This window comes from Solanum dulcamara, chromosome 11 (genome assembly GCF_947179165.1).
Source record: "Solanum dulcamara chromosome 11, daSolDulc1.2, whole genome shotgun sequence".
Taxonomy (NCBI): Eukaryota; Viridiplantae; Streptophyta; class Magnoliopsida; order Solanales; family Solanaceae; genus Solanum; species Solanum dulcamara.
This window is the reverse complement of record NC_077247.1, coordinates 42,463,137-42,582,851: the sequence shown is the minus strand read 5'-3', so window position 1 is coordinate 42,582,851 and position 119,715 is coordinate 42,463,137. Positions and strand designations below refer to the sequence as shown.

Below are 119,715 nucleotides of genomic sequence, written 5' to 3'. Positions count from 1 at the left end.
TCTGTTAAGGATTTGGTATTATCCTTAATTTGATGGTTTAATGAAAAAGCTTTTAGAATGGTCAAATGTTGGGTGCTAGTGTCCTTTGGATTTAGCAGGGGATTAAGTGCAAATCGTCTATCTTAATTTTGGATTTGTTGTACATATAACCTCCTTGAGCTTTAACCACTAACACAACAAGTCTCTTTATTTTTAAGGGTGTCACGTTTAATATTTATATTTTTTTCATAAATATATATACAAATTGTATATACAGATTTTCAATCGAGACCACGGAGTGGCATGGCACCCCTCCGCCATACCTAAATCCGCCCCTGAAGATGGGGTGTATGTGGATCTCATTCTTACCTTTTCTAGATAGAAAAATTATTTATCTTCTAGTCGAGAAAAACATTTTTTTAAAATAAGTTTGAAAAATATAGAAGTAAAACACTATGATAATGGAATTAAGATGTAATAATTGTAATTATTACCCGACAACAAATGAGTCTTTTAAATTGTTAGGTGCATATAATTTGTTCCTTAATTAAGAGGTCTCTTTCCATTTACATGCATCTCTTGGTGATTAAAGAAGTCTTGTGTAACTGCAAGTAGTAATCATGTCATTAGTCATTCTTGTCCTTAATTATTACTTCATTAATGGAAATCCAAGAAACATGTTTGCCATGACCATAACACATTAAAAGGGAAATATATTTGTGTTTTGAATATTATCAAGTGCATAATAATATAACACATATTATATCATAGAAAACATAATTTTGACATTATCACACAAGAGAGACCCCACTATAGATTGCTTAGATGAAAAGCAATTGAAGTTTAAATATTTGCTCTAAGTCCAATTATTTCACAAATAAGCTACCCTTCTACATTTCATGTACCTAACTTTAGTAGTTCTCATGATAAATAATTACATTAATCAAAGGATCATTTATATATTACCATTTTGCTTTTCTCAAACTTTTTTTAAAAGTAGAAATAGTTAGGGTTTGGGAGTTGAAAAATCCATTAGAGGAAAGGACAAAAATTAGAAAAAAATATTAATAATTTCTTTAAACTTTAAAAATCACTTATTTATAATCTCTTTCAACTTTGAAAAAATCATTTATTTTGTAAAACGCTATAAATTCACTTATCTTGGACCGAAGATGGTACTAAAGAACACTCATGTTTCACTTTAATTACATGATACTATTATCATTTAGAGAGTTAAATTAATTTTTCTTCAATCATATTTTTAAACATATTTTGAATTTTTAACTATTACGATTTATAATACTTTTTACATAATTACTAAATTCACGCTCAAAAAAAATTAGTCAGTTTTAACTTTCGTACTATAAACTATATTAAAGTGAAAGGGGAAAAAAAGTTCTTCACGATTACTCTTAAGAAGAACATTAATCTTTTTAGTTAGATAATTCTTCTGACTATTCTCGATTTATGTCGACATATTTATAAATCAAATAAGGACCAGTGGTCTAAACTCGATAAGCATGCATTAATATTAGTGGTCACAGTACAAATTAGAGATAATGAAAATCCAATGAATGAATTCGAACCACCCATTTTCCTAACCAAAAAAACAAATTATATAATTAGGGGTGGATACAATATGATATTGGAAATTTTAGTTTGATAATTTTGATTTTTAAAAATATTATATTATTTCGTTTCTATTTGTCTTGATAATAGATGTATCGATACGTGACATTTAAGATGAGGTATCGTAGTGTATGTTATTTGTGAATGACATAATGTTGATTGATGAGATGCACAATAGAGTTAATTTTAAGTTAGAGGTGTGGAGACAAACTTTAGAGGCTAAAGGGTTCAGGTTGAGCTGGACCAAAACAGAATATGTGGAGTGCATATTCAATGATGCTATGCATTAAGCAGGCGTGGAAGTACGGCTTGATACACAAAATATCCCCAAGAGAGATAGATTCAAGTATCTTAGGTCTACAATTCAGGGAAGTGGGGATATCGACGATGATATCATACACTATATTTGTGCAACGTGGATGGAGTGGAGGCTTGCCTCTAGAGTTTTGTGTGATAAAAAGGTACCGTCGAAACTCAAAGGTAAGTAGAGTGGGGGTTCGCCCGACATTATTATATAAGACTGAGTGTTGGCCAGTCAAGAACTTTCGTCTCCAGAAGATGCATGTTGTGGAGATGCGAATGTTGAGATAGATGTGTGGTCATACTAGTAATAATGAGATTAGAAATCAGGATATTCGGGATAAGGTGGGAGTGGCCTCCGTGGTGGAAAAGATCAGGGAAGTGAGACTGAGATAATTTGGACATGTGAAAAGGAGATGCATAGACGCACCAGTGAGGAAGTGCGAGAGATTGGTTATAAAGGGTACGAGAAGAAAAAGAGGTAGGTCAAAGAAGTATTGGGGAAAAGTGATAAGAAGGGATATATCTTCAAGTTTTGAGGTATGACCCTAATAGAAGGGGATGGAGGGAACGTATTAGGATAGAAAGTTAATGAGTAGTGTAGTGTTGTCTTGCTTAGGGTGACTGGTGTTTACAATGATACTAGTTGTATTATTGTAATTCTTGTTTTCTTATTTTTATCATTGTTTATTATTGTTTTTAATAATCTATCTTAGCATGTTGTTTATGGTGTTTCGATTATCACATGACTTTATTGTTGTTTTGGCTCCTTTCTGGTAGACTTTTACAGTGTTTCCTTGTTATTTGTTATATTATCTTCGTTGTCTCCTTCTTTATATCGGAATTTGTTACACTTGAGCTGAGGTTCTTTCGAAAACAGCATCTCTAACTCCATGAGGTAGTGGTAAGATATGCATACATTCTACCCTCCTCATACCTCACTTGTGGGATTTTACTGGATATGTTGTTGTTGTGTATCAAATTCATTTATATGATTTGGTATTTTAAAGTTTGTTTTCGTTATTTTGCGGTAGGATAAATTGGTAACTAAAGTTTGTTTGACTTCGGATTACATATACTCATATAATAGATAATTCTGACTTCGACTTTCAAGAAATGTTTCAATTATATCATACTAACACCTTAATTATTATACTCAAAGAAATATTCAAAAGAAAGTATAAGCTGTAATTCCTTTCATTAATCAATTACACAAAAAGAACATTTCAATCAAAATAGAGTAGTCAAAATTTCAACATCTAAATAATTAGTTTTGTACTAATATTTTATATATTTGATAGTATAATAATAATATATATAAATTATATATATGTATTTTGGTATGCTATTTTGATATTCTTCGTATAAATATTGAATATCATATCAAATATTATTTTTTTTAAAAACACGTATCAAATACCATGCTAAAATTACAATATAAAAAAAATCATTTTTTATACGATGATCAATATCTATCGCACCATGTCCACCTGAATATATAACCGTTGGACAAAACAGAACAAACGTGAAAAATCCTATCTAACAAAATAATTTTCAAATATTAGTATGCCCCCACAAAACATAGGGAATATTAAAGGGAATGGAACCCTAATTTATTACTATTATATTTTGTTCTTTGTGAAGGCAAAAAAGAGAGAGAAAAATAAATAAATAAATAAATAAATAAATAAACAAATGGACAGCTTTATATTTGGCCACCTAACTCTCCAACCTTAAATCAAATGGAAGATTATATTTCAACTCTTTTCAACTACTAAATTACAAGGCAAAACCATGTGACTATCTATCAATTAATCACAACAAATATTAAAGAGAAGAAGAAATTATAAGATTAGGTATTAAAAGGTTTTTGTGGTCCACTTCCATTAGGCCCTATCAATATATTATCATATATATATATATATATATATATATATATATATATATATATATATATATATATATATATATATATATATATATATCACAACAAATATTAAAGAAAAGAAGAAATTATAAGATTAGGTATTAAAAGGTTTTTGTGGTCCTTCACTTCCATTAGGCCCTATCAATATATATATATATTTATTGTTTGTCAATCCAAGAAGACACAAAGAAACCACCAAAGCTAAAGACAAAAGGACACCCTCACTCGATTCTACCAACCTGGCTAATACTACATACATGCATGTTAATAAATACGACTACAACAACATATCCACGGTAATCTTATAAAGTAAAATATAAAAAATATAAAATGTGCGCAAATCGTAGAGACACTATTTTCAATAAAAATACATGTTATTATCTAATTTTTGAATTGAATTTATGTGACACTAATATTATATAGATTATTGTGTTATTTTAATGTTTTGGAGTATCAGCTCAATTTATTTAAATTTGTATCAATAGGGTAAAGAGCTTCATATAAAAAAGTTTTATGTTTATTTTTTAAACTATAAATTCGAGACTTCTTATTAACCACGTCACCATGGTGAACGGCAACCAAAGCTACGGTGAACGGCAATCGTAACTATAATCATCTTAATATTGATAGCAAAAAATTTTATTGGATAAATTTCTGATTATTTGTTCAGCCGGCAAATCCAAATGTAGGACATATTAAGAGGAAAGTGCTCACTGTCAAGGATTTCTCCTTTTCTAGACGTAGAACACGTGACCTCTAATTAAATATCAAGAAATTTCATATATTCTATCACCGCATTAAACAGATTCAAAGGGATATGCTCACTATTAAGTTTTTTTTTTCCTTTTACATAGCTCAAATCTAATATCTATAATGAAAGATATCAATAAAAAGAATTTTTTTTGTTTTCAATAAAAAAGAATTTTATCGACATTGTTTTTGAAGGATTATATACATAATGTTAGATAAGAAGATCATATAAATGCAAAAATCTCCCAGAATTGAAAGGGTCCACAAATTAAATAGAAGCATTTTTGAAAATTGTCTTATGTTAAAAACAAAGAATGGACACATTGCTGAAAACAACAACTACAAGCAATATAAGAAGGACCATTCCCCCATGTGCCCACAACCACGCATGCGCCGTTTATATTCTCATTATTTATTTTTTTATTTTTCATTTGGAATTCGTATTGGAGCTATGATTAAATTTGGATCATGTACTGCAGGACCCATTCAGAGTAGCGCTTCCAGCAGAATTTTCTTCATATACAGGACTCGAACCTAAAACCTCTAATTAAGGGTGAAACAATCTCACCACAATCAATGTTGATTTATATTCTCATTATAATTATAAAGAGTTAAGGAGAAAGTGGACCAAAGGTAGTTACATACATTTAATAATCAGAATTAATTCATTCATTCGTAAATAATAAGTAAGTACGGTATGAATTATTACCAAACAATATGGTGTAATGGATGGGGCTGTTTCTTTCTTAATCAAAAGTTTTAGGTTCAAGTTTTAAATATGGCTCTTTAATAGCAAGTGTTTCCTTTTGAATGTGGCCACAACAAAAATCTAAATTAATCAAGTTCCAATATAACTACGTCGGAATACCATATGGAAAACCAAAAAGGAAAAGAAGTACTATATACAATATATGACTTGTTAATTAATGTTGTGTTGCATACTTGCATTCGACACTCATCATAGTACCCACCCTTAAAAGAAATAAGGGAAGTTCACTATTTTAGCTAAGCGGCTAAAAATAAGTGCAGAATCGATGTTTCAGTAAATAGTCTGAAACAGTTGGGAGAAATGATTTTATAGTCCTTTTATAAATTTATTTTTAATTCTATTTTTTTTATAAAAAAATTTCAGGTTTAAATATAAAAAAGCTGAAAACTCAAAATAATCGAAGTAGAATTATTAATATAGGCAAAATATAATCACCTACAGTAAAATTATTAATTGTACTTGTTACGACAATATCATTATTGTTGATGATATTATTATAATGGATTATGAATTTAGAGGTTTCACGATCGCTAGCTATTAAATGTTTAGACTTCATCACATGCATTCTGTTGGCTTGTCTTTTATTTGACCCTACTTGTATCTTAAATTATAATTTAGAGAATAATTTAGATCAATTATTAATTAAAATCTTAAAATACATGTTTGTATATAAATAGATCAAAATTTACATAATATCTCAAAAAGTAAAACGTAATAAATATTTTCGGAGTAATGGAGCTAGAGAGTATTATATTTTCATTAAACAAGTGTCATTAGCATGTAGCAAGTGGTGTGTGAATATGAATATTTCATTTGAGATAATTAAAAGACAAAAATGAGAGTCATTTGTTTGGTTCACAGAACAAATTATACCTGAAATCATGGTTAAGTAATATAGAATTTGATGGTGAAATCATTTCTAATAATACGTTATATTAACTAATAAAATATCCCTAAATTTCTTGGGGATTAAAATAGAAGACCTATAAACTTAGTTGTCCAAATTGTCAATTCACTCAAATCTACTATAGCAACTGTTGGCCCCGTTACTTTTTAGTTTTAATCAAATATGGACCACTAAACTTAATTTAAATTTTAAGCTAGCTTATTAATTAATTATAGGAATTAATTAAGGGTAGTTTTATACATGACATAAAAGTTCGTGGTCCCTTTTTCATTTCTTTTAAATTAAATAACTCAATTAAAAGAAGAAGATGAAAAAAAAAAATTAAGACAAGGAGACAATAAGTCAATGTCAACAGCTGTAAGAAAATAGTCAAAACTAGCCATTGGTCTATTGAGTTCTTGTTCGATGTTGCATTTGTTACTGCTATAATATTATTATTTTTATATATATAGTCGATATAGAGAGAATACTCCGTTACTCCAAAAATACTTATCACTTTTCACTTTCCAGAAAAAAATCCTGCATGGTTCTTGTGTGTGTTGTGTTGCATAAGCTATAGGGCATCTTCCTCTTCCTCCCCCTCCCCACCCCCCATCACTCCACCCTACAAAGAGAAAGAAAAAGCCCCACTTTTCTTATATACCTTAAAATGCTTCCTCAAATAGGTTATTCCCTTTGTTCTATCATGTTTTGCTTTTTCATTTCTTGAATCTATTTCAGTTGCAAGTTCAGAATCCATAAATTTCAAATCTTGATTCCGTTTCATCTCTGTATCTGTATGTTGGTTTTTGAGAGGTTAAAGCTGCCAGCATGATCTGGTAAGAACAAAATCCATTTTTTTCCCTCTATATGTTCTTGCAAAGAAGAAAGGAACTTAAAGTTAATTCATTTTTATTCTTAAAAATATTCTTGAGGTCTTTAATTTCCCTCTTTTGGATTTGAAAAAAAAAAAAGAAAATTAAATTTTGTAAGGATATTTTTCTTTGAAGAGAATATATATATAGATAGATAGATAGCTTTGGTTCCATCAGGTCATCTAGCAGCTTCAATCACTCACCAACAATACACACAAAGGATAAAGAGCTTCTAATTTTCACTTAATTCTCAATGACATTGATTTATCTCAGGTAATTAATTCTCTATCCTTTTTATTTTATTTTATTTTTCTGTCGATTATATTCTTCCCTTCTTTTTTTTTTAAAACTCTCTTCTCAAAATGCTTTAATTCTTTATATGGCATGTAACATTATAATTCTATCCTCATCTAGTGCAATATATACCACATGATAATTAATGGTCAGAAGAGAATTCAGAATTTAAATTTTACGAATACAAATTTCAAGGTTTTTACTATTGATTAAACATATTATTCGTGGTAAATTTAGTAATAAAAAAAAATTGCGAATCGAAAATATTTGATTCAGATGAATCGATCGGTTTCTAATGACTTTTAATTTGAATTTTGAAGTTTATAATAATCTATCCCACTAATACGCAGATTTATACGACTACTACTTCGTTTTAGGGTTCTGCGTAACTTTTATTTTTGGTTGAATTTTAACCCTTTGAGTGTACCTTGTGTGTGTGGGGGTGTGTGATTGTCTGCGTGATTTTCTATGCAGATAATACTCCATTCGTCCATTTTTATTCGTTCACTTGATTAAAAATAAATATTCAATTTTACTTCAATATAATTTTTAAAATATTGAATTTTCTATATTTAAAGAATAATATAATAAAATTGTTATTTTATTTATTTAAGAAGTATGTCAAATCAATATTGGATAACTAAAAATCAAGTTTGTGGCAGTAAAACAAGTTCCCAAGACACAAGAAAGACATGATATTATACTAGTAATTTTTATCTTATCGTATTCAATTACATGATGCAACTGTACTTTTGTTATATATGTGGAAATTATATATACTAATAATACCTAATTAATGACTTCACAAAAGTATAGTGAGTGGTGCACCTTTTATTAAAAACTATTACAAATGCATTTGTGGTAGGTAAAAACATTGATAAGATTTTCATTATTATTTGGTGCCTTGCTATTATTTATATAGCACCACCTAACAATGACTATTTGAAGAATAAATATGTCCACGTAAACTTGTCATTCTTGTGTTTGCTCAACTGTTTAATTATTTTTTTCTTGTTCCTTCATTAACAATTGAAACAATATAAAAGACATAAGTAATATTTACATGTATAGGACGACTCCATTACCATTTTTACGTATTCTTTATTTGAGTTTAAATTATATATATTCACGATGTAAAATCATATTCACATATATAATCAGGTCATAACTTATAAGATAATTATATAGAGATAAACCTCTATAAATATGGTAAGTCCATATGTAGTTGTTGCATTTTGTCATGTCTTATCCACTAGGTTTGAATTTTGAACCCTATAAATCATAATCTTGGTTAATTTCTACTAATAGAAATCTTATCCACCGAAAATTCTATGTAATTTCTTCATTTGTCAATGGACATGATTAGTTTCTCATTAAATAGGATATACAGAGAGGGAAAATGTGAAGAACGTAACTTCTCTCACACACATATCATGTCAATTTTGGGTTATGTGACTTGTGTTGTAGTTGATTTGGACTTTGAAGTAACTCTTACTTTTTAAACTTACGGAAAATTTCTTTTCGCTAGCGTTTGGTCATACATTTTGGATCAAATTTTAAAAATTTATCTTCAAAATATATTCAAATTTTCAAAAAGAACTGGCTCAGATTAGTATTTGGGATAAATTTTACTTCCACTCAATCAGAACACTTCAAAGAAAAAAAATCAAGTAAATTGCATGTGCAAACACAATTTCAAGTTTCAAAAATCACAACTTCAAAAATTCAAATTTTCAAGTTTCAATTTCAAAATTTATTGTCAAATAAAAATGAAAGCGGATGATTTCCCCTATTTAAAAAGCCGTTTCTTTTTCACATTTTGTGGCCTGAAATGATGAATAGTGAAATATAATTTCAATTTTCTAGACTTATGGACTGCAATTTCCCTCATTCTGGTAGTGCATAGCGCAAGAGAAAACTTCCTCAATTACTTAAAGAATCCCAATATAAAAGCTTTGTATTAATAATAGAATGATTATTTTGTAAAGAACTTTACATTACTTTTATAATTCTCTATAATTATAATATAACGATAGTCCATTTCATAGCACCTGAAGACACGAATTTGACAGAGAATTGGAGAAGAGAAATAAAATAAAAAGTCTCAAGATAAATTTAGAAGTCTTTCTGCGAGCCATATACTATGAATAGGGTATGTATAACATAAATTTCATATAATTTATATATATGCATAGCTTATAGGAGAATTTATATATGTTGTATGGCATAAATTTTGAAACAAAAGTATCTATTTTAATATTATCAGAATAAAATTAATTAATTTGCAACTTTTAATATCCTAATTTTAATAACCATTCATGTATATATTTATCGCATTAAAAATCATGAACTATCATCTGTCGCATAACAAGTGTTAATTATAGCACACATAACATTTCTGTGGATCGAACGATCATCTCTTGTAATAACAATTTAGCCAACAAAATTATAATTAATTTTATCGTGTTTTGCATTGGATGGTTGAAGCATGACCACATGAAGTATCTTTAGCATTTCAAATATCCGATTCAGAGTCAAAATATCTTTGGCATAAATGTCATTTAAAAATATTAATTAGAAGGGTGTTTGACTATATTATCCATAGTTTTATCCTATGATATACAACAACAACATACCTAGTGAAATTCCACAAATGAAGTTTCTTATATATGATATAATATATCTTTAATTGAATATTTATTCTATTTATATGTCATAATTTAAATGCTTTTAGTACTCAAGAACATTATTACTAAGGATAATAAGAAAAAAAATTAAACTTTGTCTTAAATTTTTAAAATGACAAATATTTTTAACCAAGATAAAAGTATTTTGAGACAAGGGAGTACATTTTTCTTACTCCTCTCAATTTCCTCTGTGGGTTGTATACCGGCCGGGTTGTTGCCCGGAGAATCAAACTTGGTTGTTGGGACAAATTTGATATACTGTCGTTCCTTTATCAACAGGCGGTATCGTTGCATTGCAATTATTTTATTAATACGAATCATTTTATCAGAATGAAACAGTATCGTAGCAGCTGCAAGATCTACCTGTCAAGTAGGGATGAAAGTCGACCTTAGTGATCCGATAATACCGAATGGCAAGGCCGTCGCTCAACAAATGAAAGTTACTCTAGAGATAATAGGCTTATCTTTTGTAAGAGCTCACATCATCAGAAAGATTTAGTTGTTTTATTTTACTTGACTTGTATAAATAAAAAATATTTACTTATTTATTTTAATAAATCAAAAGTTATTTTTTTTGTACTAATCTTAATATTAAAATAATTACATAAAATAGTATTAGTCAAATTTAGAGCTCCTTCAGAATAACACTAAATTAAAAGTTGCATTGACTTTCAACGGATTTGCATTCCCAATAAAAGCATCTAATTAGTCGAGTGGTGAGTCATTTAAAGAGATAATTTTTTTTATATGATTGCACGAATCCAAATAGGCATGTGTGTGTTCCCCCATTGTGTGGCACCTTAAGATTTCAATGGAGATCTCTTTTGTTATAAAAATGTGATTTTGATCTTGGTAACTGTTATATTAGTGGATGTTAGTTGCCTACTAGTATTTTTGTGCAGATGTTAGTTGTCCACTAGCATTTTTGTTCACTTGTTTTATAGCTCTCTTTTCACTTATAAATTGTCAATGCTTGGCAATTTAGAATAGAGAAAATTCCTACTACTCTCTCGATATTCTCTTACTCTACTTTCTTTATAAAATTGTAAATTTAGTTAATTCATAACACGTTATCAGCATAAGGCTTCAGCTATTTTTAGAAGATAACAAAAAGGGTAAAAAATTTCAGAATTTTATTTTCTTAAAAATGTCTAATATCTCAAAACTTGAATTTGTGGCTCTGAATATTTCTGAAAAAGGCAACTCCTCATGAGCACTAAATGCTGAAATACATCTAAAATCGATGGGTCTGGTAGACACCATCAAAGATGACAACACAGCATCTAATCAAGACCGTGCCAAAGCCATGATATTTCTCTGCCACCATCTTGACGAGGGTCTAAAATTACAGTATCTCACATTAAAAGACCCCCTTAAATTGTGGAAAATTTTAAAAGAAAGATATGAGAACCTGAAGTTAGTTATGCTTCCATAAGCACGTCATGATTGGTTAAACTTGCGATTAATGGATTTCAAAAATATAACTGAATATAATTCTGCCTTGTTTAGAATTATAACTCAGTTAAATTTATGCGGAGATGAAATAACTGAGCAAGATAAACTCAAAAAAATATACTCCACATTTCCACCCGTGAATATGCTCCTACAGCAGCAATATCGTGAAAAGGATTTTAAAAAATATTTTGAATTACTATCTCACATTCTTATTGCTGAACGTCACAATGAACTATTAATAAAAAATCATGATAGTCGGTCCGTTGGTTCTTTGCCACTTCTTGAAGTGAATCAGATAAATTATAACCAACGCGAAAGAGGACATGGCCCCAGTCGTGGTCATGGTCGAAAAAAAAAATTATAATCATGATGCTCGGCTGGCACCGAGAAATGATCATCATAATAAAAAGCAAAGTAAAAAGCCAGAAGCTTTACCGAAGAAAAATTCAGAAAGTTTATGTCATAGATATGGAGGTATGGGGCACTGATCGCGGACTTGTCGGTCATCAAAACGCTTGGTTCAGCTATATCAGGCGTCCTTGAAAAGAGCAGAAAATAATCTAGAGACAAATTTTATCTCTGAGGATAATATTGAGCCTATGCATCTGGATGTAGCTGATTTCTTTAATTTTTCAGAAGAAAATATGAATATTGATAAGACTAATAATATTTAAATCATTTTTTAAATTTTATCTGAACTACATATTATGTTTGTATTTTCCTAGTACATGTAAATAAATAAAATTTGTGTAATAAATTATGTATTAATTATAATATTTACTTTATTCCTTTTTGAAGAAAAATATGGATATGCCTCAAATTTTGTTTGGATCAATGATCAATCACGAGGATATTTGTGTAATTGATAGTGGAATAATTCATGATATTTTTAAAGACGAGAAATATTTTTCCAACTTGCTTAGAAGAAAAGCAAATGTTACTACAATTTCTAGTAATTCAAAAATGATTGAAGGCTTCGGAAGAGCTACTATAATTCTGCCAAAGGAGACAAAAATTGTTATAGAATGTGCACTATTCTCTTCTAAATCTCCAAGAAACTTGTTAAGTTTTAAAGATATCCGCAGAAATGGATATCATATTGAGACAATAAATGAAATGAATATTGAATATCTTGGTATAACCAAGAGTGTCTCAGGCCAGAAATATATTTTGAAAAAATTATCAATTTTGTCGTCTGGCCTATATTATGAAAAAATTAATGCAATTGAACCACATTTGATCATAATCCAGAAGTTTACTGATCTAAATACATTTGTGTCATGGCATGATCAAATAAGTCATCCTCAATCAATAATGATAAGACAAATCCTTGAAAAATTCAACTGGACATCCGTTAAAGAACCAGAAGATTCTTACGAATGATGAATTTTCTTGTGCTGCTTGTTATCAAGGCAAATTAATTGCCAGACCATCGACCCTGAAGGTTGACATCGAATCTTCTGGCTTTTTAGAGCTATACATGGAGATATATGTGGACATATTCATCCACCTAGTGGATTGTTTAGATATTTTATAGTCCTAATAGATACATCATCTAGATGGTCTCATGTGTGCCTCTTATCATCTCGCAATCTGGCGTTTGTGAAGCTGTTGGCACAAATAATAAGATTAAGGGCGTAATTCCCAAATTATCCAATTAAGGCCATTCACCTTGATAATGCTAGAGAATTTACATCCCAAGCTTTTATGATTATTGCTTATCAATTGGGATAAAAAAAATTGAATATCCTGTTGCTCATGTTCATACTCAAAATGGCCTTGCAGAGTCATTTATTAAGCGCCTACAATTGATAGCAAGACCTCTACTAATGAAATAAAATTGTCATTTTTTATTTGGGGTCATGCTATCTTACATGCAGCAGCACTTGTACGTCTCAGGCCGACACATTATAATAAATACTCTCCATCACAATTAGTATTTGGACATGAGCCAAATATAGTCCATCTACGAATTTTTGATTGTGCAGTATATGTGTCTATAGCACCACCACAACATACAAAAATGGGCCCTCAACGAAGGTTGAGCATATATGTTGGGTTTGACTCACTCTCCAAAATTCGATACCTTGAACCGTTGATTGGAGACTTATTCACTGCTCAATTTGCAGATTATCGGTTTGATGAAACAAATTTCTCGTCATTAGGGAGAGAGAAAAAGAAATCCAAAAAAGAAATTGCGTGGAAAATTTCATCACTATCTCATTTTGATCCACGTACCCGTACATGTGAGCAGGAGATCGAGAAGATCATCTATCTACAGAACATAGCAAATCAAATGCAAGATGCATTTACTAATTTGCAACGGATAACTAAGTCACATATCCTTGCAATGAATGTGCCTATCCAAATTGATGTCCCCAAAGGATCATCTACTAGTATCATTGCTTCTGAATCCCAAACATGCCTGAAGCGTGGTAGACCATTGGGTTCAAAGGATAAAAATCCTAGAAAGAGAAGCGTGAGGAATAACAAAGATGATACTACACAAGAACCTCCTGAAGAAGGTCAATATTTGAGTAATCCTTATATTCTTGAAGAAATCAGTGAACCTGAGAGTCAAGTGAATGAAGAACTTTCAATAAGTTTTACCGATGATGAGATAAATTTAGATCGATCAAAAATTATGGTGGATAATATTTTTGCATATAATATTGCACTTAACCTTACGCAATATAGTGAAAGTCTTGAGCCTAAACTTATCAAAGAATGTCGACGTAGATGTGATTGGCCAGAATGACAAAAGGCAATTCAATCAGAATTAGACTCACTTGCTAAACATGAGCTTTGGACTTGTAGTCCAAACTCCTGAAGGTGTAAAACATGTTGGCTATAAATAGGTTTTTGTGCGAAAACAAAATGAGAGAAATGAAATTGTAAGATACAAAGCACACCTTGTTGCACAAGGATTCTCTCAAAAACCCGGGGTCAACTATGAAGAAAAATATTCACTTGTTATGGATGGAATAACTTTTCGATATCTCCTTAGTTTAGCTGTATATAAAAATCTTGAAATACATCTAATGAATGTAGTTACAGCTTACCTTTATGGTTCACTTGATAATGAAATTTACATGAAAATCCCAGAAGGATTAAAATTACCTGAAGCATGTAATAAGTCTCGAGAGATGTACTCAATGAAATTGCAAAGATCATTATATGGTCTGAAATAATCAGGGCGTATATGGTATAATCGTCTTAGTGAGTACTTAATAAATGAAGGCTATATAAATGATGTAATTTGTCCATGTGTTTTTATTAAGAAAATGAAATTAGAGTTTGTTATACTCACCGTTTATGTTGATGACATAAATCTCATTGGAACCCTTGAAGAGGTCCAAAAGCCGATTAAATATCTAAAGAAAGAATTTGAGATGAAAGATCTTGGAAAGACAAAACTTTGTCTAGGTCTGCAAATTAAATATTTAGCAGACGGGGTCTTTGTCCATCAATCTGCCTACATTGAGAAAATCTTAAAATAATTTTACATGGACAAAGCACATCCATTAAGTACTCCAATGGTTATTCGATCACTTGAAGTGGAAAAAGATCCATTTGGGCCTCTAGAAGAGGATGAAGAACTTCTTGGTCCTGAAGTACCATATCTCAGTACTATTGGTGCACTTATGTACCTTGCTAACGCAACCAGGCCTGATATAACATTCTCTGTTAATTTGCTGATAAGGTATAGTTCATCCCCAACGCGAAGGCATTGGAACGGTATCAAGCATATTTTGCGATACGTAAATGGTACTATTGATATAAGTTTGTTTTATATTAACAAAGGTTGTGCAGACCTTATTGGTTATGCAGATGCAGGTTATTTATCAGACCCACATAAAGCTCGATCTCAGACAGACTATTTATTTACACACGGAGGAACTGCTATATCATGGCGATTTACAAAGTAGCCTATTGTTGCTACTTCTTCAAATCATGTTGAAATAATAGCAATTCATGAAGCAAGTAGAGAATGTGTGTGGTTGAGATCGATGATACAGTTCATCAAAGAAAGATGTGGCCTGAAAAATGATGTCAAAGTACCTACAGTTATATTCGAAGACAATGCTGCGTGTATAGCTCAATTGAAATGTGACTTCATAAAAGGAGACAGAACGAAACATATTTCACCAAAATTATTCTTCACACATGATCTCCAAAAGAATGGTGATATTGATGTACAATAAGTTTGTTCAAGTGATAATCTTGCAGATTTATTCACAAAGGCATTACCAACATCAACTTTTGAGAAGCTAAGATATAAGGTTGGAATGCTCCAAAATATCAAATGAAGTTTTCATCAGGGGGAGTAAAATACGCGCTGCACTCTTTTTTTCTCAACCAAGGTTTTGTCCCACTGGATTTTTCTGGTAAGGTTTTTAATGAGGCGGCACTCAAGGCGTATTACTAGATGTGTGTATATTTTTCTTCACTAGGCTTTTTTCCACTGATTTTTTCCTAGTAACAAGTCACAACATCTATGCATATTTATTCTTTCACTAGAATTTTTCTTTACACGTGGACATCTGTCACGATCCAAATACGGGTATGATGGCACTCATCTCAACCCACCGAGATGAGTCAGCCTAGTAACCTAACCCCATTATCTATCAATATTAGCTCTTACATTGAAGACCTTTATGAATTCACGTATCTTAGCTATCATTGATCACCTCTCCATTAATCTTATTGTATCCTTCTCCTAAAATTAAATTATACCAGTTATTAAACTCAAAACCACAAAAGAACTTATTACCACGCTCAAGTCAAACGCCTATAGAGTTATTTCTCAAATCTTATCCAATAATCGTTAATCCATATGAATAACGCATAACACTGCCACCATAAACATAGCAAAATAAACAGAACCACATGTCACTAAATTTAATTCTCCACTCTCTCTGAAGATACATTCGGCTCTTACAACCAGAGTAAATATAATTGTTCTCTCCTTGTTTCGAAGGCTAAACTACATTTCACTAATTATTTTTATTTATGAATCTAGATTCTTTCAATTCTATCCAAGCGGTGTCTCAACACATTCTATGACTTTCCATACAACCACGCCACTCATCAAATAGTAAAAAAATCGCAATTTAGATATCTGCAAGTCATTATTATCAAATCGAATCTATTTAACCCAAAATTCTTAAAGTATGGTTATGTCCTGGTCATAATCCATCACAAATTCTTATTACCATTATGATCAATAACCATTGCCATCATCTCGAAGTCAACCTTCTCAATCGACAAGACACCTTAAACCCAGTTATATAAACCAAATCCAATGGAATAACCCAATTTTATGTGCACTCTCACTAAGATTCTTAATTGCCTTCACACAAGTATACTCACTGCTACTTTCTTTAACCATAAGCTTATCATTCGATCCACTCCCTTGGAGTTTACGGTTAAATTACAAGTCCTCACTTAAAATTTTCGGGATACATTTCACAACCTAAATGCATTAATCATACCAAAATCCACCACTAAGATCTTTCTTATAAACAATGCTTACCCTAAGCGTCCATAGTAACAAACTAGTTGGATTTTCAAATGTGAATGCAACATCAAATCTCATCCTATGAGAAGATGATACAACCGATAACTCCTTAAGTAGTTAGTAATCATACTTGATAATTGATGTATTTGTTTTTGTATTCCAATAGTACTACACCGTGAAAGTTTGATAGATCCACCACTAGAATACATCATACCCACCGTAAAGATCATACCTAGATAGTCTACACCTTTCTATCCATTACGTAATTGTCATACATTACCAACGCATTTCAGTCTCCAGTCAAAATCGATATCACCCTTCAGTAGGTAAGGTCAATAGCAGAAGCAACACAACCCGTAACCCTAACCAAATAATCACAAGTACCGCGGTAGTAGACTTATAATAACCATTCCTGATATACATCCACCTTATCAAACCACTGTAGAAATTCTGACCTCGATTAACGCAAAATCATCATTATCACACATTATGTAACTCATTTACTCACAACGAACTTCACAGTCTGTAGTCTCCGAGGGCACAGTGCTCACAACATAGTCATTCCCCTAATTATATCATTCTCAATTGTAGAACCACTTCAAACATCGGATAGGCCAAACAAGCATCATTCTCGATGCTTAACCACTATCCAGAAATATAAGACGTTCATATAATCCTCCAAACCATTGTTCCTCTTTCTATACCATATCCTCAAATCGCCGTGCATTACAAGTCTCACCATACATTATTTCCATAAGTTTATTATTTCCACCTTCAAATTAAATCTAGACCACGTGATGACATTTCAACTACACGCACATAGAATTAGGCAAGAGTCACGACTATATATGAGAGATCGGAGTGAGGCAATAGATAGATCGAATCAAGGATGCACGATAGAGAATCAAAAGGTGAAAATATTTTCTAAAAGTCTTCATAGCCTCTCGAAGATAAGTACAGACGTCTCCGTACCGATCCTCAAGAATCTACTTAGACTCGGCTTGTATACACGTGAGATCTATGAACCTGGGGCTCTGATACCATTTTATCACGACCCAAATACGGGTATGATGGCACTCATCTCAACCCACCGAGATGAGTCAGCCTAGTAACCAACGAAAAGTAAATGCGGAAGTAGTTGAGATAAAGCAAAGTTTAACTTAGTCAAAAATAAATAAATAATCTCAAAATCCCCCAAGACTGATTGTCACGTTTACAAGCCACTAATGTATTATCGAAGTACGAAAAGAAATACAGTCACAATGTCTTCGTCTCTAGAATAGGACTAAAACATAATAAAAGAGTAAGAGGTGTCCGCTAGATGGATGTAACAGCTACCTCAACACTCGAAATGATAGCCTCAGATGTGGTGGAAACACTAGGAGATCAAACAAGTCCGGCCTCACAACCTACACAAGTGTGGAAGCAAGGGGTGAGTACCAAACAACACGGTACTCAGCAAGTGGATAACTAAAACTAAGCAAAGCTTAATAGATACAAGTACTCATGTCCTCCCAACCGAACCTCCTTAACTACAACCTGCATAAAATCAGCCTAACTCTACACTTGTGCGATAACAACAGTAATACAGTCCACAAATTCTCATCAATAAATCATACCAAGTCAAGTTCAACATACACAGATCAATATAGGGGTAAACACAAATTCACAAATGTCAGAAAGGTGCAATGCAATGCAATGAAATAATGCATGTCTGTCCTATCGGTACACATCCGCTGAATCACAGTCCGGAACCCATGGGGGATATTTCTGTCCATGTAACCTGCCACGGAACGTGTGGCCCGTCCCCTCAACATATATAACTTGCCACGGAGCGTGTGGCCCGACCCCTTTATTTCATAATACCTGCCACGGAGCGTGTGGCCCGACCCCTTTGTTTCATATACCTGCCACGGAGCGTGTGGCCCGACCCCTTTTGTTTCATATCATTTTCAGTCTCAACACAATATGTCAGAACCAATGCAATCAATTCATGTTCATATAATTCACGATAATAACATGACAACAACAATAAATTTTCCTATCTCACATCAACATAGTCATTTCACATGCCCAAAATCACAACATATCAATTCCACCAATACATGTCATTAGATCACTATTTTATACCCCTCATCTCCATTTTTTAAGGTCAATCATACAGTCAATAATCCAGTCCAATTCTCATCTTTCCTAGTATATATGACACGGAAATACAAGCATCTATAAGCTTAAACTGAGGTTTAGAAATTCACTTGCCTTAATTAATCAAGCAATTACACCGGTACTTGAGCCTTCCCTTTTCGTTGGGTCTCCAAATCAATGTAATCTAGTCAAATAAATAACCACAATAAAATTTTGAAACTAACAACACTCATATTATTATATGTCTAGCCTAGACCCAAAACCTACCCAAATCTATAATCAAGTTCTTAATGTTGACGTCAAATAACATGTCAACTCTCATATTTCCAAATTTTAAGCCTAGGGTTAGGTTCTAATTTCCCCAATATTATAAATTTAATGTAATTCATAAAATATAATATACCTAATATTTAATTATCTATTTTAATATATCAAAATTCAGGAACTAACTCATTCTATGTCATTGAAGTCAAATCTGAAATTTTCTTTCCGATTATGTTCACTCATGATAAAATAAACTCACATGTCAAATTTCAGCTAAAACGGATTGTTATTCGACCCTCAAATCAAGATTTTATATGAAGAACCCTAGGGTCATATTTTCTTATTTCAACATTGTTTCTCCACCAATATACCCTAAAAATATATTCATAATCACATGAAAATTTAATGGAAAGGATGAGAATAATTACCTTGACGCTTTGGAATAAAAATCCCTATTTTTCTCTTCTCCTTTATTTTTCTTTTCCCCTTTCTTTTCTTTCTTCCTCCGTATTTTTTTTTCTTGTTTCTGCGGGTTTTTTTTTCTTGTTTGCCGCCGCACATCTGATGGCTTAATGCCATCAGATTATATATATATATATATATATATATATATATATATATATATATATAATTTTATTATTATTATTATTATTATTATTTATTCCCTTCTTTTTCTTTTCTAAATTAATTATGTACTAAAATGACAAACCCTACTAACCTAATTTATTAAATATAAGAAAAGTGGTATAAGTATTAAATAAATTAACACTTTAGCCCATCAATTAAATTAATTATTTAAAATCACCCATCAATTAATTAAATGAAGTTATTGAATAGTCTAAAATTTACAATTTAAATGTACGGAATGAGTCTTTTATGAAGGGAAGAAGACTCGTTCTCAAAATGACCTAACGGGTCATTACAACATCCAAGGGGGAGTATTATGTTAGTGGATGTTAATTGCCCACTGGTATTTTTGTTCACTTATTTTCTAGCTCTCTTTTTACCTATAAATTGCCAATGCTTGACAATTTAGAATATATACATAGAAGAAAATTTCTACTACTCTCTCGATATTCTCTTACTCTTCTTCCTTTATAAAATTATAAATTTAGTTAATTCATAACAGTAACCAATTTCTTTTCAGACTTTAGTAATAACAATATCATTTTAGCTAAGTATTTTATCGGTATGGGTGCTGCTAAATGTCACAATTCGAGTAAAAAATCTACTTTATTTTTAGAGTCGTTTGGCGGATAACACTAAATAGTCATGTAATTAAATTACGGTACTATTTAATTTATTATTTGATTGACAAATTTAAAATAATTTACTTTAAAATTAATAATTAGTATCGAAATAAATTATTTTCCCCCTTGGACAGTACACTAACCCGCCCTATTGCAATCGCTACATGTTTCTAACACATCGAGCTCTTCATTTTTCTCTGTTTACCAATTTATCAAAGAAAAAAAGTATAAACAATTGAAAAAGCACATTTTTCTTTCATACAAATTTACTATCCTTTCACATGTAAACAATCGAAAAAGTTTTTATTTTTCTCTTCAACAAATTTATCAATTTAATTGAAAAACTGCTGCATTTTTCTTGTATACGAAAAAGTGTGGGCAAGTTTATGCTCGAAGAAAACAAAAGTATACAATAATCGTATTAAAATTAGTTGCTCTCTTTTTATTTTATGTGTTACATTTTGTTTTTGAAGAGTCAAGCTATATATGTGGGCTTTAATCAATATTTTAAAATATATTTTTTCTTATAGTTTTCTAATATCTAAATTTAAAATGTTAATTTTTCTAATTAATTTAGCGCCGAAAATTTGTCAAAATGGCTTTTATAAAGCAAAACGTGACAAATAAAAATGAAAGAAGAAAGTACTATAGAAGGTCCATTTTTATGTAGGTCTAGGTTTGGATATATTAATTTTTTGAAACTGGGTTAAATGAGAGTTAATGGGTGAAGTTTTGATGGGTGATTTATAGAAATAGTTTTAGAGATGAGTGGTTTTGACTTTTTAATCAAGTCTTATGGATAAAATTTTAAGTTTAATAAGTTTTTTTTTCGCAAACAAGCCAGAGTTAAAAATTTAAAATCACTAATTTCTAAAATTATTAACTAAACTTTTTTGAGTTTTGACGTGAGTTATTTTATAGGAGATATGTATATACTTGAATTACATTATTATTTTTTAAAATGTAACAATTATTTTATTGGGAAATTTTCATTACTTAAATGTAGGGTTGTCCAAAAATCGACTCGTAATTAATAGTCAAATCAAAAGAAGTTATTGATTTATTGATTTAGCTATTTCGATAGCAATTATTTTTCTTTATATCATGTTAGATTTTTAACTATTTGAAATTTCAAGTTCATTATGTCTATGTTCAAAATTCACTATTTGAGTTTTTAAGTTCACTATGTCTATATTCAAAATTTCAAGTGATTTGAAGTTGTGGAGAAAATTCTACTATTAAATGAGGTTAAAGTTTTCAAACTTTGAAGAAATTTTAATCGTGTCTTGTTGGATTAGGTTGAATTCGAGCTTAAAAGATATTGAGTTTTGATATCTAGCTCGGAGGGATGCTACTATTGAAATTTGAGGTGATTTCGTGAAAAATTGAAGAAGTTGAAAATTTGAAGTTCTTGATGTTCTTCGTGTGTTATTGGTGTTCTTGAAGAAGAAAAAGTAAAAATAGTATATTTGGTTCAAAACTTCAATAAAAAAATATTAAAAATTATTTGAGTGATTTTGCAAAACTGGAGTTAAAAATAATGGCATAGATGACCTTTTTCTCAAATGACAATGACATAGATGGATCAAACTTTTAACGAATGATATATAAATATTTTCTCAAAGTTCGATGACATATTTAAGCCTTTTTCCTTTTAAAAAATAGGCCAAACAAAATACACCCAAAGTAGGCCAAAAGGCCCAACACGGGAAATAAACAAAAACAAAAGAAAAACAAGAAGAAGATACAAAGATCAAATTGGAAACTAAGCCCCTTTCTCCCATTCATCAGTAGACTCTAGGCTAAACAGTTCATCCTTGATATGATCAGTATTCTGTTGAGGGAATAGTTGATGTAATTTGACATCATTCTAATTACCCTCCTCCATTAGATCACTAATCTCTTCCACAGAAACCATCAAGTTATTTGTTGGGGGAAGGACATTAACTTGTTGGGGGGGAGGACATAGTGTTGAGCACCCAATTTTATCCAATTATCATACCAAATACTGAAGTGACAACATTCAGCTTCCCACCAAATCAACAGGTTAATTGAAACTCGATAGTAAATTAATGAATTATATTTATAAATATAAAGTTTATAACTTAGGTTTAGTTTCATACTTTAAGTTTCAATTATCTCAAACTCTTGGTTATTCTACGAGGTATTAGTGTTTGCTTTGGAGCAAGATGTATTACGTCAACTCATGTACATGGTTCATTTGGTTTGTTATCTTGTTTTTAAGTGATTATCATTTATTTTTATTTTTAAAAAATCTTAACGATTAATCGATAACCGAATTAATAATGATAATTTTATAACATATTTAAAACTCAATAATAATTAATAAATTTTAAAATCGAATCAAATCATCATACTCAACCGGCTATTCTACAAATTAACTAGTATTGTTTCGTGACGTTTATCTTTCTTCTTAGAATCACAAACTAAACGAAATCATTTTCTATTATTATTTTTCCGTAATATATTTTCTGAACCATCCGATATTTGAAAATCGTGAAACATGTGAATACAGAATACTCTTGTGATGCCTTTATCTACTTTGAGGGTTAAATAGTAATTCTCTATGAAAAAACATATAATAAAATTTGTGAATGTCAGATTCTGTGGTCACTTTCCGTCAACTCCACGGCTCTTCTCCGTCATCGTTCGCCGCCTTCTTCCGCCTTCCTTTATCCAGAAAAAAACCACAAAGTTCACCCTATTTCTTATTCAATTTCATTGAATCAAACTGTAAATTTGCCCTCTAGTTGACTTTTATCTTCAATTTCTGAAATCTGCAATTTGACGTTGGGGGAATGGCGATGTTATTAGAGGAGCTGATAAAGTCAATGGAGATGTGGCTGAAGCTCATCAAGAAGCCTCAGGAGTACATCGACCCAACCCTTGACCCAGTTCTATTAGTTCCCGGTGTCGCCGGGTCGATCCTCAACGCTGTTGATAAGAAAACGGGTCGGACCGAACGGGTTTGGGTCCGAGTACTTGATGCCGATCAGGAATTTTGTGACAAGTTATGGTGTCGCTTTGACCCTTCTAGTGGTAAGTTAAATTTAGGATTTTTCACTAGCTATTTTGTAGTTACTGATAATTTCTGTTGTTGTGCTCTTAAAGGCTGTATTTTTATGTAGTTATCTTATTTATGAATTAAAAAAAGGGAAAGAAGAAAGCTGGTATTATGTGTTAATTTCCTGATGATTTTTCCCCTTCTGGGTGTAATGAAACAGGTAAAACTGCCAATTTAGATCCTGACACAAGCATTGAGGTCCCGGAAGACAGATATGGATTATATGCTATTGATAATTTGGATCCTGACATGGTTGGTTAGCTGCCTTGTAGATCATACTAATGCGTAGTCATTGTGTTGAAATTGTAGAAAGTTACTTATTGATTCATTAGTGTTTATCATTTGGGAACCCATATATATAATCAGCAGTGCTGAGATTTGTGTCAATGATAAATCAAAATAACTATTTTGTCACAAACTAAACAATACAGCACTATGGATTGGGGTTTTACGTGCTGAGTCAGTATTAGGAGGGATAGAAATTGGAATTTGCAAAAGAGAAGGAAACACCCAAACAGCTTTTCACCTCTAAATTCTCGCAAGATCCTAGTTTTATTACCTCTCTGAAAGTTATTGTGTTTGAGCATTTCATTGTCCATGTAACATTTATTTTGAATAATGGAGTATTCTTGTAGACTGGTATATGTATCTCAAGGTAATACCTCATGCAGTGGATTGGTCAGGTGTAGTAGATCTTCGACTTGCTTTTCGGCTAAAAGATTTCCAGTAAGTTCTTTCTTGTCAGAGATGCAGCAAGGACAATTAAGTTTCTTTCACCTGCTAGTCATGTATTATTTCAAGGGAACAAGTGGACAACATTACGGTTTTTAGAAATGCACACAGTAATCAGCGTAGGTCTGATTTCTTTCTTCAGTTTTATTGAAAAGATAAGTTATCACAAAGAGGAGTCATTTTATAAAGTTCCTTACCATTAAGGGTGACACGAGTTAGAATGCAGTTAGGTTAAATCCTTCTGATGTATAGGCATAAATGGTCAGGGGGACTGTAATGGATTAGTGGCCAGGACAAAAGTTCTACAATGCTAGAACCTTCGAGAATAAGAGAGAATGAAGGGTTCATTCTCAAAAAGAAAGAATGAAGGGTTTGTGTCTGGAAACCAATTTATCTTTTTCTTAATGATTCAGTTGTATGTGCTAAGATATTAAAGTCAATATAGTAATGAATTTTATGAAATCAGAAGTTTGACTACTTCACTTCGTCCTCTTTTGCAGATTATTGGGTCTGATTGTGTGTATTATTACCATGATATGATAGTTGAGATGCTCAGCTGGGGTTACCAAGAAGGAAAAACGCTATTTGGGTTTGGCTATGATTTCCGGCAGAGCAACAGGTAGCTGGTGGTCATTTAATCTCTTGCTTAACAATATGCGGGCAAGATTAATAATCACATACTGTCGATGTGGTGTTTCTCCATTAGCGTATCTTAATATTGTTTACTATCGAGGGTCTTTCGGAAACAACCTCTCTATCTCCGTGAGGTAGTGGTAAGGCTGCGTACATCTTACCCTCCCCAGACCCCACTTGTGGGATTCCACTGGGTATGTTGTTGTTGTTGTAATATTGTTTACTATATAAATTTACCGGGTGACTTACTCAGACATTACTATTACATATGTATTATTTTTGTGTTGAAGACGTTTCCATATGTTAATGCTGAAATTTTTCCTTTTTTATTGTTCTCCAGGCTTCAGGAAACAATGGAGTGTTTTGCTAAAAAGCTAGAATCCATACATACTGCGTCAGGAGGCAAAAAGATAAACATCATAAGTCATTCTATGGGTGGTCTTCTGGTCAAATGTTTCATGGCTCTCCACAGTGATGTAAAACCTCTTTCCCTTTCTTTTTTGTACTTCTGCCCTGCTACTTCACTTCCCAACCACTCTTCTTGGCACTAAAAATATTTATTTTAGTTTTAATCTTGTAATGATTGTCGTATTTGCAGATCTTTGAAAAATATGTGAAGAATTGGATTGCAATAGCTGCACCATTCCAAGGTAAGCAGCTTTTTTGTCATTTCAAGTAAGCTGCATTTTATCCCAATGATGTCTCCACATGTTTCTAGTTTAGGCAAGGTATATATTTCAGATTAACTTTTCTAAGATTTCTTTGGACATGTTTACCTCATCTATCTATACATATACATGTTACAAATACACTTCAAATCTCTTTACATGTAAATATAGATGCCTCCCCCCCTCACTCTTATTTTTTAGGAGGTGGAGGGACTAAGAAAATAGACGTATTGCTGATGAAGTAGTATTCACTGTGGTGTTGAGCTTAGGAAATGTATAATGCTCGGTTCCTTATTACTTGTTTAAATTACTCCGGAGAGCTTAAAAACTTGAACATCCATTTTTTATATCGCAGCACATCTATATCAACAGCTCTTTTTCCTTCGGTCCTTTTTTCTCTTTTTATCTTTAAACAAAAGGTAAGAACTTTTCCATCAGTTCTGCTCTGCACTTGGAGCTCATCCAGCAGTATGAAGATCCTTAACAGTTAATATCATCAACAAGTTAACCCCAGGCATTTCAGAAGCTAGCCTACAACTGACAGGACAGTGCCAAATAAAAAAAAGAGATGTCTGTGGTTCTCTTATCTCCTTAGTTCACAAAAAGAATTTACTGCAAATCTGAAGCCTCTTATCTGAAAATTTGACTAAGACATGAATCATGACCAGCATCCAGTAAAAACAATCTACCTTCTAGGGCCCTTTGGGTCTCCAAATCATTTTCCTAAGCTATTGAGGGGAGTTGCAGAATCCAATAGCTAGACTCTTGTAGCATGACTTCACATAAAAGTTTTCACTTTTATAAAAGCCCAAATTAATGAGCCGGCACCATCTGTAGCTGAAATTTGAAGACATCTGTTTCCTTCTGAAGTATAACAAATATCCGTTCTCTGATCTACACTGAGCTGTCGTTGCCTAATTGTTAAATGGAAAATCTATAGAAGAACACTTTTAGACGTGTGTGATCTAGCCACGAGTCTTTCCAAAACTTAATTTTCTTTCATCCCCAGCTTATGTTTTCCCTTATGAAGTAAATAGGCCACAGTTTTGCTGTCCGCTTCCTGACTCCTACCCATGGAAGATTATTGTCTAGTATTAAATTTGATACATGTTTTTTTTTTTAATTTATGATACATGTTTTAGTAATGTTGAAAAAGGAAATGTTATGTTATACTCCCTGCGTTCCATATTAGTTGTCCACCTTACTATTAAGTGTTGTCCCAAATTACTTGTCAATTTACAAAATCAAGATGAAATTAATTAAATTTTTCCCCATTTTACCCTTACAATTAATTCTATATTGAAAGTGTAAACAAGTTTGTAAAGTTATAAAAAAGTTTCTTAAGGGGTATATTAGTAAAACTACCCTTTTTATTTGTGATTTCTTAAGGGGCGTGTAAAGGGGAAAGTGGACAACTAATATGGGACGGAGGGAGTATGTTTCAATTTTCAATTTCTAGTTTAGTCTTTCTAAAAAAGTTCTTAATTTTAAGTTAAAAAATCAAGTTTTAAAGTTTATGTAAATTGTTATGCCTAATTTCAAGTATGTAATTCATAAGGTATGGAGAATAACTTGTATCTTTCTATTTATGAAGACAAGAATACAAGTAGATACGTTTCTATCAAAGGAAACTAATCAAACTAAATCTAGGAAATCAACTAAGCATCTGCTCCTATAATTAAGTTAGCTATATGTGGAAGATATATTTTTACAGCTATTATATTCTGCAACAATGTATGAATTATGTTTTGGCATGGTTGAGTAACTCTCTATAGAATGAGAAGAAAAAGACTTATTGACATTGATTAGCAAAGAACGATGATGTAACAACATAAAAGTAATCATATTTGTTGGTATTACTTATCAAAAAGAAAAACTAATCATATTTGCATATCGAAAGCCAAACGCCTTGTTGTGTAGTAAACTGGTATGCATTAACTTCAAGTTTCAGCTTTGAAGGCTCGGCCATTGAAACAGTTCTTGATAACAATAGGTGAGATTGGTAAATGATACTTGTGAGAAATATAGGAGAAAAATATTATTGAATTGTGTCTACATTATTACACAGAGACCTTATTTATAGACACTACAATACAATCCTTTACCAAGTAGGATACTATTTACTATTTCTATTCCTATTTTAAGTAGGATTGTATATACATATTTCTATTCTAATAATACTCAAGTAATGACTTATCTTAATTCCTGTCTGCTTAATGTAGCGGAAGCTTTTACTAATAAATTTTTCTGTCATGCTTGTTGGGTAAGGTATTCTAACATGTAATAAGGCCTTAGGCAATCACAGGAAAGATATTGGTAAGACACCAGTACTTTAGAGCTCGAACGCATACTATAGGCTTACTTTTGAACCTAACCGAAATAAACCCAAAAGAAAATTGAAGAAAGGATATTATATGTAACAGATCTTGCTTTTGATCTTTGAACATTTGGAGGCAAACAGTCTAATAGATTTAATTATGATTTCCATGAATATCTATACAGGATTCTACTGAAAGCACAGATTGTAGATTTCAGATCTGAGTTACAGAACTAATATTTCAGATCTGAGCTTAAATATCTAATTGTCTGCCTAGGAATGTTTCTACTGCTTATTTATTTTTAGCATTACTCACCTTTTAGAATGGTAGCTTTTCAGGATACTGATTGTAGGAGAATTTGCATTTTGTAAATTTATGCTGTTATCAATTTGGTGGAACCTTAGATCTGCAAGGGATGATATCCAATCTTTTAGGCTATAACTTTGGAATTAATATTAGTGGTTTTGTTTCTTAAATTCTTACGTTCCAAATTGTTGTAACTTAATTACTCTGTACCCTTGTTTTGTCCTTTTTTCTGACTGTAAGCTAATATCAATTAGTGGTGCCGGCGTTGTTTATGGTGTTCTTTTGTGTCTTGCTGTTTTACAATTTGATATTCTGATTGATGTGATTCGTCTCTGTGGTTGATCACGTTACAGGTGCTCCTGGATATATTACCTCTTCATTATTGAACGGAACGTCATTTGTGCATGGGTGGGAAGAGAGGTTTTTCATATCCAAATGGAGTATGCATCAGCTGGTTTGTGTTTCAATGCCACTTGAATTGCATTATGATCTATTCTCCTTTTTCTCTCTTTCCTCCATCCATTTGCATACTTTGTTATCTAGATTTCTTGTTTTGTTAGCCAGTGCCCAGTTCAGTATCCTTTTCAATCATTACAGAGATAGTCATTATTTCTTCTTTGTTTCTTCCATCTTGTTGAAATTGTTGTCTAGATTTTTATATATGTTGGTCAATGTAAAACTGTCATTAATGATAGGCGTAAGTACGGTTTTGCATATTTTCAGAGGCTCTATGTTTCTTAATTTGATTTAGCCCACAGTGCTACTCATACATTCATAGGCGTGATTTTGTTGATAATATATTCTCCATTCTGATTATTAGGTGTGCCATTTGTCTTTTTCTTGGATAGTTTCTTTGATCTATTCTTTGGTTAGACTCCAGTTGCATATTAAGGCATCCATTATTGGGAATTTGTCTAGCAACATGGACAAGAGGCTAGTTCGTTTATAATTTTTTTAGCAAAATATTACTCTTTTTGATAGATCAATTACATCTGATATTTGGTCTTGCAGTTGATCGAATGTCCATCAATATACGAATTAATGGGGTGTCCTGATTTCCACTGGGAGCATGCACCAGTTTTAGAAATTTGGAAGGAAAAATCTAACAGTAATGGAGAGTCCACTGTTGTACTCGAGTCTTACTCTCCACTAGAAGCTGTATCAGTGTATGAGTTAGCTCTTTCAAACAACAAGGTGAGCTGGCCATGGAATAACATGTCAAACAATTTATACTGAAAAGCTGGTGTTCATGAGGTTTCCTGATTGCAGGGTTTCTGGATAGGTCATAGACTTATCATTGAAGTAAAATGGGTTTCCTTTTTCCCCTCTTGAGCTGTCTTTATATGGACCTTGAATCACACACATTATTGTTGTTGTTCCATCTCTTTGGAAATTGAAGGGCAACTATAAAAATCATTTATTTGTCTTTGCAGGTTTCTTATAATGGAGAAAAAATTTCTTTGCCATTCAATATGGAACTCTTGAAATGGGCTAATAAGACCCGAGAGATTTTGTGCCATGCAAAGGTTCCTGATAAAGTTAAGTTTTACAACATCTATGGGACCAATTACGAGACTCCTCATAGTGTCTGGTACTATTTTCTTTCTTAATTATTTGGATCTCAATTTTTTACTTGTCTGAAGATGGATGTGAATAATGAATATTTGTAGTTTATATATTGTTGTTGTAGTTCTAATTCATGAGAATCTGGTAACTGAATTGGCTTCTTTGCAGTTATGGAAGTCAGAATGCACCCATATCTGATCTTCAACAATTACCATTTGTCCAGGTAATTGTTTTATTTGACTTTGGACTGGTCTGACTGGATACTGAATTATGTATTTTCATTTTTTCCCCATTATTTTTTCACACTGGTCTCTCTGACTAGCATTTTTATGCATATTCACAGGCTAATTACATATCGGTTGATGGAGATGGTACAGTTCCAACAGAATCTGCGAAGGTATATGCTCTACATTTTGCTTCATGTAATCGTGATATGAATCTGTTTTTAATTACATTTCTAGAGAGATCCTCAATAATACTTTATACCATCTTGTATGTTCTCTTTTGCTTGCCAAATTGGAACCAATGTATAATAGAACATGGTATGCACTGTTTTTTTAAGTTTAAAGGTGTCACACTTCCTTTCTAGAACTAGTGTTATATTTTCTGCTTGGACTTGGGATGTAGTAGGGGGAGAACGGAAGGAAGGAAAGCATACAGCGTATATTTGGTTATAGCAGATTCTTTAGCCTAGGTCCTTTCATGTAATCTTAACATGTTGTGTTTAGGGTTAATGTGCAATATAAACATTTCTCATTTTTGTCATTCTTGCCTCCCTAAATTGCTCATACTGTTAAAGATGTTAATTTGCATGAGATTTTAGCTTTAGTTATATGCCTAGTTGCATCTTTAAAGTTAAGCATCTTAGATCTGTTGGATGTTGGAATCTGCCTAAAGTTCACTTTGAATAAGAGCTCGTTAAAAACTAGTACCTTCAGGGACCAGGTGTGGTTCACTTTTTATTTCTGGTAATGTAAAAAAAGAAAAAAAGCCGCTCAGACAGTGAGGTGCTTACCAGGAAGATGTGGATTCTCGATGATTTCCTTTGGTGCCTCTGAAGTTTGAGCTAGTGCTATGTAAGGGCTACCAGCACAAGGTTCCTGTCAAAAGGAGAAAAAATTGGAAGTAATTAAAAAAAAGTTTATTTAAATTTGAAACTGTGGCCACCATTGGATTTTTCTGCTAACCTACCCTGCACACTGATGTAAGAAGCGATTGTTTACTCTGCTTCTATAGCTATCTGATCCTGACAAATGTTAAAGTTATATTGTTTAATGTGCTACCCTTCTCAAAAAATATGGTTTAATGTGCTATACTTTTTGGCAGGCTGATGGGCTTAATGCAGAAGCTAGGGTTGGAGTCCCTGGGGATCATAGAGGAATCATCTGTGACCGCCATGTGTTTAGAGTGGTCAAGCACTGGTTAAGAGCAGATCATGATCCTTATTACAATCCAATCAATGATTATGTTATCCTACCCACTTCATTTGACATCGAAAGGCACCACGAGAAAGTCTTGGATGTAACCTCTGTTAGAGAGGAGTGGGAAATTGTTTCAGACAGCCAGGATGGCGAAGAGAATGCAGCTAGTGGAAAGACAAAGGTGGGTTCTATATCTGTCTCTCATGTCGGAGGCAACAATACTACGTTTGAAGAAGCCCATGCGACTGTCATTGTCCACCCTAAAAATGAAGGTAAGCAGCATGTAAAGCTAAATACCATGTCTGTCTCTGCAAGTGCTTGAAACTTATTTTACCACAAGGTCAAAGGTGCTCTATTGTTGTGTATCCATCTGTCTATTCTTGGTGATTTCTTCTGTATATACAAACTAGTCGAATTTCTGAATTCTCAAGAGATGAAAAGGCAATGAAGCACTGGACAGAACCATGTATGTATGTATGTATATATATGTGCATATTGAATATAATCAAGTATGTACTGTGATCAATCAAATAAAAGACTTGGTTTCTTGTTCCGCACTTGTAATTTTATATACCAATGCCAAATGTGAAACCACAGCATGTGTTGATGACGCTAGTTTTAAAAAAATTAACTATGGAGGAGTTGAAAATTCAAGTTGTTGACATGGGGATGGAAGTTCAAAACTCCATCTGAAAAGGAAAGAGAAGTTAGTGAACGAGTGATTACCGAGAATAAGCCAGGGGATACAAGGATATTGGTTACAATTAGCAAATACATATGGCTCTAAGGCGTGAAACGGAGACTTTAAAGGTAAAATTATTACAAGACAACTAAAGGATTCTTTGCAACTATGTGAAAAGGTTGTGAAGTTTCTAAAATTATCTGCACAATGCACGCATATTGTGTTGCTCAAACATTATTTTGTATTACTTCCCTGGAATGTTGCACATTGTCTGATCTTTCTTGAGTTAAGAGATGGAAAACAAATGGCAATACAGTAACAGTTCTGGGGACTTCCTCCACTTCATAGATGTTGTATGAGCTTCACAGAAATGATGCAACCAGATACAAATAGATACACTTCTCTCCTTTAACACATTTCTTACATATTGTACAACTTAATATCTAACCTCTATATGTAGTTCAAGAATTAAAAGTGAAAAAGAATAATAATAATAATAATAATAATAATCATAGTAATACTCATACTGGTGGGAGGCTTAAATAATACTCCCCAAGTCCTCCCAGTTCAGTGCATGACTGAGCCTCCAAGAGACAAATGAAGCAAATACAACGAGGCAATTCTTCACTCTTTTTTTTTGGGCAAACGGGGACTTGTCATCGTCATTGTTTCCTTCTCTTTGGTTCGTGCTGCTCCCCTAACTGCAAAGACACATACATCTCTTTATCCGACCTTCTCATCACTGAACGCCTTTTCAATTCCCCATTTCCATGTTGAATCCCAGAGACACTTGGGATAAACTGATGCTCAATGCAGGGAGTTGCTTTATTTCCATCCTGAATGTGAAAGTGTTTATGCTCGAGTGGCGGAACTATCCCTTCATCAGATTCATCGTCAATGGGATCTTGTCGGACATTCAAATTGATTGGTTCAAAGTTCTCCTCAGCTTTCAATTGAATCCGCTCTGCTGGAGACGACCCTCCAACAGCAGAACCAATACCCGCAACTGATGCATTTATTTGCTCTTGCAATGCAACTAATTTAGAGGAAGTGAATAAAGGAGTAGACTACAGAGATGAATAATAAATTGACACAGAACAAGATAATTTGAAGGCAAAAATTTGAAATCCAAGATTTTATTAGACTGAAAACAATTTTTATTTTGGACTTTTATCTCCAATCTTTTTGTTCCATCACATTCCACAAATATTTCCTCAAAAAAACCAAACTGAAATTACTGGCATAATAAACCAATATAGTCATTTGTATAGACCTATCCTTCCATACTGGGGACACCTTTTAGAGAGTTAATAATCTTATCCTATCCAAGGGATTCTATAATGTTAAGCTGGTATTTTAACAACATGACCATGCAAAAAGTAACCACATATTTGGTGAGTCGTCCTCTCCCAGAACCACACTCCCTGTATAACCGTTTTCGTGGTAAGGGAAAGGGTTGGGCTTCATGCCATATCATGTCAAAATCCTGACAATTTTTAAAATGGAAGTAAAGATAATATCGACCACCCTACCCGGCCCCGACCATAAGAAAAGAGAAGCTCGAGATGAAATTATTAACTATTTATTTTTTTTTGATAAAGGAAATTATTAACTTGTTAAAAGTTCAAAAAGTGGAAGAGATGAGATTCAAATGTAACCAGAGCTCATATATGACTAAGGACCATAAGATGCTGAGAGATACCAACCTTGGAGACTCTCGTTGGATGTAATGAGATCAAGTTCAAGAAGATCAAGGAGACGCCCCAAGTCAACCCCACTAGTCCAATTCTCAGGAGGTTGGCCAACTTTCAATTTTAAACGACCTCGATTGGCAGTTCCACCCCAAATTATTCCAATAGGTCGTGGCTTCTCCCCGTCTGGGCTAGTCAAGAGAATGAGGCTACCACTGTCACCTTCAAGATCAAATGTCTGTTGGTTCTCACCAACAACTAGAAAATCTGTAAAGAAACAAATTCCTTTTTCATCATTATACTCCAGGGCATAGGCCATAATGTTCCCAGTCGTTAGACCAGAGCTCCTTCCAACTTTCACCACTTGCCTACCAATGACGCTACCAACAGGAGACTGTAAGTCTATTTTATTGACATCACCTATGTTTCCTATTCCTTTCACAGACGTCGTTACATTTGACATGTTGAAATCTTCGGCAAATGGAATAAATGCTCCATCAGCTCGAACAAATGTTTCTGCAAGATTCAGCATAACAACCAAAATACATGGGGTGTCAGGATCCACTTTGAAACATTACTATTGTTCAATTGGGAAAACGTACGATACAACAAACTGCATTTAGATTACCTGGGTTTGTACCAGCAAATATGCCATACCAAAGATCATCTGTTATGAAGGATGTAGCCCTCTCCACAGCACCTAAATACACCCCAGGTCCCAGGCTAGGTGGCAGAGGATGAAACATTTTCTGGCTTGGATAATCCAAGTCAACTGCTACATGACGATTGGTAAGGAAACCGACCTGCCTGATTCCTGTCCGACTTTTAACAATTGCGCCCAAGGTTCCATATGTTTCCTGACTAGCAACCTAGGACAGGTGAAAGAGGTTACTTGACAATACAATATTATGAAACCAAATCACATGAGACAATAAATCTGTAGGATCAAGAAAAGTAATTATGTTTATCTCAGTTTCCTTTTTGGGTTGTTCAACATGGGCTTGGTGTCAACATTCTTAAAGAGGAATTTTTCTTTCTTAATTAACTTTTAAACATCATAACTAACTTCAGAAGTTACACTTGTCCCACTGCTAAGCTTAAAAAATCTCCAATCAATAGAAGTACCTCTGTACCAATTCGATGGCCCATTCTCTTCAATTACTTGCAATTAATCTCTAGTTAATAAATGTTAGGTCCATCCTAAATAGGGAAAAAATGAGACAAAGAAAGTACAAAATTTAGTGTTGTAATGCAGAGAGTGACGGAAGAAAAGGTGTATTTAGTATGTTTGTAATCTTGAGGTTAAAAGTTACTCCGCGAAGCTTAACGGAGGAAATTGCAAACGTCAAATATTTTAAATTCAGATCAAATCGCTTTCACGGTAGGCTCACTTCAAATCCACTTTTTGTCTCTACATCACAAAAATGACTAGGATTATATATGCAAGGAAAAGAGGATTAGAAATACATAAATGGCATACTTTGGTAAAGCTATAAAAGCAATCCATCTTAGATCAATCAACCGGTAAACCATTTAACCACTGTTTACAATAAAATGTCACATTCTAATAATGTCACATTCTAATAATTAAGAACTTATATTATATCTTTATTATCATGTCCTACACTAAAATATAGAAAGAACAGATAGAGATCTTTCATTCAAATCCCGCTGCCACCAATAAGAAAATATTTTACTTGATAGGTCCAAGAAAAAGAAATATGTTAGCATGTGAAGGGACATGTTATAGAAATAAGTGAATAAAAAAAGCGCCCTCCTTTAATATTTTGAACTTTCAAATGAGGTTTCAACACAATTCACCATATGACCCAACAAATACTTTATCAATGTTCCATCAGTTTCCCTAAAAGAACAAAAAAGAAAAGAATATATGCCTACCATTTCAAAAAGAAACGAATATGTGTCTAAATGGCTGAATTGTACTCTCCATCATTATGTGAAGATGTTTGTCTAGGCATGACAAAAAACTTTTGACATGTAATCCAAAAATAACCCTTTTAAACGAGTGGTGTTGAGAGTTACACATGGATTTTTAATTTTCCTTTCCTTATAAGGAATGAACTTTAATAATAAGTGGATCCCAACAAGTTATGTCATTACGGGTAAAAAGAGGATGCTAAAATTAGATACTTTCCAAAAAGAGAAAGACGTCATACTTTTAGGGACATACTACAAAGGAAAATGTCTCACATCAAATGGGACAGAGGAAGTAATGAAGATCAAATCCACAACGACAGTATGTCAATCCATGAAAGTCTCTTGATAGTTAACAATCATAATTGTAAGAGCAGCAACTCTTCGTCTCTTAATTCATAGATGTTCATTATGGAAGACATGCCAATAAGATAAATGATTAAAGTCAGATTCAGAAGTGAAAAAAGCAGAGTAAAGATATTTGAATTCAAATAACATAATTCTTAGGCTGGGCTGCAAAATTTCTTCCCTACTTCAGCGGAATAAGCTGGCTTTTATTCTTTCAGATAGTTCCCCTTTTTCAACTGGAGTTGGGCCCTATTTTTTATTAACTCGTTGAAAAGTGGAAATTAGTCCTCGGAACTGACCCTATAGTAGCTCAATTTGAAATTATTAAAAACTAAGTCAAATTGGTCTTCATCTTCACCAGCTTGATGAACGAAGAGTTGAATAACCTTATCTTCGGTGTGTTCTTCATCAACTGCATATCTGTGTGTTTGTGTAGCCCAACTTTTTATTTACTTCTGTGTGTTCCATCTCTACTATTACATTGCTAGGATTTGTTATGAGTTCAGTTTCCTTCTCCAGTAAAACCCAGTAAGAATAATGACCATCTTCAATCCATACAGTAGAGAATTCGCCAATTCGGTGTGTTTCACTAGTCTTCGACCAGAATTTGACCTGGCATGTTTATATCAATATCCAAGTAGCCTCTAGAGCATCACCAATTTGTCAAAACATATTAAGACATCACTGATGGATTGGCAAACTCATCACCAATACATTGTTTTTCTTCTCACAATGCAGCAATTAACTTTAAATGACCATCGGTTAAGCATTAAATACATGTTATCTATCCACTAGTGACATTCTGTGACACATGATTAGCTTCCTTTTGATGGCAACAAACTGCAACAGAGCATTGACAAATTAGGCCACCTTCCACCATTACACTAAAAGCTCTCATAGCCAAGATGGCCATTACTAGCTTCAACCTTGCTTGGCAGTTGAAATGCCACCAAAGACGTGTTCTGGAACTCCTTTCTCTTCTCCAATCCTCCACTATTCAGACTGAACATCCTTTAATTATCCACTATGCTCCTCCGGCAGATCACATCTAGCATGAAGGATAACCTAGGTGCTACGTCCTTGAACGTTTTCAAGCTCTACACCTCAACTCACTTGAAAAGATTTAATTTCTTGAAGTCTAGCTGGCATTCTAGAAAGGAGGAGAAAATTCTTTCAAGAATAGATATGTGCCTTTGTTTCTAGTTGAATCGGGAACTTAAATAAAATAATCCTCGATTTGTCAAAGATATGACTCTTCTTAATGAAGATAGAAGGAATCTCAAAACATTTAGCTAATAACCAACTACGCATGAATGTCAGGATTCATGAATTAGAAAATCCTCTATCTAGTACCATTTGGAAACAAGGTAACCACAATAATCTTCTAATATGCTTCCAATAAAAATAAGAAAAGTACAAACAAACAAGATGTGGGAAAACGGGGCTCTCTTTCCGACTGATATGGAAAACTCGAACAATAGTTCCTCAATAGAATAAATAATATTTGCCTAGTTTACATCTTAATATCTCAACTTGATAAAACACATTTGGACAATCTCTTTATTATATAAATATTTGTAAATTGCTCACTAGGAGACCACTTTTTGCCTGTTAAACCACTGGTGAGGAAATTGTGCTACCTGAAAAAAGGAGAGAGGATCTTGCAGAGGTGCTTGATGTTTAAAAAATTTGAAGGTGTCAGAGCAGTCTTAAGATGATGGGTACTGGATAGACTATAGAGAAGTACAGAAATTTACGGTAGTTGATAGTAACTGAAGAAGAGACTAATGATCAGATAGTTTTGACTCAAAAGTTCAACCTTTGGTGTTGCAGTGATTGATAATCACATTTCATGTAAGTTCTGGAAGATTCATATAGAAGAAGGATAGAAAACTGATGCTTTTGTTATATTGGTAAATTAACGATACCAGTTTGTCGATAAAAATTGTATACGTCGGAAATATAGAAAGGGAAAAATCCTGAGATTGATGCCCTTGATACGATATTTACAATTTCAGAGATGTGAGTTCACTAAAATTTCATTTACGGATTTCACCATTTACAGAATAGATTAATCCCCTCCATTGGTTTCTTCATGGTGATAAATACAGGATCTATTCTAATAACTTGGGGAAAAAAACTGTGCTACAACACTTCCCATGTGAGAGAAAAGGATTCCATGATCCTGAACCTCTCTTACCAGGGAACATAAATCCCAAGTTCATCCAAGATTAGCAAAAAGTTTCTTACAGATGATGTGTTGATCAAACATGAGTTAAATTTTTTAATAAAACAGTTGATTACTAGGAAAGCATGTAAAATAATGCCAAATTTCTTCCCTAACAAAGTAAGCGAAAAGTTGCCAAACTTAGCACCAGAAATCCCACGCTTAAACAAGGCAACTGGTGTGAGTTTCAGCCCATATTTTGGTCTTGAATTGCAGCAACTAAACAGCCCCTTTGTGGGCTTGAATTTCTGCACTTTAGGGTTCCATGTAGGCCCCAATATTCCTCCTCTTGGGCTTGGACTTGAACCATGAAATATTTGTTGCCCTTAGCCCATTCTTCTCCACAATTGTTGAACTCGTTCTTGGGATCTTCTTCCATGATAAGCATCTTCTTGATTTCCTAGTGAAGCCCGACAACCTTGGCTTGCAACTCCTTAGCTTGAGACCTTGACGACAGTCTTCTTAGTTTTACTCAACTCACTTCATTTACCACTAGAGGTCACACCAAGGGCTCCTGTTTCTGATTCTTTCCTATAGTTTTGTGTAGGGTTTAAAGGGGATTCTGACTACATTATCCATTGATGATACTACGATATGCCTACCATGTTTCCATTATCAGACTATCACACCTAGCAATATCATTTTACTCTGATGGATGTCAGCAGAAATAATATTCACCACAATAAGATAAAGAACTACATAAAAGGAAAAATGCATCATTACCAACAGGCAACAATGAACGCTTCTATTTGATGTAATATAGTATAGAGGCTGAAGGTGAAAAATCATCAATTAAAGTAGATGCAACTTCCCTGGCTTAAAGGGCGGAACTGGATGCATAAGGATAGAGTCCGGAGCCAAAAGGGCAAAATTTTTTTATCAAAATTCCAAAACGGAAAATAAATGTGGCTCAGTGGTTTGGGCTTGGGACTTCCATGTTGGAGGTCTCAAGTTCGAAACCCCTTGCCGGCGAGAGCAAGGGGGTTTGCCTTCTGGATCGAACTCGTCGCATCGGGCTTGCCTAGTGCGGGTTACTACTCCTGTGTGATTTGCGAGTTATTGTATAGGAGCGGAGGATTTACCCTGTGCGCACCCAAAGAGTAGCGGCTGCAGATTTCCCTTGTCATAAAAAAAATAGAAGGGAAAAGGCGCGTGAGCCCTTGTGCCTTGCCCCTTTGACCGTTAACGATGTGAAATAAAATGTTTGTGACAAGGCGCAAGGGCCCTTGGCATGTTGGGCCTTGTGCCTTACTGTAATTGTGGGACCCTCCCCTTTTGTCCATTTTCCACCCCAGTCGACCCCAACCCATTCTCCCCTTTAATATTTCATCCAATATTAATTATGATTTACCTTTGTCTACATTCCATTAACCAAAAAATACTTTCATTTTAAGACTGTCCTCAAATCCATATGAATGCATAAAAGAATCCAACTTAAACTACTAAAAGTGCTTCTGATTTTATGGGGAAAAAACTTATAACAATCCCATAGAAAAGTCCTTGTTTTTGTATAAATTATTGTGTTAAAAAAATGATGGCTTCTCTGTTTCAAAATAAATGTTATCTTAATAAAAATTATGTCTATTAAAGAATTAATAAATATAATATATATTTTATTAAACTACCTGGGGTAAGGAGGGGTAAGTTGGTTAAAGGAGCATCTAGACTGAGAGTTGGTTCTTGGAACATTGGAACGTTAACAGGCAAATCCATAGAGCTAGTTAAGATTCTAAAGAAGAGAAAGATTAATATAGCTTGTGTCCAAGAGACCAAATGGGTAGGTTCTAAAGCTAGGGAGGTAGACGGGTATAAGCTTTGGTTTTCAGGTAGATCGAAATATAGGAATGGGGTAGGCATTTTATTAGACAATGATCTAAGGGATCAGGTAGTGGAGGTCAGGAGAGTCAACGATAGGATGATGTCGATTAAGGTGGTAGTTGAAGGGAGCACATTCAACATTATTAGTGCTTATGCGCCACAAGCGGGCTTAAGAGAGGAGGATAAGAGGCGCTTTTGGGAGGATTTGGACGAGTTAGTGGGAGGTATACCACCTACTGAGAAGCTTTTCGTGGGAGGAGATTTCAATGGGCACATCAGGTCTATTTCAGGAGGGTATGATGATGTGCATGGAGGCTTTGGCTACGGGGTCAGAAATGGAGGAGGCATTTCACTTTTGGAATTCGCAAGAGCTTTTGGGTTGGTCATAGCCAATTCGAGTTTCCCAAAGAAGGAAGACCACTTGGTAACATTCCTTAGTTCGGTGGCTAAGACTCAGATAGACTTTTTACTCCTGAGGAAGGTCGATAGAGGTCTGTGCAAAGACTGTAAGGTCATTCCGATAGACAACCTTACAACCCGACATAAGCTTTTGGTGATGGATTTAGGGATCAAGATGATGAGGAATAAGAGGGTCGGGGATGATCGATCTAGGATCCGATGGAGGAGTTTGACCACTGCAAATGCCCTGGAGATGGGAGAGAAGTTGAAGGTCATGGGGGCTTGGGATAGTAATGGGGATGCGACCAGTATGTGGGATAAGACGGCTAGTTGTATTAGGACTGTCGCAAGGGAAGTGTTAGGAGTCTCGACTGGTAGTCGTAGTCGGCATCGAGGAGACTGGTGGTGGAATGGAGAAGTGCAAGAAATGGTGAAAGCAAAGAAGATGGCGTACGCAAAGTTGATAGAAAGCACAAATGAGGTGGAGAAGTGGACGAATAGGGAACTTTATAATATAGCGAGAAAGGAGGCGAAGTCAGCGGTTTCGATGGCAAAAACAACAGCTTTTGAACGCCTTTATGCTGAACTAGAAGAGAAAGGTGGGGATAGAAAATTGTTCAGGTTAGCCAGGGCACGGGAGAGAAAGGCACGTGATGTGGACCAAGTGAAATGCATTAAGGACGAGCATGGAAAAGTATTGGTAGACGAGACCCTCATTAAACAGAGATGGCAGTCCTATTTCCATAAACTTTTGAATGAGGAAGGGGACAGAGACTTTGTGTTGGGAGATTTAGAACATACAGAGAGACGTCGCGATTTTGGGTATTGCAGGAGTATTAAGGTCGAGGAGGTTAAGAGTGTCGTTCGTAGGATGCGCTGGGGAAGAGCAACCGGACCTGACGAGATTCCTGGGGAATTTTGGAAGAGCACGAACTCGATAGGTTTGGAGTGGTTGACTAGGTTATTTAATGTCATTTTTAAAACGGCAACGATGCCCGAAGAATGGAGGTCGAGCGTTATGATCCCTCTATACAAAAACAAAGGGGATATCCAGAGTTGCAACAACTATAGAGGTATTAAGCTACTAAGCCATACTATGAAACTGTGGGAAAGAGTGGTAGAGATGAGGGTGAGGAGAGACGTGTCTATTTCAGAGAACCAGTTTGGATTTATGCCGGGACGCTCAACTACAGAAGCCATCCATCTTATGAGGAGACTGGTGGAGCAGCATAGGGAGAGGAAGAGGGACTTGCATATGGTATTCATCGACCTAGAAAAGGCTTATGATAAAGTTCCAAGAGAAATACTATGGACATGTTTGGAGGCTAAAGGTGTACCTGTGGCATACATTAGGGTGATCAAGGACATGTACGAGGGAGCCAAAACCAGGGTAAGGACAGTAGGAGGGGACTCAGAGCACTTTCCAGTGGTGATGGGGTTGCATCAAGGATCAGCTCTTAGTCCTTTTTTATTTGCCTTGGTGATAGATGGATTGACGCGACAAATTCAGGATGTGGTGCCATGGTGTATGCTTTTCGCGGATGACATAGTCCTGATCGATGAGACTCGCCGCGGTGTTAATGCTAAGCTGGAGGATTGGAGACATACCTTGGAGTCTAAAGGGTTTAAGTTGAGTAGGACAAAGACAGAGTACTTAGAGTGCAAGTTCAGTGAGACACCTCAGGAGGTTGGCGTTGAAGTTAGGCTTGGTGCTCAGGCCATCCAAAAGAGAAGTAGTTGCAAGTATCTTGGGTCTATCATGCAAGGCAGCGGGGAGATTGACGATGATGTCACACATCGTATTGGGGTAGGGTGGATGAAATGGAGGCTCGCTTCCGGAGTGCTATGTGACAAGAATGTGCCACCAAAACTTAAGGGCAAGTTTTACAAAGTGGTGGTTAGACCGGCTATGCTGTATGGGGCGGAGTGTTGGCCAGTTAAGACTTCTCACATTCAGAAGATGAAAGTTGCTGAGATGAGAATGCTGAGATGGATGTGTGGGCACACCAGGAGCGACAGGATTAGAAATGAGGCTATTCGGGACAAGGTAGGAGTGGCCTCGATGGAAGACAAGATGCGGGAAATGCGACTGAGATGGTATGGACATGTGAAGAGGAGAGACACAGATGCCCCAGTGCGGAGGTGTGAGAGGCTGGCCATGGATGGTTACAAAAGAGGTAGGGGTAGGCCGAAGAAGTATTGGGGAGAGGTGATTAGACAGGACATGGCGCAGTTACAGCTTACAGAGGACATGACCTTAGATAGGAGGGCGTGGAGGACCCACATTAGGGTAGAAGGCTAGTTCATAGTCTCGTTATTCTTCTCTATTCATAGGCGTAGTAGTGCATTACGATCTCTTGCGCTTTGACTTTTGATTTCTGTTATTTCTGTTATTATTTATTACTTTCTATGCTTTGATTACTCTATTTTACCTGTGACGCTTTCATTATTTATTTAATCGTTATTTGTTATTTGTATTTATTTATTTGTATTTATTTGTTATCTATTCGTTATTTGTTTGTTGTTTTTCTAATAAAGCTTTTAAGTTCCTATTCTTATCTATTTTTTTTTATTATTATTATTATTTTTTTTATTATTATTTTTTTTATGCATTTATGCTTTTACTGAGCCGAGGGTCTCCAGGAAACAGCCGTCCTACCTTGGTAGGAGTAAGGTCTGCGTACATTCTACCCTCCCCAGACCCCCATGTTGTGGGATTTCACTGGGTTGTTGTTGTTGTTGTTGTTGTTGTTGTTGTTGTATTTAGTAAATATCTCTTGAAAATTGAACATTATTAAGAAAATTAAGTATAAAGGTAAAGTTGAAAAAACATGTATGGGCGTTTACTTTTAGCCTAGGTAAAAGGCTGCAAAATCAACTAAGGTTTATTAGGTTTTTGAAACATAAAATTTTGAGCCAAAAATCTAATAAATATGAATACATACAAGACAGTGTAATGAGTAGATTTATCTGAGAAAAAGAAGAGAAAGAAAGGAACAATCCAAAAGCATTTAAATAATTATTTATACATTCAATTCCCAAGATTTCTATATCCTTTTTTTATTTTATTTTAGTTTATAAAAAGAAAATCGGTGAGTCAGTTTTGTATAAGAACAATATGTTAAAATTAATATAAATTATGATAATTAACAATTTAATCACATAAAATAAAATGAAGTCAATTATTTTTACCTAAACTTTAGCGTAAAAAGGTACAAAGTAGTGTTGGATTTTTTAACTAATGTAAGTATATATAGACAGATATAGTACATATGAAAAATATAATATGTTAGTTAAGGGCTGAATTAAAAAAAATAATGGCCTAAGGGATTGGTTGGGAAGGGGGGAGGGGGGAATGCATTGACTTGGGAAAGAAAGAGGAAGGGGGGCCCACAAATAGAGTAAGGCGCATGGGCCTCTGCGCCTTATAAAGCATTTTGAGCCATGCGCCTTCCTCTATAAAATAATTAACGCCATTAACGGCCAAAGAGGCAAGGCGCAAGTGCCCATGCGCCTTTGCCCTTTTGGTTTCATCCCAACATTTATTTGCCGTTTTGGAATTTTGATTTAAAAAATTTGCCTTTTGGCTCCGGACTCCACAAGGATAGACCACAGACTTATCCTTAGGAGATTTATCCAAGCTTCGGAATGGGATGAGGTGGCAACCTTCTACAGAAAGTTTACAATGTTGACATTGTAAAGGACAGTGACAGGATGAAGCGGAGAGAACTAGCGGTAGAATGTTTGTCCAGGATATCGTATTACACAACAAGGTAGGAAGCTTTGTGGGAGTGTATTTGAGGAATAAGGCTCCCAAAAGTAGCTTTCTTGGTAAGTGCCAAATGGGATGCTAATCTAACAGCACACCACTTGAAGATAATGGGCTGTCTAAAGATGAATAGCTGGTGTATGTGCAAAAGGAACAGGGAGGACATGAATCATCTACTCCTTTGTTGTGAATTTGCAGTAGTGCTATAGAGTTCAGTGTATTTCTTGTGTTCTTACTTCTTACCATAAACAGTGGAGGAAACCTTAGTGACATGGAGATTGAACAAAACAGGGAAAGAGAACACCCTGAAGAAGCCAATCACCTTTTTCTCAATTGCAAGACCACATCTCAGCCGTGGAATATAATTTTTGCTTTACTTGGCATGTGCTGGACTATGCCTTTCTCTACTCAAGACTATCTTATGTTCTGGGAGCATGGGACCTAAGTTGCGCGGACTCTTCACTTTCGATGCCGCACCCGTGTCGGATTCTCCAAAAATACACTACTTTTGTAGAATCCGACAGGCACGCGCTGACAATTTTAAAGAGTCCGAGCAACATAGCCTGGGACAGAATCGGATTAAATAAAAAAGGCTTCAAGCTGTATGGTTGACTGTCTGGTTAGAAAGACAACAAAATTTTTGAAGGCAAAGGACAAACATTCTTAGCCTTAAGTTTAGAGCTAGTTTGTTGCTAGCTTTTTGGTGCAAACTGGTTTTGTACAGGATACATATGCCTTGTTAGATATGATTGAGGAATTACACAACTTGTAACTATGTTTCGAAGCACTTGCTTAGTTCTTATTCACTTTTAATACAACATCTTATTACTATCAAAAAAAGATGAGGAAGTTCACGCAACTAGCCTGCGTCTGCATTCTTTGGACGATCTAGGGGAAAAGGGACAAAAGAATATTTGATGGAATTGAGCAACAGACATATAGGATTAAAAGTTTAATATTTCACTTTCACTTTTGTGAAAAGGAAATGATCCTACGGTAGTTGGACAGATTTTCTGGAAGCTCGGTGCTACACACTTGTAATTTTTTTTACACTATCTTGATGCATAGTAATGAAAGGACATTCTGATCAAGAAGAGTCAATTACCTGGGAACCAGAACCAATGCATGGATCACTTCCCCGTAAACCATCAACAAGTTCAGTATATAGCTGTTCCTTTGGAGTTGCTGCCGGTGCCCCAAAGTATGAGAACTCCACAACATCGACATCACACCAAACACCACCTGGTCCCTGCCCAATTTACAAAAGATTCTCAAGCCCAAAAGTATTGGCAGAACAGTTAGACTTCAGAAAAGTCGATGAACCAAAGCTGGCCCGGACACCACCGTTATAAAAAGAAACAAAAAAATGTTGGTGAATCTGCTGAACTTTAGTGCATGTTAATGTAATATATCCTATCTCGATTTAGACATGGGATTTTTCACTGTTTGGTGAAAGACTTTTACTACTTAACCACGTTCCATGAAGAACAAGGACTGTTAGCAGAATAAACACAGAAGGGTAATGAAAAAAATTGATAGGAAAGCCTTAATCCATTAGTGCCACCTAAGCAATATAATCATCACATTAAAACTGTTTATACTAAATGCAAGAACAGGGGTTCCAACAAGATTAAACCTCAAGAAAAGCCGGTAGACATTGGACAAGGTTGAGCCATTGCCTATGAACTTTTCTGGCAACAAAGACAAGAATAGCTGGTATGTCTGTCAAAGCACCTCGCCGGATACGAAATCCGATTGCTGTACCAAGACTAAAGCGGCGCAAATTTTTGCTATGGAATGCCCTAATGGTCATAACTTCAAGCAATGTTGTAGCTTGCTGTCCCGTGGGACGTCCCCCCAAGGTTTCAGGTAAAACACCCTTCTGAAGGTTACCAAAGTAATTGGCCCGGTCCTCAGCAGCATCCAAGCGGCAAGGCCATGAAAAGTAGGCAGCATTGCTCTCAGCGACCTGACAACCTGATGCAAAGGCTTGCAGTGGTGGTGGAATTGACAAAGGAAGGTGGTTGAAATAATTTCTCTCCAAATCCAGGGCTGACTCCTCTGATTGCACAGATCCAGAGTGATTGAATCCTAAATCCAGTCTATCCATATTTTGAACTTTCCTGTCTGGTAATTCATTAAAACATCTGCTTAGCTGCGAAAGCTCCCCCTTATTCAACCTTGAAAGGAAATGTTCTATATGAAGTACTAGTTCCATTAATTCGAATAAGCAAAAATAAACACGAATAGAATAGGATTAACAAAATTAACCTTACCACATCCATACTGAGGCACCTTATAACATTATACAAACTAAAGCAATCAATAAGCTGCACCTGGAATTTACATTAACATGAAGAAGCGTTAGCAAGAACAGAAACAAAAAAAATGCTAAGAAATCCCAAAATCTACTGAAAGAAAGCAACTTGTGCATTTCCATAGGAAAGCAAAGATACAACCAGAAACCAACAAGCAACTTTGTAAGCAATATAGGTCATCATATCTAGAAATAAATGCACCCTTTATTTTGTTCTCACCTCCATATATACCACCATAACCAAGCTAATAAATACAGAAAAAACATTCACATAAACAAAGAGAATATCTTACACACAACTGTAAAAAATCTCTTAGCACCAAAAACAAAAAAAGTCAATATTGAGCAGGAGAAGTCAAGTGTAGAATTAGGCAAATCCCATGTCAATAAAACCTATAAAGATTGTAACTTTACAATCAAATTCAACAGAAACCTCACCTGTCAGCAACAATGGAGTCTCTGAGAAGGTCAAGTTAATTCAATAGTAGAATTAAGCAAAACCCATATCAAGAAAACCTATAAAGATTGAAACTTTACAATCAAACTCAAAAGAAGCCTCACCTGTCAGCAACAATGGAGTCCCTGAAAAATCCCCAGAAAAAGTGCCCTAAGATAGACTTGATGAAGAACAAGTCCACCCCTTTACACTAATCTACCAGATTAATAATCCAAGAAAATTTCCTCCCTCAATTGAATAACCCCATTATGCAAAATCTGCAGTAGAATCACAATCCAATGCTCTATTTGTCCGTGCTTGTGCGCGCGTGTCTATGAGTCTCTCACTCTGTGTGTGAGAGAATGAGAGAGAAGGGGGTGGGGTGGGGTGGGGTGGGGGTGTCAGAAAAGAAAAGGAAGAAACAGGAAAAAGTCCAAATGCAAAGAAAGGTTATTTTGAAAAAAAAAACGAAGAAAAATAACCAAGTATGTCTTAGTATACACAAGATATACTCGAGTTCGAATCATGAATACAAAAAAAGTCACATTGAAAGTACTATCTTCGAAATGGATCTTGCAATTCAAATATAGTTGAAAGCTAATGGAGCATACGGGGTTGAACACCAAGTGAAAAAACAAAAGAAAAAAAATATATATTTAGCTTGTCTCAATTCATGTTACACAATTAAAATTTTGAGAGTTAATTGAGTTTTTTATTTAAAATGTTATGTGTTTTTAAAATATTTTAAATTGTTAATTAATTTGAATTTAACATTTTTATGTAATTTTTAAATATATAAATTTTATTTTAAAAAACTTAAAGCTTTTATATTTAATTTTAAAATCAATCTAAATTTTGAAATTTCTAACTGTCTCATAACTTGAACAAACGGGCACTTATATAGTGATGGAAAAATAAACTAAGTATTTGTTAATGTGTTAAAAGGTAAGAGAAAATCTAAGAAAACGAAAAGAAAAGGGGGGAAAATCATAAAGAAAAGATAGTTTATTTTCATAAATTGAGTAAAAACATAGATTATCTAGAGTATTATTTTTCTTTTCTATTTTTAGCAAGTGTATCCAGTAAATAGTATGTATTGATGCAAAAAGTACCATTTGTTAATGAGATATTTTTTCCCAAAACCCTTTTTTTATTTTCTTCTTCACTTTTTGCTGTCACTGTCATTCTTTCTTTTCCTTTTCTTTCTACTCTTTTTCATTTTTTTGTTGCCGCTCATCATTTGTATAATCACTACACAACACTTTTTTTATAGTTAAAATTAATTCAGTTTACAAAATATCTCATATTTAAAAATTATAATCCAAATAAAAGATAAATATTTTATCCTTAAAAAATTATTATTTATTTTATCTTAATTTATGTAATATTATTTTTCTTGATATAAAATTTTTAAAAAATAAAAGCCTTTAAAACATGTAGTCTAAAACACTTTTTAATTACATGTTTGAATATAAAAGAATAATTTTAAAATAATTAAAAAATATGTCATATAAATTTAAATAAAAAATTATAATTAATTTTATTATTCAAATTAATAGACTATAAATCACACGAAAATAATAATTATTGCTCAAAGGCTCCCTTCACATTTCTTTCTAGTTCTAGTGGGAGAAAAAGGCAGAAGAGGGAAGACTACCATTGCAAATTAAATTGGGCAAGTTACATATTCAAAAAATAATTTCACTCGCTATATATATATATTTTGTATTAATGTAAAAAAAGAAATTGACTATTATTTTGATGAGCGAATATACAAAGTAAAAATTTCAATTAATAAATTGCTATCAAAAGTTAAATTTTATTCTTCTTGAGATGAAAATAATACTATTTATTCTAACACTAGGTTAAACTTCTCTATTTATGCATATGATTTTATCATTAGTGTTAGATTTTAAGTTCTATTTTCCAATGAAAATGGTAATTTTAATTTCCAAGTGTTTGAAAGATTCATATCTCATGTCCCAAGTTCTCTTATGAGAATTTTCTTATTTTATTTTATGAAGCTTCTTCCTACATGAAAGAATTATTAATAATTTTATTACTATCAAAAGTTAAAATTATATTCTTCTTGATAGGAAAATAATGAAGTTATGGTTTCTTGGATACCATAGTATTAATTTTAATTTTTTTGTGGGATGAAATTAGGGCCCCATCCTTATTTGCTCCCCAAAAGTTGCACACTCACTCATCTCATAATTCAATTCTCAACTTATCAATAAGAGGAATGGTGTGGGGGTCTGGTTTAATTTTGTACTCTTCCTTTCCATTTTATCATGAAGAGAAAAAAATAAAATAAAATATTTTATATTGTAGTGTGATTCTTTTTTGCTTTTCATGTTTAGTGACACGATATATATATATTCATCATTCAACATTGTAATTTATTTTTTTTTGGTATTTTCATGAAAAAAGGCAAAAAAGATCATGACATTTTGTGTAAGGATCCACAAATGCGGCACACTATCTCTCAAATTTAAATATTTTATTTCACCTTACCTATTTTTTGGCACTAGAGATAACATATTATAACAAAAACTACAAACCATTACAATACTTAAAATAATAATATTAAACTGTAAGCCCTCCATTTAAATGATAAGAATTTACTTTTGGTTCATAGATGAATAAATTGGTCATCTTAAAATTGTATTCAAGAATTAACATTAAATCTATGGATTGAAAGAAAAAAATAATAAAAGTTCTTCTAATGCCTTTAGAAAAAGAATAAGGAAATACAAAATTATTTGTTTATTTTGGTTATCCACCCAATATCGGTACTCATATTGAGACTTAACTAAATTTATATTCGAGTCAAAAAAATTCACACATTAAGAATAAAGTATTTTCTAACAAAGATAATTTCGTGTTAATGAGAAATAAAGTATTTTCTAACAAAGATAATTTGGTATTAATACATGATCTTTAATGTCATTAATGTCACAATTAAAGATTGTAGTTGAGTAAGTAAGTACCATCCGAAAAAAGTAATTATTTGGATTCACCCATAAGTAGTGCTAATTGGTTCATTAGTTAGTCCTAAAATTCTAATTAATCCTTTTCACTTTTGATGACAACTGTTTATGAAGAAAACTCTTTGAGCGGATATCTTAGCTTTGAAAATTAAGGAATTCTTCTCCTTATCAACTAGCATAACTCAAGTAATGATCGTTGCAAATTCGCTTTTCCTATGAAGAAACTCACATATGCGAGGAGAAACTCGTAAATCTTCTATATGTCAGTAATATTTTATTCAAATACTATAATATCTTTCATACTTAATCAAAAATCTCAAACTAAAAATCCTAAGAATAATATCTATTTTTTCCTTATATTTTATATGCTATTCTTAATTTCAAAATAAATATCGAGTACGGTTTAAAAGCAAAAAAAGTATCGTTATATTAGTGGGTGGAAATCCAAAAAGCACTTTATCTTTTTCACCCTCTATTTTTTTTTTCTCTCTCTCAAATACATTTGTCCATTGATATATGCTACATCCATTATACCCCTTTACAAAGCCTATCTATGACCAAATTGTTGCTAGTAGACCTACCTTTTTGACAAAATATTTTTCCTATTTTCTAGAAGTTAAAAGTTAATAAAATTAATTTCTCTCTCTAAATCACACTTTCTCTCTCTCTAACTCCCTGTCAAGCAGCTGTCACTATCTTTTCATTATCTGATCATCTTTTATCCCTTCATTATCTGATAATCTTTTATCACATTCACTTCTTTATGTATCTTTCAATTATCAAATTATTGATCACTCTCTATTCCTACAAAATTATTATACTACTATAATAATAACACCCCATAAAGTTTTCCAAAGATTTTTTAATTTTTTATATGGTTAATTAAACTATGTTTTGGTTGCACCTTTCATCATCATGATATTGCCACATTGGTACAAGAAAGATGATCAAAAGCAATGTTTCCACAAATTGAATTTATCATTTCGGATCTTTCGAAAATAATTTTTTTATTATTATAAAATAGTGATAAAATCTGTATATACTTTTTTCTTACACTTTACTTGTTGGATTTCACTGAATATGTCGTTGTTGAATTAATTAGTTTCAATTTGTTATTATGATATCTTTTTGGTTTAAGAGAAGTATTGAAAACTCTTATTAGTTTCATTTCAAACTATTGACAAACTTAAAATACTCTTTTACTTGACTAGCTGAATTTAAATACACCCCCGATCTTGCAACATGAGTAAAACAACACTTTCCTCGATTTTTTATTAAGAGTTTCATGCTCCTCGGAAGTCTGAAACCACTTGATTTGTCATGTAACAGATTGAAAGTGTATTTAAATTTAATTAGTCAAATAAAAAGATGTTTTTAAGGCTATCAAGTGTCAATAGTTCGAAAACGAAGCCAATAATTTACATCTAAGTTTAGAAAATTCAGGATGTTTTTAATATACTCTCTTTTGGTTTTAATTATTAGTCTTAAGTATTTTAATTTTTTTTAATAATACCATAAAAAGGCTGTCAAATTTTGATATGGTCGTCCAACTAAGGTAATCCAAAGATCGTATTACTTTATTTTATTATTTTTATTTGTTTCTTTATCATTTGTCTCATTGTCTGCAAAAAAACAATTCAGAAAGTGATGACTTTTATTAAAGATATATATAGAAGTCGTCGTTCCTTTAATAAACCAATGATTAGCGAAATGAAAGAAAATGAATTTTTATTGAGTCTTTTTACCTTTTTTTTTCTTTGGTTTCTTGGGATATAAAAAGTAAATAAAAGAAGGAATAAAAGGCAGTTCGGTGCACTAAAATCAATTTTATCAGTTACTCCAAAACTCCCCTTCAAATAAAAAAGAAGAAATATGTTTAAATAATTTGAAGTTTGAGTTCATGAGTGGATAGTTATATGGAGTATTTTTGTTAAGGTGAATGGTTTTATATTTTTTTTTCTCTTTATAATTAAATTTTCCCCCCTCATTTTAACATAATTATTAGATGACATTTGTGTGACTTTAATTCACCATATGTCATCTTAAAATGATGTTAAAAGGAGAGACATTTTTAATCCGAACATTAACATTAAGAACAATTGGGTTCACATAGATATATAGAATAAGGGGCATTTTAATTTTAACTTCAAAATGAATTAAGAGTTATTGAAATCCAATTGGTGGGAAAAAAAGGCAAATTTGAATTATTCCTCATATGTAAAGGATTTTTTTTTTTTTATCGTTCGATATAAGTATAATCAAACAACAAAAACAAGCTTGTACTAATTGCTTGTGTTATCCAATTCTAGTGAGATTTACACTTGATCATTCATCATTTTTATTTTGTACAACTAGTGTGGCTTGGTTGTGTCTCCCAGCTAGTTTAATTCATTAATGTTTAAACATTGGAGTAAGTTTGTAAGCAAACATATAGTACTAATACATTCTTGAATACAAATTTGAAAGAATTAATGATAAAAACATATTTGAATGAGTTTTTGATATGAACTATCATCAGGTATACATTCACTTTCTTATCTGAATCATCATTACCTATTGTCAGTTGAGTTGTTTTCTTTTCCTATGTGAAATATCACTATATCGTTCAGGTAAGAAAAAGAAACAACTGATAGTTGAGGTGTATTTTGATAAATAGTTAATGATAGTTCAAGTAGAAAAAATGAATACTTGATAGTTCAGTTAGAAAACTAGCAAAAATGTGATACTTCAAACGTAGCTTTAACCGTTATCTCAGTTTAGATTTGTTTTCATAAACTATACAAAACTTAAAAAAAAAAAAGAAGCGAAGACATAAGAATGGTACATATATATAAAAAACAATTATAGTGTACAATAGGCCCTTTTGGTCGGACCCTTTTCAAGCGTATAGCGGGAGCTTTCGCACACCAGACAACCTTTTTTTATTCATAGTGTCACTTGATCATCATCATGGTGCATCTTGAGTTGAAGTAAAAATCTCAAATGTCAAGCCAGAATCACCCAACTTCTCTTTCAATAACTCATCAAAACTCTTAGCCAAAGAAATAGCAAGACGATTAGCCCAATCTCCCACTTGTCCTTTCCTAAAAAAGGAACTATATTTCTCATTCATGAATTCTCCACTTGAGTCTTTGTTAACTTCCAAATTCTTTAGATATTCAAAGCTACAAATCCTTACAATTTCTTCAATAATTCCCTTTTCCTCTTCCTCTTTAGAAAAGCTACATCCCAAAAACTCAGCAATTTTCTTAACATTTAATAATGTATCCTCTTTTAAATCTTCATATTTCAAAAATAACACCTTCTTAGGGTCCTTTAAACTTGCCTACCAATAGCCTAACATGTGTTCCCAAAAGGGGGTCCTAAAGGGTGAATTCCCTTGATATGAACAATTCTAATGCTTCTTCAATTGGTAAAGGCTCATTTTCACCCTCAAATTTATTTTCAAGAACAAAAACTCGCGTAGATATGAATTGGTATAGAGGATTTCTACACAAATATATAATCTTACTATCGGATCGTTGAATTGAACTAGGAAGAGCATCATAAGGTGTGGGCGTTGCAAATATTTTTGGAAAAATTGAACTTTGATCAGGAACTACTTTGTACATGATATCATCAAAGTCGAAACGGATTAATTCATGAGGATTACAAGTAATTGGCTTTTGTTGATTGAAAATTGATGATCATGATCATGATGATTAATGATGCTAAAAATGAGAGCTTTTAACCAAGTAGTACCTGATTTTGGCAACATTGCTAAGATTATGAAGTCATTTCAGATCTCTCGTGGGTAATTTTTGGATTTTATATGTATAAAAATGAAAAATTTTCGAATATAAAATTAAAAACGAATTTGTAAAAGACTATACAAAACTAACGCCTTAGTTCGGATTGTTGGTTTTATAGCCCGTTACAATTTTTTTTAAAATTTTATATCTTTTTTTATAAGAGATCTGAAAATAACACAAATTCAAAATGATCATCTCCTCGTCCAAAATTTATCCCCAAATCGAAAAATCTACAACTAATAGGATATAATAATAACAATAAAAAAAAAAAGACAAAGACCCTCAAATGTGTAAAATCACTGTTGATGGTAAGGTTTTGATATTTCTTCTAAAACTTTTTGCTTTCTAGACAAGTCAAAGATTCCCGTCCATCCAACTTTTATGTGACCCTAAATATATCTATTTTTAAATTGATGTACATAAATAGCAAGTTGGAGGAACTATTGAAATAATAATTAAGAAGTGTAATTTTCCTGCAAAAGACGTCGTATCAAAACTTTGGATCTAGCCATTATTAATAAATGAATTTGAACTTGTGAAAGTTATATAAAACAGTAATGTATGATAGGAGTAGGGCTACTGATGATATCTACATTTTGGGGATTTCTTTTGTTGTGGTTGAAGAACCCAACCTCTCACCATTTCAACGTGTGATTCACCCAAGGTATCATGTGCACATCATCATCTTCAAAAGTTTGTCAATCTAAAAAATTGATCGAGGAAGTAGTGACCTTGATACCATAATTATCACGACCCAAGTTCATGACATGTATTGTCCACTTTGGACTAGGCACGCACGTATTTGTCCTTGAGACTAGCCACATTGAGCCCCAAATACCATGTGAACCCAAACTATGCCCCAATACTATTTGTCCTTATAGATGAGATGTCATGTGCACCTCATCTGTAAAGGTTTACTAGCCTAGAAGTTTGCTAGTCCGTTTTGACCCACCCACATCAGCCCACGCTCCATCACAACAGCATATTGCACAATCCTATGTGTTTCCCATCAATGAATAAAAAAAGGGCAGCCCGGTGCACTTAAGCTCCCGCTATGCGCAGGGTCCGGGGAAGGGCCCGACCACAAGGGTCTATTGTACGCAGCCTTACCTTGCATTTCTGCCAGAGGCTGTTTCCAAGGCTTGAACCCGTGACCTCCTGGTCACATGGCAGCAACTTTACCAGTTACTCCAAGGCTCCCCTTCGTGTTTCCCATCAATGAATATTGATGAATTTTATCCTCTTATAGAGAGTTATGTTATCACCCCAAACCAGAATCTCTTGCATCATCCAGAAACTAAGATTTTAGTACTCATGTAGAACATTGGCATCATGCTATTCATGGGTGTTAGGTCATTGTATGAAGCAACTTGTCAAACATGTTGTGAGATTGATCATGTTATACCAAGTTGTTTCTTTTCAAGACTTGTGTTTGTCAATTTTCCCTTAATCTTCAAATTCAAGATTGATTTCTTTAAATGCAACAACAACAAACCCAGTGTAATTCCACAAGTGAGATCTGGTGAAACTAGTGTGTACACAAACCTTACCTCTACCTTGAAAAACAACATGATCAACAGTAAACGTAGCAGTAACGAGAGTCATTTAGCACAAAACTAGCACAACTTACATCTCTTATTAGTAGATAATTCAACACTGCATAAAGCTGAGATTCATGAGGGAGTACAAGTTGTAGCAACTCTACAGAAACACTTTTAGGATGAACAAACGGTAAATACAGAAGAAGCTATCGTTTCAGCTCTTCGCTTTAAAAAAAAACTAGCACAACTTACATCTCTTATTATTACATAATTTTACGCTGTAAAAAGCCGAAGATCGAGGCAGCATCAGTATTTATAGCAACTCCACATACTCCTTAAATCTTAAGACGTGAACAGGATGAGCGAACATTGAAATGCATGCCAAGATTACGTACCATTCCTACTTAGAGAACTTCTCTCGATCATGTGGAGAGGAATAGTCGATATTTGGACCCTGGGGAATGATTCCAAAAGGATTGATGCTAGGATGGCTCCCATAGTAATGCTTTTTGATGTGTTCCATGTTGACGGTACTGCTCATGCCGGGTATTTGGAAAATATCTTTGGTGTAATTAAACAGATTTGGATATTCACGAAGTAGCTTCTTATTGCACTTGAAGTGGACAGCATACACCTGTATTTATCAAACACAACTTGGATCAACACATGAACATGCCTACATCAGTTAATTTGTCCACAGTGAAGTATTTGTCCCATGCTCATGCAATCATAAAATTTTATATGCACCGACAAACTTCTCAACGTGTATTTTGAATCATCTCTTTAAACATTTTTTTAGAAAAGAGATCTGTTTTATTATGTCCTCTCTGTGGTAAATTCATTAATCAAACACGAGATGAGTGAGGTCTTTTGTCCTGTGTCAGTAGCACCAACAAACAAATGCAAGATCTTGTAAAAGAAATAACTAAAGATTTCACTTACCCCTCCTTTTATCACTAAACACACAGGAAACGTGATTACCTGTGTGTCGACTTTCTAAGAAAATTCACTCATCATTTTATCCCCTGTATGTATTATTTGCACCCTGTCTGCCATTTCTATCCTTATCCAGAATTGTATTACCTATAACCATTGGCACTGATCTTGTGAATATGTTAGCTCTTAAGGGCCTAACATTTGTTCCAATATAACTAAAACATTAAAACAAAGCTAGTCTCACTGTCTCTGCCATTCTATAAAACTTGTCTTTCACTTTGTTGGATATTTTCCGCACTCTAGCATCAATTTTCTATTTCAATCTCTCTATAGCATGCCACTCTTTTGAAAGACCGAGTCTAGATTTCTGATTATCAGCATATATACAGACACTACAATTCCGTCTAATTTCACTTCACTTTCATCATTATTATGGGGCCTATACTTGCAGTGTATATGTTCTATCTTACTGCTTCTTGTCCTAAAGCATCATTCTCCAGATTAATTCTCCTTACTACTTAGTTCCACTTTCTTATCGATCAAATAGCTAGTATTATCAATTTAACACTATCATCTTTAAATAGCATAATCATGAAACTTCAGTTTTTATATTATTGGTTAGGTTGGATAAAACAAGTATGGGCTCAACACATGCCCCTGGTGTAAACTAAGGGCTATGAGAAATCCATGGTTATCTCCATATGAATGATAAAATAATCCGACAACCTAACCTAAGGGTTTAAATGTTCTAGTCTAACACTAAGACTCTAATTGCAACTCTTGATTGTTTGCTTAGTTTACGAGTCAAAGGGAGCTTCTGACTTAGCTAGGTCATTTATGTTATAATGGAGTTAATGTAGGAAATCTTGGGTCCTCTCTTAGTGAATTCTAGACGCAATTCCTAAGCAATGGGAGGTCCTTTTTCAGACCAATGTAAAGGCCTATTTTTTCATCACTTCCCAAGACCTTACCATATGACAACTCGACAAATATACGACTCGTCTTCTACAGCAGGGTTACATGTGAGGTGATCAGTGGATGTAGTGGTTTTGATCATATAATGGACTTCTGAACGGTTCAGATTTTTGGAAGGGTAAGTACTGATGTGATCTGCTCACTATGAAGGGGATGACTTCCACACCAACAAATTTGGAAGTTGAAGTAGAAAGGAGGAATCCGAAGATTTAGCTTTCAATGTCCATGAGCATAAATTCAGAGGACTTATTCCTAAACTCCAGATATATAAATCTTTTATTCTGTGTTTCCTTTTTGGTGAAAAAAAATTGTTCCATTGAAGATTAATAATTTCATTACAGCTACTAATCTTTATGTATGTGTTACCCTCCTACTAGCTAAGTAATTTAAAGTAGTAACAGTGTCATCTTTGTAAATCTTGGGTACTCTCTCAGTGAATGAAAGACAATTTTCAGACTAATGCAAGGGAAATACCATTTGATGGCCTGTACGAACACTTTCCAAGAGCTTAGCGTGACTACTTGACAAACATCTGCCTACTCTTCCACAGATTAGTTGCAGTGATGAGAAGATTAACTGGTTTTAGTGATAATTATCAATGCACTTCAGGGAGGGTAAGTATTGATGTAGCACACTATAAGGGGAAGAATGCCACATTGATAAATTTTGAAGTTGTAGGAAAAAGAAGTATATAAAGCTTTAGCATTTTCAAACAACTCAAGGTTAAATTTGGAATGAACTATTAATTATCTTTCTGTAGTGAATTGCTATCTCATCTAACATATCGGATTAAGCTACATAGCTCAAGCCAATTGATCCAATGACAATGAAGTGATAAGACAAGACAAAAACCAATATGCATAAAAGCATTCTCCTTCCTAAATATCCCCTCGGAATTTCCCCTTTTGGTATATTTCTTGTTTTTTAATTCCAAAGGGTACCTGCTACCTCCCACCATAGGTACTGAGTAAACTCTATCCACCAAAGCCCGGACAATTAGGAAGATATCACCAAGAGGTTTTGCCCCCTCTGGGATTTGAACCCGAGACCTCGTGAATTTTTCAACCCACTACATTGACCACTAGGCCACGCCCTTGGGTACTTCCTTTGGTAATATTTCTAAGACAATAATTTAGTTTTGACAATAAGGGAACATTCACTTACCTCATCAAACCTAATCAGGGTAACAAACAACCGAATATCTGCTTCAGTCACTTGATCTCCACATAAGTATCTCTGCTTGCTCAGTAAATCCTCACATTTGTCCAAAGCTTTATATACTTTTTGCACGGCCTGCAAGGATAGAAAGGTAATCACTTTTCCTCAGATAGAACTGGTTGAAGTTCTATAAGTTTTAAGATGTTTAGCAAACGAATCCTTCCAGTTTTGTAGTCTATTTCTGAAGGTGGTAAGATTACCTCATCATAAGGCTCTTGCTTCTTTGCAAAACCACATTGATATACTCCATTGTTTATTCCATCATATATCCAGTCATTTGTTTCATTGATTTGGGATTGCAAATGAGGAGGATAAAGGTCCAAAGCTGCATTCCCAGCTATATCATTGAATTCATTATTAAACATGCGTATTATTTCTGCACTCTCATTGTTCACGACTGTCTTCAGTTTCTTATCCCAAAGAACCTATTAGAAAAAACCGGACCATCAATCAACAAAAATATGAACAGACCAAGCAAATAAATGTTAATAAAGATTCTATTTATTGACAAAACAATACCGGAACTGTGTATTTCCCAGAATAGTTTGTACTTGCAAGCTCATAAAGCTCCCTTATGCTTTTGGCTCCATTAACAGGATCAGGATCAGCTCCCGGCTCCTCGGTGCTTGATGAAGCAAAAACCCATCCCATGTGCTCATCGCTGTCCTTCGTCCTCTCCCAAATAGGTTTAACTGACTGCAAGCCAAACCCAAAGGAATGAGTCTGTTGGGAGTCCAAACATAAGTCCAAGATACAAGTTCATTCAACTGCTTACTGTGAAATCAATGGCTTGGTCAAGGCCTTTAATCTTCAAGTAAGCCAGGCATCTTGATGCCCATGGGCAAGCATATGATATGTAGAGGTGGTACCTCCCAGATTCCACTGGAAAAACAGAGCCGTGGTCCTTTGAGACCATATTACGGAAGGTTGAAGCAGTTCTCTCAAAAGCACCCGTTGCTGACATCTCATCCAGAGCGGAACGAGCCATTCGTATACTGTGATGGAAACGACCAGTAAGTTCGAAGAGTTAGTATAGTCTTTCATCCTCTTTTACCAGAAGCATAATTGAGCATGATACCACATCTAAAGAGGATGTCATTTTTTCAACAAAGCACATGATACATTCACTAAAGTATTTAGAGAAAATGTAAATGATGCAGTCAATATATCCAATTGAATAACACTAACATATGCTCCATATTCCTGTTAGTACAGAGAAATATACCAACTGTGCAAAAACTATACAATACAACCGCAGTTTCGTTATATTAATTACAGCATTGCTTGCTGTATTTATCTTTTCTGTTTAGCAAAGTTCCTTCCCGTTCTTGGACAGCCACAATTCATAGTTCATCACATGAACTTCTAATCTGACAAAACACTATAAATTCAGAATCCCAATTCCCTTCACTTATCCTTTTTCTCTTTATGAGACCCTGATCAATTTGTTGAAAAAGAGCACCAAGAAATTCGAGTTGATCTCTTAGATGGTCATTCAATTAATAATTATTATCTCAGAAAATCACTTTCTTTGTTGAAAAAAGTTCAAATTAAGAAGAAAGAACTACATAACTATAACTATTAGTAATTGCGCGACCATCTTAGAAATCAACCTCATGAAACTCAAAAACAGTAATCCCTTTCAGACTCTAACAAAATATACTATCAGCTACAGCTCTGAACCAAAATCACAGGGGAATTTTAGTAACTCAGTTGGTTGGCTACCTGAACTTCTTGGTAAGGATTCGATTCCCCCACCTTGTAATCCTCTCCCATATTTCCCCTTCCCCTACATCCCAGAATCACAAGTTACACAAAAGGAAAAAAAAATACATTCTTTTTTCATTTTTCTTGATCACCATGCAAACTCAAGAATTCCTTTAAAAATCCTGAATTAGCCATCTTGTATAAAAAAGTTTCAAAATCACAAAACCCTCAAACACAGAGAAGAAAAGCATAAATACCCACTTCCACAGAAATCCAATTAATACATAAAAACACATAAGAAGTGAACTTAAGTTGATTACCTTGAAAGAAAGTTGTTGGAATCCAGAAGTGTGCCTTAGTGTTTGTACTTGGATTGTTCTGTTTATAAAAGGAAATTTCATACACATATAGAGAGGAAATATGACCAAATAAAAATTGCAAAGCAATACCTGTTAGTCTATTTTATTGCTAATTATTATTGATACTATGAATCTTGAAAATTAGCACCTATAGACAAGATGTTGTCTCTATACATAGAGTAAGAGGGAAAATTTAATGTTGTTTTTGTTCTTTTTCTCTTGGTTGGTGACATAATTTCTAGTATTCTTTTTTCTTTTTTTGGACCAAGGATTGAAAATATTAATCTTTTGTCAAAACGGGTATTATACATCATAAATTTTAAATTAAATTTTAAAAATATATATTTATATATTTATTTGGTTATATATTATAGGTAAAATTTTAAAAATTTGTCTTCAAATATTTTTTTAGTTTCGAGAAATTTCATGTTCACTTACAAAACTTCAAAAAATCTTTCAAATAAAATATATATCCAAACACGATTTCTAAATTTTAAAAACTTAAATTTTCAAACTTCAACGTCAAAATTTATGATCAAACGGAAGCATATACTTTGTTTTAGATATTAAATTTTGTTTTGAGAAGTAATTTAATCATCTTTCGACTAATTTTAAAGAATTAGTAGACTTGACTTGAAAGTTTTATTAGTAAGTTTTGAAATTCGTATTTTTAGTTAAAAAGAATTAATTTCTTAGCAAACTTGAAATAATAAATATATTCTTTCTTTATTGACTTTGGTCAAATTCGATGGCACATTAATTTATTTGGTAATAAATAATGATGTGTGGCAAATGTATGATGACGTAATGGAGTATGTTTTAAGCTTACCGCAGTTCTATTTTGCTATAGTGATGCTTACATCATTAGTGACCACATGCTATTGTTTGGTACCATTATCATCTCATTATATTGTTATATTTTTAAAGAAATATTAAAAACACTAGTTTAACGTAAATTATTAGTTTCGTTTTGAAATTATTGACATGCTTAAAAATACTCTTCTACATGATTAATTAAACTTACATACACCCTCGCTCTGCCATAGGGCATAGCAAATAGTCTTAAACTCTCGTAGGAGTATGAGCCTTTTGATTAAAAAAAACGATAGAAGTATTGAAAACACTCCTAAATTTGGAGAGCATTTAGGGTGTATTTCGCTCATGTTACAAGATTGAGGGTGTATTTAAGTTCAGTTAGCCAAGTAAATGGATGTTTTTAAGATTGTCAATAATTCAAAAATTAAACTAATAATTCACACAGAGTTTACAAGTGTTTTCAATACTTCTCTCTTATTTTTTTTACCATGTTCTGGTAATACCTCATTGTGTCAAGGGTCTATAAACAAACAACATTTCTATCTCATAAAAATAAGATAAGGTATGTATACATATTCTTTCCTCTTCATATCCTACTTATGAAATTACACTAAATATGTTATTATTGTTATATGTGTGGCAAGTTTCTTTTTCTTTCTATTTTCTGAATAATGAGAAAAAGTAGCAATAAGTTCTTAGGGAATGTTGATAGAGTTTTTGAGAATAGAAAAAGAAAAGAAATGAGAAATGTTAATTAATGAAAGATTTAATTTTGGTTCATCTACTTGTCAATTAATCAATTTTGCGTCAATTCTTATTCCATTTATTTGTTTGTTCAATTTCATCTATTTTACATTACTCTTTTAGAAAATTGTGGCTACTTATTTGAATATTTACATTTACACACCACAATCCTGTTTAATCTGACTTCACCTTTGTCTAAACTCCTTATTCATGTACAAGCATCTCAAGTTCTCAGCTAATTGAATTAGCCTTCTTTAGGATAACCATGAAGTCTTTTTATAGTTTTTCTGTGTCGTCTGATTTAGCTTTCTTCTGCATGACTCCTTGTTATTTTGATCCCAATAATAACTTTTCAAGTGAATGTCAAAGTTCAAGCTTCCTCTTCGTCAAAAAAGTGATACATGGTGTTCTCAACAGTACCAAAAAGGAAGAACGAAATGAATAAATATAAAACAATACAATCACTTGGGAAAAACATCTGTATAGCTAGGAACAACTGCATAACCTTAATGGTAGCATGTCAACAACAGCAACATTCATACGGCAACACCACCTTTTATACATGCTCTAAGTACCTTTGGCTAGCAATTTTCCCAGTACCGCGATTGAGAGGCTCAACAAGGCTAGCATTTTTTTCATTTATGACATACAGTTGATGGTCACCACTCTTGGTAAAATGCTTTCATTGATCACAAACTCGGTGAGAGATGGAGAAAGAACTTAAGATTGGATTGTCAGTTCAGAAATGGAGGCAAAGATTGAGATCCATGATACCTAAATAGCTTGAACATGGTAAGGATTGTTGGACTGGAGACATTTCATGTGTTGGACACATGCGATGGCAGTTTGATGTAATCTGCAATGCATACCACCTCTGTCAACAAAAATCTGGAAATCCTCGGTAATGTACAATCTCAGGAATCTTCAATGACGACACCAGAGGACTTTCACTAACAATGATCTTGCTGAAGAGGTTTATGCATCAAAATCAAAATGACGAGAAACCAAAATCACAATCTGTACTCCTTTCATTGCATATGACTTGACAGCTACATAGTGAGCTAGCCAACATCTTCGTACGTTAAAAAGAAAGGAAGTAATAAGATGATTGCTATTTGCTGTCAAATAACTGTTCCTTATCAATCTCTCTCGCTGTATAAAAGTTTTTAACAACTTGTGTCCCCATCTCTCAATCTTTTCTGAACAATGACTGTGTGGATATCAAAGGAAAAGAAAGATACCTGATTTTCTTACTATGAACATTTCTGCAATCGTCAACTTCCATATAATATCAAGGTAGGTTTATAAGAGCTTCTCATACAAGCACATCATCGCAGTAAATTCATTGAAAGAGTTTCATTCAACAACTTGCCCTCGAAAACTAAAAGAATCTTCCTCAGCTTGGCCATCTGCGTCAACACCTTCAAAATAAAAAAAAAGTAGACAAAACAAATTAGATTAGGACTGTTGGAGCTAGATTTCATTTCTTTAAACACAATCCAGTTGGGCCAAAATTGCAGCAGCATGGTATGTCCCACTTTTCTACATTTTATTGTTTACTATACAAGATGGAGTATCAGTATTAAGACTAACTTATTTTTCATCAACTGATTTTACATCTCCAGTTCTCTTCACATTGACCTGAAAACTTAGCAGACACCACGTCAAGCCATTTCAATTGTAAGTCTGTCAAGTTCAAACTAGGCAAAGGTGTAACCTAATGGTACACATCCTAGCACCAACACTCTAAATAAAAAACTGAGTGTATTGCTTCCAGATCTGATCCGCTGTTTTCACATCATATCATACTGCTCAGATTGTATTAAATTAAGATTGATGAAAGAAAAAGGAAAATGAACAATTTAATCTTGATTTGCCCCAGCTACGTATTCTTTGGGGAATCTCCCAGCAGCCATAGGTGGAAGGAAGCTTGTCTTGTCGGAAGTAGCAAAAGATTGCCATTATATTGTGAATGTTTCAAACAAGCCCCAGCTGCAAACTACCTCCTTCCTTCCCAAAGAGCATAATTTACACTGATGATTGGAGTAACCATTGAGACCTAAATACTAAACAGCAGACGGAATGCTCTAGAGGAAAAATGTGAAAGAAGGTCGGCAAATGGGACGAGACAGTATCTTTTCCCTGGGGCCTGATTAATTTTTAATCGAAAGTATATTGGATTTTCATCCAATACATGAGATATACCTTTTTTCCAGTGCTAGCAAAGGTGACAAAAGGACTGGACAAGTTCAGAAAAAACCTCTTGTGGCAAGGCAACAAATACAAGAGGACTTATCTAGACAGATGGAACAATATCATAACATACAAAAAGGGAGTGGCAAGGGAATTAAGAACCTGAACGTACAGACCTGCTAATGAAATGGTTATGGATCTGCTTCCTGGAAGAGGATGCCCTTTGAAGGAAAGTTATTAAGAGAGAACTATGGCATGATGAATAAATGGTGTTCAATGCTATACCAGGACCACATGAGCTGGGGATATGGAGCCATATTAGGAGCCTTTGGCAGAAGTTGAGGAAAAATCTGTTTAAGAGTGAACAATGAAAGAAGAATCATTTTAATAGGAGTTGCTCCTCCAAAAGACCCGTTTCCTGAAATCAACAATCTGGCACACAACACAGAGACCAAACAGTTTCAATGCAGAACTGGGGAAGGATGACAGATTACACTAAGAAGGAACATTAATGATGGGAACTACAAAGCTAAGGCAGAAATTTTATGTGATCTTGAGGGTTCACAAGGCTTTATACGGCGGTAGATAAAGCAATCTGGACATCAGATAGTGGAGAGTGGACAGTTTCCATGGTGCCCTGCTATAGATCAATCATGGCAGAAAATGTGCTAACACAGAGCTGACATTTTGTAAACTAAAATGGAAAAAAGGAGCTCCTTATAAGGTGCCCCCCCCTCCTTCACGGTTAGTTACACATGAAGCGTGTCTATGTTTTGAAGGAAAAGCAGACTTTGTACTTAGGATTGGATTCAATTGTATTTTCTCATCTTTTGGTGTAAACCAGAATATGTAGATGAGACTGACAAGATGTCAGATCTTATCAGTTCCTTGAATGAGAACAAGGAACTGTTCTAGTATGTTGCATTAAATATTCAGCACCATCTTAGTGCTTCACTCATTTTAATGAAATGGTATTACTGATAAGAGAAAAACATAGTTTAACCTAACTATGACTTTTCTTGAAAAAACCAAAAACACGATTTCAGGAACATCAAATCGACTTTAGGAAAACAACATTAAATCCAACAGTGTAGACTGCAGAAGAGGGTCCTCTACATTCTACATTAGACTTACTAAATTATTAACATGACAAGGTATAAGAAGGAAGAGTAGAGGTCACCATCCCGCAGACAGCTAATTTCCACATAGCCCAAACAATATAGACTTCTGAGCAAGCTACGCGCTTCTGTTCAAATCAGTAAATTAGCCCAGCACTTTCTTCATACTTTTGGCATTGTCCAAGTCAAGCAGTAGTGTGATGGGCCAGCATTAATGCTCAAGTTGCAAATATCATCATTGCTGAATTGCACGTGCCGTAGATAAAAAAAATTAGAAGTGTTTGTAATGCCAAAGTAAAAGCGAAGATAGGTAAGGTTAAATCACAATGAAATATTAAAAAGGTGAAAACATTTACTCCTGTATTTTTTTTCTTCATAAGCATGCTCAATGAGAATGAACATTGAACAGCACAAACTTGCTCAAAAATCAGACTTATTTTAGTCCCTCCAGCAAAATGACTTTACATCCTAAATCAGTTAGTTCCAAATTACTTGACATCATTCTGTCGATGACTCAACACCAAATCTCCACAAAGTCTAGCTGATATAAACTAATATTCCCTCCGTCCTGAATGAATGATGTGACATGGAGTAGGAGAGTCAACTGCCCAATATTCAAGCTGAATTTTTCATATTTACGAACTAAAGATAGCATATGGAAAACCTAAATGAAATATAAGTTGATATAGCTATAAAATCACACTCCTCTAGGTAATAGAAGAACTCATATTGTATAGAAAAATAACAAACTACTTTTATTTTATTAATTCTAATTTTCATTTGACATTTTCCCAGCAAACTACAGGTTTACACGGTGAACTCTAATCATTAATACATATATACACAAAACTGAAAAATAACAATATATTCAAAAAATCGGTTTCTCTAAAACATTGTGACAAAGAAGTTAATATATCAAATTGGACGGTAGATGAGTAATGTATAATGTTAGTTTTCTTCTACGTTTCCATTGAAAAGACGATTCCACTAAGTAGTGTTCTGAAATTCCCATAAAAGAAAAACATTTGAAGCTTTATCAAAAATTAGCAAAAGAATGCTACCTGTATCTTTTCTATCACAATAGCTTAGGAGAACCATTATTCAAGAAATACCCAATTTAAAAGATAGAAAAGGTAACTAGAAGAATCAAGGAACTAAAGTGATACCACATGATGGATGGTGAAGGATCTTTTCATTATAGACTCTAAATTCTTTCTGTCGTGTTGATTTAATCTAATCTGACATAGATTAGTGCAGAAATTGATCCTCATTTATGGGACTTACAGAGAGATTCTAACCTTAAGAGGATAAAGCAATCATTTCAACTTGCTACTTGCACGCCCGCCAAATAGCCTTTCGGTTGTTGTTCAGCAAGTCACAAGATCACTCTACCGTAGATTCTCCTGGGTAAGTGAAAATCACACTTAATAGGCCAAATATGAACAAAATCAATTCAAAATAAAAAGCTTTAGCATGAAAAGGGACCAAAATAATTGCAATACTAACGGAAAGAGTGCAAGTAATTGGGCACCCACATAAAGCAAGGCAGCCAAGAATCTGGCAAGTAGAACAGTCATACCGAATCATAGTTTTCCGGACAGCAAAACAAGTGAAATAACAAGCATACGGGTCTTACCAAAATCTTTCGTTATCCTCTCATTCATACTGGAGACAAGGTCATAGTTATTGCTTTCATAGCACGCCGACATAAATGCTGCAAGAGTTACTCGATCCACACTCTGCTGTTTGTCTAGCAGTTTATGGAAAAATACAGCAGCTACATCCACATTCTTTTCACTGCAAAGCTTCCTGACTAGGGTAGATACGGTTCGAATCCAAAGTTTTTTGTCTAATCTATCTAAGAGGCCCATCGCGATGGTTGGTTCATTGTTCTTGCAATACTCATAAGCTACAGTCAGCCGTGTAACTTCACATGGGGGAATCCCTTTATCAACCATTGAATTGTAAAGGTCTCTAGCCTCATACAACTTTGACTCCTTACAAAGCCCACTAATCAAAGCACCATAAGTGAGGCTATCAGGTACACAGCCATATTCTCCCATCCTCTGGAAGTACTTCTTGGCCATGGCCACATTTTTATCTCTACAATATCCACATATCATGGAAGTACAAGTCTCTTTGGTAGGTATCAAACCTAAAATTACAGCATCATCAAAGAGTTTTTCACTGTCTTTCATTTTCTTTTGCCTACACAAGGCAGCAATTAATGTGGTGTATGTATGCATATCAGGGCTGATACCAGCTTTAACCATCTTACTGAAAAGGGCAAAAGCTTGTCTGTTATCTCCTAGCTTGCAGCTCTGAGATATGAGAATGGTGTAAGTCACTAAATCTGGCGAAATTCCAGTTTGCATAGCTTTCTTGAGCATCTTATAAGCCTCCTGAACCCTTCCCTTTTTACACAGGCCATCAATGATCGCGTTATAAGTAAAAATGCTTGGCGCCAAGCCTTTTTCATCCATCACATGCAAGAATTTATAAGCAACATCAAAGTTTCCGACTTTACAGTACCCATCAATGAGAGCAGTGTAGGTGTTGCCATTAGGGACCAACTCTTGTTCTTGCATTCTGCTCAGAAGCATCTCTGCACGATTCAATTTTTCCTGTTTACAGTATCCAGCTATCATGGCTGTATATGTATGCACATTAGGCTTGTAATTGTCACTCTTCACAAGTTTTAGGAAAAGTCTAAAAGCCTTATCCATCCAGCCTTTCTTACAAAGACCATCAATCAATACAGTATGAGTGAAAACATTTGGTTTCAAACCTTTTCTAACCATTTCCTCTAACAACTCAAATGCATGCTTAATTATGCCTTTCTTACACAATCCATTTATCAAACACGTATAATTGATAACATTTGGAGCCAACCCCAATTCAATCAGTTGATTAAAAATCCACAACACTTTATTAACAGATCCCTTTTCACAATAAACACTCATGATTAAAGTGCAAGTCGCATTATCAACAAGAAACCCCCTTTCTAGCATTGCACTCAGCCACCGATCAGCCTCTACAACTCTTCCTATTCTACAATAAGCAACAACCATTGACTCGAAACAAAAAGAATCAGGACACACCCCTCTGTCACACATTTCACCAAACACCTTCTCTGCCATCTCAACACGTCCCATCTCAGTAGCAACACTAACAACAGAATTCAAGCTCCCAGCATTCAAAACCAATCCTTGATTTTGCATCTCGAAAACCATATCTACAGCCTCCTTTAACATACCAATTTCACAAAAATTCCTTAACATAAAATGCATCACTTCATGGGCTCTCTCAAAGTTTCCATTCTTAATCAAATAAATAGCTAAAACAATATAAAGCCTCATAAAATGCCTGAATTTCACATATCCAATTGCCCAATAAAAGAAACTCAATGCCAGCATGGAGCCTCCTTCATCTGCAAGAGAAGCAACAACAGTTATAGCTTGTTCTTGAGTCAAATACTTAGAATCTATAGGCAATTTCAACTTGGGAGGTGTAGATTTGAAATGGGTATTTTCTTGAACTTTACAATATGATTCAGACACTAAAGAACAGACCCTTTTGACAACTGAATCAAAATCTGAAGGCACTGGGTTTGTTGTAAAACAATCAAATCTGGTATGGCGATAAGAGGGGTTATTATTAAAGTTGAAGAAAGGGTGAGGTTGGGAGAAAAAGAGGCCATTGAGGAGTGTAGTAGAAGCTGTAAAATGGTGAAGTCTGTAGAGACGATGAAATGTAAAGGAAATCATGAAAATGCTTTACTTGAGAGATTGTTGGGACAACAGATTCAATAAAGCAAAACTAGATGTTGCACTTGCAAGGAGCATGAGCCCAAAATCGAGAACACAAGAAGGCGCGATACTTAGAATCACTCGTCCGATCTCAAAATAAGTGATACCTTATAAATTCAAAGTTGATTTTATTTATAATATTTACCACCTTTACTAATAATCCGATAAGAAAATAAATTAAAACATATCACGTGCGTAAACACATCTTTTTTGAGGGAGCTTCTTTCACCTAAAGCCCATTTCCGATAGAGCCCATATCTCCTCTCTCTATAAACATATACACAAAGCCTAGAGTTTCCTAATTCTGTATAATTTCCTCTTTTGTCTTCTTTTTTTTTTTTTGAGAAAATAACAGTAGCATATGCTCCCCATGCTCTGCGTAGCCATATTTTTCCTGTGCCATTAATAGCACAATTCAAAAATGAAAATCCAGAATTCTGAAGTAGTTGTGCTACTTCTTTTCCCAATTCAACTACTGTTTCCCCTAAGTACGCACAATCAGTTGGGACTTGAATAAAACTAAGTCTCCTGTGGGATCTGTCTTTGAACAACTTGCTGCAATTGTGGTGTTGCTGCTCCTCCAATTCCTCATCATCATCAACCTCCACAGTAACCATGTGGACAACAGTAGCATTTTCATTTTGATCATGTGGATTCTCTTTCAAAGACTCAAATAACTCAACCATTCTATCTACAGTAAATGGCCCTGAAGTAGTGCTGCCCCCTTATCTCCTCAATGGAGCAACTCTTAAATATGGAATGTTTAACTTATCGTTGTTTATTATTGTTATATTCCGTATTTTTGCATTTTGGATTATTCGTAAGCTAACGATTATAAATTCAAGGACTTTTAATTTTGAATTTTAAAATGACATGATTCGTTGTAGATGCCAAGTTATATGAATAATTTATGTGTAGTAAAATACATCTCAAGAAGGACCCTTAAGCCAAATCAAAATAGAAGCCATCAAATATGTTTTTCTTAAAGTCACGTTTCGGGTAAGCTGACTTCGGGAGGCCATAACCTCTTTATAATTTGAGAATTTGGGAAAACTCTCAACATGAAAGTTGTAGATAATTGAAATATCTTTCCAACCATAGGTCGTGGGACGAAATGTGATATCGGAGTAATAAGATATAGACGTTTTAAGTCTGACAGGCCAAACTAAATAGTGAATTCGGCCCAACCCAATTCTAATTCGGGTCAGGCCCAATACCTACGAAATTAGATCTGATTTTTTGTAACTATTCCTTCAAACTTTAGACCAACATAATTCTGGAAATTTCCAGAGAGAGAGAGAAAGGGAGTTCTTGAGAGAAATCCCAAATCCGACCAAAATTCAAGTCCCGAAATCCGAAGCTCATGAAGAGAAAATTGTTGTACGTCGCGTTGGCTTCAATTTGAGCTAGAAATCAGCCAATAAGGAGAAGATTTTATGTGGTGCTGCAAATTTAAGGTAATATTAAAGTCTCCTTTTCATTGTTAACAAGTTTAGTTAGAGTTTTAACGGATTAGAACGGAGAAAATAGTGTTATAAACTAGTTTGGTGATTTGTTGAGAGTTATGGGTTAAAGGGTTGTTTTAGGTAGATTAAATAGATGGAATTATCTTAGTGATGATGTATAATAATAGTTGATATTGTTTTGATGTTGTTGATGAGTTGTTGTTCTTGAATTTGGAGGAAAAAGGTGTATGAAGATTGTGAATGTTCAAACCCGTTTTTGGAATTGAGTAGCTGGTAGTAATTCTGGAATATCTCATTGTGTAGACCTTCGATTTTAGATATTAAACATGTTTTGGAAAGCTAATACACGTACCTACAACTCTTATGTTTATGTCTTAGTCTATATCTGCTGTTATTATGTCGAAAACTGAGCATGAATCATAAGACAAATTCTGTCCAGATTCTGGATTGAAAATTCCTTCATGTATAGCTGTTCGTATTTTGATGATATCTCTTTGTAGAAAATGAATTTTGAGTTGATTTCTTTTGCATTGGAAACTTAAGACAGAGATATAAATGTTTCATGAAGGTTATAAAGTCCAGTTTTGCCGTTTTCATTTTCAAAATTTAGATACAACGTGAGGTACTTGACTTTCCGAATTTACTGCTTTGGTAACATGAATAATAAATCTTATTTTGTGTCAATATTTTGGATTGTTGATGTTGGTTGATGATTATATGGCTGGTTTGAAAGTGGGAAAAGTGAGCGGTATAGGGGAGGTGCTGTCCAATTTTTTTTAGAAATAACCTACTAACGATAGACTACGTTTTATTCTTGTCCATAGCTTAATCATAGTGCTTAACGTTTTAATATAGGTTGAGACAATATTGGACAACATATACGTATAAACGCTAAAGGTATGTAAAGTTAACATCTTCTTCTTTTGGCATGATCCATATGAAACGAACGAATGACGTATGCTTAAATTCCAAAGAAACTCGTATTCGTAGATATACTCGGATGGCTACCGTTCTTGATTTTCAAAATTTATATTGTTATGTCTTGACTCATGTGTATGATTCCAGCCATCCTAGTTGGTATAACTCATGTTGTGGTATAATTCATATTTTAGTATAATCCATAATTGATGTGATTCATAATGACTATTGTCTTGGTTTTCAAATGATGGACTATTTTGCTTATTCTATTAAGTCTCCGATAATGATCAAATTTCGCAAGGTTGCTAATGATACCTTATTCGTGCATATTGTTATGGTATTATTCACCGAGTCCTACGATAGGCCGGGTATGTTATCATGTATGGATTCCACTACATTATTCACCGAGTCCCTTACTAGAGGGCCGGGTACGTGATATGATAATATGATATTATGATGATATGACGATATGATTATGGCACCGAGTCCCATAATGGGCCGGGTACGGTATCAGTGTACACTACTCTATTCACCGAGTCCCTTGCTAGAGGGCCGGGTATGGTATATATATACATATGACGATATATTGATATAATTGTGACACCGAGTCCCATAACGGGCTAGGTACGATATATGATGATATGCATGTCTTCATTTTATAAGACACAGGTACAATGATTTATTGATTATGATACTTGACTCCTGAATCTTTATTTCAGATGTGATCTCCTTTACGGTATTTTATGCTTTATATACTCAGTACATAGTTCGTACTGACCCCCTTTTGTTCGGGGGGCTGCATTTCATGCCTGCAGGTACAAATACTCATTTTGGAGAGCCGCCAACTTAGGATTCTACTCAACGAGTTTGAAGTGCTCCATTGTCTCGGAGCCCAAACTTTGGGTACTAATCCTTATAATGTATATATTTGTGTATTTAAGGGTACGACGGGGCCCTGTCCCGTCATATGCTATTGTTAATTCTCTTAGAGGTCTGTAGACATATGAGTGGGTTGTATATAGATGTTGTCCGGTGTACTAGTATGACTTATGTTTTTGGACGTTTACATTCAGAATGGAAGCCTTGTCGGCTTACATATTATGTTATCTTATTTTTGACAATTAAGACTCCCCAAGAAATAGGTGATTTTAGTATATATATAAGTAACAGTTTGAGACAACGTGCTACCCATATAAATCCTTTATCATGCTTAATTGCCGATTGACTATAGATAATATGTGTGTATACGAGGGTCCAATTTGGACACTAGTCACGGGGCTAGGTCGTGACAAAAGTGGTATCAGAGCAGTTCATCCTCGGAGTGTCTACAGACCGTGTCTAGTAGAGTCTTGTTTATCGGTGTGTTGTGCACCACATCTATAAACAGGAGGCTACAGGACATTTAGGACGTTGCCTTTCTTTCATATCTAAGATCGTGCGATAGAGCCCAGCCGTAGGACATGAAATTCTTTTTTTCTATCTTTTGATTTCAGCTGAAGAACGACATCGATAGAAGAAAACGATTGATGATATTGGAAGCTACACAATATACGGGTAAGTAATGATGCGAAAGAGGTATGGTGGATAAGGTAAGCATATTGAAGTATGATTGAAATGTAAAGTTGAAAATTGAAAGAAAAAGTAGACATGAAAGTGTAACAGGTGCAGTTCGAGTCGGACATAAGAGGTAAGTCCATCATTTTCATACTGTTGTTGATATTGGGTGCCCTGTGTGGCTGCGATATGATATGAATATATATATGTTGAACCTGTGAGGCATTGTTGGTATTTTCTGCGTGCAGATTTTGAGATAGTAAGAAATACAGAGGAAACTCTGCCCATTTTTTTTTTCAGAAAAAAAAAAGAAGAGAAAGTGGGACATAAGTTCATAATATATTTTGAAGGTTGATAACCATGAGGTAAATTTATTGTGTTGTAGTAAAGAGTTAAGAAATACCCCAATGTCATCATTAAGGGACACCATTTTTATTTGGGAAATTTTATTTCGGAAAAAGCCTATTTAGAATTGATTTAAACGAACCAAGATAACTTCCAATCGCATGTTTTCCTTAAAAGAAGCTTTTGTTGAAGGAAAAAAAAATACGTCTCATAATTAAGTTTTACTTCCATTGAGAAGTACAAGGCACTCAACAATTAGTTTGTGAATTAAATAATTCATTCAAAATTTAAGAATAACCTTGGAGGTAAACCAGGTGCATCAAGCACTAAGAGGTCCGGTGGTGCTCGTTGGATTCTAGCTTCCTTTTGGTGGTGGTTGAAGAATGCCTTATGATAACATTTTATTAGTCCTTAACCAATTAATTGGAGATGGAACTGGTGAATGGAAAACATAAACTTGTGGAATATTCAGGATCATGTATTTCATGTGTTGTTCATGAAATGCTAGGATGATTCGAAAGGGGTTTTGATACTAAGGGATAATTTACAAAAAGGTTAAGTACGCTTACTCCACCGAGTATAATTGACCCTTAGTAAGAATCGTGAATAAGGTTAAAAAGTGTTACACTATGGGATTGAGTAAGAACAGAATATAATGTGAGTATGATGAGAATCGTTATGAAAATAAGTAAAGTCTAGCGGAAAAGTGGCTAATGGATATGATTTTGAGTAAGATTAAAAGTTAGTATTGGGTACACGACAAGGGTGAAAGCATATAAGGCATAAAGGAGTATTGTGTATATGTGACTTCACCTCGAAAAATAGTGAAATCCTTAAATGATAGGAAATGTAGATTTGCAAAAATAACGGATGTATTGTGAGTTTACTAGAGGAACATGTGATATCTATTGAGATAAAGATAGCGTTATAAGAAAGCTTGGAACACTGATCACTAGAATATAAGTGCTACCGAATAGAGAATTTAAAACGATTATAAACACTAGCTAATTACTGATTAGAATAAATGGAATGTGGCTTTGAATGAATTGCTACATTAATTATATCATTTGAGTACCATTTATCAGACGAGATTTTGTACTATATATCGGGAATTCTCATCACCTTGTGATTGTGTTAATGTTTCGTACATGGGTAATCTAAGTTATTGATGATATAAAGAAAGACAGAGATAATGTATTGGAAAAGAATCGCATGAATTTGAAAATTTGAAATGGGGACATAGAGTAGAATATAAATAGATAATGATATGAGTACACCCTAAAGGGGGGAAGTGGATGAGAAAAATATAACTGTAAGATGAAATTAACTGACACTGCAACACGTTAAGGTGAACACCTAAACTTCATATGAGATCCCATGCTGGAACAAGTTAGAAAAATTTGAAAGTCAGCAATAAATGGAAAATAAAACCAAGATGATATTTGAGACGGTGCTCAGAATTATTGGTAAAGATCTTGGATAGTGTGACATCAAAAGATGGATGCTTATAAAAAGGACGAATACAACATGAGAATAGTAACAAGTAGCTCGAAGATATTATAAATGATAGCAAGGTTATACTGGATTAGAGGTTGAGATGTTGGCAACGTAATTATCGGCTAATAAGATTGGGATATACAAGTAGCAAAGGAGAGAAATCTCTCATATGGTAGAATATGAGAAAACTTAATAGTAAGTAAAGGAAGGGATGCAAGTATGACAAAATAGACAGCAAGTGAGTGTTAGTACAATAAGAAATTTATAGCAGAATAAGCCAAGAGAAGGAAAGACTATGATTAGAATTGAATACACGTTGTACAAATTCTACAAGATTGGTTATGCAGCCTATGAATACTGGTATGCTAAGGGTGATATCAAGTGATTACTTGATAAGCAGAATAAGAATTTAGTAACCACAATGCGATTGCAATATTCCGGATACATCAAAGAAAAGTATAAGATGGTTTGAGGAAAAACTATAGAGATATAATTAGTATTGGGGGCAAAAGCCATAGGTGAGTCCTGATATCAACTGAAAGAGGTAAGAGAAAATATAGGGACTGCATAAAGACTAACGTGGAGACATTTAGGTATTTTCTGGGCTGATTTAAGCACCTACACATATTCGTATAAAGATTGCAATAGTATGTGTGGTAAGAGAAGTAAGAGAAAATTAGAGTAAAGGGGCAATAGAAAAGTTTGAGTCAAAAATAGAGAAATGACTCAAGATATTATGCCTAAAATATTGCCAGTTAGGGTAAAGGAAATTATGAAATGACTTAACCGAGACAATCAGAATAGGCGGGTTACTGGTTACTGGATGACGGTAAGGTTATAAGATGAAGGAACCTTAACACTAATTGATAACCAACCCAAAAGATCAAGATCAAGAGGTAAAAACAAATGATAGTTAAAGACCTTCAAGTCAAAGTCAGAAAGTTACACATGATGCCGAGGATTCCAGAATACGGATTGTCATAGTAGGGTAAAGAAAGAATATTGGAGTACCAAAATATCACCCTGGTGAAATTTCGATTTACTAGTAGAACTTGGAGTGCGTTATAATGAACTAAAGCGAGTCGACAAACGGAGGAGGTCTATGAACGGCATAATTAACTAAGAGAACATTTGAGAAAATATTGGGAAGCAATTAATGTGATTTTTTTTACAGGCTTACCTAGCACTCCACAGAAGTATGATTCCATATGGGTGATTGTAGATAGGCTGACAAAATCAACCCACTTTCTTTCAGTTAGAACTACATATTCAATAGAGGACTATGCGAGGTTATTTATCAAAGAGATAGTAAGACTTCATGGGATTCCCATATCTATTATCTTAGACAGAGGGGCTTAATTTATAGCTAGCTTCTGGAGATCATTTCAGAAGGGATTGCGAACATAAATAAATCTTAGTACAACATTTCACCCTCAAACTAATGGGCAAGCTGAACGCACTATTCAGACGCTAGAAAATATGTTACGGGCCTGTATTATTGACTTTAGAGGTACCTGGGATGACCATTTGCCACTTATTGAGTTTGCCTATAATAACAGCTATCATTCTAGCATTCAGATGGCACCGTATGAGGCTTTATATGGCAGGAAGTGCAGGTTACCTATTGGTTGGTTTGATGTTGGTAAGGTTAAGTTAATCGGACCTGATATGATTCAACAAGCTGTTGATAAGGTCAAGCTTATTCGGGAAAGGTTATTAGCAGCCCAGAGTCGACAGAAATCATATGCAGATAATCGACGTCGACCCTTAGAGTTTCAGGTTAGTGATTGGGTGTTTTTGAAGGTGTCACCCATGAAGGGGGTAATGAGATTCGGTAAGAAAGGAAAGCTTAGCCCGCGCTACATTGGCCCTTATCAGGTTACTCGTAGAATAGGCAAGGTTGCATATGAGTTGGACCTACCATCTGATTTGGAAGCAGTGCACCCTTTTTTTTCATGTGTCGATGCTTCGCAAATGCATTGGTGATCCTTCTAAAGTATTCCCCATGGATGATATCCAGGTGACGGAGGAGCTTTCTTATGAGGAAAACCCTATAGCTATACTTGATCGCCAAGTCAGAAGGTTACGTACTAAGGATGTGGCTTCCGTCAAAGTATTATGGCAAAATAACAATAGAGAAGAGATGACCTGGGAAGCCGAGGAAGAGATGAAGGATAAGTATCCTCACTTGTTTTCTACGCCTACAGGTAATCTAAACCTCTCGATTAATTATATTGATTGACATATGAAACTATTTGTTGTTACAAAAAAAAAAAGAAAAAAAAAGACTATTCCCCCAAATCTCTTATAAGACTTTATGAGGCGGGTTTAACATTCGAGGACGAATGTTCTAAAGGGGGGAAGAATGTTATATTCCGTATTTTTGCATTTTGGATTATTCGTAAGCTAACGATTATAAATTCAAGGACTTTTAATTTTGAATTTTAAAATGACATGATTCGTTGTAGATGCCAAGTTATATGAATAATTTATGTGTAGTAAAATACATCTCAAGAAGGACCCTTAAGCCAAATCAAAATAGAAGCCATCAAATATGTTTTTCTTAAAGTCACGTTTCGGGTAAGCTGACTTCGGGAGGCCATAACCTCTTTATAATTTGAGAATTTGGGAAAACTCTCAACATGAAAGTTGTAGATAATTGAAATATCTTTCCAACCATAGGTCGTGGGACGAAATGTGATATCGGAGTAATAAGATATAGACGTTTTAAGTCTGACAGGCCAAACTAAATAGTGAATTCGGCCCAACCCAATTCTAATTCGGGTCAGGCCCAATACCTACGAAATTAGATCTGATTTTTTGTAACTATTCCTTCAAACTTTAGACCAACATAATTCTGGAAATTTCCAGAGAGAGAGAGAAAGGGAGTTCTTGAGAGAAATCCCAAATCCGACCAAAATTCAAGTCCCGAAATCCGAAGCTCATGAAGAGAAAATTGTTGTACGTCGCGTTGGCTTCAATTTGAGCTAGAAATCAGCCAATAAGGAGAAGATTTTATGTGGTGCTGCAAATTTAAGGTAATATTAAAGTCTCCTTTTCATTGTTAACAAGTTTAGTTAGAGTTTTAACGGATTAGAACGGAGAAAATAGTGTTATAAACTAGTTTGGTGATTTGTTGAGAGTTATGGGTTAAAGGGTTGTTTTAGGTAGATTAAATAGATGGAATTATCTTAGTGATGATGTATAATAATAGTTGATATTGTTTTGATGTTGTTGATGAGTTGTTGTTCTTGAATTTGGAGGAAAAAGGTGTATGAAGATTGTGAATGTTCAAACCCGTTTTTGGAATTGAGTAGCTGGTAGTAATTCTGGAATATCTCATTGTGTAGACCTTCGATTTTAGATATTAAACATGTTTTGGAAAGCTAATACACGTACCTACAACTCTTATGTTTATGTCTTAGTCTATATCTGCTGTTATTATGTCGAAAACTGAGCATGAATCATAAGACAAATTCTGTCCAGATTCTGGATTGAAAATTCCTTCATGTATAGCTGTTCGTATTTTGATGATATCTCTTTGTAGAAAATGAATTTTGAGTTGATTTCTTTTGCATTGGAAACTTAAGACAGAGATATAAATGTTTCATGAAGGTTATAAAGTCCAGTTTTGCCGTTTTCATTTTCAAAATTTAGATACAACGTGAGGTACTTGACTTTCCGAATTTACTGCTTTGGTAACATGAATAATAAATCTTATTTTGTGTCAATATTTTGGATTGTTGATGTTGGTTGATGATTATATGGCTGGTTTGAAAGTGGGAAAAGTGAGCGGTATAGGGGAGGTGCTGTCCAATTTTTTTTAGAAATAACCTACTAACGATAGACTACGTTTTATTCTTGTCCATAGCTTAATCATAGTGCTTAACGTTTTAATATAGGTTGAGACAATATTGGACAACATATACGTATAAACGCTAAAGGTATGTAAAGTTAACATCTTCTTCTTTTGGCATGATCCATATGAAACGAACGAATGACGTATGCTTAAATTCCAAAGAAACTCGTATTCGTAGATATACTCGGATGGCTACCGTTCTTGATTTTCAAAATTTATATTGTTATGTCTTGACTCATGTGTATGATTCCAGCCATCCTAGTTGGTATAACTCATGTTGTGGTATAATTCATATTTTAGTATAATCCATAATTGATGTGATTCATAATGACTATTGTCTTGGTTTTCAAATGATGGACTATTTTGCTTATTCTATTAAGTCTCCGATAATGATCAAATTTCGCAAGGTTGCTAATGATACCTTATTCGTGCATATTGTTATGGTATTATTCACCGAGTCCTACGATAGGCCGGGTATGTTATCATGTATGGATTCCACTACATTATTCACCGAGTCCCTTACTAGAGGGCCGGGTACGTGATATGATAATATGATATTATGATGATATGACGATATGATTATGGCACCGAGTCCCATAATGGGCCGGGTACGGTATCAGTGTACACTACTCTATTCACCGAGTCCCTTGCTAGAGGGCCGGGTATGGTATATATATACATATGACGATATATTGATATAATTGTGACACCGAGTCCCATAACGGGCTAGGTACGATATATGATGATATGCATGTCTTCATTTTATAAGACACAGGTACAATGATTTATTGATTATGATACTTGACTCCTGAATCTTTATTTCAGATGTGATCTCCTTTACGGTATTTTATGCTTTATATACTCAGTACATAGTTCGTACTGACCCCCTTTTGTTCGGGGGGCTGCATTTCATGCCTGCAGGTACAAATACTCATTTTGGAGAGCCGCCAACTTAGGATTCTACTCAACGAGTTTGAAGTGCTCCATTGTCTCGGAGCCCAAACTTTGGGTACTAATCCTTATAATGTATATATTTGTGTATTTAAGGGTACGACGGGGCCCTGTCCCGTCATATGCTATTGTTAATTCTCTTAGAGGTCTGTAGACATATGAGTGGGTTGTATATAGATGTTGTCCGGTGTACTAGTATGACTTATGTTTTTGGACGTTTACATTCAGAATGGAAGCCTTGTCGGCTTACATATTATGTTATCTTATTTTTGACAATTAAGACTCCCCAAGAAATAGGTGATTTTAGTATATATATAAGTAACAGTTTGAGACAACGTGCTACCCATATAAATCCTTTATCATGCTTAATTGCCGATTGACTATAGATAATATGTGTGTATACGAGGGTCCAATTTGGACACTAGTCACGGGGCTAGGTCGTGACAATTATTCCCCTTCCTTTTATCTCTAGGCTGCTGAAATCTCCATATTTGCAATTTTCCTTTTCTAAAGCAATGTTAGCTAGGTAGTCTGCCGGTTGATTTCCCTCCCTCATGATATGCTGAAACTGACAATGTCTTCCTTGTAAGCATGCTTTGATTTTTTCTACAATGTCATTTATTATCCAAGAACTTTTCCATTCCCCTTGTAGTATCCTGTGCATTAGCATTGAGTCTGTTTGGATAATTACTTGCTGAAATTGTGATTGTTTGCAATGAATACTTGCTGCTAGTATTGCTTTGGCTTCTGATACAGTGCTAGTAGTATCTTCAATATTATTACCCTCTGCATAGATAATGTCCCCCTTATTATCTCTTACACAAAAAGCATACGAGCTTCCCCCTGGATTTCCCTTAGAAGCACTATCTGTGTTGTATTTTATCCATCCCTCTGGTGGAGGTTCCCATTTCACCTTAATCACCTTTATTTGCATGGTCTCTTTCTGTAGTTCTTGTAATATCCCTGCCCAACTGCTTGGTATCTGCATTGTTGGTCTTCTGATATTAATAAACATGTACATACTGTTGGTAATATTGTGAATAACCTTTGCTAGAGAGGTATTTTTCCCTTCATGTTTTCTTTTATTTCTCCTTTTCCATAATTCCCAAATTACAAAGCCTGGAGTTGCTCTATAATAAGGTTTCATGCTTGATCTGATTTTTTCTCCCCACCATATCATTATAATTTTCCTTAGAGGTAGTCCTTCAATATTAAAGCCTACAAAAGAACAAACATAGGACCATCTCCTGTTAGCAAAGTCAGATTTTCGGAATACATGTGCCATTGTTTCCTGATCTGGTTGTTCACAACACCAACATCTAGATGAACCTTCTAAACCCCATCTCCTCAACCTATCATCCACAGGAATTTTAAATTTCCACATCCTCCAACTCAAGAATGCCATTTTGAAAGGTATTTCCTTAGTCCACATCCATTTATAAATTCTGTTCTGATCTTCTTTGTGTCTTATGTAGTTCCATGCTGATTTAACTGTAAAATTCCCTTTTGTTTCCAGCATCCATAGTGATTGATCTTTCTCTACATTCCCTCTTGGTGGTTTTATATGATTTACTATGTGTTCAACCAACTCTAGAGGGAAAATATTTCCCATTACAGTAGTATCTCATTCTCCTTGTATAGTAATGTCTTCAACATTCTCATATCTGTAATCCCATTCAACTTCACCCCCTGTTATGGTGTAGATATCTCCCAGCCCAGTCCAATTATCATGCCATAGGGAAACTGATCCCTTTTTTGGAATCCATAGAATCTGGTGTTCAATTAAGTCTCTAGCTTGTAGCATCTTTTTCCATACTTGTGATCCCCCACTCCCAATTTTCCACATGATCAAATTAGGACTATTATTTCTACAATATTTGTTATGCATGTATTCACTCCATAAAGTCTTTTTAGTTCTAAAGTTCCACCATAGTTTACAAAATAGGGCCATGATACATCATGTATTAATCTGAAGCCTAATCCTCCTTCCTTCTCTAGCAGACATAAGTTAATCCATTTACTCCAGTGTTTTCCTCTTCCCCCTATACAGCTACTCCAGAAAAATTGGGCCATCATACTTTGTACTTGATTTAACACATTCCTTGGAGGGTTCATTACAGATAAACAATGTATAGGGGTGCTTTGTAGCACATGTTTGATCAAAATTGTCCTACCTCCATACGAAAGTAACTTTACTTTCCATCCTTGTAGTTTTGCAGCAATCCTCTGAATTACTTGATGATAATAAGCTTTCTGCTTTCTTTTATAGAAAATAGGACAACCCAAATAAGTAAAGGGGAATTCCTTTCTAAGAATACCTGTAGCCACTTCTGCAACTATTGCTTCTCCCCCCAACACACTATGATGCATATAGATAGCACTTTTGTCCTTGTTTACCTTTTGCCCCGATATATCTTCATACTTTCTAAGAGTTTCTGTAATCATTTGCATTGTAGCAACTTTAGTCTTACATAATATAATCATGTCATCTGCAAAAGCCAAGTGATTTAGTTTCAAGCTTCCCCTTGGCATGCCAAATCTTTTAAATTCCTTCCTTCTCATGAGAGCATTTAATGATCTGGACATAACTTCAGCAGTTATAATGAATAAAGTAGGAGATAGTAGATCTCCCTGCTTTACACCTCTTGTAGATTTAAAGAAACCTTTAGGTTGTCCATTCAATAGGATTGAGTACCAATTGTAGCTAATCAGTCTATACACTATGTCAATGATAACTTCTCCAAACCCTAGTTTCCTTAGTACCTTGGTTAGGAATAGCCATTCCAATCTATCATATGCTTTCATCATATCTAGCTTTATTACAATATTAGAAGGCTTTCCTCTTTTCCTTATTTTAGAGATTATTTCCTGCACGAAAAGAATATTTTCAGCTATACTCCTCCCTTGTACAAAGCCAACCTGCTCCTGTGAGATGATTTGTGGAAGGACCTTCTTAATTCTTTCATGTATGACTCTTGAGAAAATCTTATTGACAAAGTTACTCAAAGATATTGGTCGAAAATCTGAAAATGTATTAACAGTCACTTTCGTAGGAATTAGGACTAAATTCGTATGAGTGACATATCTGAGTAGCTCTGCTCCACCCACAAAGGCCTTGACCATATTATATATATCCTCTCCAACTATTTCCTATGTTCTTTGGAAAAAAGCCCCTGTCATTCCATCTGGACCCCCTGCACTATTTTCATTTAATTTCATTACTGCCTTTTTCACTTCTTCAATAGTTGGTATTGCTTCTAGTCCCTCATTCATGTCTTCAGTGATTACCTCCGGAAGTTCGTTAAGCAGCTCAAAATCACCACTTATTGCTTGCATGGTAAACTGTTTCTCATAGTATTTCACTGCTGCGTTAGCAATGTCTTCTTGCTGCTCCAACCAGTCCCCATCCTCATCCTGAATTCTATTAATTCTGAGTCTACTTCTTCTCCCTCTTACAATTGTATGAAAAAACTTTGTATTTCTTTCTCCTTCTTTAAACCATTCCATGCCCGCTTTTTGTTTCCAAAATTCTTCCTCCCTTTGGAGATATTTTTTTTAATTTCGCTTGAGTTTGGTGAAGAGTTTCCCTATTGCTTCCACTGGGGTTAGCTTCAAACTGAGCCTCTTGCACTTTAATGATCTCCTCCATAGTAGCTATTTTCTGAAAAATATTTCCAAATGTATCCTTGCTCCATTGAGATAAAGCTTTCTTAGTCTTTTTGAGTTTGTGGTGAAATAAGGCAAACGGATCCCCTTCAAACTCTGCTTTCCAGTGCTCCTTAATTGTCTCCATGAATGATTCTTCTTTTAGCCAAAAGTTGAGAAATCTAAAAGTCTTAATCACCTCCTCTTTGCTGAATTTGAGATTTATTTCCACCGGAGTGTGATCTGAGCCACTTCTGATCAGATGCTCCACTTCAATTACAGGAAATACCTCCTGTAGTTTATCATTTGTAAGAACTTTGTCTAGCCTTTTGAATATACACTCCTCCTCAGTTCTCCCAGTCCACCATGTGTACTTACTTCCCTTAAAGTTGCAATCTTCCAGATTACACACATTTATGCAATTATTGAAGTCTCTAACTTCTGCCTCTGTAACTGGACTTCCCCCCAATTTATCTTCCTCATTACAAATCACATTAAAGTCCCCACCTATCATCCATAGAATACTTATGATATTTGCCAAGTCAGATATAGAGTCCCATAGTAAAAGTCTTTCACCCTGCGTGCATTTAGCATAATCTAGTGACACCATGACCTCAATATTTCCGTTTTGATTTGTTAACTTAATAGTTAACATTTGCTCCTCGTCTCTACTTATTTCAAGTTCCATCTCTTCATCAATAAATGCCCAAATCTTCCCATTGACATTAGTAAGAGCATGCTTCATTCCAAGTCTTCTTCTATAAACTTCTAATTTTTGTGTTTCCTCAAAAGGTTCCATTAATCCCACCAAATAATATTGATTTCTTTTATGGAGGTTAATCAGTCTAGTAAATGCCTTTTGAGTGTTTACTGATCTTATATTCCATATCAAAGCTTTCATTGATACTTGAGATTTTTGACAATCGTTCTCTTCGACTGTCTGGATGATGCTTGAGATTGTTTTATATCCGCCTCACTTTGTTTCTTTTGTTTTGTGTACATCTCCTTCAATCTTCCCTTATGTTTTGGTGATAAATCTCCCTCAGCAATCCTTTCAATGTTTTGGGATATATCATTTTTATCTATATAGGTCTCTTTCTTGCTTTCTTCTGAGGTTGCATTCTCAATAGCTAGCGGACATGGTTCATTGTTCAATTCATACACCACAATAGTGCCCTTATTTATCTCCTCCTCTTCTTTATTTTCCTCTACTGCTTTTGATTCCTCTATATTAATAATTTGCATTGATTCTTGTCGACTATTCCCTTCTTCACAGTTGTCCTTCTTTTGATGTGTTACAGTCCCTTCTTTATTGTTTCCTTCTTGTTCCTTATCATTTACTGCCTCTTTGACCTCCTTCTTATTGAAAGTTTTATTCACCCATTCTTTAGTGGAACCATTTTTATTTTCTTCTATTCTGTCTTCCTCTTTGCCCTGATCTTCATGTTCTTCTTTGTCCCTTAGAGCATCAAAGGAATTCTTATCTTGATAGTCGATTTCCCCTTCAATATGCCCATATTTATCTTTCTTGTATTTATTCCTCCTTCTCACCATCCATTCTTGCTTATTATGTTTATTCTCCACTACTTTGCCACTTGTTAAAATCTTCCTGGAATCTGCTTCTGTGCCTATGACATTTTGAGTTTCACCTTTCCTTTCTAAATTCCTATTCTCTTCAATCATTGTATCATATAGTTGTGGATGTAGAGTCCACCAAGTTTTGTCATCATGTCCCTGTAAACAACATTCCTTACAGTATTTTGGCATGTTGTCATACTGTATTTTAATCCACTTATACTTTACTTCACCCGTATTATCATCCTCTTCATTGATTTTCACTCTTTGGGGCAGTTTAGCAGTTAAATCTACTTATATTTTCACCTTTGCACAACTAGGACTTGCTTGGTTCTTCGTTGCCATGTCCACTATAAGAGGTTTTCTAATTGCTCTTGCTATTGAAAAAATTGCTTCTCTTGCAAAAAAATTTGGCGGTAGATCTGGGAATGATATCCAAGCAACACCAATTGTAGTTTCTACCTCAGATTCAAACCACGGATCCCACTTCAGAGTTCTCATCTGCCAATAATTCTCCTTTGCTTTCACATAAAAGGCTGGTGTTGATAATAAATTAACATAATCTTCCATCGTCGTTAGTCTGATAAGAATATGTCTTGCATCTAATACTCCTATTGTGCATTCACTTTTGATTCCGCACTGCCCTGGAATTGTTTTTCTCAATTCCTGCACATCTGGTTTTCCATAAGAAAATTTACCAATGATTGCATATTGAAGATTTTCCTTTACTATGAGCGATTTGATCTCTGATGACTTCCACGTAATACTTGGTTCTCCATGTAGAATAACTACATGTATAGGAGGAACATTGGGGACTGCAGGGTTAATGACTTTTGGTTTAAGGATAGTAGCATATTGGGTGAGATTTGGGTTAGTAGATGGTGGTGATGTAGCAGGGTTGATTTGTGTAGGTAGAGGTGGGAAATTCTCCGGTGGTTCTCGCCCACCGGAGGCGGCTCTGGCCATGGCGGCCGCTGTTATGCTAGGTTTTCTTTTAGTGAAATGTAAAAAGTGAGTCTAAGGTTATATGATGAATGTGTGGAGGGGTCATTTTATTCCTTCATATCCAAGCAGAGTGGATCTTCTCTCATCTCAAGTTTCAACTCCTTTTGGTTGGTTGAATTTTCACTGTAGTATATACTTTAATGGAGCATGAATTTTTCGATTTTTTTTATAGTTGATAATGTTCTTCACATCTAATATATACGAAGGGCGTGGAATAACTTAAGTGATAAGACCATCACATAGCTTAGATGAGGTGTGTAATTATCATAGTTTAAGTGTGTTTTTATATATGCCTTATATTAAGATCAAAACATATCTAATTTTTTGCTACTTGGATGAGTGATATTTTTTTGGGTTGAGCTTGTCTTTCGAGTTTTAAACTATAATAGGTTGGGCTGAATAGATTGAATTGAATATATAATTTTACAAATATGATCGTTTCAAAATCAACTTCAGACATTTATAATTGAAGTTGCAAAAATTCGTGTATGAAGTTTAATAACAAACTTCCAATATTTTTGCATGAAATTGTAGAATCATAAACAAGGAAAAATTAAATGTCTGAACTTCGGCCATACACAATTTCGACATAAATATTTAAAGTTAAGTTTTGTCTTTATAGTAATAAGTTAGTTATATCATACAACCTTTTAATTACCAACTACATACAAATTAATTTTATTATATTAGTCATAACATATAACAATTTCGACATAAATATTTGAAGTTAAGTTTGTCTTTATGATAATAAGTTAGTTATATCATACAACCTTTTAATTACCAACTACATACAAATTAATTTTATTATATTAGTCATAACATATGAAAACTTTGCATGTGAACTTTGAAAATTTTATGTTGGAGTATATAATACATTGTATGAGTTAGAGTAGTAATTATTAGTTAAATTAAAAAACATGGCGGCCAATTTAGGTATTGATTTGTGAATAAAGAATACATTGATTCCTTAGATTAGAAATATTAAAGAAAGATCTCCTAATTAACCATGTTATCTGCACTACTACCTAAGATTCTTGATTTTAATAGAAATGTTAGTAAATATTTTAGCCAAAAAGCTAATATGGATTCATAATATTGGTGTACGTGTACTATTGTGATTTGTGACATATAAATCATGGAATGTTTTTAACATAATACCTATAACTATTGGTGTACGTGTACTATTAATTGTTCTTATTTTATTCATGGTTTTAATTGCGTCGAATTGTTATAATTTTAGTATTGCAATAGAAGAAAACATAAAATAGTTTAAACGTCAAATTATTAGTATTTTCCTTCGATGTATAAATATTCGCAGGTGATTTTGAGTTATGCACCAATATTATAAAGATTTGTTATGCCATCCATGCGACTTTAACATGTTATAGTTGGTTATTTAGTATTGGTTACTAGTTCATGCATATTAAAATGTAGCTACCTATAATTACATTTTAAGTAACTTCATAATGTCAGAATTATTTACCATGTTTATAACTTAACTTTATAGTTGTAGTATATCATTATATGTACATAAAAGTCTGTTGTTGATGTATGTGAAATTATAAATTCCTCTCTTTCCATTGATGACTTGATTTTTTTTTCTTCAAATTTTTACATCCTTTTATTCTTATTCTTAGTTAAATGTGTGGAATAAACCAAATCCTAAGAAGAGAAATTACTCGCGTTTAAGAAACTAAGATATAACTAAATAGCTATTGTTTTAATTTTGATAAATGAAAATCAGTTAATTTCTATATATTATGTTCCGATTTAAGTACATTAAAGTAAAAGTGGAACTGCGCCAAATTCTTGACACAAAAATGAAGCTCTAAATCAATGTTTATGGTCAATACAAATACTCCCTTTTGTAAATCAATACAAATACTCCCTTTTGTAAATTCATTCTTTAAATGATCATCTTTTCATTCATTACATGAAATGAAGAAATGAGACTTTTTTTGTTGTCAAAAGTCATCACAGAAGTAAAAAGACGACGCAAAAAGTTAACTTATATCTTCACAAATAAATAAATAATCAAAAAAGTAAACACAAAAGTGTCACATGATTTAGGTTGAATGCTCTAATTAATTTTCTTTTGTAATAATCTCTTAGAGGATGAGAACATGGACAAAATCAGAATTTTCATAAAGAGGTTAAAAATATGAAAATCGAATATATAAAAAAAGTCAAAAATAATTTAACATCTAATATATATATATATATATATATATATATATATATATATATATATATATATATATATATGAAATAATAGTAAATGGTGGACCCGGACGGTTGAAGAACTTTTATTTTATGCAATAAACAATTGAAGGTTATGATTGCTCTCCAAAGTGAAAAGTTGAACTTTTTTGGATTACTGATATAGATGGGTCAAAATTAGGGAAAAATTAAGTGAAAATGGTGATTTAATCTTTTATACTAATTGACAATTGCCTCAGAAGAAAACAGAAAGATGTGAGCAATATAATTAATGCATGTTACCCCATGATTCAAGTGTGAAGATGACATTTCTCCTAGGATGGGGGAAACAAATTGTCAAAGATGTCGACAAAGAAATAATGACTATCTACAAATAAGGCAAAATGAAAAAGAAAAATTAAGGGTATCACAATTCACATGCTTGCTTTAACACAGTGACAAATTCATCATTTTTTAATTTTTTTTTTTACACTTGATTGATTTTGACTCAAAACTTTTGGTTATGTTTACCACCTTTTGTGGCTTTAATTACTACATGGCCAAACCATCCGATTAATTATAAGTCAATTTGTGTTCTTTAGAAAATATGGAGTAACCCTTTATTGATTGAAAAAGGAAGATTAGAGTTAATTTTTTTTTATGTCACTTAACTAATAGTTATTATCTAGAAAATTACTTTTTTTGTTCAAGAAAATTGGAATCAAGAAAAAATTATGACATTTTTAGATCATAAATATGGATTTAGTGACCATCTAAGAAGTCAACCCCAAAGATTATAGTTGGATCAACATAATATAAGGAGTATGCCTGAATTAAGATCAGTGACTCGACGGGTTTGAGCTGAGAGAGAGAGAAATACAGGAGCGATAGATAGATAATAATGAAATATTGTTGTATAAACGAGTTTAAATTAGTCATGATACTATATGAAAAAAATATGAGGATTTAATTAGATTACCCGTGTAAACCCGTGTGAAATTTGTATACAATCAATAGATATATAGAGTTTTTAACAATTAAGACGTCGACGATTCGAGCCCAAAAAATAAAAAATATTTTACTTTATACGACACTAATATGAATTAGTCGACCAAGTAAATTTTGAATAATGAGGGGTTGGTGAAGGGAGTCAGTGGTAGACCACTTTTGAGTTGTAAACAAACGTTCTCTTGCAGATCCCAATATTTTACCAGAATTGGAATAAATACTGGCACAAAATACATCAGAAGGTTTGTTAATTAAACATTCAGGGTCCAACTACCATTTCTTTAGTCATTATAGATGGAATAAAGAAAAAGAGGTAGTAACATGCATGACCATCATTGAAATAAAGTAATCAGTGATATAATTCATAACTGTGCCTTCTAATTTGACTTCATCTGGTATTTATATATTTCAACTTTGGGTGTGCACAAGTAGGTACTTAAACTTGTATAGAATTGAAGAAGTAGGAATACACGTCTTACTTGGCGTCCTATGTGGCAATTCACGTCCTACACGACATCCTACATGTATTATGCCACGTAGGATACGTGTGTCTACTTGTTCAACTTTATACAAGTTTAAGTGTCCACTCGTGCACACCCAAAATTGGAGACATAAATGTCAGTTGAGGTCAAGATAAATGAAATATTTATGTATTATTGCTATGACAAATGAATTATGTTAACATGCTTTTAAATTTTTTCATTGTCTCCCTCCAAAGAAAGAATATAATAGTAATTTGAAGAATCCAACCTATCTTCTAATTCCCTCTATATAAATCTCCTTATAAAAGAGACCCCCTTTATCTCTATACTAGACAAAGAAACCAGAGAAATGGACAAGAAGTTTCAGTTTTTTAATTATCTCCATTTCTTCTTGTTGCTATCTTCATCTTGCTTTTCACTTGTTGCTTTTTCTTGGATTCCATCTACTGAAAACAAGAACTATGAAGGCTCTTCTGATCTTGTTAATCTTGAATACCATATGGGACCTGTTCTTTCTTCTCCTATTAAACTTTATGTAATATGGTATGGCCATTGGAACCCTTCTCATCAAGCCACAATTAGAGACTTTCTCAACTCCTTTTCATCATCTTCTTCTTCTTCTTATGGACCTCATCCTTCTGTTGCTGATTGGTGGCGAACCGTTCGGCTTTACACAGATCAAACTGGCCAAAACATCTCAACTATTTCACTTTCTGGTGAATTCTTTGACTTCAAATACTCACAAGGGAAGTACCTTAGCAGATTATCAATGCAATATGTGATCAAGAATGCAGTAAGATCATACCATGAATCTATACCATTGAATTATAGGAATGGAGTATACTTAGTGTTAACATCTTATGATGTTCAAGTTCAAGATTTCTGTAGGGCTGTATGTGGTTTTCATTACTTTACATTTCCATCAATTCTCGGAGTGACAGTCCCTTATGCTTGGGTTGGTTATAGTGGGAAACAATGTCCTGGTTTCTGTGCTTATCCTTTTGCTTGGCCTAAGAATTCAGGGAAACCACCACCAAACACAAGAAATGGAGGAAACAACTTAATGGGGGCGCCAAATGGCGATCCGGGGGTCGATGGGATGATCAGTGTGATAGCTCATGAGCTAGCTGAGGTCTCAAGCAACCCTCTTGTGAATGCTTGGTATGCTGGGGATAATCCTATTTCACCTACTGAGATTGCTGATTTGTGCTTGGGTGTTTATGGGACTGGTGCTGGTGGTGGATATGTTGGACAAGTTTATAAGGATTCTTGGGGGAATGGTTTCAATTTACATGGAGTGAAAGGGAGAAAGTTTCTTGTTCAGTGGGTCTGGAATCCTCTCAGGAGAAGATGCTTTGGTCCTAATGCAATGGATTAGGCCAATCAATGTTCGGCTAGCTAGAAGGATGTTCTTCTTTGTACAGAGTTGTTTTCAAGTTAAATTTTGGATGTTTAAGCATATCGCATTATGTAATTTCTTTCTTTTCCTCTAATGTATTCTTCAGAAAATAATCGCGTTATTGTTATTGTCATTGTGGCCTAAGCATTAAGTAGGAAAGAATAATTTGGTGTCTCTTAAAGTAAGTTTCAGCTGCTGGATATGCTTTTAAACATTCAAGGCTGCAGTGTATAACAACAGTGACAAGAAAAGGATCAATAGAACACAAGGCTAGCAAGCTTTGACAGGAAATAAGGAAATTCCATGATAACTTGAAGATGACATGATGCAAGGCTTTCGACAAATCATTGCTTTATTTTTCAATGAAAATTATGAGTAATCAATCACCTGTCAAATGTTCTGCTAATTACTGGAGTTAGATTACCATTTTACAATCGGTATACTGCGTGCTTCGTTCACTATAACTTTTTTTAGTCCTGCTTTCAGAGCTAATCAACTCGTAAGAGGAGGTAAACAAGTTTAGGAAAACAATTTGCCAATGATGGAAGTATAAAGGTGACTAGTTAACAAATAAACAAAATAGGCCTATTAGACATCAACAAAAGGTTGTGTCCTATTATCTCTATTCTACTCTTATTTTGGCTAGCCTTCTCTAAATTTTCCTGAATGAACTTTCTGGCTTCAAATCCTTACTTCAATGTTAGCTTGTGATCAATTGAATTCTTATCTTCTTGAGTTCCGAGAGAGCTTCTTTCGTGTTGATTCTTGCATCTGGTGACACTGAAGTGCAGCTTAAAGCCAATTCCATGACGGAAACCAAGCATCTCTGCATGTTTGCATTTAGAGGTTCTTTTGTTGGCCTTATCAAATCTGCATCCACAATTTGTGTAACTCCAGTAGGAAGTGAGTCGTTTACCCAAAGTTTTAGGCTCAAATCCCCAGTAAACATTTCATCACTAGGCCTCCTCCCTGTGAATGCTTCCATTATCACAATACCAAAGCTGTACACGTCACAACTTGTTGATACAAGTCCATCTTGTCCATACTCTACAATGACAAGTGAGAAATCATCAATTTAAAGTATTTCATACTAGTTTGACAGATGAATCATTATGCAAGAAAGATAAAGGAAAGAGAAGAAGTTTAGGCACCTGGCGCGATGTATCCAATGGTTCCAATAGTCTTAGTTTGTCTAAAACTATCTTCTGCACCTAACAATTTTGCAATCCCAAAATCACTTAAATGGCCAACCATGTTTTCATCAAGCAAAATGTTGCTAGGCTTCAAATCACAATGCACCACTGGCTCCGAATAACCGTTATGGAGATAGTCTAAAGCAGATGCTAGATCGATGAATATGTCCAACCTCTGCAACATGTCCAGGAAAAAGTCATGTGAGTGTAACCATTTGTCGAGGGTGCCATTTGGCATGTACTCCAATAGTAAGGCCTTGAACTGAGGATTGGAACAAGCAGTTATGACTTTTGCCAGGTTCCGATGGCGAAGGTTGCCTAAGATCTCACATTCTGTGTCAAAGCTCTTGAATGCACCTTCAAGTTCCCGTTTGAATACCTTTACTGCGAATATCGTCCCATTCTTTACCCCCTTGTACACCTTGCTAAAGCTCCCAGTACCAAGCAAATTGTCCTCACTGAATCCGTTTGTTGCTTGTTGAAGTTCATAATATGAAACTCTTTCATGGGCTCTCATGGATGATACCTCAGTTGATCCTGATGGTTCATTTCTTTTTCTTCTTCTTAAAATCAGCAATCCAACGGATAATGCAACAATTAATGATGTTATTCCCAAAAGACTATACAGAAACAAGTAAAGCACTCTTTTTCTCGTCGTCCTCCGATGAGATTTGCCTTGGCAAGGCTGCACTTGGAGCCTTGATGCACCGCATAATGCATTATTAGACACAAATGACAGATTGGTGAAATTTGCAAAAGGACCACCAGTTGGAATTTCTCCGCTGAGTTTATTGAAGGAAACATTAAGGTATTTGAGGTACTCAAGAGCTTCTAAGGACTTTGGTATTTCGCCAGTTAAATTGTTACAACTCAAATCCAAGAATTCTAAGCTTAACATTTTCCCAAAAGACTCTGGAATGGGGCCATCTATTCTATTGTGTGATAGAGATAAATTAACTAACTTTTGTAGACTTCCCATAGTGCTAGGAATCATGTCTGAAAAGTCATTGTACGATAAATCAATGTCTATGACAGCCTTCAAGTTTCCTATTTGGGGAGATAGAACACCAGAAAATGAATTTGATGATGCATCAAGTACCAATAGATCTTGAAGGCTCCATAGGGTCTCCGGTAAGCTGGAGTTCAACTTGTTTGAAGCTAGATATAAATTTCTCAAAGAAGTAACATTCCCCAAACAGGATGGCAAGGGACCTGACATTTTATTTTGACCTAAAATGAGGTTTCCTATATTTTGCAAGTAGCAAATTTCATCTGGTATAGTCCCGCTTATCATGTTACTTTGTATAAGAATCCCTTGAAGCTTCTGCAAACCTCTGACAGTTTTCGGTATGGACCCTGTCAAGTCATTGGCAAATAATGATATGGATATCACATTTGTTAGGTTTCCTATTTCTTCTGGGATTCTGCCACTGAGTTTACACCCGGGTGCAGAAAAGATTTGGAGAGAGCTTGAGAAGTTACCGATAGAAGCTGGAAGAACGCCGTTCAAGGGATTTCGTGCAATGACGAGTTCTCTTAGATTTCGACATCTTGTCAATGAAGTCAGGAAAGTTAATTGTGAAGAGGGATTATGATAGATCAACTTGTTAAGGCCTATCTGTAGAAGTTCAAGGAATTCTAAATTACCAAGGGAATCAGGAATGGAACCTGAGAGGATGTTGTTAGAAAGGTCTAGAACAGTGAGTCTTGAAGCATTGGAAATAGAAGCAGGGAAGGCTCCACTGAGATTATTCATTCCCAAATAAATTTCTTTGAGGTTTGGTGTTCCTTGCCCTACATTTGATGGTAAACTCCCCGATAACTGACAATCCACAATTGTCAAGATTTGGAGGGTTGAAATGTTGAAAAGGCTTGCTGGAATTGAACCACTCAGCCTGTTTTGATACAATCCAAATAGTTGAAGTCTTTGAAGATATCCAAGCTCCCTTGGTATTTCACCTGCCAAATTAGGAAATAACACTCAAGTGACAGAAAAGCATGCAAACTACTGAATCCCATTTTAGATGCTTCAAGGAAAAAAATACGGGGGAAAGCCCTTGCATGTAGTGTGCTAGATGAAACATAACAGAATTATACCTTTCAAGTAGGTTTCTCCAAGTAGCAGTTCTCTCAGCATAGTTAGGTTCCCGATTTCTGCTGGTATGGTTCCAGCGAAATCATTAACAGACAATGATAGTATTTGAAGTTTAGAGCAGTTCTGCAGATTTGGAGGAATCAAGCCATCAAACCGATTTGCTGAAAGACCAAGTCTCTCTAAATTTGGAAGATTGTCACATATATTTCCCGGTAGTTTCCCATAAAGAATGTTTTTTGTCAGGCCAATCTGTTTGAGCGATGACTGGTTAAACATAGTTGGTGGTATAGAGCCTGTAAGCTTATTGTCTTGCAGGTCTATGAAATTCAGGCAACAAAGGCTACTGATTTCTTGAGGAATTTCTCCACCAAGAAAATTCCCTCGAAGTCCTAAATCCTTTAGCTTTGTTATATTAAAAAGAGACAGAGGGATATTACCAGAAAATTGGTTAAACGAAAGGTACAAGGAATGAAGGTTTGGTAACAGGCCGAAAAATGAGGGAATTGCACCAGTAAAATTGTTGTTCATGGCGTTGATCATTTTCAATCTCCTCAAACGAGCTAACTCCTCAGGCAAACTCCCATGGAAGTTATTGTTTCTGATATCAAGGGAAATGAGAAACGAGAGATTTCCAAGCTGTGGTGGAACCATGCCATTAAGGTTCATACTAGAAAGATTTAAGGCGGTGATTCTTTGGTGGCGAAGGCCACAAGTAACTCCAATCCAACTACAGACCGGAGTGGAAGTGGACCAGTTTCTTGCTAGGACACTATGAGGATTGTATAGAGATATTTGAGATTGCAAGGCAAGAATTGCTGTTCGATCAGTAGTGATATTAGCGATTGACAAACAAGTACTCATTTGCTGAAGTAGCAGAAGTACAATAGCAAGATGAATATAGCCTTTCTCCATGAAACTTTGGAGATGGTCTCTTCTCAAATGTCCAGAATTAATTAGCCAAGTACAACAATGTGATCGAAAGTAAATAGTAAGCTTTCAGTGAGGAAATTGCATGATGAAGATCTGATGCAGTTACTTGTAGAGGTTAGACCCCTTTTATAGGGGGGAGACATCAGTCTAATAGTGTGTTCTGTTCCTTTTTTTACATTTTTAATTTATTAAAGCAGATTACATAATTAGTCTTTATGGTTGTTCATGAATATCACACGAGTCATTATCGAATGACTCTTTCAAATGCTGGTTAAAGGAAGGAGTTCATGGACATAGTAATTCTACGTACGCAACTGGAAATATTCTTGCCTGTCCAGTTCCTTATGAATGAACAACACCATCCGTTCAGCTGAATATAGCCATTAACTATTTTTTACCGAGTTTAAGTTTCATGTAATGTCATAGTATTGGTTAAGTGAGTTACAATAATAGATAACTCTTTGTAACTAAAAAGCAGAGTAGGTACCTTGTTATTTCAAAGTTTTGATGACTAACAAACTATGGGATCGACCTAGTCCCATGACCTGGTCCCATGAGTAAGTCAAGTTTCAAACAGACGGGGCCAGCTGTAAAGCTGCCACTCTCTGCCATGGTTGGTAGAAACAGCAGAGGCAGCAGACCTAACAGCCAATAAGATGAAACCTAGGATGAGTATCTCCAATGTTAATACTCAAACCTTGGACAATAAAGTTTTTGGCTTTTCCAACTTGAAGAATTGACAATCAAAAGGGCCTTTTGTTTTCTCTCAAGAAAAGACAAACTTCACCAAAGTTGCATGGGGCCTGATAAAGTCGTTCACGAGATATTCTTCCTTGTAGCTTTGTTGTTGTGTTGAGTCTTAGGTGTAACATTGTAAAATCAGTTCCTGTCATATAAAGGAATCTTGATTATTTCTCTTTGTATTGCATGGTTGTGACTTCATTGCTAAAGTTAGCTTTGAAGTGTTTAGAAAAGTCTACATTACTAAGAGGTGGTGTACTGGGCAATAGAGATATTGCTTAGGCTCAAGTCTTGTAATAGTGGTATTGCAAGCAAAGGGGTGGAGAGGGTTAGTAACTAGTTATAATAGGTTGTAATAGTTTATTTTGCTCTTGCACTTTAGTGAAGATTGACAGCTAAATCCTGAGGGTCAGATCGTGGTTTTTTCTCCCTTGAGCAAGGAGGTTTTCCATATAAAATAGCGTGCAATACTTTTACTTTCAAGTTTGTCTTAACTTTTATAATTCTGTCAAGGAACCAGGTCCGTTTACACAGTGGTGGACTCGTGCAAAGCTACCATACCTAGTATAGCTAGTTGAATTACATTGATAATTGTAAAAACATTTCACATTGTTGGTGTAGAAGATATAGAAGATAACTTAAGTCCTGTTGGTTACATGTTCTCAAAAATAGGGGCAACTTTTTGTGTTATAATTTTAATTTGTAAAATGGACTTGCTTCATCATACATAGATAGTATAAAGACATTTTTATATTGTTAGTTTATAATGAAATACCATAACTAACCAGAAAGACTAGGCTTTCCAGGTTGACGTTTTCAAACGCGTTTAGTCAATAAATGGAATTGGCTTTCTTCTACTCATGATAGAGACACCTGACGACAATTCACAAACAGTCAATAAATGATATTGGCTTTTTTTTCAGTCAAGATAGAGATGCCGGACCACAAACCACAACCAGTCAATAAGTGGATGTTAGCGGAAACGTGAAAGGAAGAAAATAATATTTAATGTGGTTCGGATAAGAATGTCCTCCACTAGAGAATAACTGATTTTATATTAACAAAGAAAGATGATAGATCCTAAATCATCTAAGAGAATTGTTCTATCAATTCTCTACTCTTCTAATGTATTTTGCAAATGCCTTAGAATAGGAGAAGACAAATGAGAGATGTTTTGAGATTTTTTGAAATGAATCAAGAGCTACCTATTTATAGGAATGAATTCTTGTTCTTGATGTCATCTGTGACATCACTATGTGTCAAGATGTCAAGATTTAACTTATAAAACCATTTTATGGTTTACTAAATTTTTACCTACAAATTTACTACCTTGACTTTTTTTACCAATATTATCTTTCGACCAAATCTTCACATTAATTCATCTAGAATCTTGTCAATTTTAAGAGTGGAAATAAATTTCTTCCGCTAAGATAGAGACATCGGAGCACGACTCCGAACAATCAATGAGTGGTTGACTGAGTTTCACTCAACATTGACATTCTAACAACAGTATATCTGTATCCTGTGAATTTGATATCATAAAATATATCATCTAAAATCATTGCTAAATTGATTCTTGTTTTAGCTAGAAGAAAGAGAATCCTGCATGTTATAGTTACAGGCAGAAGTTGCAATCTTCTCTTTACTTGTGCAGTTCTCATTGTACTTCATGACCATATTTCACTAGTACGTCTGTCCCCAATATTAACACTGATGAAGCTGTAAAATTCATAACATTTCATCATGGGTTCAGGACAATTAAGTCCTTATCAGAGATCTAAAGGTGCAATTTAACAGTCCATATAGTAGTGGGAGAAAGTGGAAAGTAAACAGAACGATGAACATTTTGTAGGGATTATGAGCATATTGTTCCAAAAGTAGACAGATGACAATCCTAAGCTAACAAATGGAGAAAATATTCATGACATGTCAGCTAACTGGAATAATGAGGCCTTAATTGGCTTCAGTAATTGATACCTACCTTTGCAGGTATATAAGTGACTATACATTGTATTGGTTCACCTATGATCTGGACTTGTAGGGATATGATATTAATTGTAAACAAGTGACATTTTTTCATCAATTTTCTCCGAAACCTTAAATTCAATTCACATATTAGTTGATTTACTAAGGTATGTTGGGATCGAAGCTAACAATTGCAAAACCTTGAATGACGATAAATTGGACAACAAAAAGTATACTAAAATATGCATAATTTTTACTGTGATTTGACCAATTGGCCTACAAATGAGAAAACTAATATAAAACAAATCATAAAAAACTATTGGGAAAATGATATCCCTCTAAACAAGACTTTAAACTCTAAAAGACTACATTGTGGATGCTATTGTTTTGTGTACGAGGAGAAAAGTTCTTCTACTTATAGAAGTCCAAAGTTTCTCCAAAAGGACAAATATAGAAGAGTCCTTCTCCACCAAGATTTTTTTTTTACCAATAATTTTTTTTTGAAGTATGACACTCTTATGGTAGAATCCACATAAGGTAGGAAATTCAGGGAAAACCTGACAAGCTATAGGGTCCTCATAAAAGAATAATCAGGGTATTAAATGTGCTTAGAAGAAAGTGGTTGAAGATGAATGACAACTTTCCTGTTTGAAAAAGACAATATATGTAGGACATTTGCATCTAATATGGTCCTTTCAACTTGGCTCCACCATCACAGCCAAGTTTAATTTTCTCTCATTACAGAAGTTCAATTCCAAATATTACAGTACTGCAGAAACAATACATGCATCATAAATATCATGTCATTTTGTTAATGTTTGTACCTTATTCTTTTGTAATGAAATGGACTTTATCATTGTTATCATCCAATTAACTCTAACCATTACATTCCCTTCTAATTTTATACAAAGTGTCTCTTCTCACACCTACAGAAATCCACATAATTCTTTACACTTCTAAGTTGTACCTGGTAGTCCACTTCATTCATCAAGTCTTATTACCTAATAATATTATGGTTTTTTATCTCTTAGATTTAATGATGACAATAATCATGGAAAAGTAAGGCACAAATATATGCAAGCTAGATCCGGTGGCAAAACTATTCAGGGAAAATCTGAAAAAGGACTCTACGAGAGACAACAAAGAAATTTCCAAAGAAGGTCAAGAACAGGCCTCCGACGCAAATCAGGCAGAAGAATATTATTTGAAGAAGGCAAATGGGAATAGAAGGCCTTGATTATGCCCGTTTAAATATATGGATTTTATGTAATTTCTTTCTTTCCCCCTAGTGTATGTTTCGGAAAATTATCGCATTATTATCATTGTCATTGTTGAAGCGAAAAGAGAAAAAGTCAATGGAAGAAAATATCTGCAAAAGATGTGGGCTATGTATTAAGTAGGAGAAAATAATTTGGTGATATAGATAATAGCTTTTATCAAAATATTGTTTATTTTGAAAAGGAAATTATGACTAACTCCCCTGTGAAGTTTTCTTCTAATTTCTGGTTTTAGATTTCCATTTTACAATTTGCATTCTACATGATTTGTTCGCCATAACTTTCTTTAGTCCTGCTTTCAGAGCTCATCAACTTGTACAATGGAGGCAAAACAAGTTTAGGAAAACAATTTTTCAATGATGGAAGTATAAAGGCGACTAGTTAACAAATCAGCAAAATAGGCCTATGACATCAACAAAGGGTTGCTTCCTATTATCTTTATTATACTCTTATTTCGACTAGCCTTCTCCGAAATTTCTGGCTTCAAATCCTTACTTCAATTTTAGCTCGTGATCAATTGAATTCTTATCTTCTTGAGTTCCGAGAGAGCTTCTTTCGTGTTGATTCTTGCATCTGGTGACACTGAAGTGCAGCTTAAAGCCAATTCCATGACGGAAACCAAGCATCTCTGCATGTTTGCATTTAGAGGTTCTTTTGTTGGCCTTATCAAATCTGCATCCACAATTTGTGTAACTCCAGTAGGGAGTGAGTCGTTTACCCAAAGTTTTAGGCTCAAATCCCCAGTAAACATTTCATCACTAGGCCTCCTCCCTGTGAATGCTTCCATTATCACAATACCAAAGCTGTACACGTCACAACTTGTTGATACAAGTCCATCTTGTCCATACTCTACAATGACAAGTGAGAAATCATCAATTTAAAGTATTTCATACTAGTTTGACAGATGATTCATTATGCAAGAAAGATAAAGGCAAGAGAAGAAGTTTAGGTACCTGGCGCGATGTATCCAATGGTTCCAATAGTCTTAGTTTGTCTAAAACTATCTTCTGCACCTAACAATTTTGCAATCCCAAAATCACTTAAATGGCCAACCATGTTTTCATCAAGCAAAATGTTGCTAGGCTTCAAATCACAATGCACCACTGGCTCCGAATAACCGTTATGGAGATAGTCTAAAGCAGATGCTAGATCGATGAATATGTCCAACCTCTGCAACATATCCAGGAAAAAGTCATGTGAGTGTAACCATTTGTCGAGGGTGCCATTTGGCATGTACTCCAATAGTAAGGCCTTGAACTGAGGATTGGAACAAGCAGTTATGACTTTTGCCAGGTTCCGATGGCGAAGGTTGCCTAAGATCTCACATTCTGTGTCAAAGCTCTTGAATGCACCTTCAAGTTCCCGTTTGAATACTTTTACCGCGAATATCGTCCCATTCTTAACTCCCTTGTACACCTTGCTAAAGCTCCCAGTACCAGGCAAATTGTTCTCACTGAATCCGTTTGTTGCTTGTTGAAGTTCATAATATGAAACTCTTTCATGGGCTCTCATGGATGATACCTCAGTTGATCCTGATGGTTCATTTCTCTTTCTTCTTCTTAAGATCAGCAATCCAACGGATAATGCAACAATTATTGATGTTATTCCCAAAAGACTATACAGAAACAAGTAAAGCACTCTTTTTCTCGTCGTCCTCCGATGAGATTTGCCTTGGCAAGGCTGCAGTTGGAGCCTTGATGCACCGCATAATGCATTATTAGACACAAATGACAGATTGGTGAAATTTGCAAAAGGACCACCAGTTGGAATTTCTCCGCCGAGTTTATTGAAGGAAACATTAAGGTATTTGAGGTACTCAAGAGCTTCTAAGGACTTTGGTATTTCGCCAGTTAGATTGTTATAACTCAAATCCAAGAATTCTAAGCTCAACATTTTCCCAAAAGACTCTGGAATGGGGCCATCTATTCTGTTGTGACAGAGATAAATTAACTAACTTTTGTAGACTTCCCATAGTGCTAGGAATCATGTCTGAAAAGTCATTGTACGATAAATCAATGTCTATGACAGCCTTCAAGTTTCCTATTTGGGGAGATAGAACACCAGAAAATGAATTTGATGCTGCATCAAGTACCAATAGATCTTGAAGGCTCCATAGGGTCTCCGGTAAGCTGGAGTTCAACTTGTTTGAAAGTAGATATAAATTTCTCAAAGAAGTAACATTCCCCAAACAGGATGGCAAGGGACCTGACATTTTATTTTGACCTAAAATGAGGTTTCCTATATTTTGCAAGTAGCAAATTTCATCTGGTATAGTCCCGCTTATCATGTTACTTTGTATAAGAATCCCTTGAAGCTTCTGCAAACCTCTGACAGTTTTCGGGATGGACCCTGTCAAGTCATTGGCAAATAGTGATATGGATATCACATTTGTTAGGTTTCCTATTTCTTCTGAGATTCTGCCTCTGAGTTTACACCCGGGTGCAGGAAAGATTTGGAGAGAGCTTGAGAAGTTACCGATAGAAGCTGGAAGAACGCCATTCAAGGGATTTTGTGCAATGACGAGTTCTCTTAGATTTCGACATCTTGTCAGTGAAGTCAGGAAAGTTAATTGTGAAGAGGGATTATGATAGATCAAATTGTTAAGGCCTATCTGTAGAAGTTCAAGGAATTCTAAATTACCAAGGGAATCAGGAATGGAACCTGAGAGGATGTTGTTAGAAAGGTCTAGAACAGTGAGTCTTGAAGCATTGGAAATAGAAGCAGGGAAGGCTCCACTGAGATTATTCATTCCCAAATAAATTTCTTTGAGGTTTGGTGTCCCTTGCCCTACATTTGATGGTAAACTCCCCGATAGCTGACAATCCACAATTGTCAAGATTTGGAGGGTTGAAATGTTGAAAAGGCTTGCTGGAATTGAACCACTCAGCCTGTTTTGATACAATCCAAACAGTTGAAGTCTTTGAAGATATCCAAGCTCCCTTGGTATTTCACCTGCCAAATTAGGAAAATAACACACAAGTGACTTGGAGGAAAAAAATTATGCTTTATAAAGCACTTGCAAATATTGCTAGATGAAACATAACATTACAATACCTTTCAAGTAGGTAAGCCCAAGTTGCAGACTTGTCAGCATAGTTAGGTTCCCGATCTCGATCTACTGGTATGGTTCGAGTGAAATCATTTTGAGATAATGATAACATTTTAAGTTTTAAGCAAATTTGCAAATTTGGAGGAATCAAGCCATCAAACCGATTTTGGAAAGTGCAAGTACTTCTAAATTTGAAAGTGTTAGAATATATGAGTCTACTACACGAGTCAGGGGACCAGGTCCCTTGACACAGTCAATCAACAGAATGCCCAAATTAAGTGCAGAAGATAAAATGACACATAATGTTTACTGGAAAACCTCCTTGCTCAATCTTCACTAAGGTGCAAGAGCAAAGTAAACTATTACAACCTATTGTACCTAGTTACTAACCCTCTTCACCCCTTTGTTTGCAACACCACTATTACAAGCCTCAAGCCTAAGCAATGTCACTATTGCCCACTACACCACTGTCTCTCAATGATGTAGACTTTTCAAAGACACTCCAAAACTAACTCTAGCAATGAAGTCATAGTAAAACAATACACCTGTAAATAATCAAGATTCCTTTATACATTAGGATTTGTTTTTACAATATTACACATAAGACTCAAACTACAACGCAGCTACAATGAAGAGTATCTTGAGCAGCTCTATCAGGTCCCGTGCAGCCTTTGTTGAAGTAATTCTTTTCTTGAGAGAGACCCAACACACGTTTTTGATTGTCAAATCTTGGAGAGAAAAACTGACTGACTTTATTGTCCAAGGTTTGAGTATTTGGAGATCCACAACCTAAGATACATTTGAATGGCTTTAGGTCTGCAGTCTCTGCTGGTTCTACCAACCACAACAGAGGATGACAGCTTTACAACTGGCTTGTCTGCAACTTGACTTGCTCATGGGACCAGGTCGACCAGCTCCGTGTATCATGTCCTATAGTTTGTTGATCATCAAAACTAAATAACATTTCCCCCCTTTTTGATGATGACAAACTATGCAAGCCAACAAATGTTCCCCCTATCAACAATATCTTCCCTTGCATTTGTTTCCCTCTATTCCAACCAAGTCGGCCTAGCAAAAAGACACAGAAACTCCCCATCCTAAGTCAGTCACACACCTTCTCTCTTTTGGCATCATAAAAAAGGAACACATTAAACCAAACTAGTACAGTCTACAAGCAGGTAAATGCATGGCCACTAGGGCAACACTGAACATGAGTAGGATCATTAGAAAGTCAAGAATCAAGAAGTAGAACAAACCATCAACAAGTTCATATTAAACCAGACTAGCATTACATTATACTGAAGAAGAACTACATAAGATTAACACATAAACTGTCAACAGAGGAGACAATAATAAGAGGATAAACTTAGGAATTAGGAGGAGGATTTGGGAGCAAGGGACTGAAGAAGGAGAGTCATTCTAGTATTACTGTCACCATGAGCCTGAAGTAACTGCTGAGTGAGAGTTTTAACCTCAGCAGTAAGAGTGACATTTTGAGTTTTCAACTCAGCAATTTCAGTTGAAGCAGGACCCTCAGTCTGAGATAGCAATAATTGGGCATTGAGACTTGAAATCTCAGCATCTCGACTTGCCAGGGTCACTATCATTTCTTCCAATTCCTGCTTTAAATTTTCCTGCTGCTCTAGGAAATCATACATCAGAGACTTAGCCTTTTTGCCGGTTCGACCTTCAACACATTTACACTCCAAAAGGGTGGAATGGGAGAATGCTTGCTTGATTGTATCCTTAACACCCTTGCCTACAACCACTCCAAAATGCTTGAAGACCAGGTTGAGCAAATACACATAACCTAGCCCATGCTTCCCATCTCTCGCCTTCATTTTTTTATGAATATGCTCCAGCATAATGGCCGGAAGGTTAATGGGTTCCAGTTTGCTAAGTATTTTCATCAAAAATAAGTCGACTGAAGATACAACCATCCTCCTTTCTGATCTGGACAGAAGAACCTTGTTCACAAACTCAAAGTAGATTTATATTGGCCTTTCAAAACTTTTTTAGGAACACTTGCACCACTCAAACCTGGTAGCTTACCAGCTTCAATGATAAACGCGGGTGAGGGAACTGCTTTATCCACAGATGTAACTCCCTCCCTTGGAACTCCAAGAATGTTCCCCAGAATTTCCTCAAAAAGGTGGAACAATATTTCCCCTCCCTTGGAACACCAAGAATTGTCGATATAAATCTCTTCATACAACTGTCCATTTAAGAATGCTGATTTCACATCCAAATGATACAACTTCCAATTTGATTAAGCTGCCAAAGCAAATAGAAGCCTTATTGTATCATGTCGTGCAATAGGCGCAAATGTGTCTCCATAATCCAGACCCGCAACTTGCGCATAACCTTTCACAACAAGCCCTACCTTGTATTTATAAACCGAATCATCTGGATTAAGCTTTGTTTGATAAACCCATTTCACCTAATTACATTTCTGTCTTTGAGTTTATTAACCATCTTCCAAGTTTCATTCTTCTCTATCACACCAATCTCCTCATTTATAGCTTCAATCCAAACTTCATGTCTTGATGCTTCTTGATAGCTATTTGGTTCCGAGATTGCAACATTACATCTTTCATATATCTCAGAAAGGGACTTTGTTTTCAAAATAGGTGAATCAAGTGAGGATTCCCCATCTGATTCTTTATCTTTTTCCAGATTTTCAGAGCCAAAATGATTGGATTTCAGGTAGCGGATACAAGTTCTGAAAATCTATATTATCTTTCTCAATTTGCTCCTTATCCAGTTCCAATAAGCATGATTATCTACTACTACATCTCTTCTGATGGAAATACTTTTTGTTTTGCAAGCTGAAAAACTCTATAACCTTTGTCTTATGATGAATAACCAATAAAGATCCCCAATTCACCTTTCGGTTCAAGTTTGCTTCATTTGACTGAAGGAGCATGAGAATAGCAAATCGAACCAAAGACTTTTAAGTTCTTGGTAGATGGTTTTATTTCACTCCAAGCCTCAATAGGAGTTTTTTCATCCACAGCTTTAGTTGGTAGCCTATTTAACAAATACACTAAAGTATAAACAACTTCTGCCCAAAAGCTTTGCGGTAGTTTCTTTTCAAGCAATAATATCTAGCCATTTCAACAACAATCCTGCTCTTTCTCTTCGAGACTCAATTTTTTTCGGGTGAATAACTTACTGTCAACTTGTGATCAATCTCCATATATTCACAATACTTATTAAACTCATTTGAAGTGTATTCATCATCATTGTCCAATCTCAAAGACTTCAGCTTACAGCCACTTTGTCTTTCAACAAAAGCTTTAAATTTCTTAAAAACTAAAAGTACTTGAGAATTGTTACTCAAAAAATACACCAAGTCATCTTGTTAAGTCATCAATAAAGAGAACAAAATATTTATTTTGTCCTAAAGATGATGTCTGCATAGGTCCACACACATCAGTGTGAACTAGTTCAAGTTTTTCAGTTGCCCTCCAGGTAGCACTTTTAGGAAATCATTTCTTGTGTACCTTACCCATCTAACATGCCTCACAAACGTCTTTAGACAATGAGATCTCAGGTAACTCTTTAGTCAAGCCGTTCTCATATATAGACTTTAAAGTAGCATAGTTAATGTTAGTAAACTGTATTGGAAAATATTAAACAGTAACAAAAACTTCTGAAAATAATAAAGACAGAATCTGGAAATAATCAAAAAATAATAACAGTATATGAACAATTATTATAAGAACAAAATCGAGCCCACTGAATACACAGTGTGTCCTTAAGGAAATTATTCCCCTCAAAGTACCCGAGGTTTTGGAATGTTTCCTCCCAGGATAGAACGATTTACTCACCAAAGTAGAGGTACTACTAATTTTTGGTGACTGCGGACTACTTGATGGCTGTATTTCATACGAGTTTTAGGAAGTGCAAAAAGAAGAAGAAGATTGTATATTCAGAATTTCGTATGGAACATTCTGAGGATTAACAGATATATATATATATAGACTGTTTACACCTTTTAAGAAAAGACACCTGTTGGGAAAAGGTTTGCCTGTTGAGAAAAGGTTTGCAACTTTTCGGACAAGGTTGCAACCTTTCAAAAACCCGTTGGAAAAAATGGAGGGAAATTTTAAATTAATCCGGGAAAGAAATGGGTCGCGGGTCAGGATTTTTTCCACTTAATTAATTAAATAAATAAATAATATTAATTAATTAAAAATTTAAAGAAAATTTGGTCTAAACAGATTATCAATCAATCATATCAATTGACCAAATCCAAATTCGAATCCGAATCCGAATCCGAATCCGAATTCGAAGCCGAAGCCAAAGCCGTAGCCGTAGCCGTAGCCGAAGTCGAGCCGAGCCGAGCGAGCGACGATGACGACGGTGCGAGGGGAGACCCTTTAGCAACATGAAAGAGTGCTTCTACTTTTAAATAGGAGACTTTTCATTTCCACCACCTATGTGGGACCAAAGCTTATTTAATAAAATAAGAGAGAACATATCATTTCCTCTCCACTTCTTTTTCCCTCAATTTCCCATTCAACCTATCAATTAAACCCAACAATCCCCCACATGAATGGGAAATGTCTACAAGATAAAGGAATGCCCGGATAAGTGTGTGATATACAAGCGAAGATTAATTGCATCTGGATAAGTAGGTTTTCCTTTGAACTTTCCATAGTGAACTTATATAGGATATACTCGATCAATCGGTAGATGCGATATCTTTGAACCGTCGAACTTTGTTGTATAACTAGACAACATAAGTCACACAATCAATCATCAACCATCTATGGTTCTCACGGTTGTGTTCGTTTCAGCCATGAACACCGCCTGGTTTCGTGAATGCATAGAGAATGAGCCTTTACCGTCATTCCCCTTGAAGCGGCTTATACTTCACATTCACATAGGTGATTTCTAAACGTGTAGTCCTATAGACACACTATCTAGTCATTTTTCCGTCAGATTTAGATAATAATTAAAAAACCTTTAAAGCTTTATTAACTCATTAAAAAGACTTAAGGTTTTATCCTTTGTTTCTGAACATTGTCATCATCACGAGAATGGGTTGAGTTATTTGACAATGTTGAACCGTCAATCATAACTTTGTTTGATCTCTTTGAACCTAGTTCTTGGGATCTCCAGTCTACTAGGTAGAGTTACCGCCATGTTGACTTGTCCTAGGCCTTAACCCCATTCCCCTCGATGATCTTTCAACAGCCTCTCTAGATAAGCCTTTTGTTAGTGGATCCGATATATTATCTCTTGACTTTACATAGTCAATAGTGATAACACCACTAGAGAGTAGTTGTTTAACAGTATTGTGTCGCCGTCGAATGTGACGCGATTTTCCATTATACATAACATTTCCTGCCCTTCCTATTGCCGCTTGGCTATCACAATATATACATATGGGTGCCAAAAGTTTGGGCCAAAATGGAATATCTCCCAAAAAATTTCGAAGACATTCAGCTTTTTCACTAGCCTTGTCTAAAGCTGTAAATTCAGACTCCATTGTAAAGCGGGCGATGCATGTCTGTTTTGATGATTTCCAAGACACTGCTCCTCCACCAACGGTGAAAACATATCCACTTGTGGATTTAACTTCAGATGATCCGGTAATCCAGTTTGCATCACTATATCCCTCAATTACTGCGGGATATTTATTATAATGCAAAGCATAGTTTTGAGTGTGTTTCAAATACCCCAAGACTCGTTTCATTGCCATCCAATGAGTTTGATTAGGATTATTTGTGAATCGACTCAACTTGCTAATAGCACATGCTATATCTGGTCGTGTACAATTCATAATATACATCAAACTTCCCAAAACTCGTGCATAGTCCAATTGTAAGTCACTTTTACCTTCATTCTTTTGAAGTGCAAAACTTACATCAATTGGAGTTTTTGCAACATTTAAATTTAAATATTTAAACTTATCAAGTATATTTTCAATATAATGTGACTGTGATAATGCTAGACCTTGTGGAGTTTTATGGATCCTAATTCCTAAGATTAAGTCAGCAACCCCTAAGTCTTTCATGTCAAATTTGCTAGCAAGCATACGCTTCGTAGCATTTACATTGGCAATGTCTTTACTCATTATCAACATGTCATCAACTTATAAACAAACAATGACTTCATGATTTGGAGTATTTTTAATGTAAACACATTTGTCACACTCATTAATCTTAAATCCATTTGCCAATATTGTTTGGTCAAATTTTGCATGCCATTGTTTAGGTGCTTGTTTAAGTCCATAAAGTGACTTAACAAGTTTGCACACTTTCCTTTCTTTACCTGGAACTACGAAACCCTCAGGTTATTCCATATAAATTTCTTCCTCCAATTCTCCATTTAAGAAAGCCGTCTTAACATCCATTTAATGAATTTCAAGACCATATACAGATGCAAGTGCCACTAACACCCGAATAGATGTTATTCTTGTTACCGGCGAGTATGTGTCAAAGTAATCAAGACCTTCTTTTTGTCTATAACCTTTGACCACAAGTCTTGCCTTATATTTATCAATAGTGCCATCAGCTTTCATTTTCCTTTTAAATATCCATTTTGATCCTAAAGGTTTATTTCCAGGAGGAAGATCAACCAATTCCCATGTATGATTATTCAAAATTGATTGAATCTCACTATTGATTGCCTCTTTCCAAAATGTTGAATCAGAAGAAGACATTGCAACTTTAAATGTTTGATGCTCATTTTCAAGCAAGAATGTCACAAAATCTGGTCCAAAGGAAGTAGATATCTTTTGACGTTTGCTACGCCTTGGATCCTCTTCGATTGGTTTACTTTCCTCTTGAACTTCTCTTGGTCGTTTAGATCTTTCACTTGAGGATTCACTTTTAGTTTTATACGGATAAATATTTTCAAAATATTCAGCATTATCTGATTCAATTACCATATTAACATTAATTTCAGGATTGTACGATTTGTGAACCAAAAATCGACAAGCTTTGTTGTTTGTAGCATAGCCAATAAAAACACAATCCACAGTCTTTGGTCCAATTTTTACCCTTTTGGGCAAAGGAACTTGGACCTTTGCTAAACACCCCCACACTTTGAAATATTTCAAGTTGAGTTTTCTTCCTTTCCATAGTTCATATGGAATAGTTTGTGTTTTGCTGTGGGGTACTCTGTTGAGTATTCGATTAGCTGTAAGGATAGCTTCCCCCCACAAGTTCTGCGGTAAACCGGAACTTATTAATAAAACATTCATCATTTCTTTTAATGTTCGGTTTTTCCTTTCCGCAACTCCATTTGATTGAGGTGTGTAGGGGGCAGTAGTTTGATGAATAATTCCATATTCTAAACATATCTTTTCATAAGGAGATTCGTATTCTCCACCCCTATCACTTCTAATCATTTTTATCTTTTTATTCAATTGATTTTCTACTTCGTTCTTGTATTGCTTAAATGCATCAATTGCTTCATCCTTACTACTAAGCAAATATACATAACAATATCGAGTGCAATCGTCAATAAAAGTTATAAAATACTTCTTTCCACCATGAGTTGGTGTAGACTTCATATCACAAATGTCTGTGTGAATCAATTCTAAGGGACTAGAATTCCTTTCAATAGATTTATAAGGATGCTTAGCATACTTAGATTCAACACATACTTGACATTTTGATTTATTGCAATCAAAGTTAGGCAATATATTTAAATTAATCAGTTTTCGCAAGGTTTTATGATTGACATGTCCTAAACGTGAATGCCATAAATTATTTGACTCAAGTAAGTAAGAAGAAGCTTGAACTTTATTATCATCAACAACCATTACATTTAGTTTGAAAAGACCCTCAGTGAGGTAGCCTTTTACTAGATACATTTCATTCTTACTGACAACTACTTTGTCTAAAACTAGAACACACTTGAATCCATTCTTCATAAGAAGGCCGGCAGACACCAAATTCTTTCGCATTTCTGGAACATGATACACTTTGTTCAGCGTCACCACCTTGTCGGATGTCATTTTCAAAAATACTCTCCCATATCCTTCAATCTTTGCAATTGCAGAATTTCCCATATAGATCGTCGCATCAGGTGCTGCAGGGGAATAAGTAGAGAAGGCTTCTCGGACTGCACACACATGCGAAGTAGCTCCCGAATCAAGCCACAATTCTTTGGGATTACCTACTAGGTTGCATTCTGATAGCATTGCACACAAATCATCAATACCTTCTTTATTTTCCACCCTATTGGCTTGTCCCTTTCTCTTATCCTTTTTCGAAAGACGACAATCTGGAGCTTTGTGTCCAACTTTCCCACAATTATAACAATTGCCCTTGAACTTTTTCTTGTTCTGCTCCTGATTCTTTCCAAAAGGTTGCTTCCTTTTCTTATTCTTTGGAGCAGCATCTTCAACGATGTTCGCTCCCATAATTGTTGAATTTCCATGCAACTTCTTTTTTGCTATTTTGTTATCTTCTTCAATCTTGAGACAAATCATAAGATCTTCCAATTTCATTTCCTTACGCTTGTGCTTTAGATAATTTTTGAAATCTCTCCACGAATGAGGTAATTTTTCTATCATCGCAGCCACTTGAAATGCTTCATTAACTACCATACCTTCAGCAATAAGGTCATGAAAAATAAGTTGTAGTTCTTGAACTTGGGTTCCAACAGTTCTGCTATCTATCATTTTATAGTCTAGGAACTTAGCAACCACAAATATTTTCAAGCATGCGTCTTCAGTCTTGTACTTCTTCTCAAGTGCATCCCATAATTCTTTAGAAGTTTTCACAGCACTATAGACATTGTACAAATCATCATCCAAAGCACTTAGGTTGTAGCCCTTGCATAGAAAATCTGCATGTATCCATGCCTCAGTAATCATAAACTTTTCATTGGCCGGCATATCAGTAGCGGGCACAGAAGTGCGGCTTGTTGCAGCAACAGTCGCAGAAGTAGTAGCAGTGTCACTTGCCATTTCTTTTCACTGTCAAAATAGACAAACTGTCTTAATATTTCAGAATATCAGACCTTTTACAAAAACAACGACGAAGTTTTTATACTCTTCAAATCGTTCTCTTCAAATCAGAATATTTATTTCATACGGAGTAGAAAACCACACATGTTTTAGTCTCCAAAGCCAGAATACAGTTTGATTAGAAAACAATAATAATAATAATAATTTCCTTAAGATTGTTAGTAAACTGTATTGGAAAATATTAAACAATAACAAAAACTTCTGAAAATAATAAAGACAGAATCTGGAAATAATCAAAAAATAATAATAGTATATGAACAATTATTATAAGAACAAAATCGAGCCCACTGAATACACAGTGTGTCCTTAAGAAAATTATTCCCCTCAAAGTACCCGAGGTTTTGGAATGTTTCCTCCCAGGAATTTTGGTGACTACGAACCACTTGATGGCTGTATTTCACACGAGTTTTAGGAAGTGCAGAAAGAAGAAGAAGATTGTATATTCAGAATTTCGTATGGAACATTCTGAGGATTAACAGATATATATATATAGACTGTTTACATCTTTTAAGAAAAGGTCCACTTAATTAATTAAATAAATAAATAATATTAATTAATTAAAAATTTAAAGAAAATTTGGTCCAAAACGATTATCAATCAATCATATCAATTGACCAAATCCAAATCCAAATCCAAATCCAAATCCAAATCCGTATCGGTATCGGTAGCCGTAGCCATAGCCATAGCCGTAGCCGTAGCCGTAGCCGAAGCCGAAGCCGAAGCCGAGCCGAGCCGAGCGAGCGACGACGACGACGGCGCGAGGGGAGACCCTCTTCTTGACCCTTTAACAACATGAAGGAGTGCTTCTACTTTTAAATAGGAGACTTTTCATTTCCACCACCTATGTGGGACCAAAGCTTATTTAATAAAATAAGAGAGAACATATCATTTCCTCTCCACTTCTTTTTCCCTCAATTTCCCATTCAACCTATCAATTAAACCCAACAGTTAAAATGCCCGTATCTTTTGTGCCACAACCATGACTCATCCATAATTGTAAAATTTGCACTATCAAACTTCTCATCTAAAGGAAAAGATTTATCCACCATTTCTACTTTAACAATCAAACTATCTTTAGAGTCAAAAACCAAACAATGTTTTCCCTTAAAAAATAAGGAACAACCTTTAGACATCATGCTAAACAAGTAACATACAACACATCATGTATAAACTTTGAACCTTGTGTAGTTTGAAATGCAACTGAACCCTTTTCATGTGCATCGACTATTTCACCATTTTCCATCCTAACTTTAGCTTTGAATGACTTATCAAGTGTGTGAAACAAGAGCTCATTGTATGACATATGACTTGTACATCCACTGTCTATGAACCATGAGGATTCATTGCTTGTGTTTTCTTCGTGAGAAGCCATAAACAAGCTTTCTTCTTCTTTTTCAGACTCTTCAACAAAATTTGCATGCTGCGCATGATATTGTTGTGGTTGATGCTGCTTGGCCCTGTAATTTTTTTCAATATGACCCATCCTTCTACATAATCTACACTGAATATATGGCTTTCCTTTGAACCAACAGTCTTTTTCTTAATGATTGGTTCTTTTATAATGGTTGCAAGGTGGAAACTTTTCTTTCTTTGAAGATTCCTTCCATGGTTTTCCCTTTGCTACTTTATCTCCTTCCATCCTTCTATTGTCCTTCACAGGCTGTTTGCCATTATGTTGTACTTGAAATGCCACTTCTGCTACTTCTCTATCTGTTATACTTGATCTTTGTTCTTAGGATTGCAACTTGGTGATCAGTTCTGCAATTGATTAAGTCTTCAAATCACAAGATTTCTCTATTGCTGAAATTTTGGACTCAAACCTTGCTGGTAGGCTTATCATCATATTCTCCACCACCTTTGAATCTGGAAAGGTTTCACCAAACAACTTTAATTTATTTACAATTTCCACAAGTTTGGTAGAATACTCTTTCACAGTATCTCCTTCTTTCATCCTTAACATCTCAAATTCTCTTTTGAGAGTTAAGAATTTGACAGCCTTCACTTTGTCACTTCCATCGAACTTCTCTTTTAGCTTCTCCGATGCTTTTTTAGGTGTTTCATAAGTCATTATTCTTGTGAAAAATCACATCTGAAAGTGCTGAATGAAGACATGTGAGAGCCTTTGGTTTCCTTGACTTCGGATCTTCATATATCTTCATTTGTGCAACCGTTGGATTTGGTCCAAGTGGAGGAGGATCATCTTCTCTTTCAATTGTTTGCCATAGACTAAGAGCTTTGAAATAAGCCTTTATCTTTATCACCCATATGTGATAATGTTCTCCTGTAAACATAGGAGGGCCTGCACCCAAGAAACTGTTGGATGCCATTTTACAGATGCTCAGCTCTCACCTTAGAAGAACTGGAGAAAACCTTAGCTTTCTTGCCTTCACAAATCCCTCAAGAAGAAGGGCTCTTGATACCACTGTTAGACTCTTAAAGTTATACGAGAAGATAAGACTCAGCAGAATGTTTATTTTATTTATATAGCATATTATAAAAGATTACACATACAACTATATAAGCTTTTCAAAAAGTAGTAGATACCATACCTATCCAACCACTTACAAAACATATTTCATAAAACAAGGACTACCTTTTCTTCACAAACTAAATATAATATTTAAAAGAGAACACTATTAGACTAAAGACTATCTAGAAAATCTCATTTTCTAATAGATATATCATGTTTGTTAAAAATATATACATAAAGAATTCATTTTTTCTTAAGTTGTTGTTTTTTCTTTACTTTTTTTGAAAGAAAAATAAAAATATGCAAAAATCAAGTACTTTAAAAGATTTAAAACTCTTAAGTGATGAAACTTTATATGGGAATGTATGAAACTAAATTAAATGTGAATAATTAAAACTTGAAATATTTGAATTTGAAAATTAAAAAGAATTTTGAAAATAAAATGTATTCTCTCCATAAGTTACTTCAGATCGAGAAAATATTTTTTCGATGACAACTATAACCATTTTAAATTAATAGAATCATGGATGTTTGATAAAAATATAGAAGAGGTACATGTAATTATATTTATGATAAATATACAAAGAAATATCATGTTTGATAAAAATATATACAGAAAGTATTTATTTTTTCTTAAATTGTTTTTTTTTCTTTACTTTTTTTTAAAGAAAAATAAAAACATGCAAAAATCAAGTACTTTAAAAGATTTAAAACTCTTAAGTGATGAAAATTTATATAGGAATATATGAAACTAAATTAAATGTGAATAATTAAAACTTGAAATATTTGAATTTGAAAATTAAAAAGAATTTTGAAAATAAAATATATTTTCTCCATAAGTTACTTCAGATCGAGAAAAATATTTTTTCGATGACAGCTATAACCATTTGAAATTAATAGAATCATGGATGTTTAATAAAAGTATAGAAGAGGTACATGTAATTATATTTATGATAAATATACAAAGAAAAATCATGTTTGTTAAAAATATATACACAAAGAATTCATTTTTTCTTAAGTTGTTGTTTTTTCTTTATTTTTTTAAAAGAAAAATAAAAATATGCAAAAATCAAGTACTTTAAAAGATTTAAAACTCTTAAGTGATGAAAATATATATAGGAATGTATGAAACTAAATTAAATGTGAATAATTAAAACTTAAAATATTTGAATTTGAAAATTAAAAAGAATTTTGAAAATAAAATGTATTCTCTCCATAAGTTACTTCAGATCGAGAAAAATATTTTTTCGATGACAGCTATAACCATTTGAAATTAATAGAATCATGGATGTTTAATAAAATATCGGACCTTATAAAATTTTTTATATTATTATTAAGGGTTATCAAAATAAGGCTACTTACCACTTCTTTATGTGTATGAAATTTGATTTAAAAATTCGTGAATACTTTACATATTCTATTTAGTTTTTTTGATTTATTTTAAGTAATAATGATTTTCTTTCACGAATGACATCGTATTTGAATTGATGTTAATTAGGATCTAGCATAATATTTTATTTAAAACTTTGGTTAGATAATTTTGATTTTTAATTTTTTAAATATTACACCATTATCATAATTAAAGAATTCAAAAAATTGATCAATTTCTATGGTGTCAACTTAATGTTAAGATTTTATTTTATTTTTCTTAATTATTTTGTTTAGCAAGGAAAAAAAGTCTTGACTCTAAGTAAAATAATATTTCACGCGCGGATAAGTTCACTAGTTAAAGGATAAATCTAAATGGTGAGTCAAAGTGCTATTTTTGTTATAGTCCAAATGGTAAAATTAGTCACGGCTCAGATTAGAAAGAAGTAATCTTTTGAAAGTTATTGAAAATGAACATATATAGGTCAAATTTTGCTTTTAAATTATGATGTGTTGCTATTACCCTTTGAATAATACTGTTTCCTATTTAAAAAAACCTTTGGAGTGTCAAGTTAAGTGGTATAGAGATTAATAACTTCATTTTTATCATGGCGTGTGAGAGCTAAAACTTAGGTTATAAAGAGAGTGAAATTACTCTTCATCCCACTTGACAATGAGAATTTCGTTTAGGAGTTAATTGGAGTGCTGGACCTTTTCTCTTTATTTAGATATTTTGTTGGATTAATTTTTTCTTTTCTCTTACTTTTTCGAAAAATATTTTCTTGTTCTTACAAAGTTGCCACTATTGACTTATGCAGCAAATTCAATTTTTTCTTCACAAAAATCATTTCTTCGATCATATTCGTCCCATTTCTACAAAGTCAATGGATCTCCTTTGGAAAAAAAGAAAAAGATAAGGCAAAACACCAAACATACAATTGTGTGCTTCTATATCAAAACTATTCATGTTGACTAATGCGCCAAGAGTTAATGTAATCAAAGTACGAAATACTCCCTCTGTTTCATATTAGACCCCAATTAACATGACATACTCCTTAATAAAGTTTTAATTAAAAATATATTTTACTAAACTAATTTTATTAATGATGTTTTGGAACTCTAAATTTGATACTGGAATAGATAAGGGGTCTTTGTCTCACATTAAACTAACTTTATTGTTAAACTAACTTTATTAATAATGTTTATTTCTAGTTTTTTTAAAAATATATGATTTTTAGCAAATTTAATTTAGGTAATTGCCGAAAGGATTCAGAGTGGCATTATCACTAACTACAACTTCTTTTTATTAAAGAGGGGGAAATGAGACATAGAAGTTTTGAATGATATACTGCCACAGAAGCTAGTAGAGTATATCAGTCATAACATTCAACCTCCTGGACAAATGATTGAGTCAGATAAGCCAGTATGGATGATGGACAATAAATGAACCTTTTCTGTGAAATCAACTTGACAGTATATATAAAGCATAAAGAAGGAGAAAAGAAAATTTACAAGTGTATCTGGGCAAAAGGCATCTCTTTTAAAGTGGCATTCACAATGTGGAGATTATGGAAATTCAAATTACCTGTAGATGACAGAGTGAGAAGATAGGGACTGGAAGATCCATCTAAGTGCTGGTGTTGTGAAAGACCTACTCAGGAGACACTTGCTCATGGCTTGGTCCTATTTTTGTTCCTTTGCAGGTTTTAACATTGAAGGATTGCACTTGAGGGAAGTGATAATGCTATGGTGGGAGACATATTAAAAAAGCAATTAGACCATACTATAGAGCTATCCCTAGATTTATAATATGGGAACTTTGGAGAAGGAGGAATAGAATGAAGCATGGGGGAAAGAAGACATCAATTTAGAGAGTCATTCATAATATTACCAAGAACATTTTCATGATGATACAAATGAGGAAGCCTGATATGAAATGTCCTAATAATTGGCCAGATATGATTAAAGAATTGGAAGGTTACAGTCCCAAGATGAAGGTAACAAGAGTATTGTGGGATATTCCACCAGTAGGCTGGCTAAAATACAACATATGGGGCTTCGAGGGGAAATCCAGGTATAAGCTCCTATGCCTTTTGTTTGAGGAATGAAAGAGGGAATTTACTGTATGCAGAGGGAGCTACTATTGAAAATACCGCTAACACTGTAGCAGAGGCGAAGACGATTTTAGAAGCATGTAAACATAGCAGGCAGGAACAACACAATAATATAATCATTCAAACAAACTCTATGCTATTGTACAAGATTCTAGAAGGGAAATGACCATGTCCCTGGATAATCACAGATATGGTGATAGAAATAAAAACATGCTTACAGGACAAATAACATACATTCCAGCACATTCTCGGGGAAGGAAATCAACTAGCAAACTACTTGACAAATATTGCAATCGATAAAGGAGGGTGCAACTACCAAGATTTCAGCAATTTGGAAGTAGCAGAAAGAAAGATCATTAACAGTGATAAACTAAAATGTCCCTATTTGAGAGTAACTTCAGAAAAGGGATAGAGGGGACAGAGAGGTTCAAAGTATTTGTGTTTTGTTTTTAGTTGTTTGTTTATTTCCTTCCTAGTCGATTGGGCCATGTAGGGAATGAGCTTTGCTCGAGGTGGTGTAAGGTGGTATTTTATACTCATTACTTCATTAATAAAATACCAAAATTTAACCAAAAAAAAATTTCTTCTTTTTATTGTTTTTCACTTTATTATGTTAGGTAAGTTAGACTACATTTTTTTAAAAAAAATGTTTTTTAGGTTCAACGTAAAAACTTAGAAGACCAAAATGGCTATATGAAGTTGAATGATCTTTTTACCTATTAAAAATATATATTATCCCTTTAGGATTATTGATGTGTAATATAAAAATGCAAGACATCTAAAAACTTTTTGAAATTGGTGAAACTTTTATCATTCCTATCAAATAAATTGTCCAACTTATTGTATTCTGAACTGATGAATTTAAGTTGAAATCATTTAAATGCAAATGCTAATGGTCACAAAGCTCCTCTTGAGCATATTGCTACTATCTTTTTCTCAAGAGTTTTCAAAAGCTTTTTTATGAAGTTTACCAGGCAAATAAAAATGGGTACCTTTCAATGTAGTACATTTTCTGCCTCTTAATTGATAGACAGACATAAGATGGTAGCAGTGCAAGCCCCTATATAAAGCTTTTGTAATTTAGGGCGGGACACGTTTTGTACATGACTAGAGACTAAATTAAGAACTAAGTGATAAATTATTTTTTAATTTTTTAAACTGGACAAGTTAAAATATACAATTATTTTTAGTATAGTGGACGAAGGGAGTCGTACCTTTTACGTAGACACAAATATGTAGATTTTATTTCAAAAAATTTGAAGATTCCATATACGAATTTATGGTCAAAATAAAGAGGCTTGACTTTCGAAATTCGAACTGTGCCACATAAATTAAGATAGGGTGAATAATTATTACATACTCTCTCTAGCCCATATTAAGTAAATTTGTGAGGCAATGAACATTCATTAAGAAAAAAATTAGAACATAAATTGAACACCACTTTCCATTTTGCCCTTTTAGTAATTCTGAAACTATTCTTGAAAATAAAAATAATTCAAAGTAAAATCATAAATATGAGCAATCAACTCTCTTGAACTTATTACATAGAAAATGCAAATGAAGGGCAAAAATGGAAGAAATTTCCAACCACTCTTGAATATTGAACAATGAACTTATTTTGAACATTGAAAAAAGACTAAAAAGTTCAATTATCATGAACTAGAGGGAGTATAATATATAATTTACTATATTTTATTGTTCCGTAGATCATAAAACAATATTTTTTGTGTGTCTTAGTAGTCAATAGTAATATGAATTTTATGCATTATATTAGGGCCTCTTATTATGATTTGGCCAATTCCATTGAGCCCTTCCACTTGTGGAAATGAGATAAACCTCATATAATGAGGTGAGGAGCCATTTAGTTGTCATATTGAATGGTCTTCCCTCATGCCCCTATTTTTCACTTCTTTTTTCATTCGCTGTCGGGAGGCACTAATTGAAGCCTCAATGAATTTCGAATCGCGCACTGCAGGACCCATGATATGATTCTAATGTAAAAATGATAATGCTTTTGAAGTCGTTTTTGATGATTTGACAAACTCAGGGAACAGGTAGTGGACCTGGTTCCTTTGAGGACTTCTTCAAGACAACAGACAAATAGTACATAACAGATCCTGCCAAGTCTGTAGGTCTGTATGTACGCGGTCGAGTTCCAGTGCAGAAGGCCAGTTGTCTAACCAATACAAATCGTCCAGCACATGGTATATCGGTGATATATACACTCTTTACAACAATTTTTCCACTTGGATTTTTGAATCTGAAAAGGAATATTCATATAAGCTCATGCTCTCAAGTATTGAAAATTTGCTCTTGAAGAAGAACAAGTATCT

General features: G+C 34.3%; 8 protein-coding genes and 1 pseudogene across 19 annotated transcripts; 2 read left to right on the top strand and 7 right to left on the bottom strand.

Annotated features, from left to right (window-relative positions):
- The first annotated feature begins 23,306 nt into the window (after window positions 1-23,306).
- LOC129872162 (lecithin-cholesterol acyltransferase-like 4) lies at window positions 23,307-32,013 on the top strand. Its single transcript, XM_055947043.1, has 11 exons — window positions 23,307-23,791; window positions 23,977-24,068; window positions 25,049-25,167; window positions 25,522-25,657; window positions 25,780-25,831; window positions 28,827-28,927; window positions 29,485-29,667; window positions 29,907-30,064; window positions 30,208-30,262; window positions 30,383-30,436; window positions 31,366-32,013. Exons 1-11 carry the CDS (start codon window positions 23,551-23,553, stop codon window positions 31,780-31,782), a joined length of 1,608 nt encoding a protein of 535 aa, XP_055803018.1. The 5' UTR covers window positions 23,307-23,550; the 3' UTR covers window positions 31,783-32,013.
- Window positions 32,014-32,449: 436 nt separating this feature from the next.
- Window positions 32,450-47,464, bottom strand: LOC129872160 (protein NARROW LEAF 1-like). Of its 6 annotated transcripts, none has more exons than XM_055947039.1 (7): window positions 47,208-47,464; window positions 46,606-46,665; window positions 45,966-46,509; window positions 45,435-45,578; window positions 34,462-34,702; window positions 33,849-34,349; window positions 32,450-33,166 (listed from the first exon to the last, which is right to left on the bottom strand). In XM_055947039.1, the coding sequence occupies exons 2-7, from the start codon at window positions 46,608-46,610 to the stop codon at window positions 32,805-32,807; spliced, it is 1,797 nt and encodes a 598-aa protein (XP_055803014.1). In that variant the 5' UTR covers window positions 46,611-46,665; window positions 47,208-47,464; the 3' UTR covers window positions 32,450-32,804. The 6 variants fall into 6 exon arrangements, with proteins under 6 accessions (XP_055803014.1, XP_055803015.1, XP_055803012.1 ...); XM_055947040.1 differs by having other exon boundaries at window positions 32,450-33,148; XM_055947037.1 differs by having other exon boundaries at window positions 32,450-33,178; window positions 47,208-47,463.
- A 5,558-nt stretch (window positions 47,465-53,022) lies between these two features.
- On the bottom strand, window positions 53,023-53,838 carry LOC129872588 (cytosolic sulfotransferase 14-like; annotated as a pseudogene).
- A 1,645-nt stretch (window positions 53,839-55,483) lies between these two features.
- Window positions 55,484-60,792, bottom strand: LOC129874200 (uncharacterized). Of its 3 annotated transcripts, XM_055949450.1 has the most exons (7): window positions 60,693-60,792; window positions 60,564-60,621; window positions 59,312-59,531; window positions 59,056-59,232; window positions 58,737-58,961; window positions 58,483-58,611; window positions 55,484-56,041 (listed from the first exon to the last, which is right to left on the bottom strand). In XM_055949450.1, exons 3-7 carry the CDS (start codon window positions 59,522-59,524, stop codon window positions 55,808-55,810), a joined length of 978 nt encoding a protein of 325 aa, XP_055805425.1. In that variant the 5' UTR covers window positions 59,525-59,531; window positions 60,564-60,621; window positions 60,693-60,792; the 3' UTR covers window positions 55,484-55,807. The 3 variants fall into 3 exon arrangements, with proteins under 3 accessions (XP_055805425.1, XP_055805426.1, XP_055805427.1); XM_055949451.1 differs by lacking the exon at window positions 60,693-60,792 and having other exon boundaries at window positions 60,564-60,674; XM_055949452.1 differs by lacking the exons at window positions 60,564-60,621; window positions 60,693-60,792 and having other exon boundaries at window positions 59,312-59,533.
- Window positions 60,793-62,519: 1,727 nt separating this feature from the next.
- LOC129874476 (pentatricopeptide repeat-containing protein At4g19890) lies at window positions 62,520-69,363 on the bottom strand. Of its 4 annotated transcripts, none has more exons than XM_055949764.1 (5): window positions 67,110-69,363; window positions 66,772-66,876; window positions 65,536-65,714; window positions 63,404-63,583; window positions 62,520-63,018 (listed from the first exon to the last, which is right to left on the bottom strand). In XM_055949764.1, the coding sequence occupies exons 1-2, from the start codon at window positions 69,238-69,240 to the stop codon at window positions 66,857-66,859; spliced, it is 2,151 nt and encodes a 716-aa protein (XP_055805739.1). In that variant the 5' UTR covers window positions 69,241-69,363; the 3' UTR covers window positions 62,520-63,018; window positions 63,404-63,583; window positions 65,536-65,714; window positions 66,772-66,856. The 4 variants fall into 4 exon arrangements, with proteins under 4 accessions (XP_055805739.1, XP_055805742.1, XP_055805740.1 ...); XM_055949767.1 differs by having other exon boundaries at window positions 62,520-63,583; window positions 67,110-68,903; window positions 69,254-69,363; XM_055949765.1 differs by having other exon boundaries at window positions 62,520-63,583; window positions 65,490-65,714.
- Window positions 69,364-90,085: 20,722 nt separating this feature from the next.
- LOC129873996 (protein EXORDIUM-like 7) lies at window positions 90,086-91,318 on the top strand. The gene has a single exon (XM_055949203.1). It carries the CDS (start codon window positions 90,136-90,138, stop codon window positions 91,162-91,164), a length of 1,029 nt encoding a protein of 342 aa, XP_055805178.1. The 5' UTR covers window positions 90,086-90,135; the 3' UTR covers window positions 91,165-91,318.
- A 76-nt stretch (window positions 91,319-91,394) lies between these two features.
- On the bottom strand, window positions 91,395-95,486 carry LOC129873995 (probable LRR receptor-like serine/threonine-protein kinase At3g47570). Of its 2 annotated transcripts, XM_055949202.1 has the most exons (4): window positions 94,476-95,486; window positions 93,861-94,337; window positions 92,337-93,734; window positions 91,395-92,232 (listed from the first exon to the last, which is right to left on the bottom strand). In XM_055949202.1, the coding sequence occupies exons 1-4, from the start codon at window positions 95,383-95,385 to the stop codon at window positions 91,886-91,888; spliced, it is 3,132 nt and encodes a 1,043-aa protein (XP_055805177.1). In that variant the 5' UTR covers window positions 95,386-95,486; the 3' UTR covers window positions 91,395-91,885. The 2 variants fall into 2 exon arrangements, with proteins under 2 accessions (XP_055805177.1, XP_055805176.1); XM_055949201.1 differs by having other exon boundaries at window positions 92,337-94,337.
- A 4,395-nt stretch (window positions 95,487-99,881) lies between these two features.
- On the bottom strand, window positions 99,882-102,288 carry LOC129873496 (probable LRR receptor-like serine/threonine-protein kinase At3g47570). The gene is made up of 2 exons (XM_055948604.1): window positions 100,340-102,288; window positions 99,882-100,235 (listed from the first exon to the last, which is right to left on the bottom strand). The coding sequence occupies exons 1-2, from the start codon at window positions 101,277-101,279 to the stop codon at window positions 99,889-99,891; spliced, it is 1,287 nt and encodes a 428-aa protein (XP_055804579.1). The 5' UTR covers window positions 101,280-102,288; the 3' UTR covers window positions 99,882-99,888.
- LOC129872587 (LRR receptor-like serine/threonine-protein kinase GSO2) lies at window positions 101,370-104,276 on the bottom strand. The gene is made up of 4 exons (XM_055947538.1): window positions 103,865-104,276; window positions 103,063-103,269; window positions 101,479-102,338; window positions 101,370-101,375 (listed from the first exon to the last, which is right to left on the bottom strand). The coding sequence occupies exons 1-4, from the start codon at window positions 104,274-104,276 to the stop codon at window positions 101,370-101,372; spliced, it is 1,485 nt and encodes a 494-aa protein (XP_055803513.1).
- Window positions 104,277-119,715: the final 15,439 nt, after the last annotated feature.

Excerpts from the sequence above, each read along its gene's own strand:
- LOC129872162 (XM_055947043.1), top strand. The coding sequence starts at position 23,551 with ATGGCGATGTTATTAGAGGAGCTGATAAAGTCAATGGAGATGTGGCTG. Across the intron at positions 25,168-25,521 it reads GATTTCCGGCAGAGCAACAG|GCTTCAGGAAACAATGGAGT; the intron begins GTAGCTGGTGGT and ends ATTGTTCTCCAG. Across the intron at positions 28,928-29,484 it reads AATGGAGTATGCATCAGCTG|TTGATCGAATGTCCATCAAT; the intron begins GTTTGTGTTTCA and ends TTGGTCTTGCAG.
- LOC129872160 (XM_055947037.1), bottom strand. Across the intron at positions 45,579-45,965 it reads GTCTACCGGCTTTTCTTGAG|GGACCAGGTGGTGTTTGGTG; the intron begins GTTTAATCTTGT and ends TAAATTGGGCAG. Across the intron at positions 33,179-33,848 it reads ATCCAACGAGAGTCTCCAAG|TTGCATTGCAAGAGCAAATA; the intron begins GTTGGTATCTCT and ends CCTCTAAATTAG.
- LOC129874200 (XM_055949450.1), bottom strand. The coding sequence starts at position 59,524 with ATGGCTCGTTCCGCTCTGGATGAGATGTCAGCAACGGGTGCTTTTGAG. Across the intron at positions 59,233-59,311 it reads ACCAAGCCATTGATTTCACA|TCAGTTAAACCTATTTGGGA; the intron begins GTAAGCAGTTGA and ends TTTGGCTTGCAG. Across the intron at positions 58,612-58,736 it reads AGCAAGAGCCTTATGATGAG|GCCGTGCAAAAAGTATATAA; the intron begins GTAATCTTACCA and ends CTATCCTTGCAG.
- LOC129874476 (XM_055949765.1), bottom strand. The coding sequence starts at position 69,240 with ATGATTTCCTTTACATTTCATCGTCTCTACAGACTTCACCATTTTACA. Across the intron at positions 66,877-67,109 it reads GAGGATAACGAAAGATTTTG|GAGAATCTACGGTAGAGTGA; the intron begins GTAAGACCCGTA and ends TCACTTACCCAG.
- LOC129873996 (XM_055949203.1), top strand. The coding sequence starts at position 90,136 with ATGGACAAGAAGTTTCAGTTTTTTAATTATCTCCATTTCTTCTTGTTG.
- LOC129873995 (XM_055949201.1), bottom strand. The coding sequence starts at position 95,385 with ATGGAGAAAGGCTATATTCATCTTGCTATTGTACTTCTGCTACTTCAG. Across the intron at positions 94,338-94,475 it reads TGGAGAAACCTACTTGAAAG|GTGAAATACCAAGGGAGCTT; the intron begins GTATAATTCTGT and ends CTAATTTGGCAG. Across the intron at positions 92,233-92,336 it reads CATTGGATACATCGCGCCAG|AGTATGGACAAGATGGACTT; the intron begins GTGCCTAAACTT and ends TTGTCATTGTAG.
- LOC129873496 (XM_055948604.1), bottom strand. The coding sequence starts at position 101,279 with ATGTTGAGCTTAGAATTCTTGGATTTGAGTTATAACAATCTAACTGGC. Across the intron at positions 100,236-100,339 it reads CATTGGATACATCGCGCCAG|AGTATGGACAAGATGGACTT; the intron begins GTACCTAAACTT and ends TTGTCATTGTAG.
- LOC129872587 (XM_055947538.1), bottom strand. The coding sequence starts at position 104,276 with ATGAAGGCGAGAGATGGGAAGCATGGGCTAGGTTATGTGTATTTGCTC. Across the intron at positions 103,270-103,864 it reads ACTTCAGGCTCATGGTGACA|AACCAGCAGAGACTGCAGAC; the intron begins GTAATACTAGAA and ends TGTGGTTGGTAG. Across the intron at positions 102,339-103,062 it reads TGCTCAAGATACTCTTCATT|GTGAAATACCAAGGGAGCTT; the intron begins GTAGCTGCGTTG and ends CTAATTTGGCAG.